This window comes from Sinohyriopsis cumingii, chromosome 17, assembly GCF_028554795.1.
Source record: "Sinohyriopsis cumingii isolate HCF-2022 chromosome 17, ASM2855479v2, whole genome shotgun sequence".
Classification (NCBI taxonomy): domain Eukaryota; kingdom Metazoa; phylum Mollusca; class Bivalvia; order Unionida; family Unionidae; genus Sinohyriopsis; species Sinohyriopsis cumingii.
The window spans coordinates 47,892,096-48,016,797 of record NC_142977.1 but is presented as its reverse complement, the minus strand read 5'-3'; the positions used below and the strand labels follow the sequence as shown (position 1 = coordinate 48,016,797).

Sequence of the window (124,702 nt, the reverse complement as noted above, 5' to 3'; positions counted from 1 at the left end):
GGCGATAGTGAAATGTAAAAACACTATATACGTACGTTGTTTACATAACTAGTCACATAGATAAAATATAATTCCAGAACTATTAATATGTACTACTCTAAACATTACTAGGACCGCCAGGCTTAATGATATTTTATAATCATTTAAATATGAATAGACCAGACGATGCGTCCAGTGAAACGAACATAACATGATAGTATACATTTTTGCAAATCATTATGAGTGGCACCAAGCTGCGTCTGATTCATATCCAACAATATTTACAATACACGTGTGGCCACCACAGAGAGATATTCGCAGACGAAAACAGAGAGCAATAGAGATGTGTTTATATAATATACTGTAATCAAGGGATAAAGATCTGTTGCGAGTTAGACATAAATAGGTAAGGCACTTAATCATAGCTAAGTTTGGCATCAGTACAATATATCCATTGTCTATGTAATCTGAGACACTAGTAATGGTTTGTGTATAGATCGAGGATATATGTAACTAGCCATCGGGCATAATTGCATGTATTAATCGGAGTAACCATCCGTCAATATAGTTCATACCAATCGTTACATGGCATGTTAACCTACCCTATGATCAAGACCTATATGGTCACAAACATGAAACACCGCCCTATGGTAGGCAATAATAGAGACAGTATATGAGTTCCATAATATTTGACTTAGGTTCATTTTGAGGTGATTTATTTGGAGCATAAGTTATTATGGATGCATAGAAGTTGTACATGGTGAGGTACTGTCCAGAACAAATGCATAGTTGATGATGCTAACATTACCACGATTAACAATTCTTCTTGGAATAAATTACGAGAGAGGCTTAAATTGCCAAATGATTGCATCAACATTTATGCACGTTTGCTGCCCATAATGTGAATTCTTTTGAATATTCTGTTTTTAAGTTTAGTACGAACCCGCTTCACATTCGTTTATATATCGTTTTGATTTTCTGATTACTCAGCAATGACATGTATCTGTCTTTATTGTGCATGACCTATCGTTATTGAAGGATACGATATTATTGTTTACCTGAAATGTTTCTTGATTCCCTTTCGTTTGTGATTGACCAAACTCCAATATTATTTCTGTTTTAACCTCTCCATACCCTGCTGGAATTATTTTCCATAAATGATACATTCTAGAAAGCCGCTATTTTTCAGAGACAAAATTATTTGCATACTACGTAAAACTGATATTTATATATTACGCTAGATTTTTGTCGCCGATTGAGATGCGTGCCTTTTCTCACATCGTTACTTGATGAGAGATGCAAAATTTGACACCTCATTGTTAATAGAAATACCTTTATTGCTAGTTTCCAACTGTTTCTAAATTTACTATGCAAATTCAATTTCGCTAATGCATAACGTTTTCCTATTTCTGTTTGATAAATAAGAGTTTATCAACTTTCTGCATGCCACCTTGTTGTACGATTGAGATAATTCTGTTCTTAAAACATTCTCTCTGTATCTCTTCCATTCAATTCTTCCAGTTTGTAAACCAATGAATAGCCTAACATACTGTTATCAATTATAAATATTTTAAGGTACATTTTAAAAGCAACAATCCTTAAATTCTTACTGCTACACATATTTAAATTTAGGTGTTCAAAGTTATCTTTTGTAAGGAAACGAACAGGATGATCCATTCATCTGACTTTCTTTATCTTATTTACTTCAAGCGAAGACACCTTTTGGTACGTGAATAGTGGTTATGTGATCGTAAATAGACTTTGGTGAACGTCATATCTTTTTCTGGTTTTATTTTGTGTAACATGCTTTGATATTCTATTCTTCAGGATTATGTTAAACTACTTACACTCCTTTATCTGAATAAATTGAAAACGAATCAAATAAGTTTCATTTGAGAAACTAGTCCTTAGCTTTCATTTTGTAAATACTGTTTCCTTCATGACATGTGTATTTTCACACATAGACACACATGCATACAAAAATATATATTTCACTACAAACATTTAGTGTTATCCATTGTCATTTTTTGCATATGTTTCCATGTCAATTGTGCCAGCCCGCCACAGATCCTAAACGCGAGTAATCTGTTTTTAGAGCTATAGTGGACTATGCTGCATGTGAGATGTGGACATATACGTTCTAGTTATCTATTCTTTTAGTTAAGTATATGTATTTTCTAACACTTCATTATATCACCCAAATATTGGATCTTTGTCAGCAGCCGGACTGGATCGTAATAAGATGCATTAGATCCTATTCTTTATCAGTCATTTCAACGAAATTGTAACATTCAGAGAATAAGTTATGGTGGATAAACTGTTTTTTATTATAGTTATCAACAAGTAAACTGGACGGCGGTTTAAAACATCCAGTTTATTTGCAACTATTTATAAACATTTCTCCAGTCCTTTAAAGCGAACGGATTAGTGGAAGTTTGTATATACAATAACATTGATGTTGATTCTAAAATATCCAATTTACACTGTGCGTCATCTATTCCTAGTTTGAACCAATTCTTATCTCGGTATTTCCCGAATGATTGAAGACTGAATTTGTATCTATTACGAGATCTTTACATTTTTATATTTACCACATGAAATACAATCATGTATGACACCGTTTAACTATTTGCCTATCAGTTTTGATGCCGATTATATAGGTGTTCTACCTCCTCGTCTTTTAGTGTAACATGAAAATGCGCATCTTGTCGGAAGCATAGAAATATTTCTTATTCACATTTTTCTAACATCTTTAATCAACAAATAATTACTTTCTCTACCTGGAAAGTTATTCTTAGATACAGATAATTTTGACCAGATTTGTATCACCTCTAAAGCTGGCAAGAAGGGGCAATATCTCAACATACCAATATTTTGTTGTCGATATGTGAAACTTATGAAATCAATGCAATGGAGAGTTATGGATTACAGTTTTGACATCATTTTTGATGTGCAAAGGATTTGAAATTATTTTCTGTTCGCCACTTGTCTCCTTCGCCTAGCTTGTATCTTAATAAATAGAAACAATATCCACTGGACTGACATTCTGTAACTCGTGAACGTAATAACCTCTTTATTTATATATATATATATATATATATATATATATATATATATATATATATATATATATATATATATATATATATATATATATATATATATATATATATATATATATATATATATATATATATATAAATGTATACCTGTTGGAGTTGACCCGTCTTCTGGAAACGTGATATTATTTGGGCTGTTATTTCTGGAATCATTGTTGTCTGTAAATGAAAAAAGTTGCTTTCATCTAAGAATAAATGCCAGAGAACATTGAGGATATTATGGTTATTTTGGGGGTCATTAAATATTATATTAAAAGTAACAAAAATATATTTGGCAGCGGTTTTGACAACTTTCTTTATTAGGTCATGTACCTACGTACATACATATCAATAAGTAGCAGAATTCTCTACAAGCAGTCACATACTAAATCAAGCTAAATTTAACAGTAAAACTTCATTGAATTTAAGTTTAGTTTAAAGCAAATATAACAAAGATAAGAATTAGCATATGCATAATGCACTTGCAATTCTGACAAAGATAAATACGTTGTCAGAATACTTAAGTGTCATACTGTATCATCCAGTGTTAGTAACAGGTTTTACTCAAGTAATAATAGCACATAAACATTACTTAACAGGAATATAATGTGTACTCTGTTAAGACAAGATAATGGGTCATATCATTCACTGGAAATATTCAACATATCAGCAATGTGGAACATTTGCAAAACCATTACTGACGATAGCGTAGTCAAGGATAATTAGTGTCAAATTGCCTCACGCAATAATTAATCATTCATTGTGAAATGTTGTCTGGAAATGTCAAATATGAAAATGATACAAATCAACATATCAGTCCTTGAAGTCTTCGTCATATTCGTTTATAAATATATAAACACCATTACCTGAAAATATATCTATCATGGAGGCTGAAAAATGGCGTTAAACCCTAGAACAACAAGAACAACAGCAACAATATATATATATATATATATATATATATATATATATATATATATATAGAGAGAGAGAGAGAGAGAGAGAGAGAGAGAGAGAGAGAGAGAGAGAGAGAGAGAGAGAGAGAGAGGGAAAGAGACATAGATAGATGGTTGTGTTTGTGTGTGTCTGTGTCCGTATTTATAAAGGTAAGTGTGATTACATAAAACAGTCACGATTGCGTAAGAGTTCTACAATGTTGCAAGCTTTAAATCAATTCTTCACACTTATACAAAATCAACACATGATCCTTATTGCTATTTCAACATCTTCCAAATGTCGGTTATTGCTTATACAATAATATTTCTTCATGAAATATGTGCAAATCGTATTGAAAAAAAAATATTTCTTTTATTGGATTTTAAGCTCCTATGATTATGTTTCTGATTGATGATGTTTAATTGCATTTCAAACAACTGGTCAAGAGATTGATTAATCATAGAATGTGCCATTGTACATGTCTGATTATTTTGTGTCTTTATATGTCCCTCCGAGTATGTAAGAACCTTAGTTTTAAAAAAAGAATTGGCATCATTATTACCTGAAATTTGAAAATGAGGTTCCCTTTATTGCAAATATTATTCTATAAAACCAGATATCCGATAATGTTTTACTCAAACATGAGATAACTCATCCATTCGTAACTGCGGCAGTAATAAATGCATTTTGTCTCTCTCATCATGCAATAAAACAAGAACTAAGAAAGTACGACGATCATATTTAATTAAGTTGGCAGCGCCAACAAAACATTTACCGGAAGTGTTCGTTACACGTCATTAATACAGCGGCCCATAAAGCGCAATCTACAAACAAATGATGAAACCCACGCGTCATAAAGCTGTACAAATTATTGTATAACTACTTATAAACTTCTGGACCCAGTTCTGCTCAAGCTTTACTGGGATAACAAGCCAATGGACTAATTGGTCTGGATTTTCAATTTGTGGTTTTGCGTTCAGCTCATTTCCGTGTGATTATCTGGCATGCTATATGTACACAATCCATCCTGCCTAGGTCATCGAAAAACCAGGTGGCGGAAGGCTATCGCCTTTGCAGATCTCGTTTCACCACTGTCGGTGTGGGTTCAAGTCTTGGCTTTGCCATCTTAATGTAAAAAAGATGACTCTGGCATATATATTTCTTAATTTAATTATGTCGTGATTTATGTTTGAACTACATTTTATTTAATTACTATATACTAAATACGAATTTAACTCATGACACGCAAAATACTTTTCGAGCTAAATACAGAAATCCCTTTTTCTAACCCATGCGACAGAAACATCTAGCTGTGTTGCTAACTTACTTTTAGTGTCTCAGTCTAGTCATCTCAGATCAGTCAAGGGACGCAACCATTGATGCCTTTTTCTGTGCCTGATGGAGTTATTTTCCCATCAAACAAACGATAACACTTTAGGACATTTAACAAAACAATTTGATTTGGAGTAGAGAGAAAAAACAACTTACAAAAAGAAGATTTAGAAAGAAAACGATAAAGATAAAACAAAAAGAAAATGGACTACACGCTAAGAAACATCTTGACTCTTAAAGGTAGGAGAGCAAAAATCGTAAATCTGTACCACCGACTGGGTGCCTATTCCATGTATACAGTATGCTTCTTGGACGATGGAAGTTTCGCAAATTATGCTAAATATGAAATAATAATTTCAGAAAATTCACCAAAGCGTGATTCAGATGATCTTTCCTTTCTTTTTCATGACTGGGAAACAGATAAAACTAACGTGTCTCTGAAACCGAACCAACTTTCGTCGGACAAAATAACAAAATCAGGAGCGAAAATAATTCAAAAAAACACTGAAACGGTCAAAGAGAGCAGATTTACAGAGATGGACGAACAGTTTGACACAAATTTTGTTTTAGAGCATGGAAATGAGATATATCACTAAAGCAAGATTGCAAACTGAAACTAGAATATTTAGAGTTTAACGAGACACAGACGAAGACGAGGAGAGGGGACGACATATGAAACACGAGAAATGAAAAACCAAGGATGTACACTAACCCTCTATTTCTATATCTGGTAAATATCTACAAATGTTTATGAACAAATGTCCAAGTGACTTTTGTAACCGTGACCATCCATTTTACCTTGCCCCTGTAATTTACGTGCATGCACCAAATGAGTAGTGGTGTTTACTGCACAAGTTGGTGCCCGAAAACTTAACTCGCTAATCAAAAAAATGGCTATGAAAGTAAACTTGACCAATTTGGCTTCTAAACGCATTACAAACTCTAGCGTGAGAAAATATCTATGTCAGAAACTAAAATAGAAAACAATGTTCCAGACATTCAGGCTATACACCTCACTGGCCACAAACGTCCCAACTCTCTCAACAACTACAGAAAACATAGTAATATCCATAAATGTGTTATGTCAAGGATACTTTCTTCTAATTTTGTTAAACATCCCCATTTTGCCCCAGTTGAATCAAACATGTCCATTCAATCTTTGATGACAAATAATGCATTTACCAGCCAGAGGGAACCATTTGTCCATCCACACGTTATTCCACAAACAATGTTCCCTGTATCAGATCCTTCCACTACTAGTAGCAACACTTACCATATTTCCAAGGCAGAAAATATAATTTTTACAAGAAATCGTGAACTTGAAACTTCATCACATGTTTATCAGCTAGGGTCTGTATTTTGAGGGTCATTCATACAGGGTGGTAATTTTACAATCAATATTAATTACAACACAACTATATCATAAACCGTTTCACCACCTCCAAAGAGAAGGAGAGTTAAATACGATGTTGGCTCGGATCTCTAATTAGCCGTGAATAGCCCAAGCACGGACACTCATGGTATATGTAACGTTTCGTTATAACAATAGAGGTGTGGGCCCAGTATCGTTCCATTCTTTATAATATAATTTCCTAAATTGTTACTGATGAAAATGAAACAGTTTCTTGTAATAAATATTAACTATTTTTTTAAATTTCATAACATCAATATATAAAATGTGATAATACCTCAATACTATGTAGTGTTTTATGTTGTATTTACACGGTCACGCCACAGTCTTCATTAATATATTTATATTAATGCACCACATGTAAATATTTGTACATTAACTACATTGCACAAGTGAGAGGTTATTTTTAATGTAATTGAAAGTATTGGGTGAGAAAAAGAATCTACGTTGGGGTTTGCACCGAGATAAGTAAATCCCAGTTGCGGGGTTGCATTACATTTCGATGGGAGAGAAATAATGTAACCCCTTGACTGAGATGTCCATGTCTCGGTGCAAACCCCAACATAGCTTATATTAATGACGAGTGCGGTTGAGGAAAGATTAAATGTGTGTATCAGTGGTAAGCATTCCTTTATTAACGACAATATAGTGTACACTGCAATATGTTGCACTGAATAACCGCCTATAGTACATGCGAATGAGTAACATGGATGAGGCGAGTGATCAGTTTCCATTTCTTGTATCATGCAAGAACTACGCTTCTAACCGTGGTATACTACATTTAATTTCAGGCTGCTCAAAGCCTATAACCTTCACTGAGTAATAACTGGCCCCCAGTGGTGGGCGAGGGTAAAATTTAGCTTAAACATGTGTCACGACCAATTATTTTAACAAACGAAAACTGAGAAATTCTGTATTTTATCAACTAATTGCAGTACCTCTACCTTCATATCGTACGAAACAAAATGCATATTAATGTGCTTTTTATGTTTCTACTCCCCCCCCCCCCCCGCTGGTCCGGGGTTGTAGAATTGGCCCGACGTGTCTCGCTACGTGTCGTAAAAGGCGACTAAGTAGAGGCAACCTGTTTGCCGTGGGTTGCGTCCCCAGTCGGGGGAGGAAAGGATCCTGGTAGTCGAGCAGAGGCTTTCCATGCAATACACTACTTTGGCCTCTACTCCTCTTAGACGGGTGGTCGGGATGGGCCCGGTTCCGACAAATCGGCTGGTCACGCCGAGACCTAGGAAGTCTTTATTTACTCTCTCATCTTCTTTATCTTTCTCCTTGTATCTCTCTTGATACCACCGTTGCCCCTATATTCTATTCCTTTATCTTTCCCTTTTCCAAGTCTTAGAAGACTTCCTAGAAGGCGGTGGCTTAACGGGTCAATCGGGGGGTAATTTTACCGACCTTAGAAATTGGCGACTTCAAGGTCAATCAAAGGTAATTATATCAACTGGGTATGGCATCTGTGTATCCCTGGCACTTGAAAAGTGTCCCCTTGTTGGGCTCCTTGGTGGGTGGGGAGCACGGGTGCTGAATTTTAAGTAAGCCAAGATGGAAAATCAAAAAAATCAAAACAAACGAACCAAAACTGGAACTGATTCAGATGATGAACCATGTTGTGTGGAATTCTTTCCTCGCTTCATGGTCATCCAATCAAAAGATGAAACCAAATCCCTAGCCGCACTATCGCCATTTATAATCGAAAAGACTATACTTGGATTAGTCGGCAAACCAAAAAGCGTTAACAAGATCAAATCAGGTGGTCTGCTTGTGGAGTGCGAACGTAAAGCACATACTGAGAACATTCAAAACATTAAGATCTTTCATGACATTTGAGCAACTTGTTTCGCACAGACATCTCTTAATATGTCAAAATGCGTCATTCGTTGCCGTGACTTGGCTGGAGTCAGCGACAAAGAAATCGTAGAGGGGATGAAAAATGAAGGTGTCACTGCAGTTCGTAGGATTCGTTTCAAACGAAACAACAATCTGCAGGACACCAACACCATTATACTCACCTTCAACAAACCAACGGTACCTAAAGCTGTCAAAGTTGGGTTCCTACAAGTTAAGGTTGAGATATACATACCAAATCTCCTCCGATGCTACAAATGTCAAAACTACGGTCATCATGAAGACCGATGTTCCAGAAGCCAAATATGTGAACGATGTTGAGACCCTTCTCATCGGGAATCTGAGTGCAGAGCCACTCCTCATTGCGTCAAGGAACACCATGCTAATTCAAAAGATTGCGATACATGGAAACAGGAGAAGGAAATCCAAAGGGTTAAATACACATCCAACATCCCATATCCAGAGGCCAGGAAGCTTGTACAAGCTAGAACATCACTCCCCAGTCCATCCTTCTCAACCTTAGTGAAAAGCAACCAAAAAGCAACGAAAGACGCCCAAACCCAAACAAACCCACCTGAATCCCCTTCCGACTCGAACATTCCGCATTACAAACCCCAGAAAAACTCAACATCGACGCAAACAACATTCAACAATATTCCACCACCAAAATCACCAAACAGTAAAAAAAAAAGTCGCAAACACATAGTCAACAAAAAGGGTCTGATGACCCTATAAAGCTGCACAATAGGTTTGGAGATTTTGAGGATATGGATGCAGAAGAATCTGCTCCATGTCCTCAAGGTGGATCCAGACCTAACAACAAAAAATACACCCCCGTACTTCCTCCAGATAAATAACCAAACAGACTGTCTCTGCGAAAGGACTAACCTAGCTCCAGAATCTTCAATATAAACTTGTAATGAAGAACACCATCATACAATGGAACTGTAGAGGGCTTAAAGCCAACTACCATGATATTCTTCTGCTTTTAAACGAACATGATCCTGCAGTACTATGTCTTCAGGAAACATTTTTGAAAGATACGGACAACATCACACCTAAAAACCTACTCCCTGTCTAACAACTACTCTCAAAACGTTGACAGGGCCTCAGGAGGAGTCTCTGTTATTGTGAACAACAGAGCCCCTCATAGCGTCATCCCTCTAAACACAAATTTACAAGCCACTGCTGTGAGCGTCACTCTACATCGAGTGTTTACCTTTTTGTTCTATTTACATACCACCAAACACCTAATACCAAACGAATTAGACAACCTTGTTCAACAACTGCCCGCACCCTTTGTTTTACTCGGGGATTTTAATGCCCATAACATTGTATGGGGTTCAAATCACATAAGTGACAGAGGTCACAAAATAGAAGACTTCATTTCCAGACACGATTTGTGTCTATATAATACCAAATCACCGACATATTTACACCCAGGAACGGGTACATACACATGTATCGATTTGACAATTTGTTCCCCATCGCTGCCTTTGGACTATGAATGGAAGGTCGCTGATGTCCTTCACAGCAGTGATCATTTTCCAATCTCTCTTAACAACACCGACGTTACAATTGACGAAGCAATTCCACATTGGAATTTAAAGAAAGCCGACTGGGCCAAATCTGAAACACTTTGTACAACTAGACTTAACAGGGATACTGTTTTAAACGACAATAACCCTTTTCAATATTTTACTTCTGTTTTATTCGACATTGCAGAAGAATCCATTCCCAAGTCCTCACCAAACATTAAAAAACTCTCAAAACCGTGGTTCACAAAAGAATGTAAAGAGGCCATTAGACAACGCCGAGAAGCACTGAAAACTTTTAATAATCGTCCAATGCCCGAAAATTTAACTAAGTACCGTATTGTTCGGGCCAAAGTCCGCCGCACGATTAAAGAAAGTAAAAGAACATCATGGAAAAATATGTTTCCACTCTAAATTCTCGTTCCTCAATAAAGAAAGTTTGGGACACGATCCGCAAAATAAATGGAAAGGGAAAATACAATTCGTTTCGACATCTCAAACTAAACAACAGGAATATCAATTCCAAACATGACATAGATAATATACTTGCTGATAGCTTCTCCAAAAATTCATCATCCTGTAATTATTCAGAAGACCTTCAGAATATTAAAAACTCACAAAGAAAAGACACGATTGAAAATCATATCAAATAACTCAGAAAGTTATAATCAACCGTTTACACTGTTTGAGCTGATGGAATCTCTGAATAAGGCCCACGATACATCCACAGGGCCTGACGAAATACATTACGAGTTTTTGAAACACCTCCCAGAACCTTCATTAACTGTCCTACTGGAAATTTTCAATAATTTATGGATTACTGGCAATGTACCAAATATTTGGAAAGAGGCAACAGTAATCTTGGCATCCGTCCCTCTACGAGAGACGATGGCATAGCTCCAAAGTACGCTTTTGCTTATCCTTCTTTTTAGCTCTCTTTTCAGCTTGCTTTATTCTTCTCTTTTCCTCTGCGTTTTGAACTCCCTGCCTGACAGCTAGACGCCAGCTGGAACGGTTGTTTGCACAGCTCTCCCAGTCGTTGACATTGATATTTGCTGTCTTCATATCCTTCTTGCAAACATCTTTGTAGCGCAGATGTGGTCGTCCAGTTGGTCGTGCACCTTCTGCTAACTCCCCATATAACAGGTCCTTGGGAATGCGACCTGGGTCCATTCTCTTGACATGGCCGAGCCAGCGAAGGCGCCTCTCGCTGAGTATGGAGAACATGCTGTTCATGTTGGCGCGTTCTAGAACCTCTGTGTTGGGTACTTTGTCCTGCCACTGGATGTGCAGAATGCGCCGCAGACATCTCAGGTGGAAGCTGTTGAGTTTCCTATCGTGTCTTGAATAGGTGGTCCATGTTTCGCTGCTGTAGAGAAGTGAGCTGAGCACGCACGCTTGGTAGACACGCAGTTTGGTCTTCTCTGTGAGGTTGGGGTTGTTCCAGACCCTCTGGTTAAGTCTGGCCATCACTGCTGCTGCCTTGGCAATCCTGCCGCCCACCTCAGAATCAATGGAAAGTGAGCTGGAGATGTTAGACCCGAGGTATGTGAAGTTCTCGACAACTTCCAAATTGTACCCATCGATGGAGACAGAGGGAGGGGAGTCTGTGTCCTGTGCCATGACATTCGTTTTCTTCAAACTGATGGTCAGTCCAAATTCCTTACATGCATGGGAGAGGCAGCATACCAGCTGCTGAAGTCCATCTTCCGTGTGTGATGTCAATGCTGCATCGTCGGCAAAGAGCAATTCACGGATCAGTACCTCTGTGACTTTAGTCTTAGCACGGAGACGGGCGATGTTGAACAGCTTGCCGTCAGCCCTGGTATGGATGTACACTCCCTCGCTGCAGTCCTTGAATGCGTACTGGAGAAGCATGGAGAAGAAGATGGCAAAGAGCGTCGGTGCAAGGACACAGCCTTGTTTGACTCCGCTAATGACTGGGAATGCTTCAGATGTTGCGCCATTGAAGCACACTGTGCTGTGCATGTTCTCGTGAAACGACATAATGACAGCAAGCAGACGTGGGGGGCAGCCGATCTTCTGCAGGAGTCTGAAGAGTCCACTCCGACTAACCATGTCAAACGCCTTTGTCAGGTCTATGAAGGCAATGTAGAGGGGCATCCGCTGCTCGCGACACTTCTCCTGCAGCTGACGTAGTGAGAAGATCATGTCTACAGTTGACCTGCCTGCTCGAAATCCACACTGGGATTCTGGGTAGACGCGAGAGGCTAGGATCTGCAAGCGCGCCAAGGCAACACGGGCGAAGGCCTTTCCGACGATGCTGAGGAGGGAGATGCCCCGATAGTTGTAGCAGTCGCTACGGTCTCCTTTGTTTTTGTACAAAGTGACGATGTTGGCGTCACGCATGTCCTGTGGGATGTATCACGGTTCCCAGCAAAGGCAGAGGAGTGTGTGTAGGGGCTGAAGCAGTGCTGGTTTTCCGCTCTTGAGGACTTCAGGCGGAATGCCGTTGCTTCCAGAAGCCTTCCCACAGGCAAGGCAATCGATGGCTTTTCCGAGCTCTTCCAGGGTGGGCTGTGTGTCTAGCTCCTCCATGACAGGCAGGTCTGGAATGGCGTCCAGGGCAGTTCCAGTGACATTGTTTTGGGTTGCATATAGCTCCAGATAGTGCTCAACCCATCGCTGCAGTTGTTTCCCCTGGTCTGTGATGACTTCGCCCGTCTTGGACTTGAGGGGGGTGGTCTTGTAGCTGGAGGGCCTGTCGCCTTTTTGATACCCTCATACATTCCTCTTGTATCCCCGGTGTCAGCAGCTGTCTGTATACTGTTGCAAAGGTTCAGCCAGTAGGTGTTGGCACAGCGGAGGCGGTCTTCTGGGCGTTATTCCTTGCAATCCTGAGCGCTTGTAGTGTTCTGGGGCTAGGTGCAGCCTTGTATGCCAGGAGGGCTTTCCTCTTTGCCTCAGTCACGGGCTCCATCTCCTCCCAGTTTGCCTCATACCAGTCGACATTCTTTCGCTCCCTCTTCCCGTAAGCTGTGATGGCTGAATTGTACACAGAGTCACGGATATGGGACCACTTGGAATCAATGGTGTCATCAGGTGTCACTTTGGTGAGGGCTTCCTTCAGTTTGCTGATCAACTGCTGTGTTTTCTCTGGGTTGCTTGCACAGCAGGTGTTGATACGTGGGTGACCCTTCTTCTTGGCGTGGTGCAGCTTCTTGGGTAATATTCGCACCTTGCTGGCCACGAGGGAATGGTCTGTGTCACAATCGGCACTGTGGTAGCTGCGGGTAAGGAGGACACTGGCCAGTTCTGCACGGCAAGAGTAATACCAGTTCCCAAACCCGGTAAAGATAGTGCAGATCCTAACAGCTATCGACCAATTGCACTCACAAGCTGTGTGTGCAAAACGATGGAACGAATGATCATTTCTCGGCTTGTCTGGTACTTGGAAACTAACAATTTAATATCTCCTTTCCAAAGTGGCTTTCGATATGGCCGTAGCACCAGTGATCATCTGGTTAGACTTAGACTAGAAACATTCATTCGCGATGCATTTATCAAGAACGAACACTTAGTAGCGGTCTTCTTTGATTTAGAAAAGGTCTATGACACGACATGGAAGTACGGGATACTAAATGACCTGCACGATCTAGGTCTAAAAGGCCGTCTGCCCTCTTTCATATCCAACTTTCTCTCCGACAGAGAATTCAAAGTACGAGTGGACTCTACTCTCTCAGATCTGCACCAGCAAGAGATGGGTGTGCCCCAGTCCAGTATTTTATGTGACACTTTTCACTATCAAAATTAATAGCATCACCAAGTGTTTGACTCCTGGTGTGGATTGCTCGCTATATGTTGATGATTTTCTCATATGTTATCGATCGAAGCACATGCATACAATTGAACGACAACTTCAGCAAAATATAAACAAGATTCAAAATTGGGCCAGTGCAAACGGTTTTAAATTCTCGAAGTCCAAAGCAGTATGCATGCATTTCTGTCAGTTACGAAGACATCACGATGAACCTCACCTCACGCTGGACGGAACACCTATTCCAGTTGTTGAGGAAACAAAATTTTATGTATTATCTTTGACAGAAAAATGACTTTTATTCCACACCTAAAGAACTTGAAAGATAAATACTTAAAAGCACTTGACCTACTTAAAGTAGTAACGCACTGGGGTACTGATAGAAAAATCATACTCAGTTGATATAAAACGTTTATACGGTCCAAACTGGACTATGGTTGCGTTGTGTATGGTTCAGACAGAAAGTCATATTTGAAAATGCTTGATCCAATTCATCATCAGGGAATAAGACTGGCTCTGGGAGCATTTAAAACATCCCCTTGTGAAACCCTACTAGCTGAAGCGAACGAACCACCGTTATCGCATCGTAGAGAAATGCTTTCCGCACAGTATGCTCTCAAATTAAAATCAAAACCCTCAGAATCCTGCTTTTACGGCTGTTTTTCAACCCAAATACAAAACCTTGTACGAAAATAAACCAAACGCCATACCTTCCTTTGGCATTAGAATATCATCCAGCCTAGATGTTTCTAAAATTCAGAAAACGTCCATCTCCGAAACACCACCCTGGCTAATTAAACAACCAAAAGTACTTTTTACGTTACACGATGGAAAAAAAATCCGAGACTAGTCCTTCTGTCTTCCACAACTCTTGCCATGAACTCCTCTCCGAATTTAAAAACTACACAAGAATTTACACGGATGGATCAAAGGACGAGGAAAAGGCTGCTGCAGCCTTCATTTGTGGGACTAACACAACGCAAATTCGCTTACCAAATGGAACATCAATTTTTTCAACCGAAATCAGAGCAATAGACCTTGCTCCGCAACATATAGAAAACAAACGTATTTTAAACAGCATCATCTTTTCCGACTCACTATCAGTACTTCAGTCACTACACAATAGAAAACTGGATAATCCATTATTGAAAAACACACTCGTCAAAAATACCGAGCTGAGTGTCTCCCACAATATAATATACTGTTGGTTACCTAGCCACATTGGTATTAAAGGTAACAAAAAAGCAGATCGCGCTGCTAAAATGGCTCTTACTCAAGAACCATCTGATTTTAAAATACCGTATACTGATTTTAAACCTTGTATCAGAAAGTCCTTTCGTCAGAAGTGGCAGGCATCATGGAATGACGCCGTGAATAACAAACTTCATGCAATCAAACCAACTCTAGGAAAATGGACTCCTTCCTACAGAACCGTGCGTAGGGAGGAGGTAGTCATTGCAAGAATCCGAATTGGTCATACTTATATCACCCACTCCCACATACTAAAAGGTGAAGACCCACCAGAGTGCATTTCTTGTAACGAACCATTCACTGTTAAGCACTTTATGATAGAGTTTTTTGACCTGCAACCTACGCGCGATCGTTATTACATTGTGCATGACATGAAAGAACTTTTTGATACTATAAATATCACTCGTATTATAGAGTTCCTGAAAGCAGTAAATATTTACTCTAAACTCTAACTTTTATGCTATCACCTTGTGCAGTTTTATGCATTATATATACCGTCCCTTTTCATCATTTTTCATTAACTTAGAACATTTACATCCCCCGTTGATCGGGAAGCTTTATTTTGCACCGTTACCATCTTACCGTTTTAATTCCAACCATTTGTTCTTTTATATCGCTGGTCGATATAGGACCTTTTATAATTTTGAAAAGATTATACAAATAACATTTTGTTTGGCGCTAAATAGCCTAACAGTGCTGATGCGCCGTAAAAAATAAAATCAATCAATCAATCAATGTTTCTACAGCTTGTCACATGTGCCATTTTTTCAAATCATAGAAACAAAAGCTCATTGTTTTGCTGTTATGTCTTTTCACGTGTGACAAATGTTCTTTGCAAAATTCAATATGGTGTGAATATTGATCCTGCATGAACATTATATTTTACAGAGGCTACAGGATACTATTGCAATCTTCACAGAGGGAGCTATGTAATCAATGTATTTTTTACTGGAGGCTATTAAAATATTTGCAACGGCGAGCTATGTAATTCTTAATTACATTCTGGTTTGCTTATGATAGAGAAGGAAACATGCCTATGACATGCCGAAATACAATCAATTAACATAATTTTGCATAAGATTGGACAGATATTAACTAGAGACTCACAGATAACCTCCAGGGTTATGCTAGCACCAATGGTAATATTGGTTACGTTATTCCTTGCCCTGCAAGAGTAATTCCCGGCGTCCTTTCTTGTTGCATTTGAGATTAGCATCGTTGCTGCGTCCGATACGAGCTTGTCTGCAATGTTTTGGTCTCCATGCTTTATCCATTGGAACGAACAGGATGGATAACACGTGGACAAGCAGGTGATGTTTAAAGCGCCAAATTCATGAATGGTTGTTTCCTCGGGGATGAAGGTAATATTGTCTGGGCCATCAGTGGAAGATACGATATTATCTAAAGAACATACATAAGGAAAGGTACAAAGATTCATGCACATAGATTGTAACCAGAGACTGAACAGAGACTCACAGGTAACCTACACTATATTATGAACCACCGTTTTATTGACTGCGTTATTATGTGCACTGCAAGTGTAATTTGCCGAGTCCTTTCTTGTTGACTTAGGGATAATATACGAAATAGAGCATAAAATAGAATGCCTAGATACAGCTGAAGGATGCGATATAATATGAAGTATCATTATAAAGAGAAAATAATATTATCATATAGACCAAGTACTTTTGAATTCGTCAGCAGTTGAGAATCTAACCGGTCCATGGGTTACATCACCTATCGCCTTGTCTGTATGTATCCATCAGCTGCGTAGGCTCTCGATTAGGAGCATGTACATCAAAAGGTATGCAAGCTACTCGTGGATGTGCGTAGCAGATACATGGCGATGCAGTGATTAACTATCATCGAAAGACACCGTCACTCGTGATTTTCTGACATACATAAAGATGTTCGTATTGAAAGTTAATATACACACTAGTCAAAATTTAACGTGTTTTGCGTCAATATAGGGATAGAACTTTACGATCCTTTCCTTTCTTACAAAAATTCAATATATCTACCCATGTACCTGAGAGTTATTTCCTATCGCAAAACAATTCCGTGTTCCTACTATTTTGTAGATGTGTGCACTTTCCTGAAATTGGGTTAGTGCGTGCATGCAATGTAATGAGTGTTTAACCCGATGATCAGGATAATATCACTTCATGATATGACGCATCCTCCTGTAGTATCCAGGTATAGTAATAGATTTGTAATTTTCTAGATGAAATTATATATGCCTTAATATCTTTCAAATAAATCGTGACCAATTTAAAAGAGTGTGGCGAAATATTAACGCCATCTGATGGATTTGGCAAACAAATATATATTTCAGTAGAATTATGTTTCCTAATGGTTTGCATTCCCTTATGCTCTTGCACGAAAACTTTGGAAATTTGGTCAAAGGTTTAGATCACTGGCTATATTGGTGATATATATATATATATATATATATATATATATATATATATATATATATATATATATATATATACGCGTGTGTGAGAGTATGTCTGTGTGTGTGTTTTGCTGGTTGTTCAATCCTGGTTGTATAGTCAGGCAAACAAGTTACACCCCAAGTCCTCAAATTTGTCATTGCAACGTCCTTTTTAGCGAGGAATGGACATACGCCGCAGAAGGTTAGTATCCCGGCGTTTGGTAGATACTTAACAGGAGTCGTTACTCCTGGCGCTAGTTCGTTCCCTACTAATAAATAATTATGAGTCTTTACTCGGTTCATAGTTTGTGATTATATTATTGTCATTGTGTGTATTACATTTGGCATCTAAATGTTTGCAAATGCAATGGATCCCTAGATGTCGGTTTTATCATATTTGTATAAAGTATATCAAATAATCTTGTCAATTCAATGTACACAGCTAGTCTTAAACTAACTTGAGTACACATACAAGTTTTAATACAGCGATCAACCATCCTGTTTTAAAGCATTTAGTCGATGCTACAAAGAAAAACCAATCTTATCTTATCTTCGCTTTAAGACAATATTTTGATTTATACATAGCTGTTGATATGAACTGCGTTAGGAATGATTTCATACTTTCCAAATATTCTTGTATGTGTCCACTGTTTCGAGTCCTTTGTGACACTTTGACTTTGAGGAAGAGATTATAAATTTCAAAAACGCTAAGCCTTCATTTAAAGTAGATCTGGATGGAAATCCAATATGTGCATTTTGCTGAGCGCTGATTTTATCATGTCTTGTTCGTTTGCTCCGATGCACATCCATTCTCTTTCTTGTCAGTCTTTTTCGAAAGGAAGACTGAATCTACCATAGTTATGTGGATGTTTCATTATGTATGTATGTATTTATGTATGTATGTATATATATATATATATATATATATATATATATATATATATATATATATATATATATATATATATATATATATATATATATATATATATATATATATATATATATATATATATATATATATATATATATATATATATATGTGTGTGTGTGTGTGTGTGTGTGTGTCTTCTTCGTTAGGATATCCTACAATGTGATCGTAAATGCCCATTTGAATTCCTTTGGATTTATACCTTTATACTTGTCGGAACTGAACAAAAGTTAAATATTTTGGCCCCTACAATGGTACTTATTGTTACAATATTTGGGTAGAAATTTATTGTGGAAAAGATTTGCAATCTTCGTTAATGTAAAATTGAAATATATCAGCACTGCGGTCAGTGTGATTGTAGCATGTTTAAGGTGTATAATATTGCTTCGAATGAAAACAAATACAAACTCGGTTAATACGTCTCGGAATATATAATGGCAAAAGTTGGAGCGATCATTAAAAGGAGATAATGAGAGCAGCAGGGAAGTTCTACAGACCAGACCGTTCCAACAAAAAAAAACCTTCTATGAGAACATTTTCTGTAGAAACCTCAGAAAACAGAAATAAACCTTTCCAGAAAAACTAATTTGCGTAAATTCAACCCCTAATGCAATTTTTGTGTGCGAATTATGTCATTCTGGACAATAGAAAAAATATGATTTTTCGGGGGGGGGGTGGAAAAATGATCGGGTGTCGATGAAGTTTGCAAGGGAAAGGCTGCGGATACTAATTTTACTTCACAATAAAACAATATCATTGAAAATAAGATGAGTCGAAAAACTAGCACAGTTGGAGAACCTCATTCTGCAAGATTAACACGAGAAGAATTAGCGGCAGTAAGGAAACTCATTCCGACAAAAAAATTATTTAAGAAAAAAGTTCGTGAGTATGATGATTCACAATATCATATTGGTGAAGTATCGTCAAAATGGTTGAGTCCAGTCACTGGAGTTATCGAACAAGTCGCATATGGCAAACAACAAAAGGATAAGGAACTTAAAGATCTTGGGCTTATTCCCATGACGAGAGATATTGAGCAACATACCCAAGTGGTTCCGGGTCAACTTGAGCAAATTCGACACGAACAAGAACAAACACGAATACAAGCACAAGCACAAGCGCAAGCGCAAGCACAAGCACAAGCACAAGCACAAGCACAAGCACAAGCGCAAGCACAAGCGCAAGCACAAGCACAAGCGCAAGCACAAGCACAAGCACAAGAACAATTGCCGCAAGCACAACCTCAAAGGGAAAAAATAAAAATTTCGGGTTCCGATAAATTTACCGATGAAACTATCGCAAGAATAAAATCAATGAATCCGGATGAGGTTGTAAAATTTACTGTGGAAAATTTTGAGAAAAACAGACGAAAAAAACTGATGAAACCGGGTCAATCCGAGAAAGTAACATACACAAATTGGATAAGGTGGGTATATTATGCATACAAGAATGTCAAAGTAATTAAATTTAATGATCCAGAATATGCTAAATTTATTCTTTTGGTAGGTAGTTATGAAAATATATACAAATCTAAACCATTATTGCTATCTTTGTCTTCATTTCACAAAGTTGAACCCGAACCAGAGAAAATTGAATCCGAATTTACAAAAATTAGACAAAAAAGAATCATGCCATCAAGATATTTTACCCGTGATGCTCTTGAAAAATTTAGTGACGAAGATAAATTAATTCGAATCGCAAGGTTTGGTTTTGCAGAACCAGAAAAATATTTGAAAACAAAATATCATGATTTAAATATGACAAAGGGACAATGGATGCCTATTGTGTATTTTGCTTCTGTGGAAAAACCTGTTGATATCGAAGATCCCGATTACAAAAATTTTACAAGAGAAATAAGAAAATTAGATCAGGAAGAAATATCAAAACCGCCCGAAGAACTTGAAGATGAACCTGAAGATGAACCTGAAGATGAAACCAAAACAGGAAGTGGATATACCATCTGTCCTGACAGTGTTGTCAACGACGTATCTCGCCTCGAAGTATTAATCGGAGGAAAACGAGCCGGAAATAACTCCCGTGAGATAGTCAACGAAGCCTCAGATATTTGTCAGCGATTATTTCGTGGTGGTATCATTGATTCTCACATTTACAAGGAACTCGTCGATGAGCTTATCGATTAAAATAACACAATTGAAATAACATGATTGTTCACAAACATCAGCGCAGACCAAGACAAGTCCGCGTAGTTAACTCTCGATTGCCCGTGTACAAATATATCCACGGCAACGGATTCGGCGATATTATTGGAAGTCTCGTTACGCGAGTAATACCTAAAATTGGACCAATGGTAAAACAACTAGGATTGAAAGCGATAGGAAAGATAGGTGAGACTGCTGTTTCTGGTATCGGTAATTTGGCTAGTAAAGGCTTCAACGCCATCAAAAATAAAATATTAAGTTTAGTACGTAAAAAACAACCCGTCAAATTACCCATTACCAGCGAAATGCCACCTGAAGTCAGTAAGGCCATAAATGATGCGGCAAATAAAAAAATAAATGATCTAGCACAAGAAGCTGCTATAACAAATCTAGCGCAGGAGGTTGCTAAGACAAATATTGCAAATGAAGTTGCTAATACAAATCTAGCAAATACAAGTTTCATTTCAGGCGATGGTCTTCGTTTTAGACGATATTATTAATAATAAATGTTCGCACAAGTGTCAAATGAAGTATTTGACATGGATGAACCAGTAGGTAGGGATACATCAGTGCGAGATTTCCAGTATTTCTCGTACGATACAGTTGAACCCAATTCAAGAAATCGGAAGGAAATACAAGTCCACGATACAACAAGATATTTTCTTCCATCTGAGGCTTATATCGAATTTGTTGGAAGGCTTGTTAGGACAGACGATACCGACTTTGGAGCGGATTTTAAAGTTGGATTTGTTAATAACGGAATTATGGCACTATTCAATAGCGCCATTTACATGATCGATGGAAAGGAGATTGAATCAATTACGAATAACGTTGATATAGCAACGACGATTATAGGATTAGCAAGATACTCGGATGATTTTACCAGATCAGCCGGTCCTAGTATGATGTTTGTGAAGGATAATACTAATGACCCCGATCATTTTCCGTATGTCGTCAGACAACCGAATAATCGTGCTGATCCTCCTGTTATTGCTCAAGCTGCTGGTCCTACTCCTTTCGAAGATATGATAATTAGCGTTAATGATCGTTACAACCTTGGATTTAATGTGCGAAAGAAAATGTTAGTTGGAAATAGTCGAAGATTTTCCTGTGCAATTCCATTATCTCATATTTTTGGATTTTGTAGACATTTTAGAAAAGTTATTTACGGAGCAAAACATACGATATCTTTCGTTCGAGATGCCAATGATGACAGAGCCATCTGGCGAGCAGGTGGTGCAGCAGCTGATATCGGTAGAGTTGTCCTTGAAAAATTTACTTTGTGGATGCCAGCGATAACACCATCGATGATCATAGAAGAAAAATTATTATCATTTATGAATCAGGGAGGAAAATCCATAATGTCTTGGTTGACAACGATGACTGATTCTATCGAAAATATTAATATGAACGGAATATTTACTTGGCGAATTGCGTCACAACAAGGCTCGTCCGCACCAAGACATATCTTTGTTGCTATACAAAATATGGCTAGATACAATCAAGAACATAGTCACATGATATTCGATAAATTTGGGGCAACAAACGTATCATTGAGAATAAATGGCCAACAGGAGCCATCCGAGGAAATAGCTATCAATTTTGATAATTACTCCACGGCACGCGCATATCATCGATTACTAAGTTTCATGGGACGCGATCAAAATATTGATACGGGATTGCAAATATCACAATTGGATTTTAATACTCTCTATCCCATCTATTATTTTTCCCTGGAACATCTCGATTTGGTAAAACAGTCGGTTGTCGATATTCACTTCAAAGCCAGAATTAACACATTTGGACAAAACGCAAAAGCCATTGCGGTTATTCTCAGCGATAGAACAATGTTTCTGGAAGGCATCAGCGGTAGAATGAGAGTCATCGACGCGCCCGTAGAAAACATGTAACAAATTCCAAATTTAGATAAAGTGATTATTAATATGCCATACGATCACGTCAGCGTAACTCTGACCCCCGGTCAGGTGAAAAAGCTTCAATCAGCAACAACAGCGCGACGAGGTTTAAGTTTAACCTTAAAAAGTAATCAACTTCACGGTGGACCTAACAAACTATCGTTAACTAAAAATCAACACGGACATTTCACCAGAGCCAGATCAGCAAATACTGGTATTCGCCTGAATCTCTCGATAGGCGCAATCAGAGATATGATCAAAGTAGGTGGTATTTTTCCTTTATTCGCCGCTATTCCAGGATTAATAGCTGCAGCGGCCCCCATGATTGCAAAAACAATAGGATTAGGTGCACTTAGTGGGATGGGTACCGTATTAGGAAAAAAGATCGTCGGAGGAAGATATCGCAAAAAAAAGGGAGGGATATTCCCTCTTCTCCCTCTTCTCGCAAAATTGATGCAACCGCAACAAGGATCCGGCCTTTACCTAAGACGACCCCCGTACGGATCCGGTCTAAGTCGAGCCTACCAGCCTCAAATTTAGATTTAATAAGTGAAGCAAAAAAAAAGAAAATAAAATTTTTCAGAGGCGTATTTATGCGAGATCAACTACCGGATAAACCAAATCCTACCGAGACAGGAATAATAAATCTCGATAAAAATTCCGGTCCTGGCACTCACTGGGTTGCGTATGCGATTAATCCTCGCGAAGTTATTTATTTCGACTCATACGGATTAGCACCGCCAAATGAATTTATCAAATACGTGTCAAAACTAAAACTTCCAGTTTGGTATTCAACGCTTCCAACACAAACATTAGCGGATCCACCAATATGCGGTCCGGAGTCAATTAATGTCCTTGATGCAATTTCAAAATCATCCAATCCTTATCGCAAAATTTTATTTGAATATACCGTAGATAAATATCATGGTTGACATTTACGGTAGATCTCTCTTCAGAAAAGAAAAAAAGGGAGCAGTCGACATCGATACATCAAAGTTTGCAACCAAGAGTGATATTAACAATCTTTTATCGCTGTCAGAAGTGGATCCCGGCGAAGTTGCTGTATTTCAAAATACAGAAGGGCGATTACAAACTAGCAACGTTAAAATAACTGACATAATCAAGCGAGACGAATACCGTGATCACATTAGTCAGTTTACTCGCCAATCGGAGATGGTATTAAAATCTGTTGCTGATATCGCCGATATTATAGCAAAGTTACCCCTGAAGGCCGATAAAGCATTACACGACGAACTTCAAGATAGAATGACAAAAAGACTTAACAAACTAAATAACGATCTTAAAAAACTTGACGATATTTTAGCTAAATTTAGCAAAAAATTTGACGAGAATATAAAAACATCCATTGATACTTCCTCCGTATCAGATCAAGCATCACATGACGATCTTAGCGAGAAAATAAAAAAAATCAACGAGGAAATTACTAATATTCTTGCCGAAATTAACGAAGTAAATATCTCGATGAGTCAGAAAATCGATAAAACATCAATCGACGATCTCAACAAAAAAATAAAAAAAATCAACGAGGAAATTACTAATATTCTTGCCAAAATTAACGAAGTAAATATCTCGATGGGTCAGAAACCATCGATCGACGATCTCAACAAAAAAATCAACGAGGAAATTATTAAACTCGGTAATGTTGTTGTTCCTGAATTTACCAGAGGGATTAACGCGATGCAAGTACAAATAAAATCCATCAACGATGAAATTAACGTGGTACGTGAATTAGCGCGTCAAAAGTTAGATACATCAACGTACGATGAAAAAATTCAAGATTTAAACACGAAACTTCTTGCTGCAACAGCAAAAATTGATCAATCCGCCGATAAAACTGGTCACGCCACTGACGTAAAGCAATTAGGTAAAGAAATTGACGATATCAACACAAAAATATCGTCAATGAACCTTGGAAGATTATCGCGAATTTCGATACCAAAAAAAGCAGAAATAAAAAATGTTACCTGCAGTGTGCCATTTGTGGTAAATACACATAAAGATATATGGACACCTGGTGTTGAACCATTTTACCTTCAGGCGCCAATTACGGGTATTTATCGAATATATATTATCTCCAGGATAAAATTCAATGCAAAAACCACTAATGCAAATTTCGTTGAATATTATCCCGGTTTTATTATTACACACCTAGGTGAAGGGCAAATATTTTATACCGAACTAGTACCACCAGATAGAACCATAACAACACCAATTCATTTTTTTGTAGTTTTCGAATATTTATCCGAAGCACCACCAGAATTATATAGAGAATTATTTATATATGACCGCATCGGATTACCGTTATAATCAGGCGCGTTTGTGGCAGGATTCGTTGCGAAAACAACTTGACGATTATCAAACAAAAATAAATAAATACCAGCGCAAATTAGTTATCATTGATGTTGCAGTGTACGCGGTATCTGCTGTGGTCGCTGGTGCAGGAATAATTCTATCCGCGGTAACAATGATAGCGCCAATTGTAGCAACAATAATAATCTCGTCAACAACAGCAATCGCGGGTGTTCTTAATATCATTGCAAAAAAGATATCCTCGTGCACAAGTGAAAAGTTATCTTCGTACAAAAGTAAACTAACTAAAATCAATGACGCATACTCGAAATTATCATTGTTACTTTCTGAGAGCCTCAACGATGGTATTATATCCGATCTAGAATTTTCTTCAATGATCAGTATTTACTCGGAGATTGAACAAATGAATATTAATAATGTCCGAGCTAGCCCAGATCGTGACAAACACGACACCGCCAACAACAACGTTAATATCGCTAAGTTCAACGAAACCCGAGTTTAGTATTAATTTCTCAACACCAATTAACGTTAACGAAATTGCATTAACACAATTACGCGTCTACAACAGCTGGCCAAATGTTAGATCAAAATCATTCGGTAATTTGATGCCAAATAATTCACTAGTTTTTGCAAATAAGAATAAACCCGATGGAACACCTGATTGGATCGTCGTTGGTATACCAACCGGTAGTTACGAAATTGATCAGCTGAATAATGAGTTTACCACTAGAATATCAAATTTAACCGGCGATGCTACTCCGGGAATAAAGATATCTTCACATGATCCAACACTATCGTCAATGATAGAAGTGAAATCACCGTACGTGGTAGATATTTACCAATCATCGATCAGGAATATATTAGGTTGGCCCGAGGTCGCACCTCTGATAAAACCAAAGAAATCGGATGTTATTATTCCAGGTTGGTATGACGAAACCCTTCCAGAACTACCGGAACCAAAAAAGGAAGATTTTACAACCGACGAAGGATGGTATGGAGATATCAAACACAAACCTCTGATCCACAACGCCATCAATCTCATGAATAACCACAAAATTAACCTAGTAATATTCGCTTTCACTTTTATTAACGAAAGAATTCTCTCATGGTTGCCTCTTCCTAAAATCCCCCCAGACGTGAAAATCTTCGACGCTACCCACATTAACAGGATAATAGCCCCCATAGACGGTATCTTGGTAAGAAGAACTCTAGACGAGTTTATTCAAGAACACGAATTACAATTAAATTTATTGCGCGGATCATTTCATGAATGCATCCTAAATAAATCTGGTTCATGTAGCGAAATTATAAAGCACGTGAAAATTTTAAATCAACTTGCGAATGATATTGAATATTATCATGATATGTTTATTCGGGCGATAGTCGACGATATATCAATTGCCGACTATGTTCTTCCTATCAGCAAATTCGAGTTGATCAAGAACTCGGGTGAGAAACAAAAATTCATGAGAGTATTTGAATTAACCGAGGAAACACTGCCAAATTTCAAATTTCCTAATTCTGATTTTGATGCGATGAGAAAATCCGTCACTGATACCATCGATGATTTATTTCCGAAATTACATGCCGCATGGACCAAAAAAGTACATTCAGAATTGATTCTTAAACACAATAACGATCCTGACAAAGGTGGACGACATATATCACCGGGTATCGTTAATATAACGGAAGTTATCGCGATTTATCTTCACGCGGATGTTGTCGAGGGTAGCTACAATGTTGATGCGTCAGAATCAAATCAAGCTCATCAGGGTTTTATTTTATATTCATTTTCACCTAGCGCATCTCCTGGTTACTTGATAATCAAGGAGCCAATGAATCCGTTTTACCTGCGATGTCATAATCGGTTATTGACAAGAATAAATTTCAAATTAACGGATCAGAAAGGAAATTTACTTGATATACGCGGGGAAACTGTGAGTATCAATCTTTTGGTGAAATCGTGAGAATCTCTGACTTTTAAATCAGAGATTTTTAAATCTGTATCCCAGAAATATTTCTGGGGGAAAAATAGGCGAAAAAAATAAATAAAATCCAGGGAAATTTTCAAAATTAATTTTTTTTTTTGTTTTGTGGAATTAAGAATCGGAAGATTCCCTAATTTTGTTTTCATCGACAAGTTTTTTCAACTGCCTGACACGCGAACTTGTAATTTTTCTTGATTCGTATGCGTCAGATAAAATCAATCTAGCATTCTCCACCAACATCGATAATTTAACGAAATCCTCAATGCGATCATCGTTGACTGTAGCTAGTGATTGATACATCGCAATTTGGATTTTCTTTATTAATTTGTATTCGGACGGCAGTGTGTATTTGTATTCGAGTTTTCCTTGAACAATCGTCTCGAATTCTGATCTGATTTTACTTGTATCTAGATCCGATGGAAGATTTATTTTTTTTCTCAAGTCATCGATAGCTTCGATGATATTGCTTATGATTTGTTCGTTCATTATATTAATTTTGTAATATTCAATTATTCTTCAAAATCTTCGTTATCTGAGTCTGGTATTATTTGGATGTAGGTGAATCTGATCCATGCGTCGGAATTATATGAAAATGTAGCATGAATTTTTCCTTCTGCTACTCGCCATACTGTGATGGAATTAATTTCATAATGTTTTGCAGCAGCATTCATTGATTCGAATACAAGTTCTTCGCCTGTTTCCTGATTTATCGATTTGACAGCTTTAGCGAATCGTGAACCACCTGTATTACCAAAGGCGCAATTTTGACTCTGGGTTACCGCTCGAAGGTTATTTAGTTTGTTATTGAGTTTATTTCCATCGATATGATCAATAACAAGTCCAATTTCTATTGGTCCTCGAAAACACTCGTAAATGAATCTGTGATTATAATATCTTGTTTTGGTTTTGCTGGAGGCGGTGAAGCTGAGATAACCCGAATTAACAACACTACCAATACAATTTTTTGTTTTGATGTGTCTGACATTACCATCGGCAGATGCCTCGTATCCAATGATTGTTGGATGTGATCTATATTCGTGTGTAGGAATCGTTGATTTTGAATCCATTATATAATATTTATATGTCTAAATCGAAATTTGCCTTGAATCTATTAATATAATCTTCTTCACATTTTATCACTGAGGAAGATCTTCTTTCATAATATCTCCGTAACTCACGATATTTTTTTCCTCCACAGGAGAAACATAAACGCGTTTTTCCTCGGGTGCCAACTTGACAAACTAAACATCGCTGTGGTCCTTTGCTGCCTCGTCGAATTGCATATATATGAGCGCCACAATATTCACCTCTGCAGGATTTGTCGCATGATTTTGTTGATCCGACTGTTATCCATGAACATTTATTCATTATATTTAAACATTTGTCTAAAATATAATAATGGATTTATTTGATCTTGATGAGGCAGAATTTATCATTCCTGAAGTTGATCGTGCGAAGAAGGAATTTTTCGATGATGGAGCGATTCATACCTGGTCAACTTGGAAAACTAACTTCGTTAATGCTACGATGAACCTAGAGCGAGCAAAGAAGATAATCGATCATATAAAAAACTCACATGAAGAAGAACGATTTATCTTTGGAATAAAATTTATCGCACAAATGCCTGATGATACTTGGATCATTCGCGATAAACGAGACCCAATACGCGGTGGTAAGAAAAATGTTGTTCTTGATAAGAATTCGAAACCAGGATTGTTATTGGGAATCGACGGTCCTTATTATGCTAGGGCGTATCCATCTAGTGCTGTTGTTTATGGAATTTATCGGCTGAATAATAATCCTGATGTAAAAAATCTACCTGCGATGAAAGAATCGCCGATGATAAATTGTGTTGCCGAGCGAGTTATCGAGCACATGAAAAATACCCGACGCGGATCTGGCTTGACTCAATTGAGGTTGGATAAAATTAACTCATGGGCGAAGACGGTTGTTAATGGTGCATCGATTGACGATGTTGCTGTGTTGAGCAAAAAACTTAAATTTCCTATTACGGTTAAAACACTATCGGGTGAAATATTATATTCATCACCGTATAGTTCTCGAGGAACACCAATCGAAATTGTTGATCATAATTCGCACGCGTGGTCACAGTCGGTAATGATGTTCCCGAGGGATCGTTCTGTTAAATTTTATCCCGTAGATTCCGGGAAAGACAATTCCGATGCAATGTTTAGGTATATCAAAATATTAGCCGCGTCCGATCCAATATCGGTTTGGTTATTTTCGAGCGAAGAAAAATATGATCAATTTATCTTGCCGCGCGGAGATATTTACCGTGATGAAATATTACACGAATCGATGAAAAATATCGCAGTGAAGTATTCATCAAATCCGGATCAGTTATTAACGAACTGCTTTACTGTTCCATCTGTTACTGCTCATGCTGCTAGAGAGAGAAACTCGTGGAAACCTACAAGGAACGAATTTCTCACTGATATTCAACTTAGCTGTATCGAATACGGCCATGGAGGATTGTGGAATACCAAATATTATTTCGAAGATATGATTTCCGTTGACATGAGCGCGTGTTATCCTGGAAGTTTCCTCGGATATGGCGATTGTGCAGATTACTTTGCTAAATTTGGTCATCCAACCAGCGATATGACAAGGGTATCGATTAACGGACCGTTACCCGATTTTGTTATGACAGGATTCGCTCATGTTACTTCATTCGAGTTTGCTGAAAAATTGCATAAAATCTGCTATATTTGGTTTGGTCGGCATTTATCTCAGCGAAGATGGGTCCCTACGGTATTGTTGAGATATATGCTGGATTCGTCGATGTTAATATCATTGACGGTAAGTGAAGCGATTATATCGTATAGAAAGCAGACCGAGGTGTGGTTGCCGACAGATTGTGAAAATGCGAAAGATATCGGAAGAAAAATAATTGGTAAATTTACTCAAGGAGGATCAGTTGATCATAAACACCGACACGCTAGGTTATTTATCAATGATGCCGAGATGGATTTTATTATTGCTGATACAGTATCGCGTGGAATATTTTGCAACAGAGAAAATATTATTATTGATGGAACGAAGTTGGGTACCGTGATTAGTTATCTCGATGGAGAATCAGCGCAATATACTCATTTAAGATCATCGATGCTAGCTTATGTGAGTATTAATTTGCTGTCGATGATAAATAAATTTTCTGATATCGCGGTAAGAGTTGCAACGGATTCGTTTTATATCGATAAGAAATTTCAACACAGGCTGGAAAATTTAATCACCGATGGTTCCTGGGGAACTTGGAGAATAAAAAACGAGGATATTCTAGATTATTGCGAAGACGCTGATGTGGAAGATTGCGATAAGTTTCATAAGGATAAATGCGATGAAGTATCAACAGCAGCATCTGCGTTCGATCCGATTTCACGAAGTAAATTTGTCTACATGAACGGTCCTGGCGGTAGTGGTAAAACAACACGAGCAATAAACTTATTTTCAAACTCTGATATGATCGTGTTGACTCCAACTCACAGATTAGCGAGAGAAATAAGACAACGCGGCGTTAATTCTTGTACGTATCATAGTTATTTCAAGTACAGCGGTGGATTGTGGGATTCGGCTCGCATGGGAAACAAATATATCAATAAAATTATAATATTTGATGAAATTTGTACGGTAAGTCTTGTCACGTTAAAATCGTTCCTGGGTTGGCTGGAAGAAAAAAACACCGCAGTAATAATGTGCGGAGATCACGGCCAACCAGATCCTATTGATGGTGAATCTCCTCACGAGTGGCTTAGGAACTTTGTGGATTATTATGAAGAGATTGATGCTGATTATAGATCTAATGATATTTTACTGACCAAGTTTAAAAAAATGATTCGATTACAACCTAATAAATTTCAATGCGATGTAATGAGAAAAATAATCGACGAGACTTCGATGGATAATTTTCTAAATTTGTGGCGTCCAGATCATCTGATTGTTGCTAGCAGAAAAATTGTTCGCGATGCTATTCAGGAAATGTTATTCAAACTTCATTGTGAGAAATTTCCAACATTGCAGGTACCGTTGTGCTACAGGCCCGCTGATACCAGGAAACAAAATATTAATGTTATTTTGCCATGCGGAGAAGAAAAAATAATGGTTTTGAATGATATTATTTTCGTTGATATTAATCTTGTCAATGATGCGATAAACGCGGAAAGATCTCCATGGAAACTCGGATACGCAGCAACGATACATTCATCGCAGGGATTAACAGTAGATGGCCAGGTCTGGATAGTCGATGATAGAATTTCCTGGTCGAATTTAGTTTATCTAGCAGTTTCTCGAGTAAGAAAATTATCTCAGTTAGGTAGAATTAAATTTCACATTAACGACGACGGTGGTAATTGAGTATCCTTCGGTATTATTTGTAATTCCTCTTTGGTAAATCCTCGTTGTGGTGCTGGCGAATCTAGAAAATAAATTGCTGGTCTTCCTGATGATCTTGTTACAGCTGATATTTTATGTGTCGTAACGCTCCAAGTTGGATCAGTTGCTCTTTTTCTGCCACCCTCGGCTTCCCCCTCCTTATATAAATATCTTACAATAACACTACCTAGCACAGGCGGAATTGTGGAACTTCGCTTTAGTGGTATATTTAGTTTTGTAATTGCAGTTGCGGGCTTCATTGATATTGTTCGTGTTACTTCGTTATTTAGTGCGTTAATCACGTGAGGTAATCTTGTTACCCAATCGTGAGATCGTTTATCTTGGATAAATTCTCTCGCGTACTGATATCCGAATAATCGTTCTGCAAGAGTTTTATTGAATCTTTCAACGATAGCTTGATTGTGATGAACACCTACAATACCGCGACGGATTTTAACATTATTCTTTTTCATCAGTGAAGTAACCGCGCCAAGAAATTCTCGACCTGGATCAACCTGGAGAAGCTTCGGCCATGTTAATGGAGATCGTGAATAAATTTCGCTAAACGCCTTAGCAATCTCTGTTGCTGTTTTATTCGATAACGGTTCCGCTTCCTTGTATCTGCTAGCGATATCAACAACCGTCAACACGTATTTATATGTGACTCCGTCGACGGTATCGTAAGGAAGAAACATTAAATCAGCCTGATGGACTTCATTAGGGACGCTGACAGAGAAACTCGCATATGATATTTTCTTAGGCGGAGGAAGATAAATTTGCCAAACTGCTTGTCTCGATAACCACGATTCAGCGACAAATTGCTTTATTTTTGCTGCCTTGGCAAGTTTGGCTATTGCTGATTTTCCTCGCCAAAATCCTCGCGGAGAATAATATATTTGCTCCATTATAAATTACCAGCACCTAGTACTAATTTACCTTTCATTGCTCCTTTTATTAACCAAGTTGCCAATTTCTCTTTGAAATTTTTATCAGGAATAGCATCTATTGCGTGAATTAATTTAATATCAGCGAGATGTCTTTGTTGTAAATCTCCGCTGCGATATGCAAGATCGTGATAGTAGCATGCGTTATCGATAGCGTTTACTGGATCCTCGCCAGGATTTGGTTGATTATTATCGTTAAGTCTTATATCTAGCCTTGTACCAGGTCCGCAGTAATTATATCCTGGTAGATGCTTCTCTCCGGGATATTTCGCCCAGGGAGCTCCAGGCAGATTTGTTAAGGAGGCAGCGATGTCTCCTCCGGTTCTACTTTTTTTTTTACAAATCTAAATTTACTTGTTCCACAAACCGCGCATTCTCCCTTAATTGCATTCCTGTTGTTGCGTGTAACGACTTCGATTGGATTTATCGTAGCAGTTCGAGTGCGACACTTAACACAATATAGATCCATGTATTCTAGTAACATGAATGTAATTGATTTTTCAGCCACGAAAAAACGCGAGCAAGTAAAACACACCGCGGCATTACCAAATTCGATAAGAATGATAATCATTGGACCGTCGGGATCTGGAAAGACACAATTGTTATTGAATTTGATAATGCGATGGCTAAAATGGGACAAATTGTATTTGGTTGCGCCATCTGTTGATGATCAAAGATGTTATCAAGTACTGAAGGAATTTAGCGATAATACTGAAGAAGGAACAATAGAATTTATAACGGATATCAATGAAGCTCCATCGGTAGAAAATTTAGATGGCGATGTTAATAATCTTGTTGTTTTCGATGATGTAATGCTGGATAAGCAAACTAACCCAGCTAGGATATTTTCACGTGGCCGACACAAGAATACCGATGTGATTTACGTGACACAGCGATATACGCAAATTCCAAAGGTTATTAGAGACAATTGTAATATCTTATCAATGTTCAATGGCGTTGATACTCACACGCTAAGAAACATTCATCAGACTTGGTGCAACGGCGATATGGATATAAATAAATTCAAAAATTTCTTCAGTCACGCTCAGGCAACACCACACGGTTTTGTCACGATTAATCTTCATGATCCTCGTAGTAGGTATCGAGTCGGTCTTGATCAGATTTACTCATAAATTTGCAGCCTTTCCCTTGCAAACTTCATCGACACCCGATCATTTTTCCACCCCCCCCCCGAAAAATCATATTTTTTCTATTGTCCAGAATGACATAATTCGCACACAAAAATTGCATTAGGGGTTGAATTTACGCAAATTAGTTTTTCTGGAAAGGTTTATTTCTGTTTTCTGAGGTTTCTACAGAAAATGTTCTCATAGAAGGTTTTTTTTTGTTGGAACGGTCTGGTCTGTAGAACTTCCCTGCTGCTTAATGAGAGAGAGAGAGAGAGAGAGAGAGAGAGAGAGAGAGAGAGAGAGAGAGAGAGAGAGAGAGAGAGGAAGAGAGAGAGAGAGAGAGATTATAGGATCCTTAGTATATGAAATCCGGAAATCACGTATTGATCTAGAGACCTACGGTGCTGAAAAGAACGATTCCGGCAAGACTGGATGTCAGAAAATGTGACACTTGTGGGTATCGTTTGTCGTAATGCATCTGATTTTTAAACTTCTTAATATACATACCGCTACATGGGGATGGTGAAGGCTAAAGCAATGCGGTTTCGAGGTACTGGCAGGTATACCACGTCTGAACACTCACATCTGTAGACACGTCGACAGTAGCAGAGATTGCATGGGAAGACATGATTACTCTGAATACCTGGCTACTCTGGTAATATTACAACAATGTAAACATTGGAAAACTTAATATAGTCGATATTAGAATGAAGTTTATAATTTTCGTTTAAACCTACCCGTTGTATATGCTGGATAACGTCTTGTTGAGCCCATTATACATTTGCATTCTTCAGTCGCGACACATGTAACGCCATCTTGGCAATCAGATGAACGTATGGCTGAATATAAAGACAATATAGAGAACAAACATAGTTTTCATTTCGTTAATCAACATTTTGTTATCCTGAATATAATGAAAAAAGCATCAAAGCGAAAAGGAGCTTGGTTTTTAGCTTGAATATTTTTAAAGTCTTTCGTAATTTAATTCCTTTTTGACCATAGATCATGATTGCTTGCCCGTAATTATAATCTCCTATCAAGCTATCGTCATATAAAGCGCAATGCAACCAACATTATGTAAGCAATGCCTAAAACGTAATATTTTTAACGTCAATCAAATATATATTCTAAACTGAAATGGAATGAAATGTATGTTCAAAAGTATGAACACATTTGGGAAGTTGAACATATGTATTCTATTTTTGCAGCTGACCATATGTTAGGGAGCATATGATAGGAATAAATATATCTGAAATAAATGCCGTATTTGAAATTATCATGCTCGAAAATATTCTCGTTTTCAACCAGCGATTTTGGAAACTAAACTAGACTTACGGATATTACAGTTCTGGTCGCCATTGTGCTTCCACCCTTGGCAACATAATATGAAGTACAATTCCTTTGCCTTGGTTCGCTTTCCAGTCACTATACACCTACATACAACAATCGGTTCTTATAAAGTGATATATTTATATTACTTATATTTTGCAAGCATACATTTGAAGAAAAAGTTAAGAATCCTTTTAAAAAAGAATATATAAAATTCAAGTCATATATATATATATATATATATATATATATATATATATATATATATATATATATATATATATATATATGTATATATATATATATATATATTGAATTTTATATATTCTTTGTCCATCTGTGATATATATATATATATATATATATATATATATATATATATATATATTTGTGCCTTAAATGAATCAGATTATAGTGTTAGTCACGTGATCATCCCGTGAATGCGTTAGTCGAGCATGTTAATTTCTCCTTTGAATACTTTCCCGATCTTATTAACCTTTGGAATATAAGCCCTAGTATTTCCCGAATCCTACCGTCCAAAAGACAACACTTCGTTTTGTCTGTTAATAAGATATTGACAGAGGTCAATAACACTTGCCTATTACCCTCCCCCCCCCCCGCCTTGCCGTCTACAGGTGGGGCTAGTTTTCTGCTTTCACCAGTGAACTGACAGACATCTTTCACTTCGCCTCCCGAAACCAAGTAGAGATTTGTGATATTTCCATTCCATCTATTGAGGATTACAACTATAAGGGGTCGATTCGCCCGATTCGAGACAGCCCAGTGGGCGTATGTCCCCACCACACTCATTACAAGATTGAAATTTAGTGTCCATAAGTATTTGCGCATGATGTTTATAAATTACTTGAATGAACCTCATCTCAGTTTGATACCGTATCGACTGCCGCCTATACCGTCCAGCCGTCCTGCCTGCGATCCAAACAGTTCAGAGACCTATGGGTTCCATTATATAACTTCTAAGCCTCATCAAGACAAGCCATAGAACGTTAGATTAGTTTGGAATCTTTTGAAAGATCTCTCTATTCATCTATCATCACCATGTTCCCGGCAATACTGGGGACTAGAATAGTACCTTACGACCTAGTCTTGTATCGGCCGAGTTTCATTTCGAAAAACCATCCGTGCAGAACTGTCAAGTACACCATATGGATACGACTAGCCATTTACTCACGGCTTATCCTCTCGAGCCGTAAGGATGACAGACACACTTCGTATATACCTCTGGGTATGCATTATAATGGTGTAGATCTTGATCACGACCAGACTGACCCACACATTGAGTGTGGGTGAACCTGATGATTACATTGATATAGTGTTGCATGCCACCTCCCTCTTCTACAAGGCCTCAATGTTTATCAACCGCTCCCCAACCTCCACGTTTTCGCCGTTGACAACCATCTGGTAAGCTCCAGGTTTTTATTTTTCATACAACATTGAACCGATTTCCTTCCGCATGACAACTGGGCGATCCAAATTGTCTCGTAACAGCTTAGTATCTCATTTTGACATCCCCTGCCCTTCGCCCTTTAGATTCCTGGCTCAAGTACCGTGGGATATGGCAAAGTTTACACTTTTACAACAAGAAATCAGAGAGCTTACGAAAGAGCGGATAATAGATATTGTACGTGATTAACTATCTCCAGGTTGTTGTTTTGTATCCACGCTTCCTCTAGATATAAAGCCCAGTGGAAAGAATAGAACTATCATTTACCTCACTCATCTAAATTGATTCATACTTAAACCAAAATTTAAGATGCAGGCCTACTTTTCATCCGTCCGAACGAATTTGCTATGAATATCGATCTGACGCATGCATAGTTTCACGTTCCAATCCTTATATTCTCACGTTTCGCGTGCGGAGAAACTTGTTATCTGATTCGGGATCTCACCACTTTATTCTTAAACATAAGTCCTTGCACCTTTACGAAACTTTTCAAATTCTTCGTCTCCCTGTTGCGGACGACACCATTTACTTCCACGGCGGCATATTCCGAGTATATCCTCCAGAAACATACAGCAAGTTCTGATCTGGTCGAGGAAAATAACCATCTCATATCACAATTATATCATCTAGGCTTTTTGATCGATTGGAAAAAGTGTGATCTTTGTCTGCCCCAACAGTTTATCCATCTCGATGTTGAATGTATTTCCCACTTGAGCCTGATAAGTCTTCCCCTCCCTCAGGTGGTCAGAATTGTCGCACTTGCAGAGTTCATTTCATAGATTGAACGGATAACAGCCTGGGGGTTTCCTCAACTAGTCGGATTATTATATGCCTGCTAAGACGCCTATACATGCGTCCGTTGCAAAAGTCCTTACTCTCTCAATGGCGCGTTTCAATCAGGTTCGAGTATAGGGTCAGCGTAACGAGCGAGATTGTATCATTTCGGGACGAGCGATGCAACCAAAGTTGGCTAACGGCAGGAATACATCTTGAACAGTCGCCAACAGTTGTGACAGTAAACAATACGCAAGCATCTCTTGGAGATGAAAACTAAGCTTTTAAATTATCAAGTGACCTTTTTCAGAACAAAGTCGTGCACATCAGTCAGACAACTCAGTGGTAATGACGCATATCTTCAAACACGGCGGTAGCGAATCACTCCAACTCTGCCTCTTTGTCGGTATTGGTGCCTTCATAGCAACATCGACATCCAGATCAAGCATATTTACTGCAGACGCAGTGCCTTGGTCGATTCACTGTCAAGGAGAAGTCAGATTCTCAATACATAATGGTCTCTCGATATGTTGTTGTTGCATGAGACTTGCCAGCTATCGGGATGATTTATCTTTTTCAATAGATGGAATCACAAACTGCCCTTCTTAGTGTTTCCACAGTAATAGATGTCGTTATTTGGTACGTCGATGATCTTTATCCCAGTTGAGAAGATGTGTGGGCCTTTGCCTAAACGTCTCCAGAGATTATACCAAAAATGAAGGGCCAGACGTGGAAATTGATTCTGATTGAGGGTCTCCGCTGCGACAAATCCTAGATCCCGGCCAAGCTGAATCTTCTCAAACTGCTTCGGACCCATGTGTTCCATCTTGCTTGGACCGTATTCTTACGGTTTGGCTCTCGTCAGGACCGCCTTGATGCAGTCGCGGAAAGAATTACACGAGCTATAAGAGCCTTCCCTTTAAAGCCCCACTTAGGAGAGTTGTGCGTTTTCAAGGTTTGGTGCAATGTCATAAATATCGTCCCTTTGAATGCCTCTTTCCCCCTACTAACCCACTTTTTTATTTGGCTGATCTAGTAGAAAACGTTGGCTCTAATTAGTATTAATGGCTTCCGTCCTATAATATCGGACACGTTCCGTCATGGTGGGAGGGAGGATCCTTCTCTGATTTGTTGTCCATCTTTGACTTATACAGGCCTAAATCATTCACTTTGTTTCCTAAAGGAAATTGTTACTTTTTATAACTTGGCTAAATTCAAACAAGTTCGAGTATATATACAGGACCTTTATGCTGCTCCTTTCACACAAAAATTATTTCCTGACAGCATTTGCTTCGGCATACAGAGTCAGTGAATTAAATAATATATCTGTTGATCCAGCCTACCTTCAGTTTCGATCAAAATGTTATCATTCATTCTCTTTCCTGTACTGACAAATCCCAAGAGGATTTCAAACATGGCGCGTTATTTCAGCCCTCAGATTTTATCTGAAGTGGAATGAATCAATTATTGGAGTTCGAAGACAACTGTTTCTCCTAATTAAACTTGGAAAGGAAGGAATATCTCCTCTAGCATCATGGCATATGTGCGTAATGCGTGTTTTCTAATCTGCTATATAGCCAGAACAGAGCAGCCTCATAAAGACCATTGCCTTTGACAATAATGTTTCTATCAAAGATATCGTCGAGACAGTTGTTTCTTATGCACAGTTAACCATCGCAAGGTTTGATTTTCGAGACATATCTCCTCATCGACACAATCTCGATCTGGCAGGTCCATGTTTAGTATATATATATATATATATATATATATATATATATATATATATATATATATATATATATATATATATATATATATATATATATACTAAACATGGACCTGCCAGATCGAGATTGTATCGATGAGGAGATATGTATATATATATATATATATATTTGTTCTTACAGACAAAAGCACGTCGCCCTCGTTTGTGCGGCTCGCAATTAGGAGAATGTTTTAACATTCAATACTCGCCAATCAGAGGTTACCTGATGTGTAGTCTGGATGCTGAACATTCTCTCCTCGTAGAACCCATTCTCATAACAGTAATGTGATCGGCAAAAACATTAGAAGGACTTTTCAAAATTTTATAGTAATATATGTTTCTCCTTTAATACTTTACTATCACATCACTTTAATAACTTCCCATAGTCTCCGCAATCAGAGCATCCCGTTACACGATGCGCTGCTCAGTTTACAACAAATGCCACCTGTAGGCGCCAATTTCAAGTAACAAAATAAAACTACAAACCTAACTTGTTTAGCTTTGATTTAAATATTTCCGATACCTAATAAGAAATAAAGGAACGCATGAAGTTATGTGTCTTAAGCTTGCTTTTTTAGAATCTAGAGTTTTTACGCGATTAATATTTTACACTATTTCTCTGAAATCAAGCATAAGTGGTGCCACATTGATACTTCTCCAGATAAATAGATCAGAACACATCCAGCATGATGCTTACCAATCCGAAAGACGACTGGCACAGTAATTTTCCAATGAGTAGACAATGGTCTTTGTTATACAGATATTTCTGAAACAAACAATTATAATCAGTGAGGAAACATTTTAGTATAGGGCAATATATTGTAGACATGGGGAAACCTTTGTCTAAAAGGTAGCAAGACATAGCGTGTATTGAATTTAACAAGGAAAACAATTCTAATATTGTAACATGTTGGATCTGTCTGACCTTGTACTGAAGTCGTCTGAGGGTAAGCAGATTATTGGGGAAATGGAAATTAACTCAAAGCTGTAGGTTTGACATATGTAAGGTTATAGACTCTATCGGAAAGTAATATTAAAAACGTCCATAGATTTAGAACCCATTTTGTCTGACCAATGCATTGACCTATAATCCATTATTAGTACCCATGCTATATAAAACCCCTACAATTCCGCAGTACAGTTTCATAGACAAACAATCATAGGAACTTTTCAGCATAAGGCAGGGCTAGAAGGTAAAAGAAGATGTATACAATCGAGTTTAAATCCCTTATAAACAAATTAAATCTCTTATACCCTCTTGAACGTTCCTACCACCCTTTTTGAAAACAAAACTACCGTAATCATGATCCATATATCATCACTGGCGTCACAGTCTCAAGAGACTTTGTTAATAGCGCCCTTGAAGTGTCGTCTGTCCGTGGGGTTTTGGCTTCCTATACTGTGGATGTGCAGGCCTATGAGCAAAGGACAGTCCCTATTGCAGTTGTTGCTGACGTACTGGGAAGTCTGATTTGCTGAGATTTCTGCCCCGCTTTTCTTTCTCTCACGTTCCTCTGCCACCAGTTAGCCTCTATTCACAGCGACTGCTATGCCCTTGCAGATCGTCCGACTCCAGGTGCCTCTATCCTCGGCCTGCACTTCCCATCCGTCGGGTGAAATGTCGCACGCCTTCATGTCCCTCTTGCACATATCCTTGAAACGGAGTGAGGGGAGGCCGAACCTTCTGGTGCCTTTGGCCAGCTGTCCATATATGATGTCCTTTGGTAAGGAGTATATGCTGTAGATAATTGTACGCTGCAGGATCTCGCTGTGTGGGACTCGGTCTTAACAGCTGATCTTCACGATGCATTTTAGGAACTTGCCTCATGTAGTTGCTCCAGGACTCACTTCCATATAGGAGAGTGCTGAAAAGGTAGTCCTGGTAGACTTGGATCTTGGAATGCCTGTTAGAGCATTGTTTTACTGCACCCTCTTCGTTAGACTTGTATTGATGGTGTTTGCCTTTCCAAGCTTTCTGTCCGGATACACATCGAACGAGAGAGTGTTGCTGATGGTTGACAACAGGTAAGTAAAGTTGTTGACCGCTCCAGGGTAACACCGTCGATTTTGATGGAAGGGGCAATGGTGTCATCTTGCACTCTGACGTTTGTCTTTTCCAGGATGATGATGAGCCCGAACTGCTTGCAGGCATCAGCGACACGGTCTACCAGTCTCTAGAGGGCATCCTCGATGTGGGTTACAAGAGTCGCGTCATCCGCAAGCATCTCCCTGATGAGCGCCGACCTCACTTTGGTCTTCGAGCGCAGTCGTGTTAGGTTGAAGAGCCTCTCGTCGGACCTGCTGTGCAGATATACGCCATCAGTGGACGTGTCGAAGGCGTAGGACAGGTGCAGGAGAAGAAGATCCCGAAAAGGGTCAGCACCAGCACGCAGAATTGCGTCACGTCGCTGCTGATGGAAGAAGTCTGAGGAGGATCCATCATGCATGACTGTTCCCTTCATATCAGCATGGAAAGTGAGTATTATTCCGCGAATTTTGGGGGGAGGGGCAGCCGGTTTAACTGAGAGGTTCAAAAAGTCCCTTCCTGCTGTCCAGGTCGAAAGCCTTGGTGAGGTCGATGAACATCATGTTGAATGGGTGATTTTGCTTTCTGCTCTTCTCTTGGATTTGTCGGAGAGAAAAGATTATGTCTATTGTCCAACTGCCTGCTCTAAATTCGCACTTGGATTCCGGGTACACACTGTCCACCAAAGCTGCAGCCTGTTGAGGATGATACCGGCGTATACTTTGCCAACGATGCTCATGCTCGAGATTCCTTTAATTGTTACAGTCAGTCCGACCACCCTTGTTTTTATAAAGCGTCGAAATGGTGGAGTCGTGAATGTCTTAGGGAACTGCTTCTTCCTCCCAGCAGAGGAGAGTAGCACATTCACCGGCTAAAGCAATGTTGGTTTCCCACTTTTGATAGCTTCAAGCGGGATGCTGTCGCTACATGGTTCTTTGTCGTTTTGGAAGGAGTCAATTGTTTTGTTGAGCTCCTCTAAGGTGGACACTTTGTCGAGCTACTCCATGGTGGGCAGTTTTTGTATGATGCTACGGGCCGTATCGGTGACTGAGAAGGTGTTTGTCAAGCACAGGTCATGGTAGGTGCACAGCTGCAGTAGTCTCTGACCGTTTTCGTTGGCATTTCCAGTGCAATCATGTCCGAGGCAGGTAGGCCATGAATCGTGCTCCGCACCTACTCTGACCTTTAAGTAGCCGAAGAAGAATATTAGCTTGTCTTCGGGTCATCCTTGGATCTGTTGATCTAGCTGCCCATAGCAATGACCCTTTGTGTCTTCTAAAGACGTGAGGGTGGGGGTATATACAATGAGGATGTTGAGAGGACCTGCTGAAGTGGCAAGGCGGAATGACAAGAGACGCTCAGTGTCCCCTGAGGGAGGCTCAACCGAGGCAACGAGGGAATTTATGATAGCGAGGCCCACTCGGTGAAGTAGGTGTAGTTTTCCTCTTTAAGGGAGATACTGGAGGACAACATGATTTTCTGGAGGGCAGCCATACTGACATTTAGCCTGATGAGCTGTCTGTCGGTGATGGCCATCTTACTGGTGCCATCCACTTCCCTAATGAGGTCAGAGATGCCTATGCGCATGGTGCGCACGAATCGAAGGACATGGTGCGCACGAATCGAAGAGCTGGAGTCTTCTTTGTTGGTGTCTTGTTTATTTTGTCTGGTGAGGAATTTCCATCTCCTTGTCATGCTAAGCAACACACTGAGCTCCAGACACCCACTGGAGCAGGAAGACGTTGTCGGGTCAACACCTTACTTACAGGGGGCTGCCCGTATTGAAGCTGGTGGTTGTTAGCCAGTGGGACACGATGATCGGGTGGGAATTATAACCCGTAGACTGCTAGCTTCCGTGTTGTTTCCTCACTCGGGAGTGAGGCTGGATTGGTCTCTCCATGGTGCATGTTTGGGCTTGGAGTATGGAGATCCTGGGCCGCCAATAAGTCATGAACCCCCTCACGCCCTTGCTGGCGAGGTCCAAAGAAATACTTAGTATGCCATTTGGCACCAGATTGGATGCAGTAGCTGGGTGCATAAAGTCGCAGTTGACACCTATCCATCTTAGGAGCTCACCTCCGAATTTTCTGTCTGGATTTACTCTCGTAGACGTTCCTTCTCCCGAATATATCCTCAAGGCAGCGGAGCCATCATCCAATAGCTGGGACTTGGTGGGTTTGGACTCAGCGTTTCCTTCTTCTAGACGAACTGCCTGACAAGGCTAACGAGCTCCATCTGCCCGGTTTTGGAGTCAGACTTTTCCTTCTCATAGACTAACAAGCCAAGTCTGCCCACCCAGTTATACCACCGGGCACTCGGTCGCGCCACATAACAGGCTCTGTAAAAACTGGAGTCCCCATATGAAGGTGATACTGTAGACACAGTAGAGTAGGTGAGGCCACATGCAAGTTTCCTGTCTGGGTCTTTGTTTTTCAAAAGCAGCAAAATAAGACTTCAAAATAATATATCATAGAAACCGGATATATCATGACAAGTGTCAGTTTTAAAGTTTTGTATCGACACAGATGCGACTAAAAGAAATGATCAGGTCATATCTGAGTTAGTCCGAATGAGGGATGGCAGTCAGAGTCGATCATCGCAAATAACCTCGATATAGGAAAAGTCTAATTATGGCTCATTTACTGGAACATTTAGCATCCTGTTGTTAGAGTTGTGAACAATTTGAAACTATTCTATCAATATGTAATTATGAAAGCATGGATATATGCTAGAATATGAATTGAAGTTGAATTTATGGCAAAAGTATTTCCGATTGTCCCGCAGCAAACCTGATATATTATGCTAACAAGATGCTGTTGGGTATCTACACTATGAATTTTTGAATTCAATATTATGGGAGACAACTGTGCATTGCACAGATTGGAATATTACAAAACAGTATGTGTCAAGAAACTAAGTTCATACTAAGTTGCACGATTGTGACTTTCTCGATCCTTTTTAATTCTTGTTGTTTCGGATAAGATGTGGAATTATTAACTTAATAGTTTGAACAGCTATTGCTTTAATTGCTCTTTGGTAAGCCCTGGCTTCTGCTTCACTTATCGGAATTTCTGTTTCGGGTTGTCGTTGACGACCTTTTGCTTCATATTTTGGATTTATGCATTTGGATGTGGTTGCAGATTTTTTGCTTTATCTTGATGCGCTAGAAGCAAGGTTGGATTTGACTCTAAACCATTCGTGAAATAACAGTGGTCCATTTTTCTGTGTTCTAATATTTTTACACGAACTGAGCATAGCATTGGGTGGATCAGTAAAGAAAACATTTTTGGTATATCAGTAAAGTTTGGTTTTTGCAATGTTATTTGACGTATTGTATTTAATAGGTGCATCAGTACAATTAATATCAGAATATATCATATCAAATATCATGTGATCAAATAATAGGCCCCAGCCAGATTTTAAAATTTTTATTCATTTGTGGCTCTATCTTAAACCGGGGATACTTTATGTCTAATTTATGACAATGCATGCATATTAAATGTGACCCTTCTTATCGAGGATGGGATTATTCTAAATCATTATTATGTCTTTTCTCTATGCACTGCCATATTTCAGAATTATTAAACTGCCTTTGTTAGGTATTGCGTAAAGATATGCCTGTACATTTGGAAGGATAATTATGCCATATGGCACCAATTTAACAAAGTATAGTGGTTTTCATATTCAGTCTGAAATACCAATGCAGTATTTTACAGCTCTAATTTCTGCAAAGCTCATTCAGATATAATTTGATTTTGTTTCAGCAAAACAAGCAAAACAATATTTCCATGTAAATTGAGATTGCACTGTTAAAAACATGTGCACGGTTTCAAAAAACTGATGAAATATCGGTCACTCTCATTATTCTTGACGAAATACGAATGTTGGAGATTTGAAAAAGAAACAGCCATGAGTAGCTAAGTTTTCATAAAATGTTTTGCAACATTAATATTATCAGAAAAAAGAAACATTAAAAACAGATAAAAGACGGAATGCTGCTACACATTTCACTGACTCCTCACTTTCATGGCAACATTTATCATATCTAAAGATTATGGTACAAGCTATTGCCAATCCTATGTCTTCTTGGAATCGATACAAGTGATAAAGTGCATACTCTACTGCACATTTTTCTCAACAGGAACTAGTAGCGAGTTATGGTTACTACACAGGTGAAGCCACCGCTACCCGTCCATAAATCGGATTACCTCTATAGTTTTCTTTGATAGATAAGCAAAGGAAACGCGATTGAACTGTGTGGTTACAGTATCTTTGATTATGCTCTGTACGCATTGACGTGCGCCTGAATAGTATTAAATGACATAATAATGACTAGTAAATGGGTACATATTGAACGAATGATAGGTCTTAGCAACATATTTAAAATGTGACAAATGCCTCAGATAGTATGGACTTGCAATCGCCATCAGAAATAATTTTTAATTGCAGTATGGTATGTAATTTTAGTACTGGTATTGTTTCAAAACACATACACGCTCAGACACACACACACACACACACACATATATACATTGCTTGCAATCATGGAGTTTAAATGGGTGTGATGGAAATAGACAGTATGCAAACATTCATTGTTTTGTTCTTTAATTAGAGTTCAGAATATATTGGCTATAGAATAAATATTGCTTACTTTAAGTACGTGTCATACAACATTTTATCAACTACCTCCTTTTTGAAATTTTGATATAGCTAATGTGACGCTATGTCTTCTGAAAATTGCCTTGCATATTTGCATATTTGCCCGAACATTTCCTATATTGAATTTTGAGGTTACGAGTTCTTTATTTATGTTCAGTACGTGTTATTTTATTCCTGGGTAGAACTAAATGAAAATCAGTAGTAAAAGAGAACGTATCGAACGAATAGTAGATCTAGCGAAAACGTTTACAATTCTACAAATGAAGAAAGCAAATATATGTCATCAATATATTGATTTTTATCTGTCTTCGTATGTAATGTGTACATCTGTACAAGAATTTTAAAAGGAGCGCGATGGGAAAATAAATTCACTTGCATGTAAAATATCCATTCAGCGTAAGGCTGATGTTGGGCCGCGGTAGACATTATGCATACGCATGTTCGAATAGTAAAACTAATGTTTTAAATCTTCAATATTGCACATTATGGTGATAACATTACACTTTCTTTACAAATTAGTCCAGTGACATTGAAATAATGGTTAGGTCGAACGACCATAGAACCACATTAGAATCATAAAATGACTTTATTTGCGACCCGTTTCGGATACAATTTCGTCTTTTTCTTTCATTAACGGCATTGTTTGACATGTTCTAAGAGTTTTAGCAAACAAACCTTGCAACCATCTCACGTGTACATTTTTCCCGAAGTTCTTCCCTCAACTGATAACTGACCACTACACATCAGTGGACGACAAACGTATACTTCCCATAATATATAAAGACTCACGGTATCACAAATGTAACAAAAGAAAGTGACGCCACCAATTTTTGGTAAAACTCAGCAACTATATTATTTCTCTAAAATACAATGTAAATGTTCAAATGACACTTACAGTATTATGAACTTAATCCCAAATAATCCTATATAACCTATTCAGGAATATAGACTGTCTCGAATGAATTCCTAATGTCAGTCATGTTCTGATACACCAATGATATAATCCAAAATGTCTTCGAATGAATTCAGAAAATCTATAATAACGTTTTAATCCAAAAGGTCAATGAGCAGTGTTTAATTCCATTGAATAATTTAAATGAATAATTCCTCTCAAATTGTATCTAATATCAACTATAATTGATGCCAGATAAAAGAAGAAACAAAATACTTGTTAGCCACACACTATTTATACAGATCCCAACTTGACCTTGGGCTAATAGATTACCTTGGACAACCGGAATTTTCTCCAGATTGTCATTGTGTTCGATTTCAGGAACTTTAGGTTAGCAAAGAACGCTCAACCTTGAAATAAAACATTAGGAAACATCTTTTTTGTAACTTAGAGATAAGATTATAATCAGGCAGAAACAAACTTCACTTACAACTTATAAAGATGACATCAATCAACAAAGTATGCATAACTACCCGCTTTATAAAGGAAACGAAAGATTTATACGATATAGCTTATTTTACATATTAGTTACATATTTATATATTACTATAATAATTAAAATAACACATGAAGATGTTTTATGAATGACACTCAACTTATTTACACACAATATGCATAAAATAAAACAATTTAGTAATTCTATCCACGTGAGACTGTTTCTTAAATCAGATTATCCGTTCCTTGCTGTGTTGTCCAGCAGCATCAACTCCACCTTAACTATCTGTGATTCTTATGTTTCATTTTGTTAATGAAGGTGAGGGGTTTGTGATCACTGAGGACAACAAGAAGGAACTGAACAGATATACCTTTGATACATTTGGAGCAAATAGTATTCTGTCTCACTTGTGAAACAATGACTCCTAGTCCTATTTTGTTATTGTGAACTAAGGATCAAAGAGTAATCTTTATTGTTAAGTAATTTTTGCTGTACATATTTAAATAACTTAATGTTTCTTCTAGTAAGTTGCAGCTGATTGTTATCACTAATCATGAGTGGCCATGTATAGCAGATTCAATAATGACTGTATTGAATAACTTGATAGATTGTTGTCTCATCACAACAGTGTACAGTATCAAATTATAAAACATTCTAACATAATCAATCATTCTTGATCTGGCGCTCAACGCAAATGTTGAAATCCTAATTCCGTATTGCACACCCAGACTGGAATAAATTGTAACTACTCTAATTTGTTTAAAATTTCATCTGCTCTTTAAAGTTGCATTGGGCAGGTAATAAATAATAAATTCATATCAAATACAAAACAAGTGTGTTTTGCGCATAGGCAGCAGAAAGAAGTCCTTTGACATTGTTTATGAAAATGCCTTGGTCTAAGAGCCTTGTGGAATCCCCACAAAATGTTCAACTCATTCTTTTCCCCAACTCAGTATAAACATGTATTCATGTGTGTATATTATGAGGCCAGATGATCAACCTTCATTTTTATATCATATATTCAGACTGCAGTTATCAAGATGTTGTTAGTCCTCTTGGCGAGGGTATGTGTAGCTGGGTCGCTTTAACAGCCACATATTTCCTTAAATTTATTTTTAAATAGTAAAACCAATACAGTAGATAGCTCTATTTCATCGATGTTTTGGCATTTAAGATTATGGTTCTGAAATTATGCAAACATTTGATCAGATAAAAATAAAATTCCTGTCTTTGGTATTAGAAATGGAAATCTTAAAATCCTGGAAAACCCGAACTAAGTGACGGAGGACCTAGAATCAGCGATTTTATCCAGATATCTCTTGTGCTCTGTGCTTGACATCCGAACAAAGTATTTCCGACATATCTTAGTTAATGGACAATGATGGAAGACAGCAATGTGATGAGAACCATGATCAGCATGCAAGATTTGAATGTCTTTTCGAGACATCCCAACATCTTCCTATACATTCGAAACACTATATATCTCACTTGTTGATCGATAATAACACAAGAAACATCGTAAATATGCATCATCTTGATAACTTGTGGACAACTTAAACTTTATTGGAACATCGAAACAGAAAACTGATATATACAGTTAAGTTTTAAACATCTTTGATTTTGTACGCTGTTTTGTTTTTCGCGTTTATTGGTGTCAACGGCAATTTTAGAATAATATTGGATATATCGTGCACAGCAAATGGGAGGTAACTGCTTTTCTAGAGGACACACAGCTGAAGAGAAGATGGGAACATGATCAGAGAAGAATGTAAATTCCTTCACCTTGCAACTTGCATTAGTAAAATGCTTGAGATACCACAAAAGTGTCATCTCACTTGTAGAATAGATGCAGTAGTCACATCACACAAAACAAGCTTATCATGCAATACATCGATGGTTTGTTGGGACCTTTAGACAGTAACATTGTTAACACTATGTATCTTTATTGATGTTTTCATTATACTATACTCACATCTCTTTCAAATGGAGTATTATATCATTTCAAATGAGGTCAATGACGTGTTATAACATTCTAGCAAGTAAGGACAGTACCATGAAGATGATTATATGAATATGAAGTTAATGTCAGATGAAAATTTGTAGCTATATTCAGTTGCAAATTCCATCATCCTACGAACTCTTTGAATACAAGTAGCTTTGGAACTATTTTTATTTTCAGTAGCAATATTTCGCAATGTTTTTTATCATGCTGTTATTTTGATTAATACCTGTACTGTTAAATAAAATATATAGTCCACGTACTTTTTCATCGTTAGAGACATGAAAATGTTATGGACGTGACTGTATTATTGTCACTGTCATAGTTCCATAAACTTTAAATAACAACGGCTCACATTATTAGTTATTATCTTTGCCAAATTATGTTATCATGACCTGTACCTTCGATAATATTCTAATCAAGCAAGTGCATATTGGATTACCTCGGTTACTCAAAATGAACTTTAACCGTGATTTGAAATCATTAGCTACTGCCATATATAATATATAACCAGAAAATGAGTGAAAAAATACAGCCATTATTATGATAATACATGTTCATGCAAACTATACTAGAATTAGTTAATCCGCTAGTTACTCATATTTATAGATATCAAATTTAATTTCCCATTGTGTAGTAGCAATATTTCGTGAACAAGTGAACTTCCTGAAAATGAGACAATTGTACAATCATATTTATCCGGGAATGTTGTCATCGGAAGTTGTGCAAGTTGTGTTATTGATACACGAGAGATAAAAACTACCGGATGAGAGTATTCTCGGTCTATGCTAGATACAAATCATATTTTGTACTTAAGTATTACTGTTTCGACTTAATTAGTCATGGATATAAAATTAAATCCACTGTTTTTGACCTGTATGTTCTTGTTAAATGACAAATACAAATCACAGTCCAGACTTAACTAGTATTAGGGCGTAATATATTGCTGAATTATGTGATCGTGCTAATACCACTAAAGCGACTTTCAAACATGTGACCAAACTATTCAGCAGCCTGCTGGCATAAACGTATTTTAATTGTACAGAAGAACGGAGATCCTTGATCAAACATGGCTAATATTGACCAAATATGCAAAACCTTTTATAAAAGACCATTTACAAACCGCTAAATAAAACCTAACCAAACTTGTGGCATTAAGGTCGTTTAGTTTTGTTTTAGTAATAAGATGTGCCGGTATTGATGAGATGACGTGTATTGTGTTAAGCTGAAATTGAGAACAAGCTGGAGGCTCTACATGTCATATGATTTGGATACAATATTTTAGGTATCTTTTTATATATCAAAAGAATTTCATAATCATTAAAGTTTACATATATTAATGGAGTGATTTATGCACTGATTGGCTGGCCTTGTGGATGCACTAGAGGATTAATGTATGAAAATTATTTTTATCAAACTTGCTGTAATATCAACAAAATCTAGTTTGTATTCAAGAAAAACTGGTTTATGAGGCTTCATTTGAGGCACATTCTGAGCACACGAGATGTTGAATAGTTATTAGATTTTATACAAACTTGTTCCTTTGATTTAGATCAAAATAATATCTGATTAGTTCTTTAACCAGCGATTAATATACACATTTGTTGAAGTGATCTGTTCTGCTGATTTTGTTACCATTCTCCAGACTTTACATTTGAATACATTTTTATTGAACTTGCTGTGTGGCGTTATGTTAGCAGGAACTGAATGCGTATTGTAACCAGCCAAATTTATGCATCGTGATGCGTTGATCTTGTATCAGATAGATCTACCAGAAGCTTTTGAACACATTTTGATAAAATTTGATTTTGTTGAGAGCATAATTAATTCTTAATTAATTTTATGAATAGGAAAACCCTAATTGATATTAATAGATTGATATTACAATTTGAACCATAAAAATTCAAAATTTATTAAATCACTAGTAATATCCTGTGGTGACATGTGTCATGTATTTAACTGGACGCTTGTACTAATTACATAACAAATTCTTCCTTGATAATTATTAGTAGATAGTAACTTTCAACGTCATCATCAGAATCTTATGTGTAACCTATTTCCTTTACAAATTGTTTGTTCTTCCTTTAAACTTATTTTTGTTGGTATATACATCACATATGTTGCTACTAGAAAGCTTGTATAATTGAGATCTAAACGACAATAGAGCATCGGTCTCATTTTTGTGCATTTTTGGCCGGTTTTTTTAACATTATGTTTCACAACAAAATGTGACAAAGTCTGATAATAGAATCAATGCCATCGGGACGAGACATATTCCTGTCCCACATCAAATGACTAATTTCTTCTGACTTGGAATCGAATACGCACACAATCTGGGGGTCAATAAAAACCTAGTTTATTATATTGTTTAAATTTTGAACAAATTTAGAAACAATTTAAATATAAATCAAAGAACATTTTTCAGATGAATATTTCCTCGTGCATACACATCTCTATATTTTTATGAATATATTGTCTTAAAACAAGTAACAAGAAAGAACGAAAACCAACAAGTTTGTAAAATTGAAAATACGATATATTTCCCTACAATCAAATGTGAAATATCTACAAATAGCGTACAGTATGGTAAATGAAATCCTAAAGTCCTAAGTGTGCTATAAATTCCAAAGGTAGTCCAAATGAGTTACAATTATCCGAAAAGAGATAGTGGGGCTTCTAAAACTTATATCCCTTTCATTCTTAAAAGAAAAGAATGAATTCATTCCTCTTCGTGGAAGGGAATGTTTGTCATTCCTACATGATACTAACAACATCGCATGAAACAAATACAGCAACAGTTAAGTGTTATTGAGTTATTGGAGTTATTAAAACTTTCCTCCACTTGTTGATATCTTCTTCGAACCAACAACCAAACGGCACACGTTTGCCCAGGAAAGATGCCATGTCCCTTTTGTGATCAATTTTTGACTTTGAACATCAGTGCTACATTTAAAAATATGAGAATGAACTTGATGAAGACGTAAAGAATGATCAGGACAAGAACAATACTAAGCACGTGGATTTTTCTTTGGTTTTTTTTTTTTGTTTTTTTTACATTGAATGTACACAAGAGACCGTCATTCACATCCTGGACCTTAAATTCATGAACGAAAAGAACCGATTTACTACCCTTCTTGCAAACGAACCTTGGAAGTCCTACATGTATCAAATAACACCGCATGAAACAATTGAACAACTGAAAAGTGAATGAGATTTATTGATAGTATACTGCTATTGTTGATATCTGTATAACCAATAACCCAAAGACACACCTGGTCTAAGAAATAAAAGATGTCTTTTATGTGACCAAGTTGTCGAGTTTGATCAACCAGCACCAGAACAAACACAAACACGTGGATTTGAATGTACACAAGAGACATGCACACGCTTTCGTAATTATTGTGTTAATAAGAACTCATATTTTTCACTGTACAAACTGTAACAAGATTCACGAAGAACTAGCAAAAATCTTTCAAGGACAAACACATTGGCTGATTATTTCGGAAAAGATCTAAAGCCCAATCAAAGTTCACTCGAGGGAAGAGGACATTCAGTGTTACAGGGATTGTTGTCGATACGAAACGGGTATAGCTCATAATTTCATGGGTTACATCGGAAAAGTTCTTTTTAAACATTATTCAGAACAAGGAAACAAAGATCCAGCAGTCACCATCAACAAAGTCAAATTCATTTAAAGTTTGTCAGGTACGTATTAAGATTTCAATGATTCTTTAGCCATACCCTTAAGCATAATGTCTAAAACGTTTGGAATGACTAAAATGGTGAAAGTTGTTTGTGCATTTTTTCAAAACCGAATCTGTTACGACCCCAATGGTACAGTCATTGAACGACTAGCATTTTTTTTTTCTCTTGTTACAAAAATCACTTTTAAGACCCATTGATTGTAAAAGAGGAAATATTACCGATATGACGTAGACAGCGTTGCTGTGAACAATGTCGATTATTATTTCAGGATCACGGAGGAATCGAACGGAAAAATAAGCATCTACCATAACTAAAACGTACAAATCAAAATTAAATTCATGCCCGAAAATTAACTAGATAACATACCATTCAATCATATCTCTTGATTAACCCTCGAAACTCAACGTTTTGCTCTGGTTCTAAATATACACAACATGCTAGACAATGTGGAGGCAACACAATTTTAAGTCTTTATAGAACCATGGATTTATATTAAAAACAACAGATGGTGTACAAGTTCCACTAAATATTTATTTCACGGATGTCCGGATTGGTTTCCTCAACGACACCTGAAATGTCTTATGTCAGAGTTTGTAATGAATGAGTTGTACTAAGAAACAAAGACATTTGAGTCTAGAAAGTAATGAATACCATGTGATAGGTGTGTGCGACAACATTATCGATCAATGTTTCAAAACCGATTGAGAAATTAAGTGCATTGCAGAAAGTTATGCTGTGGTGGATATTGAACATTTGAAACATACTACAGTTTGGATGGAGGACGAACCAATGCAACACTATTGCCGTACGACGTGAACGAATCGCAAGGACAGGAAAATCATTACGCCTTAAGTGTTTCTATATCACTGGTTGACCCAGTATCAGATAGTCCCGGCTGGGGGAGCAATCCTGAAATGTTGAAATAACATAAAGATGTTGAAAAAATTCGTCATTATGAAGGCTTGACTTAATGTAGAGTATTGCCCGTCAAGAACTTGTACTACCTGTCATACCACACCAATACTAAGAAAAATTGATGTTTCATTTATACCATCTGTGCTGAGACATGCAAGAATGATAATTCTTTTTGCCACAAAATTTATGAATTCGCCTTTACAGAAATATGTACGAGTTTCGAATTGTTAATTGTTATCAACCATTTATACCAGCTTCAAAAAAGTGTAAAATATGTGTTAGGTTCCGGTCAAAGAACAATACAGAGAGAACAACGACGCACGTTCAGTAATATGCCCAGGATACGTCAACGAACTGCAAGAATTGAAAGAAGAAGCTTGTGGTTATCCTTCTTGATTTCACAAAGACAAGGGCAAATGCAAAGAACTGTACCGAACACAAAAAGGCATCACATTGAAACAGGTGGTAAAGAACAAAAGGAGACGACCGTTTTGGAAAAGTTATGTTGCATTAGTTGTGGGGAAAATTGGCACAAATAACGATATTACAGACAAAGGATCCAAGTCACTGCAAGAAGACAAGGGAATACTCATGAAACATATGGAAATATTCGGTGAAGGTTCAAAAAATTAGAATCAGAATGAATAAATAAATCTTTAGGTCATTTACGCTGTTTTTTTTCAAGCATCTAATGTATCTGTTTTTAATTGGGGATTACACGAGTAAAATATATTTGCTTGTATATCTTATAATTGTTTTTAAATATAGTTATATCGTACTTGATGAGACGTACATGAACACATTAGTATTGCCTACACAGATTGTCTACAAAGCAACTTTAAACTAACATAGAATTAAAAACGTCAAAAGATATATAAGTCAGGACCACAAGTACATTCCTCATGTTTAGCTGCTTTGAACGAAGGCAAAAAAGTACGTCTAATACAAAATGCATTCCATTTTATTGTTTACTTTTGGTTAAGACATCGAATGTCAAGAGCTGCTTTCTAGAATAGGATGTTATCCCACCCTCATGAACCATTTTACTTTACAGATTATCAAATACTGATAATAATTCCAACTGAAACTGTAAAACATGCCGTGCGAAATGTTTAACCAGATTATTTGAATTAACTTTGAACAATTAATATTAATATGTCCCACGTGATTAAATGTCTATATTGTTTTGAATATGTATACTCAGAATTTCACAAGCAGTACATCATACAGGATCTCATTGTACATCTAGGTTATATTAAAGGCACAAATTTGGTAGCGCATTTGAAATACCCGAGAATGTTATCTCCATAATGAATTTGCTTATGTATGGTAAAAAAAAAATTTTAATTTACAACTTTAACAGTACTGTGGCATTGACTGATCCCAAATTCTTCTGAATAATTCTCCTTAAAAATTATTAGCTGACACTCTTAAAAATACACCGGAATTGTTCGAACGGATCATGTGAAATAAGCTGGTACAATTGACCTTCATACGTGTATTATCCATGTCTCATGTGTATAAATTGTTATCCTTGTTTAGAAACTTTTGGAATTGGGATTTCACATTAGTTGATTGTATATGACCTATTTGTAGTTGATCAGTGAGGTACATATTTGCCTGCATGCACTTGAAATATTAAAATATATGTGTTTCCATCATAAATTAGCTTCCTGATGGTACTATATTTTTAATTATATGCATTGTCACTTAACTTACTTGTATACTGGTATCTGCTAATCTACATTGTCTTACACTTTGTGATAGCTAAAGTTGCCTTTTCAGTTATTTAGCTTGTATATGGTTGACAGTACAATGATAAACATACATATTGCAAACGCATATATTTTGCAAGTGAATAGTCATTTAAATACATGTAATTTAGTTCATATGTTTGAGTATCACTATGTCAAGCCTAATGTGTTCTGATGTTCCGGCGCCTTTAACGTCATTTTCAGATCTGTCTAACACATTTTCACTTATTTTAGGTACATCTTACTGATCTATCATATTAAGAAAACAGGTTATATATTTCCATGACTCGTCTGGATTTTGGAATAAGGTTGAATTTTATAAGCGTCAAGCTCTCCAACAGTCGGTTTGAGATACAATGGTCTCATTAACATATGTCCAATGTTCCAACCTAAGTCACCATAATTAGTTCACACTACTACTCTGTTATGTTTTACCTCAAAGACATGGCTTAGGTCTTCGTGAGAAGGTTCGGCACCAGTCACTCTCTTGATCTGTACTTTCTTATCACATTGCCACTCTTGTGGTTATTGACATTGAAACACAATGCACGTTTGCTATAAAACATTACTCTGATCCCATCAAAATAGGGCATTTGTGTGCACTATTACTTAAACCGACAAATTGCTGAATACTGGACACAGTAAATCTGGAACACAATTGTCATTATTTTTTCGTGTGTGCACTTATAAGCCTTGGAAAAGGCATATAACAACTTGCTACAAAAAAAAACTCCTGGACAAAATAGTATAAAATGCAGACCGGCTTGCTTTAAACATCATTCATAAGTCATCTTTTTGATGTCTAAAATGTGTACGTTTTTATGAAGGAATGTATGAGAATTTAACTTTACTTTGAACATTTTTTAAAATATACGTTCCGACTTAATATCCTATTTAAATTTAATTGATACGGCCGATGTATCTCAAACATAATTGAAGGGCGAAATGATCTTGTAATACATTTAAATTTTTATTGCATTAAAAATAAACCATTAATTTCTCAATGTTCGAAAATGAAATTTTAAAACGATCTAACAGTTTTGGGAATTAAGCCTAACATAATCCTAAAAGTTATATCACAAGTCCAAAGGTATTGCGTGTTCCGAACTGTTAATTCCAATCTTGATTGTGCTGATGTGCTAACAGTCTTGAATGCGCCGATATACCAATAGCCTTCCTATTGAACAATGATATATTCCAGAATGTCCTTTAATGAATTCTGAATAAAACCAAACTTGTGTTTGGTTCCAAAAGTCAATGAACACTTTGTAATTCCAACTAATAATTTAAATAAATAATTCCTCTCAAAATATAACTGAACACAACTTAAATCCATGCTACAAAAACTTTGGATAAAATAGGCATGGATCTGTTTTGTTGATCATAATCTTTATATAAGAACCTAGGATCGGAATGCAATGACGAGAATGTGTGTAAATTTCCCTTCAAATTCTTTAATACGTTCGTCTCCAGAAGTCTCTTAGCTCATAATCAATGATGAGTATTGAACTAAAATTCACGTAAATATCAATTTATAAACGCACAAACAATACCGAAATATGAGGTTAGTCAGGCACACACTAAAACTCTAAAACTTTTTGAGTAAATTTGATTATCAGCTGGAGCCTGAACTATTCTTTGTGCATGCAGATGGACCAAGAGAATTTCAATAATTAGGCTGATGGTTACATTGATACTTTTCTCATGTTTGTTCAAGCTCAAACAATGAATGTTGCATCCGCAAACATAAACAAACCAAACCCAATACAAAACAAGCAAGCAAACAAACACTTTACGAGTAGCATCCAATTAAAAGTTGACAGTCAAAGAGACAAAGATTTCACCAAATCTCCGATCCAAGGTACCTAGTGAAGAAAAACTTGAAGTTATTAAAATAAACGTTTATGAGATTCTAACTCACCAGCACACTGAAAATGACACGGATATTGAATCATGAGGTGATAATCTTCTTGCAGAATTAAAAATAATGCATCAGAAAATATATCAAGACAAGTGGCCAGTTAGGATTTATATAACGAGTTTGAAAACAATCTATGAACGGTTAATCATTTGGATTACTTCTCGATGGAGGTCTGGGGGGATTATCAAATACGAGCAATATCAGTGGCTCTTCTTAATAGGAAATTGGTACAAAGAAACATACAAAGGAAAAAGGACACCAATGAAAAAACGAATGCTCTATATAGTTTTCAGAAATATCACACCAGTCATTTGGTCAAGATTGCAGCATATAATAAGATAGATGGAAAATTAGTCTAGATAGTAACTGTGTAATGGCATACGTTTTGGTACGTTTACATTAATGTATGATAATCATGGATCTGAAAGTTGCAATAGCTCAACGTCTAGAGGAAAATATACTCTTCTATCGTTGTAGCTGCCTTTTATAGAGAGATAACACCTAAATGAGAACAGAATATATTCATTAAATAGACTGAAATAGGGAAATGCAATTGCTAGTGAAAATCAGATGTGATCGGTTTTGTGCCACTGTACATGGCAACTATATTGATCCGTCCAGTCCAGATGTTTTCAAGTCTACATTTTAGCCAAGTGTCAGATTATAACAAGATTTGATAACACTATCCTATGCTGAACAAACGCCTAACGCAATATATAGCTAACCCATTTATGACGATGTGAAAAGGGAAGGATTGTGCCGGAAAAACAAAGGAAAGATATCCAAACATACATGTTTTGCAAGAGTGAGATCTCAGATGCTATACAAATGCTCTTGAAATTGATGAAGCTGAAATAGTTGTCATTTACAATTACTCAGTTAACGATTGATTTTGCATGAAAGTACCAAGTGCTGATCTACAGGTATAAATGTATACATCATCAAAAATATATGGGTCATCCTCACATAAATCGGACGCAACAAAACATAATTATCAACGAACAAACGAAAGCATAATTAAAATGATAGCTAGTTCACAGGAGTAGAGATCAAATATTGATACACAGAGGAAGTCACCATGTAGGCTGATCCAACAGGAGATTCAAATGTTTCATAATAAGAGCAGAAGACAAACGATGCTTTTGTATTTAGTTCAGTTGATGTATTTATGAGAAGCAGACATGCTTTGTTGGTTAACAGGTGGAGCAGACAGAGTCTGAGCTAGTTTCCAAAGGCAAATAATAATTGAGTCCAAACGTTTTTACCCTACTGTATGTACGGAGACATTATTGTACAAAGATATCGGCAAGATAAACCTATTGAAAACGGGGAGCAAAGCTCATGACTGATAGTGATAGTAGGGGCTCATAGCCTCCACCAATATATACCACCACATGCCTACAATTTATATAAACCCATTCCCTCCAAGACAGTCAGAGCAAATAAAATAATAATAAACTTGTTAAAGAAAATGGGTATAGAAAACTAGTCAGCAAGAACAACAATTTAGTTGTTTATAACATAGACCAATGTATTATGTGTTGTTCCTACAAGTACAAAAGGACATTATAAAATATATTTTAGACGCTATAACGTAATGATATATGCACTTGGTAACGCAACCTTTTCCTATGAGATGGATACTAAGGGGTGAAGGGTCATGCAATGTTGAAACTTATCATATTCCACATGTACTCTCGTGCAAGAAAAATGAACAGCAAGGAAGTCGCTTACAACATTGATAGCTTTTTGTCATGCGCATTTCTATACTCAATTTAAAAATTAAAATAATATCCCATATTAAATAGAAATTTCTAAATTGTGGACATATAGAGATATAATTGACTTAATGTATGATCACATCGAAACTAAAAAGATTACAAAAATGTTCCTAGCGGAAACGTATGGTATATCATGTAAAGAAGGTGAATCCTTGTGGTTACGTTGACGTTTAGACATCTATCAGCACCGAACGCAAATAAACACTACTAAAACTGTGTATGAGGATAAAACATTTAACAGTAAACCAGTAAACGATATAAAGGATCCAAGTCGTGCAGAAAACACCACATCGCCTCTTTATGAACTGTAAATTTAATGCAAATGAATTAAATTAATTGCTTGTGGCCTCTGAGATAAAGAATGATAGACCAGAATGAATCAATGCCAGAACCCTGTCTAAAAAACACCAGGTCAATTTATGATGCTAAAAGACAGCGATGTTTATTATTCATATATAATGTCCATACCCTTTGTGCGAGGTGAAAACTTTCAACAAAAGAGTATTAGAACATATTCTGTCGTTTTGTTGTTTTATTAAGGTTCCTAATAAGGATTTACCAGGTATCGTTTGCTAAAGACACTTGCGAAAATTTAAAATTCCAATAATTTTACTTTAACTCTATTCTGTGATGAAAAAATCTGCTTTCTTCGAAGGCAGTGGAACAATTATTGCTATCAAGAAACGTGTTTCCTTTACAATCTTTATGCAAAATAAAAAATAAAGTTTTTTATAATACATTTGTCAAATATTTAACGACATACATTTAGAAAGTAAAGTTATCACCTTTTATAGTGCTGATATTTAAAGGTTTGAAAACCGTGTCGTGTCTTTGTATTGATAAAAATATTGAGGGAATCAAACATTTGTTTCAATGATTAGTTCAACGGATGCATTTGAAATTTCGGAAAGAAATATCAACGCTATAAATAGGAAAATGATTACAGTGATGGAAGATATTACAAGGCAGATATTGTCAATAGTTCCTGTTGAGAAGACAAAAACACTCGTTGTTTAGACCTTTCGTATATATAGAACAGTGCACTTGAGAATATATAAGCGACTTGATTCAGTTGTAGTCCATTTCCGTCAACTTAGGTGTTATATTCAATTGATACAAATATAGAACATATTCATGAGATAAAGTAACAATTAAATAAACCTCTTTCATCGTTTGTGTTGGTGTCTATAATCACAAAACCTTTATAGATATACAACACAATGAAAACCCTATTATATACATTGTAAAGCTGGTAAAGATCGACATAGTATGTATTGTCATGATCAAAAGAAAAATAATTTTACTCAACCAACGGAAGTTCCTTTTGCACGTTCTGAAACTCGTGTGCATGCATTATGAAAAAGACAAGATACTTCAGCCACCATGGTCTTTGTTTCTGAGGGTGTTTATTGTTTTGCTAAAATGTTATTTGTTTGCAAGGATGTATTTATTTGTTTGTTTGATACAAAGTACGTATATTTGCTTTTCTATAACAATGATTTTAGTGAACCTCGGTTATCTCCTTCTTCTACACAATAATCTTTGTAATATATTATATAAAGGATTCAAGTCGTGCAGAAAGAACCACATCGCCTCTTTCTGAGCAATAAATGTAATGACAATGATTTGAATTAAGTGCTTGTGGCCTCTGAGATAAAGCATGATAGACAACAATGAATCAAGGCCAGAACCCTGCCTCAAAAATACCAGTCAAACGGTCAATTTCTGATGCTAAAATACGGCGTTGTTTATTATTCATATATAATGTTCATATCCTTTGTGCGAGATGAAAATTGAATGTTTCAGAGATATTGCAAACGTTATTCGTTCAGCAAAAGGGTATTGGAACATATTCTGTCGTTTTCTTGTTTTATTAAGGTGTCTAATAAGGATCTACCAGGTATATTTTGCTAAAGTCATTTGAGAAAATTTACAATTTCAATAATTTTACTTTAACTCACCTGTAATGAAAATAAACAATTTTCTTCTTTTTCTAATGCAGTGGAACAATTATTGTTATCAAGAAAGACGTGTCCTTTACAAACGTATTGCAAAATATAACACAATACAGTTTTGTATAATACATTTATCAAATATTTATAGTGAAGATGGCATATTTTAAAGACTGAAATTTAAAGGTTTAAAACCGTGTCGTGATGAAAAGATTAAATTAACGGATGCATTTGAATATGCGGATAAAAAAAAAAAAAAAAAAAACATCAGCTCTATAAATAGGAAATTGATTAAGGTGATGGTGGATATTACCAAGCAGAAACTATTTTGAAAAGACAGAAACACTCGTTGTTTTGACCATTCGTGTATATAATACAATGAACTTGAGATAATAAAAGCGACCTGACTCAGTTGTAATCTACTTCCGTCAACTTGGTTGCTATTGTTGATTGATACAATTATAAAACATATTCAATAAATAGAGTAACAGTGAGATAAAAAAAATCCTCGTGCGTATTGATGTCAACTATCACAAAACCTTCATAGATATAAAAATCAATGACAATTTTAATATATACGCTATGTGTCATCTTCCTTGCCCCGTTTCATGTACGTGCATTATGCAAAAGAAAAGAGACTTCAGCCACCTTGGTTTCTGTTTCTGAGGATGTGTATTATTTTGATAAAATGTTATTTGTTTGGATAATATATTTATTTGTTTGTTTGGTACAAAGTGCGTATATTTGAATTTCTATAACAATATATATATATATATATATATATATATATATATATATATATATATATATATATATATATATATAGTTTACGAAAGTGTATTAGTAAACATTTTGAAATTCTTTAATACCTTTCATTGGTTTCATTGGTTTGTTTGAATTTATGGGTACCGATTGTGAAAATAAGTCATCGTCTGAAATTAGATGTGAGATTAATCATCTCTTTGTTTTAATCTTCTACCCATATTAAAGTTACTGTCATTGTCAGTTTGTGTGATTCCATCAAATATAATGCCTGCATGAACAAAATCCCAACATATACCCTAGCCCTTCTGTTTGTACCTGTGATGGTATGTTGGATTAAGAAATATAAGTTCCCTTCTTCCCATTGTGTATGCAGCGGTATATAGGATAGTAAGTCCAAGCATATGAACTATACCCATACCTTTATATGTTTCGTGGTGCGAATGATAGGAAATATCAGTATATGCAATAGCTCGTTTACATTTTAAGTGTCCCACCAATAATAAATTCCTATTTTACCAGAAACGCCACATATAAAAATATTACTCCTGTGCCTATAGTGTGTCCATACAGATCCTAATGCTAATCTATGAAGGTTTCTAAAATTAACTTCCCCTATCCTCATGAGCACCCAAATGAAAACGACGGTATAATGTTAAATTCTGCTTGTTCCAATTCCGATATTTTCATCCCCAAAGCGACCAATATAACTATTTTCATTGTCATAATCATGTCGATGAACACATATCCCTACTCTCCCTTGTCTTGTCCTCAAAACCAATACAAAAAATAAAATCATAATGAACTGTGGTGGAGTGGCTAGGCAGAGGGACATGCCATGGCAAATATTAGTTAAATATCTATAGTTCTTGTTCCATGCCCAAAAAGTACATAGATGTATATACTTTCATAATTTTATAGCGTGCACTAGAATTCTGACACCCTTGTACACAGATTCAGACAATTCATAAAACTTTTTCAAGGGTTCAAGTCTTTGTCTTGAACAATGTAAGAGTAGTTTCTCAACAAAGCCCATTTACTAGCTATTTACTTTATGTGTAATATATAAAGAAGAAATGTCCATTACCTACCAAGGCTCCATTCCCAAAAATGGATACAGCGTTTTGCACATCTTCACACCATCCCCAATCGAATGCCGATTTTATTCATGACATTACGGACGCAGGCAAGTCCAATTTTCATAATCACATAATCACCACTCTTTCTTCCAACAAACAGCGAGGATAAAACTCCAAATGTAAACAAAACGTATGCGATATTTAGAGAAACCAGGGCTGAGAACGTTTACTATATCAAACCGTGTCGAAGAACATCGGTCGCCATCAGCATTAAACACACCAGGAAAGTTAGTCAAAGACATTTTAACGCATGATATTCTGATGCTGTAGTGGACAAACTGGTCTATAGCATTCGTTCTCACACTTCTTTTGATTGCATTGACATTCTTGGAATGAAATGAAAGACGGTGGATCCGAATACACAATGAAGGTGATTGTCTTTGTCAAGAAGATAAAAAGGAAGAAACGTATATCATTCCACAAGGTATACTTTGATCTAGAAAAAAACTGTAATTTCAAGACAAATGTTAGATTTGTTTCAAGGTATGTACAATCAAGGCGTTTGTCTAAGATACCATATACTGGGATAGTCGGTAAATGCACGTTTTGTTAAATTATATCCATAGAGGCGTGGTATTATTTTGTCTCATTGACAAAGCAGCAGTCGAACTTAGGAAATACATTTATAATATACAAACATCTGAATGAGGATCAATTCTAAATTCCCCACCCATCCCCTTCAGACATGAACTAGCTATACAATTAACGCCACACTTTTCTTATAGCCCGCCTTCTTTCCCGAAGCCATGCGTTCATCCACTTGAATTTATCAAACGTATTTAAAAAGCAAGCGATACACTGAAAACTTTCTCCCATTTTCTCATGTAATAACTATATTAATCAATCTGAAATGAGAAAAATTATTTTTGTTTTAGATTATCATAAACAGAGCAATGACGAATTAGTAAAATTTGAATTTCTCTAATTATTATTTCCATCAGCCAATTGGAACAAACATGTGGCTCTAGAATACTTGTTATAGTGCTCACTATACGGGTAGTAAGAGTCAGTAATCAAATACTTTCATGGATATAACAGTACGCATTAATACAATCCGTAGGTAGGTTATAATTTATACCTTTCTAACTCGAAATTATTATTGCAACAAACAGCGTAGACACGTAACATGCAGTTGTGTGCGTATTTCACACGACGAGTAAGCTAAGAATGCAAATTAATATTCAGGTGAATCCCATTTAAACTATTGACAACAAACAATTGAGAAACATAAAGCTAATGAGATTAAATTGATTAATACATTCTGAGAAAAATATGTCATAAGATTCCAGAAATATTACGGCAAATTCTCATGTAAATATTGTACAACTTATAAAGACGTGAACTAAATTGTATAAGGTAATACACACTTCAGAAGGGACTTGTTGCCGGATGAATCGACGTTCCTTCCTCTTAATACAGGAAAAATTTAAGCGTCGGAATAATAGTATCAATTAATTATTGCATCCGTCTCCATATGTCAACTCCATGAATGCCTCTTGCAACCTTTGGAATGTATTTTTAACCCTCTGCTCCTTCAAGTGTATCTTTACGTCAAATGCAAGTAATCTTTTTCGCCCTGTTACCCGTCCTGTTATGATGTTCATATTGAAAAGTTCTTGTAACTTCTAAAATAGAATGGTTTATATCAATATCTGACTTTGTATTATGTAAAGATGGTATATTTTTGCATTTATCTTTGCTTTGTCTGCCTTTCATATTTTTAAGCAACTAAATCAAATCATCATAATAAGAACAACATAAACAATTAATAATAATAATAATAATAATAATAATAATAATAATAATAATAATAATAATAATAATAATTACAATAACCCGACTAATTGGAGCACCAGTTATATACCTCGTAAACTTGCAAAACTGTGGGTAGACGCTAGAAATAATATTAAAACCAGATTTGCAACTGAAAGGGTCTTCATATTATTATAATTATTATTGATGATGATGATGATGATGATGATGATGATGATGAGAAACCTCTGATTTGCCGCAAAATTCATTTCCGACCACAGATAAATTAATTTTACTTACCCTCTCCAGTCTGCATTCATTACAGAGAGTTGTAATAATGCCACAAATGAGACACAGAGAAAAAGCATAACACCTGCAATCATCCCCGTTAAATATCAATATATGGTTACGAAATTGTGTGTTCTCTGCTAATTTAAAGTTGTTCTGCAATAACAATGCGGAAAGGTAGACACATAAACTATCTATTCACTTGCTCTCTTTTTGGTGGTGAAATTTGTCAAAAGGAAGTTATTTGATTATTTCGATTTATGATTAATAATGATGTAATTATCTGGTACTGTAGACAGCAAATGTAATTTAGACTAACATTGTGTTGTTGAGTCATTGTAAGTTACAGACACAAGTGTAAGTAGTATAATGTTGTTGTTGTTGTTGTTGATGTTGTTGTGGGGTTTAACGCCATTTTTCAGCACACGATAGGCTATATATGGCGGCCAGTATTAATGGTGGAGGAAGAACCAGGGAAAACTCCGGAAAGAACCACCGACACATGAGTAGCAGTAGTATAATGTAATGCAAAGCAAAGTAGTACATTGATTACCGTCTAAATTCATTTTAGCACATATATAATTAAGAAGAGCGCAGACAAGGGATGGTTGTTGCATAATGCGAATGCAATCATGGTCATTTGTGAGAACGGAACTTGATTCAAGACATTAGCAGCTTGTTATGCGTTCTCCTCTCCTCTCGCAGAGGTCTTTCATCGTCTTTGCTGAACTAAACAACGATTAAAGGTTTCTCAGGGAAAATTTGTGAACGTCTTTGACTATGTTGTTCTGCTATTCACAATTCTTCATTTTCAATATGTAGACATGCATACAAAACATTTCGGGTTATCTCTAATAATCGTCGGATAAGACTTTTTCCAGATTTACGTTTATACCTTTCATGTCTTCCCAGTGTCATCTTTGTAATGTTTCTTTCTTTTGCTAGTGTGACAGTAGCCTTTCAGAGATTTATTTTGCTGATCACGGTCAAATCGTTTTCCCTCCCATAGACGTTGTCTTCACATCACACACGCATACGCAGCAAGCCCGCAAGAATCCACAAAATAGATTTACTAATACTTACTCATGCCAGAGAATATTCATTCTGGGTAGTAGATTTTAAGCTAGATCAGTAACAAATAAAACTAATACTGTCATACTACTGTAAATCATTCAGTTTTGCATCCATAAAAATGTGATTATGGTTTTGAATCATTAAGCAATACAAGTGAAATTTTCAGGACGCTGGGAAACAACAACTAGATTTGTACTGTCTGGGAATAAATACCTGTTTAGGGTCTGTCACGCCTTGGTTCTGTATACCTGTTTGATGTCGTCGGTGATTTTCAATTCCCAAAAACATAGTCTCAAACTCTGCAGTTTCGATAGCTATTGAGAAAACATTACTAATTGCATATAGAAAATTTTGTGCCACCACAACCAGTTTTGAATCGACGCGTATTAGCGAATGCAGCCATAACGCGATTATTTAACGTGACTGTTTTAGAAAAACAATTAGAAATTGAACATAAATACAATGTAAATGTCTGCAATCTGCATATCGGTTCAGCTTAATATGTTTGCGAAGTCGGGCGAATTTCATTTGGAATTAAACGCCAAAAAGAGACTGAAATTATCAAAAGGTCTCAGATTGTAGTGGTGATAATAGATGCGACATTATCATGACCGGACTATTTGTAAGAAAATTGGAGTTCTGAAAACAACAGCAAATATTTTACGTTAGGCGAGATCGTTTTACATGATACTATTATGATTTATCTCCATATTCTTCATATTAGTGCCTAGCATTGGTTGAATGCCGAAGTTCAGCTACCAGTTGTTTTCCTTCTAAATTATAGACAAGAGCAGCCTGGATATTGCTCAATGTTAAGTTCTTTTTAAGCTGATAATAGACTCCGTTCAGTAGTCTAAAGCATGCCAATCATATATAAATCTGGTTCAGCGTAAGTTATTGTATGAATAAGTTTCTGACCTGTGATAATACTAGTCAAACTTGTCGGTTATACGGTCCCATCTTCTCTCAAGAAATATGTTCTCTTGACGAAATTTATCTGAAAGGATGTGTAGTTTTTCAGGGAAGAAAGTCTGAACCTGCTTGTTGTACTGTCCCCAAAGGAACCTCTCAGCATATCAATTCCGCTCTCATCTGCTTCAAAGGAGTAATGCATGAAATTTTCAAATGTATATACGCTTCTTTATTTTATTTACGTTGGAGATAAAAACCAGAAATTGGTTTTGTTCGGTCAGGTACCAGGAAAGACAGAAATAGAACATTGCTAGGTGTCATAAGCTTGACACCACAATTTCAATTAACTCGTCGTCACCATATAGTTGGGATACAGAATTTGAGCGGTAACTATTAGTAGCATTTGAACCTGTCTCTATGGATTTCGTACGTACAATCCTGATGAAGAGTGCACCAAAGTCATGTGAACTTCATCCAGTTCCAGATCACTGCTGCTTGAGTGCTTAGATCCAGTATTGCCTTCACTAACTAATGTTATTAATACCTCTCTTTCATCCGGGGAATTCCCATCATTTTTCAAAACTGCCATTGTAAAGCCTCTGCTGAAGAACCAACACTAGACCATAACAATTTAAAGAACTACCGCCCAGTTTCTAATCTCCCATTCATTTAAAAAATCTTAGATAAGTTTGTTCTATCCCAGCTTGTATCTCATCTAAATTCAAACAGTCAATGTGCATATCGCCCTTGAAACAGTACTGAAACTACTCTTCTAAAAGTAGTTAATGACGTTCTCCATGCTTTGGATAGCGGAAAGATTACAGTTTTCACCCTCTTTGATTTGTCTGCAGCATTTGACGCAATATACCAAGATATTTTACTTCACCGTCTCCAGCATGTATTTGGGATTCATGATACAGACTTACTGTGGTTCAAGTCCTACGGGGTCAACAGGACACAAATTGTATCTGCAAATGGAATACACTCCAGCCCAGTTGATATATGGTGTGGTGTTCCAAAGAGGTCTTTTCTTGGACCTGTTCTCTTCCTTCTGTACACTCAGTCGCTCTCAAGTGTCATAGATCATCATCCAGTGTCTCACCAATTGTACGCTGATGACACCCAAATGTACAACTCTAGCCACCCAACTGAAGTTGATGCTACCATCCAAGGTGTATAGAGGTACATTTCTGATGTGAAATCATGGTTGACATGTAACAAGCTGCAGATGAATGATGACTATTGTAACTCAGTTATGTCTGGTTCATCTCAATATCTACTTCAGAAACTTCAAAAAGTTCAAAACACAGCTGCTCGGATCATACTTTGAGTACGTCGATCAGAGCACACCTCCCCACTGCTCTCTACCCTACACTGGCCATCCATTCGATCCAGAATCAAACACAAAATGTGTTCTCTGTGCTACATTTCACTGATGGACTCCATTCCAACATACCTATCCGACCTCACCCATGTGTACACACCAGCAAGATACTTACGCTTCTCTTCTGACAATCGTATACTCATTATTCCCACTATGAAAACAAAGTCATATGGAGAGCGTTCTTTTCGCATACCAGGGCCCAGCAATATGGAATGAATTGCCCATGAACTTAGACACAAAGACACAGTGATCCCATTCAAAGGTGCTCTTACAACTAAATTATTCCGACTGCAAGAACAAACTTAAAGACCTAATGTTTCCTACCTTAAATATTTTCAGCATGTTTTTTATGTTTTCTAACTGTATGGTGTTTGCTTATGCAATCATATCATTATATATGTTTTTATGTTATAGGTGTTGTCTAATGTTGTAAAACGCTTAGAGCTTCTAAAGATTAGGCGCTATACAAACTCTTCATTATGATTATTATTATTATTATTATTATAAGTGGGTACCATTATTGACATTATTAACGTCTAAATAAGTAATTTGTTAATGAATTTTCTTGATGCTTCTTTCCGTCTCAACAGGTTTAAAAATGTATAAATACAGCTTTAGACCACACATTTCAATCAGTACCCGCTTATTACACTTAGCCGCTTATTACAATTAAGTTTCTTTCTGAAATAATTTCACACAATATACATCAGAAGGTTGCGATCCTTTTATGCAAAACAATTTCCCGACGAAGAGGGATAGATTTGTTATAAATGACAAGGGACAATCCAATGGAATTTCAAACATTAAAAGAATCTACCCAGACTGCCAATTAAATGTTTTACAAGAGATACCATTAGAATCAAGTATCTATGAAGTTCGATTATCGAGTAAAAGACTCGAAGATGCCAAACGTGTGAAACGATGAACATTACATGCAGCTATTGTGCGGAGTCTGAATATGACCTTTAGATTTACATATGGCGGACCATACTCCGTGCCGTCAAGAGATTAATTGCGGCCGAATATGGAAGGCATTACAGTGTAGAATCATATGTCAGATCGTTTACATGATGCATAGGCTCGATCGAAGAGCGTAGATCCTCATTTATCAGCGCATTATACAACGGCAGATCAGCTTCTACGTTTTTTGCAGTAGGATGCGAGAAATGCATAGTTAAATGAAGCTTTCCTTATATCCAAATACATCTGATGCTACTGATAATATCACTTAAATCACAACGAAAATAATGCGAAATGTTAAGCTAGGTCAGATGTTTCTGATGGTAGGTAACATCAATTCAAATGTTAAAAAATAAACATAACCAATGCTTTGTAATGGACAATATAATTAAAATAACTGCGACTACAAAGATATAGTTTTTTTTGTTATTTTGTTTACATATCTTCAAAACTTTACACAAATTAATTTTAGTCTACAAACAGCTGCATTGGAAACGAACTCTCCCTATCACTGTCTTTTCTGCCTTGACTTTATAGATTACAAGTAACAACCTTTAACTAAACAATATAAATAGAAAGACGTATTTTTTAATATAAATTAAACGGAACCGTACATGGCCATAAATAGCAAACTAACTCTAATTAAGTATATGCGTGCATACATATCATGTAATGCTCATTGCAAGAATATTGGGTTAATTTTCAAATGCATATAGGAAGATATTTTGTTTGATATATGTACTGTAAAACAATATTGTTTGGCTACATATGTCTCTATAATTGAATTTCTCGGTTTAAAAAGTATGGTATGGTTGTCTACTTCGACAGGATGATCGTTGTTCTTGCTAAACGTCATTGTATATAATTCTTCCGCATATATTCAGGGTCAGATTTACACTGAAATGTAATTGGTTCGTCTTTTCTTCTCTAAAAGTCATACTTATAAAGGCAAAGAAATGTTATCGTATTCTCAACAGTTTCTAAATGTAAATACTGAAGCAGCTGACAATTTTGTGAAAGCAAAACAACGAATAAATTAGCGATGGAACGTAGAGATTATAATTTACAAGTCTAGCACTTATTACTACCTGGAAATATATTAAATTTAGTTTGTAACGTGTTTCTCTATCCTGTTATAGTCCCCACGTGTACCCGATTATCGAATTATTGATACCACCTGCTAGATTATCTAATTATTGTTTCTTCTTTGTACCTGATAGTCTTTGTGCTTGTTACCATAGAGTGCATATTCCAGTGCGCTCTAGTTTGTCTTTGTAGTTCGTTTTAAATTTGCAATTTGTGATTTACTCTATCATAATACAACTGCCTAAACAAAATAAAGTTTTAATAATCCATATGCCATATTGGTCTGCTGGACAGACAACAATAAGCTTTTTTAAAATTTAGCAGAGGTATTAAATTCTAGAGAAATGGACATATTCTCCTCTGATACTTTTGAAGGGGATGTCTTGCATATGTAGTCTGATGTTGCCATGTTATTCAGCAACCTTGCTGTTTATCTTCCTTTTTGTATTTAATCTGAAAATACACTGATTTGATCAGTGTCCCTCTTTTTACAGAACCATCGACAACTAGCACAAAATATTAATGCTAATCAGAATGACATACGTATGATGTAATGTCGTTCAATCCATAAACAGTTTAAAATGAATGAAGATTGTGGACCAAAATATCTTACTCTAATCCATGTGAATTGTTATATACCTATTGTTTATTTAACAATTATATTCATGTCATTTATTTTCGGCCTTTGTTTGTAATTTAGAAACAAGTTTTAGTTATGAACACATGAAACGTTATACTTTCGTCAGTCCAAAGTTGATACATGATTTTTGCCTAATGTGATTTTGCTAACTGGCCCTTTGTCGGGTCAGCGTGTTGGGCCACCAATGGCCTAACGGTGCGTACTGTAAAACCAACGTCACACTAATGTCACAAGTTTACAATGATCAACGTGTGACTAGCACAAATACCCAACTGAGGCCGTTGAAGAAACTAACGTTTGGGTCAAAGTCATTTAGCAAAGTTGTGTCGATTTTAGGAGACAAGTTAGTATTCATTGGGTCAACCTTGGTCAAGCAGAGAGCGTATTTGCAAAATAATGTACCCATAGTGACGGTAAGTCAATGTGGTGGTCTAATGGTAATTTCACTTTTACCCTTAATGGCATCTGTTTATCCAGAGTGACCTCCTCTATATATCTAGCATTAGTATTATAATAATTTCATACAGTGAACAAGTCTCTTTGTTCTTTTCCATTCGCATAAATTCCTGGTTAACGTGACTACTGAAATTTAATTGTTTCGCATCCTCCTTGCAAGTGAAGAATGGTATAAGTACCAAGCCAAAAAGAGAAAATATAGTAATCTCTATACTTTCTAATTATGTTGTAAGTACTTCCAGTATGATCAGTTTCTTTGAAGAACATAAACATAACGAATAACCAACATGTAGCTAATTTAATACTTCTTTGATCAATTATTGACCCCATTTGTCACTCCAATCAGTTGTTGTTGTTATCCGAGGGTGTATATTTATGATACGCCTACACTGTAGTTTGCCTCTGTCCTTCTTCTACTAAAATTAACATTTGCATATTCGATGTTTAAAATAAAATTTACACACACACATCTCTCTCTGTCTCTCTCTCTCTCTGTCGGTCTCTCTCTCTCTCTCTCTGTGTCTCTCTCTCTCTCTCTCTCTCTCTCTCTCTCTCTCTCTCTCTCTCTCTCTCTCTCTCTATATATATATATATATATATATATATATATATATATATATATATATATATATATATATATATATATATATATATATGTATAGTAATAGTTATAGTTATTGGAGTCAGAGGAGAGCTCAAAGAAATCTTCTAATCTTGGTAAGGGAGATAACATTTTCGGACTTAAGCATAATAATTCCGTTCAATAGTGTCTCTCGCAATAACTCTACGTATGTAATATGAAATGAAACTGACAACTTATTTGTTCTCCAAAACGACACACAACTGAAGAAAATATTTACTCTAATCAGATAAGTTGGATCTATATTATTCTGCAGCATTCGCTCATTTTTCTTTTTCATCTACTACTAATTTTACTACTAGTTTCATTATATGTGGGGAAGCGTATGACCGGGGCTATAAAACTAGTCCACACTCTTAGGGACTGTAGTAGAGTTCACAGACCATTCCAAAAAAGTTATCTTATCCAGTGGTTTGGGATCTTTGCTTGGTGACGTCGTCTCAATGCTTTTTATGTGCACAGTTAAGTGTCATGCTGTTTGATATTATTTGTTCCTTATTAGTTCATGTTATCATTATAAAGGGATCTATACATTAAGTTAAGTAATGAAATGCCTGTTATCTTCAAAAGTAAGGCTTCTACGACTACCGTATATAAATCAATATATATTTATGTATATCAATGAAAACTTAATTAGGATGTTGAAAAGTTTATTAATCAATGATGATGTTCTAATGATAACAATAATGAATGCGTTTATAAATGTTGTTGTTGTTGTTGTAGAGTTTAACGCCATTTTTCAGCACACGATAGGCTATATATGGCGGCCAGTATTAATGGTAGAGGAAGAAGCTGGGAAAATCCCGGAAAGATCCACCGATCCACGAGAAGCTACTGGAAAGCTTTCTCACATACCCACAATGGCTGAATCGGAGACTCGAACCCACGCAGACAGATGTGAGATGGCAATGATCCGTAACGGAGAGCGCTTTAGACCACTCGACCACTCGGGGCCCTCTTTATAAATGTATTTAATAATCCAGTTGCATGAAGAGGTCACTTTATCTGCCGTTCTGTCTTTTTGCCCTGTAAAAGTGTAACCATTGAGCTCTTCGAAGGATTTAACCAAACTTGTTTCGCTTGTCAATAAATGGGGCAGGGGTATCTTTGGGTAATTCGAATTAGCCCCGCTGATTATTGATACATCGTTAATTTCCGTATCATCCGATACGGCTTTAATATGTGATATCCTCTGTAATGTACAGACGTTTTGAGATCAACCTTTTATATAAACATGATCGTTATACATCTGCATGTTTTGTGCAAAATACAAGATTGTGAGAAAAAAAATCTCCTAAACAAAGAGTTAAAGATTATAGCCATATATTGGGGTTAATTTATTATTACAGACGATTTCTCACACTGTTGGAGATTTTTCAGCAAAACTCGGTGCGAGTGTCAACCAAGCTTACAGAGTTGCCATTTGCTTGTTGCAGGTTCTCATCATGGAAATCATGAATATTGTGAATTACGAATTATAAAGAAGGTTGGTCAATTTTTTCATTTATGTCTTGTTTCTGGATCAAAACTATCATACTGATCTTATGATTTCTTTTGAACTTCATACACATGCCAAGTGCATCGCGTAGAGGTGACTTGTGCTATTAAGACTGGTTAAGCTGGAAAAGGTTATCATGTTACTGTGTATTTGGTTGTATTTCACATTTATTTTCGTTTCGTGCTCACTTTTGCTATCACATTTATGAATCTAAGAATATATGAGTATGTATGCATACTGAGAACAAATTATCATAAACAGCCGAAATACTTAGCTTAATTGTATTTGTTACCATCCAGTGGCAGCCTTCCATTATTGATTTTAGCTCCAAGGCCTGTACAATAATGAAACCTTTTTGGTGCATGCATAATGAAGATTATTACAATGCAGTAAAATATATGCTTCGTTGCGACCTATTATATATCACAGTGGCAATATTATTGTTTTGCGTTCGGACTGATTTTGCGAACGTAGCCGTCTGCATTGTCACAGATCATGTTTAGTGCATACATTCTGGAAAGTACACTACAACATTTCCACTTAAGATTATAGAGACCTATTGTCATGTAGCTATATCTTTCAAAACATGTTGCCTGAACAGGCATAAACTTTAATGGTTGTATTCATTGCTGAAGAGTAATAAATTTCAACTTAATCTAGGTAATGTGACCAATCTTTTAAGCGCTAGTGACAACGTTAAGCCATCACAAATATTTAACAAACACGTTGTCTAGACAGATTAGGAGTTTTATTGGTGCATGAATCCTTGGAAATGTTACCCTTTGCAGACTATATTTTGTTTGTTGTAACTTACCCATTGTACTATTGTGGGAACAATGAGCTATTGCGTTCTTATCGATACTCTTTGGTGTTAAGCCCTTTTGGTTTCAATAATGTTTATATTCTGATATGTTCCATGGATTTGGGTAGAAATGCTGCCACTCTATCACAAACTGGTCATTTTCCTTATCTTGTAAGCCAATTGCCAGGATACCTAGAGTTGTTTTTTCATTAAAATCAGTAAGAACATCTCAAGATAAAATAATTTATTCGTGTTACAGTTTACATTTTGTTTTCCAACATATTTCAGATTATTCTATTTTTTTCCATATATATTTACAGATATAACTAACAAGTAGGTACGTATGTATCATTTTACCAATTTATATAATACTACCACTCTTAAGTAAAGTCTTTTAGCCAATAATTTTGATAAATAACGCACATTCATCCACGAAGAACAATATATGTGTATAACATCTAAACTTCCAACATTACAAATAACTGGGTTTTCAGTTACGCTTGATTTTCTTCAATGGATCCTGGATTCATTCCCACCCAAAACGTTAACGTACATATCCGAATACCTGAACACGAATATAATCTACGATGGTTACGCTGGTGGGTAGCTGAATGTCCACACTAGAAGTACCTCATTGCACCACATTTGAGTGACGAACTTTAGTACGTTTTAAGATGAAAAGGACGGATTACTACACTCAAAACAAGGTAAATACCAACCTTCACATTACTGATATTGACGTTTATAAACAAGCTTCAGTAATTGCGCATCTGCGGTATTTTAATTTGAGGGTGCTTGTTTTATATCGCCTGATTTAAGCTAGAGCAAACAGTAAGAAACCACTTTGAAAGGAAGAGGCTTTGAGGAGAAGTCAGTTAAGGGGAATTTGCTGTGTAAACATTTGCACAGTAGAAGATTACATCATGTTTAACATATATCCTTTTGGACGAATAATGATTATGTTTGTAGACTATATTTAGAAAGCAATAAGAATAGAACCTGCAGAATATGGATGATATGCGGGATGAATCAGATGAGATAGATATTGGTTGTCATATATTTCCTCCACTGAAAAAGTTGGGATCATGTAATAATATTGTGCAGTGTACCCAGATAATGAGCACCATATCATATGCAATACGAGAAACAGAGGGTGGTATTTACAGTTGCATTTATCAACACAGGTTAATTTTAAATTCAGACATATTTCAAGATGTAACACGTTAAAAATACTTTTGAACCTCCAAACACAATGATATTCACTATAACCTGTTTACATTTCTAATAGAAAGTCCTTGGTAACAAGTAATAAAACAACAAGTCTGTGGAATAAATGAAAAAAAAATGTGTTCTTATTTATTGTACTTGACAATTTGGAAACAAAAACATGTTTCATTTCTGGTACTGGGTGTTGACAATTAAAACAGAAAAGATACTTTCAAATGTAAAATTCGTATCCTGGGCAGATATAATGGTGTGCAGGATTGTCCATGCTGAACATAACACATGCAGTTTTTTAATACCATGCAAGTGAGATAAAGGTTTTAGTTATTAATACTCCATTGATACTACATTGCACATATTCGTGAATGCAGCCTCGATTAAATTATTTTACCAAGTCCGACTGGTGTACCAATTAATGTTTGCTGATGTCCCAAATACAGCAATACCAATACCAACGGTGGTCGCTGCGGTTATATTTTAAAATTAATTTACCAAACTTAGTTCAGCCATGTCTGTGTACCATTACACTTCATTGACTCTGATATGCATCAAAAGTGAATTCGTATCCATGTACATCGTCGTGGATTTTTCCACCGTTCCACAGTTTGATCTTATCGCAGTAAAACTTGTATATAAGCAATATTGACGAGTCCAACACAAATGTGCCAACATAGGTCTTGACAAATTCGACAGGGTTTTTTGTTATGAACTGCTACTAGTGAGTCATCAAATATTTTGCATAAGTGAAATGCCGACTCCCCAATTAATATGTTTAGTTTGTCTTGTCACAGACAAGATCAACAGAGACTTGTTTGCGGAGGTTCTTTATAGGTTTGTTAAACGCAACATTGTTCATCAGTTTAAAGAAGTCGTTCTCAAACTTGTTCTTGTTCTTTGTGTATAGATTTGTACTCATGTGTATATAGGGCGTCATCAAGTCACGATGGATAAATCCAAGCACGGGCTACTTTTGCTTAGAAGCATTCCAAGCGATAAATACAACTCTTTATTTGGTTTACACAGTTGTTGTTAGTCAAAAAATTTGGAACGACCTTGGTGTATTCATTAAACTTTAGCCCATGGTTGCACACCGATACAGTAACAACCACCCGCGAGGCTCCATCAAAGCTTCTGGAGGAAGAGGACTGTCGTAATGGGTGTGGTACAACTCGTCTGGATACTCCAGATAAATGTCAAAGAAGTATCAATGATTGACGTTGCTTTTGTACGTGTTTGCTTTTGCTCGGAATACATTCTAACCCACCAACATGCATGGTCTGCACAGTGCTGATATGTAAAGAATGTTGGTGTCTACATGCATGTTGTAGCTGTTTGGTCGAGCTACTTAATAAAAGTCTTAGCATTGTCCTGGTCACGGTACCACACTGGTTGCTTAGTTGCTCCGTCAGGTGCGACAACATCGATATAAAACCCGCATGGGACTTGTACAACTTGCTTTGTATTTGATTAAGCTTTCAGTTGGGAGGGAGGCAGAGATTCTCATGGGAGCATTCAAGTATTCAAAATTCGCTTAGATAACACAAATAGGTTTGCCGAGATATATTATTTTTTCAAGGCTGATCTTTTTTATTGATCGCAGTATAAGATTGCTTAGACAAAACGCCGGTTTCATAATTTTGTTAGGTTTATCGCTGACCGCAGTGGAGATTTCTTCGGTGATGTATGTAACTTGATCCGCACATGTTTTGTAAGTGGAACTATGAGTCCAAACGTCCAAGCATCTGGAAAGCATTAAACCCCAACATCCTCTGGAGTGTAGTTTTCAAACCTCTGGAGCATATTTTCATTAATAGTCTCCGTGTCATTATGATTCAAGATCGCACCACTATAAGAATGTGGTTATAATGTTAAAGATGGTGCAATGTCTTCTTTGGTTACATAACCAGGTATTGTCATTTCCACAATGAGAACAAAGATAAATCTTAAATGCAGACGGCAGCACTGCCTGACCAGCGTGTTGTAAAGTTGAAAGTTGTTCCATTAAATGCTTTAAAAATGTCTGTGTTGAGCTTATGTACATTTATGACAATTGCCTTGTAATCTTGAAGAACACAAGTGCTATTGTAAAACTTAACCCCTAGAGCTGCGTTTTAATGAACAGACTAAAATATATGTCTCTCTCTCCCTTTCTCTCGTGTAATTTTAAAGAAGTTGTGACCTGTAATATAGTAGCCCAAAACGGTATTTGTCAATTAAATATCATCCGCTTCTCTGAAGGCTTTCGACCTTGAAAACATGTTTGGCGATCCGTCTTTTGAAAAGGTAGCTGTTACTAATGGCTAAAAATAAAATTATAATAGGATTGCGCGATTTAATTCCTGACAGAGAATATAAGATTTGATTAACACATTTGTATCATCTAGAACAAACCATTATCCGACTTATTTCAGTTTTACCTGTATTAGAAACGAAAGTTGACTTTGTCTCATGAAACTCTGATAAATTGTAGTATTCTTTCACCAGACACGAACAGATGACTGAAGACCTAACAAGCCTGGTTGCTACATTAAAGTACAGCCACATTACAGAAAAGATATGGGCTATGTTTCCGCGTCATTAAGAAAATAATATGTAGTAACAAAAGATTACTGCAAATATTATGGCATCAACACCATTTCGTCGGTCGTCATCTAATATGGACGCCATTAGGACGATTGAAAACAAATTAAATAACTTTTACAATTTGTGATACAATGTGTTACCACATTTTACAGGGTGCATCATGGTACCGAGATCTCGAAACTTTATAATAATTTACCTATTCGCCATCCATACAAAGGTCATAATATAATTACTTTATTTGTGGGCATTTGCCACGTCGCGTAACTAGTCAGTCAAAGTAACTTGAGAATTTGTCCCAAATCTATTCCCTAAAATTGATAAATATTTTCTGAATTTAACCATAATCTTTATCTAAAACAAATGTTGATAACACATTAAGATTTCAATTTAACCAGAGAAGGGAACGATAAATGTTTAGATGGAAAGCATTGTTATTTAACAAAACCAAAAGGATCCTAAGTATTGATCTCAACTGAAAATAGTAGTAACCTTCCTAAGTGTTGATAGATTAAAACCAGTCCTAAGAAGTTGAGTTTTATTATATATAGTGAAAACCATTAAAGAGCAGCAGCATCACATTTATACAGTCGAAGATAATGTAAATGTAGGTTGTGAATAACATCAAATGCTTACTTGAGATCAACAACTATGACAACTATGAGTTTACCTTTATCCAGATATTTCAAAATTTTTATGTTAATATGATCTGAGCTAAACGAGTGATAGACCTAAAACTCAAGTAGAATCAACATAAAAGTTCAATGGTATTAAACAATAATTGCATGGCTGGATATAGACTAGTTTTTCAACCAGTTTTGAACTCGATGACACAACATGTATTGGTCTGTGAAGAAAGTACTACGTTGTTGATGCGATTAACCATGGCTACTTCGATAATGTCCGAAAAGACACCAGCGCTGAGGTTACAGGTTATTATACATGTAAGAAAAAGTGCAACAATGGAAGCAGCCGTTTTATGTCTTATAGGCGTTACGCCATCAGGACTTGTAGATATGTTGCATTCATTCATCTCAGTTCATTCAAGGCTTTATTTATGTAATGGAAACTACAATAAGGAATATCCACCGAGAAATTTGTTGTTAATAATATCGGATATCATGTTGCCTTTACAATACAGTTATAGGAGAGTTACAATCAAGACGGTTGTCAGTAACAAACTAAATAGATCATTAACAGCATATGGAGGACGATCAATATCAACACGCTCTTCATCATCGATAAGTAGTTACGAAATTCTGAATTAACTGGAATCATTAAACTCCTAAGATGTTACAAAAATGCTTACGTAATCTTACATTGTCAATGTAGACTATTCCTGTCTGCATTTTCTGAAAAGGGCAGTAACATAATTTCTCAATTGCTCATCGTTGACAATACTTCATTTTATGAAAGATGCTTCTATGTATATACTCATAAAAACAAACTTGTTGTTGTTCGATTTCTAGGCTCTTACAATGGGGCGTGCTTATAAAATGCATTCAACGTCATTACGTACCACATGGAATTATACAGTTTGCTCTCACAAAATGCAGTAAGACAAACTTTGGTATTGGAGGACCTTTACTTAAAGGACATTTCATTGCTAATTTTCAATCAGAAGCTCCATTAATACTTTCTAGTTCATGATCCTGAAATAATGTCATGGGAAATAATTTGTGAAGTTGATATAAGTGTATTAGAAATGATATAAATTGAAGCTAAACTAATTTATATTCCTAGTAAAGAAAGTAAATATATCTACAGGACACTGTAATTCGAAACATAAATCGTAAACTGAGTGATATTGTTACATTCGGGTTTAAAGGACACACAAAACCAAGTAAGGATCCTATAACTTTATGTTAAAAGAAGCTAAAAACTTGACAAAAACTAAAAACCAGCGTTGCTTATAGTATCAAGCCCAGCTACAGACCTGCTTGATCTCCCATCCTGCTCTTGTTTTATAAAGGGTTAGAGACATGGTATTTTAATTAATTTAATATTTGTGCCTTATTCAAGGGCATGAACTGGTCCAGGCTCAGTTAGCCATGGGAAGATAAACAACAGAACCGAATCTGCAGACAGTCTCCGGTATCGAATATCCAAGAATGCTAAGATTAATGTTCTGGCCAACTGTCCCTACTAACAGTTAGAATCTGATACAGGCACTGAGAGTGAAATCATACTGATAACACATCCCTTCGTAAGAGGAAACTTTATGTTTTCGATGCAATACATTTCAAATTAATTAGCTGGCTTGGTACATCAATAAAATGATAAAACTTGCATGAAGCTTACGTTATACTAAAATTCATAAAGCTCAGAGTCACTACTGTTGACTTTTGTAAAAGAGTCTTGAATTCAGTGACCATCCAGAACAGAGGAAATCCAACAAATTGGTTACAGTCTATATCCGCATAAATTTCCTAATGGTTCCAAAAACAATACACACTGAAGTTCGAAAATTCCTGGAATCCTGTATCTTTTGTCGTTTAATTCCTACATACCTCAGTTACATGCGCGATAACCCATCTGCATTCCCATCTTGTTTGCCGCTCCTGTGCTTTATAATGAAGTTGTAATGCTAGAGCACCAAACACCATATAAGTAGTCGCTGGTTCATGCTTTGCATTTGATTTAACCATGTCAATGTGTTGTGGCCAGTCACAATTTCGAATCTTGTCCCTGACAGGTAAAACCTTAATCAATCAATCGCCCACACGATCGCAAGACAGTCCTTCTCGATAGCTGCATATTTATGCTCTCGTGGAAGACGTTTCCGGCTTAGATAGGTCTCCGCATGTTTATTACTGTCCACTGTCTGGCTTAGAACATCCTGAAATTCGTTGACTATGCACCATTCTCAAGTTTACCTCCAGCTTAAGCCAGCGTCATCTTCAACTGCTGTTGCTGGACAATTAATGTCCACACCATTCTCATTGTCTGCTTGCGTCACCAGCAGCACAGCGCGATTGTACCCACGCAGTAGGTTTACATGATAGGTTACCTTACCGCCCCTACCGGGTACAGATACCTGGTAGTTAACATCGTTTACCTTTCGAACGATATGATAAGGTCCCTGCCATTTTGCCTTCATCTTGGACGTACTTGATAGCAAGAGAATAAGGACTTCATCCCATGGACTAAATTATCCTGTATTCATGTGACGATCGTACAATGCTCTGATTTTCTTTTGGCGATTCAACTGTTTATCTTTGAGAAGAATTCCGATGTCAGCCACCTTCACATGCATATTTAAAATATGCTCCACAGATGACATCTTACTGACATCCTTTTCTTCCATATACAAGCCTCGAAAATTTGGCACTGGCCCTCTACTCTGCCAACCATGCAACACGACTGGGTCTTTCTCAAAGGGTGCGAATTCAGTCTCATCATGTGGGACTTCGCGGTATGCAAACAACAAATATGGCAACATCTCATCCCATATATTCATGTTGTCTGGACAGAACTTCCGCAACATTGATTTTATTATCCCGTTTCAACGTTCTACCTTTCCATTCGTTTATGGGTGATAAGGCGTTGTTGTAACTCAATGGATACCCAAAAGCTCATACAACTGTTCCAGTAAGGTGCTAGTAAAGTTAATCCATTTGTCTGTTAATATGACCCTTGGAAATCCCAAACGGCTAAACAACTCAATCAGTGATCAACCCACACTCGTTGCCTCCATGTCCTTATGAGTGAGGAAAACCTTCTGGATATCTCGCTGCATCATCAACCACCGTCAGTAAGTATGTGTGTCCATACTTCGTTCTAGATAACGGTCCTACAATACCCATTGCAATTTATGAGAATGGTTCTGCTATTACCGGTGGGCCAGCTATTAGATAGTTCTCACCTGCAGTCCGTTTTGCTGTCATCTGACATTTACAACACGATGTACAATATCTTTTTACATCGGAAAACATTTCAGGCCAAAAGAACGATTGGAGAATCCTCTCTTTTGTTTTCTCGAAACCCATTTGACCTGCAAAGGGTCGATCGTGTTCCATCTCCATTACCATTTTTCGTAATATTGCTGGTACAGCGATTAGCTCCCCTCCACGCGAACCATCACGATGTCATTTCCGCCGCAGCATATAATTTTCCTAGAATAATGTCAATGGCTCCTGCTCAGCCTCTTTACGAGTAGCAAAGGACTTCTCTCTAGTACTTTGCAATGAAATATCCGCAATCTGTAGCGTCGACAACATGTGCACATTCATTGCTGAAGGTTTATCAACTTCAGTGTCATCAAGCTGATCAGTATCTTCTGTCTCGGTGTTGATGTTGACAACTTCATTCTTATCCTCCTACTTACATTGGTCAGTATTCTCCACCGTCCTCTCATCGTCTTTTTATCATCAACCTCAACAAATGACCCTTTCTTGATAAGTATACCCATCCGCAATAAAGCTTCAGCGACTAAATTTGAAACAAGTACCACTTGCGCTGGTCCCTTTTAATGCGGAGTGTCGATATTTACCACAGCCAACTGTGCGGTAAATAGCTGACCCACTGCTCTGTATAATGTAACTTTATTCCCCTCCAGCTGGCAACTCTCGTCAACGAGATCTTCTCTTATCAAGGCCATATCGAAGCCACTTATCTTCACAAACATGATCTCGCGCCCATTTACACATCCTGTTTTTGAAATAAGCCTTTAAGTTGGCTTAACAAAACAAGTTGCTGGGTTGCCACGAAGTTTCACATTATCTGTTGGACAATACCTTGCAATATGTCCCCATTGCTTGCATCGATAACACTGCCTATTCTTACGTTGGGACTGGTCGATCTTTTGTTGAAAGTTTAGCTTGCTGCTGTAAATTCTGAATATTTGTCTTGTTGCTAGTTACATTTCTATTTTAACGAAACGTATTATTTTGCCATTGCTGTTGTACATTGATCGGAATATAATCTTTTGCAGCCTCTACAACTGGACTAGATCTCTTGCTCCTCCTAATCCACTGTGAGCGATCCTGTGGCAATTCTTTCATGAAAAATTCGTCACGGAGTCAAATAACTGGGTCACAATTATCCAAGAAACGCTTTATGTGCTGATCTGTCCTGGGCATCAGGCCACGATACGTCTCGGTGCTTTCCCTCTTCATGCTCACCAATGCAGTGAAATGTTCATGCGGTCTCCTTCCAAAACGATTTATCAGTCCTTTCCTGAGTTCCAGGCAATTGCCACAAGCTTGAGTTGCAACATATCTAACAGCACCTGTCAAAAGAGTTCTTAGCTGTAATACTTTCAACTCGTCAGGCCACTTAGCATGTTTTGCAATTCATTTAAAACTCTGCTATGAAAGTCACAATATCTTCTCTTTGTTCATGGTTATATGCCTGCAGCTTTACTTTAAATGGCATTGAAGATGTTTTTTTAACTCCAATTCTCTTTCATTCTTCTTTGCGTTAGGTGCTCTTTTTGTTCCTTAGGTGGTTGCGTGTGCTCAAAGTTAAGTTCCTCTTCATACTCTAGAATCTCAGTATCTGTAAATTCCATCAAATTATGTGCTGCCACTTCTTTTCGTGGTCGTCCTGGAGCAACCGTTGCTCCCTCTACTTCGACGTCATCAGCAACAGACATACTGACCAACTATATGTACGTACTGTAAGTTCTATCACTGTATTCACAGACACTGGACTAGCTTTTCTTATCTACGAGTTTCTGGGATTATACGTCTACACACGTTACAGTGATACACACTTTGCACTTAGCAGTGAACAACTGTACGTTATACATACAGTACAACCAGTCGCTGCTAATATTACACACAGATTCGCTGAATGCACGGCTTTCAGAATTGTCAAACACAATTCTAATGTATTGAACAATTCCAACTATTTCACACAGAATTATCAGAATCCGTACCGCTGCCACCAAAATGTTACATTCGGGTTCAAAGAACACAGAAACACCATGTAAGGGTCCTACAACTTTATGTCAAATAAAGCTAAAATCTTCACAAAATTTAAAAACCAGTGTTACTTACAATACTAAGCCCAGCTACAGAACTGCCTGCTCTCCCGCTCTGCTCTTGATTTAGTAAAGGTTAGAGATAAGTGATTTTAATTAATTTAACATTTCTGCCTTAACAAAGGGCATGAACTGGTCCAGACTATGTTACCCATGGGAAGATAAACTGCAAAACTAACCCTGTTAAGTGTCTGGTATTAAATATCCAGAATGCTGGGATTAATTATCTGGCGAACTGTCACTACTAACATCAAGAATCTGATACAGGCACTGAGAGTGAAATCATACTGATAAGAGATATGCATTGGAGATAATTTTGCAGCTTAAGCATTGACAATGTAAAATTGATATGTCTGTCATGAAATAATTTACGTGACTGAAAAATTAGATAAATATATATTTATTCAAATGGGATGAATGTATGTATCTTCATGTGGCTGTCGACAAATTTCTTCCACGTTCTCTTGAAACATATTTTCCTTTATTGACCAAGAACGCAATTCTAAACGTAGACTTGAGGAAGCACCTTTTTCGTCTATTATTGAGTGCAGTCCTCCTGTCTTATCAGCTTCTATAGTCCAATAATTAGTAGTTGGATCAATTTCAATATCCGCGCCTTCTAACACTCTGTCAATTCCAACGCCAAGATCTGGTTGGTCAACCTCCACAGCAACGCTGTTGTTGCTATTTGGCTTATAACACCTGTAGTGCGAATAACAAAATCTCACGTTCTTAAATATGCTTCAGAAAATAATAAAATAAATACATTGAGAGTATTCTGTAAAATTAATTGTGACATGTAATTATTTTAAAATAAATCAATAATTATGTCAGTTTGTCAATTTGTCGATTGTGTCGATAAATGCATGAATTATAAGTGTTGGTTTAAGAGTTACTTTACACAAATGCAATATAACTTTTTTCATTGTAAGGGGATTCGACATTTTAATGTCATGATCATTTCTAAGCATCGTTAAACAGAATATAAAATCATACCCATTTGTAACTTTATGCCATGGAAACGGAGAATTCATAAACCATCGAGATCACTCAGATTTAGCTTTATTAGCACTAATAGAGTCACTTTAAATTTGAGTAAGATTCGTGCCCTTAAATTATGGCAGAAATGTTTTAAATACATCAACACAAAAGAAACTTTGTCTTAAAAGGAACTACGTGCAAGCGTAACTTGCAGTGCTTACCGCTTTCGTGATTTGAAAACAAGGACTCCACAGATCAAAGACGTGAGTAATACAGCTGTGCCTAACAGGGTATTTGTTAAATATGGCGATCCGATTGTGTCTGTAAAAATAAACGTATATAGTAGCTTGGCGATATATATATATATATATATATATATATATATATATATATATATATATATATATATATATATATATATATATATATATATATATATATATATATATATATATATATATATTTATATATATAGAAAGCAAACGTTAATATAATATATTACCCACAATTAAGCGACAATACACATACTATTCAAGCTTTAGAGTAGCTCGGGATCTTGCCCCTAAGGTATGCATTGGAGAGACAACAGCGTACAAAAGTTTAAAACATAATAATATCATACAAATTTTCGGATTGAGTACAAAGTGTAAGACTTTCACGATCTTGACTTTAAATATTAACCGTCACTTTGTGGCCTGAAAATTAAACTTGTCTTTGCATTCTTTTGCAATATTTATTACTGAATAGTCCTGGAAGCAAAATAATATTTTCCTGCGCTTTCATACCATCTAAAACATAACTTGATTACTTCCGTAATTGCAAGGAAGACATACGTACAAAGACTCACAATATAATATTCCTTACTTGAGAGAAGATATAAAACTAGTACTATTTATTGAAACGTTTTTAGTTCTAAATTGTCTTGCCGACAATTTTGTAATGTGCCTTTAGACAAGTAACAAAAAGCTAGTTTTTAAATAATAACGCGTCTCGAATGAAGAATGCGTAATAAAAATATACAATTTCGAAATTCATAGAATTCACATTCGAACATATGTTTCGAAGACACAAACATACACATACACATACACAAACACACACAAACACAAACACACACACACACATATATATATATATATATATATATATATATATATATATATATATATATAATTAATCAATTATTTTAAAATAATATTGTGCCGTCAAAACTTACGGTAAGCATCAAACTGAAAGCTAACATGGCTAGTTAAAGAATACATCTCTCAACATAAATTATATGTTTATGAATTCTAAATCGCAGGGGGACAAAATTCACTCTCAAATTATAACTTTGTCAATATTATATTACCATAATAACATATTTTTAATATATCTGAATACTAACTCTTATGTATACGCTAAGTATCCTTTGAATCGAGATTTTACTTGTGCTACATTGTATCTGTACTTACATGAGACATAAATGTGCCAAGAATGTTGTGTTCATTTCTAAAATAGTTTGTGAGATATATTTTAAAGTACAGCTAATGTTTAAAAACCCTGCTGTTAGATATCATAAATGAAGTACATATATATCAATAGACATTCAAGCACACTGATTTAAGAAATGTCTTAAAGGGTTTTATTCTGTCCTTATGGTGATATGCTACGATATATGGGCTCTTGCAGCCTACGCCTTCTTCAGAGATGTCAAAATAATCCGCTTTATTAATGATGCAGACATGGGGTCCGCCAAGTCAATATAATATACCAAACTCTACGCAAACAAGAGTAAATTTAAGACCAAAAATTCAACTGGCCATAAATTCCCAAAATATTCTAAGATTTTTTTCTGTAACTGCATCATCCATATGAATGTTATGTGTCACTCATATGTTCCATGAGAAGAAGCAATAATAAACTTTTGTAATTGCTTGTCAATGGCTACTACAAATTTTGAAGAAAATCATATATATATATATATATATATATATATATATATATATATATATATATATATATATATATATATATATATATATACCGGATATAGGATACACTTCCTCTGGACCTGCAAAATAAGAGACACGTAATAAAATATGTCATTCTACGGAAGAAGCTTAAGGCGTATTGTTGGAAATAGCAAAAATATATACGCTTTTTTACCAAAAGAAATTAGCTTATTTCGATGTTGTCTTTTAGCTCATTGTCTCCTTCAACCTGTTGTTTGTAATAGGATTTGTATATTCTTATAGATAAAAATGTTATATCACTAAATATTCTTGATCCTTTATTAAAATGTCTGTGAATATTGTTTTCAGTTTGTGTTGAATATCTGATCATTATGCTAAAGCCTTAGAGTGTAGGTTACAATTCCTCAAGACTCTTGTGTATCAAACTAACTGTTGAGCTAACGTTACCACGTAAAGTGTACATGTTAATAAGAATCAAAATAGTGCCTACGATGTTATTATCATTGCTGCGCATGTCGTCATTTGTTGCATTTTAACAGTCTTCTTGAACTACAATCTTTTCTGAACTAGATTTGTAATTCTTGACCGTGTTAAGATTTCAAACTACCGAATGATATTGTGCCAAATAAATTGAAAATGACCCTCTTTCTATTCCCCTTCGCTTAGCCATGAAGGAAACATTTAAGAGCTGTCCTGTTAGAGAACAAACTTTATAACAAATTTTAAAATATGCTTCTCTTTTTTCAACGAAAAATAACTAACAAAAGAAATCGTATTATTTTAAAGAAATAAAGACAACGAAGCTACTAATGCACTGAAATCGCAAGTGTCCGTTATTGTTAATACTTCTAACTACTACTTAAACAAGCTAGTCTTTAATCTTAACTTACTATGTATATGTGCAAAAGCTTCAAAATTGTTTGGAAAGGAAACTATGACATTAATTGGATGCTCTCGACGGATGACGTCAAGCTTGCGATATATTGTATTTTTTTCAAGATAAAGTGAGACAAAAGGTGCTGGAAGAAATTTATTTACCAGTTTCGTGTGAAATTGTCAAGAGAATTGCCCCTGATGCTTTTCCTGTTTTTGGATTAACTGCTCGGCATATATAAGTACCCTTTTCTGTTACGTTGTAGAAGTAATCCTTAGAGTTTACAATGTCCACCCCTGGCCCTATAAAGGAATATTCACATGGAGGATAACAATCTGCAAAACAGTTGACTGTTTTGATCTGCGCTAGGTTTGAATGATTTTCTCTCTTCACTTCATTAAAGGATACAAGATTAGGACCATCTGAAAGGAGACAAAACTAATATTTCAATCTGAAAAACTAAATAAATCACCAGCGTATTTCACCTTGAAAAGCATTCCGAGTGATACAAATTGTATACTTATATGTACAATTAAGATCACTGATGAATTTAAATTGTATAACGTAAGCTGACCAAAAAAATGAATAGAAGATGTATCAGGTACCTTCATTTCAATATCATAAAACAAGACTGTTTCTATTTCTAGAAAATGATTTTTGTCATATTTATGATGAAAGGATAAAAGTGATGAAATGAGAGAGAAAATGGAAAACAGTAAAGAAATATTGTTTGCATACTAACTTTTTAAAGATAAAATATAAATATATGTAGACATGTTAGCATTTATACAAAACAAATATGAGCATCCGCATGTTGCAATAGCCATCTAATGTCAAAATGTCCCTTCACAGATTCTGTAAGCGCTATAGTTTTCCACATTAAAGTTCAAAGCAACAATGTGTTTGAACTGATACAATCTTGGCCTGTCTCTATTAAGTATACTTGTATACATATGTTGACTGGCATATATATATATATATATATATATATATATATATATATATATATATATATATATATATATATATATATATATATATATATATATATATATATATATATATATACCTAAACCTTTCATAAACTTATCCTTCCAAACAGAGATTGCACTGCATTATTGGGTTCTCAATTTTCGGATTTTAGATGGCTAATTAAGAGTTATAATTTATCCAGGTTAATTGAAGACCCAATATCTACAGCAACAAACTCGGTATAGCCCAATCAAGTTTATTTTCTGTACAGTACTTATTGTTGCTACATTTTATGCATCCTAATCAAGCTACTGTTGTTTTCCTTTTTTCAATATTTACACTAAGAACACAGATAATTTGGAATACTGATATTAACGATGTAAAACAGGCATTACAGATTTCTCTGAAGCATTAAAAGTATCAACAGTATTTCTCAGCACAAAAGGGATAAGACAAGGAAATCTTGTTCGCATTCCGTCCATTTAACAAAATAGTGTATGCCTAACTAGTCTGAATTTTTAACGTATCATTTTTAAATTATTTTTGTAAATAATTTATAGGAGTCTCCTTTGATGATTATGTTAATATTTATGTCATATGTTGTACCTATTCTGGTGGATATAACTGTATACGAAAGTGAAGGAAGCAAGGCATGCCAGCAAAACTTAAACTGACAGAAGTATACATATTATCTGAAAGAATGTAACTAGATACTTGCATATAACTTCCAGGGTGGTGCTATTAACCACGGTTTTATTGGTGACTGTATTCGTAGCTACGCAAGAGTAACTTCCAGCATCTTTTCTTGATATATTTGATATTTCTAATGCTGAGAAATCTGATACAAGCATTTCTGACATATCATGAGCACCATGCTTTATCCATTGAAATGAACAGGATAAATAACAGTCGACCAAGCAAGCAATGGTTATGGTACCACGTTCGTATATAGAGGTTTCATTTTTAAAGAAGTTAACGTCGTCTGGGCCATCTGAAAAAGTCACGATATGATTCAACAGCACAGTAAAAAAATATATAATTTTGTATATTTACTTATGGAGAAGGTAAAACAACCCCAACCACAACACTAACATTATTATTATTATTATTATTATTATTATTATTATCGTTTCAGATCTCAAAAATAGAAAAGACATGTAAATAGTCTTCTCGTTCCGTCCTTTGTAACAAATATCAAAATGCGAAAATAGTCTGATATTTAAAGAATGGTGCAAATATTTCATTGGAGCCTTTTTATGATCATTTGACTGTTTATACTAAACATTTTATATTCACGTAGAAATGACAGCATTTTAAAACAAAGTGAATGGAGGCATTCCAAAATAAAATCAACTTACAGAAGTATTCGTATTATTCGAAAGCATGTAACTAGAGACTTACATATAACATCCAGGGTGATGCTATCAATCACTGTTTTATTGGTGACGATATTTGTAGCTATACAAGAATAATTCCCAGCGTCCATTCTTGTTGTATTTGAGATTTGAATTGTGGCTACCTCCGATACCAGTATTTCTGAGATATCGTGGACACCGTGCTTTATCCATTGAAATGAACATGATACATAACAGTCAGCCAAGCAAGTGATGGTTAAGGCGCCAAATTCGTATGTGATAGATTCATTTGGAACGAAGGTAATGTTGTCTGGGCCATCTGAAGAAGATATTGGGTTATTTTACAACTACACAACAAGATTGAATTAATTTGCAGAAAAGGATTTTATGGGAAAGGTCAAACATTGTTGTTGCACTTTTTATTGTAGTAGTAGTAGTGGTGGTGGTGGTGGTGGTAGTAATAGTGCTGGGTGCGAAAGAAAGGAGATTTAGAATTTGTTCTTGTTTTCCATCCAGTCTACTAAATGTTGTATACCCAAATAGTCTCATTTTGATCGGATTGTGTCAATATTTGTTTGGAGGCTTACTTGATGATTGGTTTAATCTTTATATTATACTGCTTTCTAATTCGGATAGATTTGACTGCGTATTAAAGCAAATGGTATGAAGGCATGCCAAAATAATAAAAACTTACAGAAAAAGATATTATCCAAAAGACTGTATCGAGAGACTTACATATAACTTCTAGGGTGATGCTATCCACCACTGTTGTATTGGTGACTGTATTTGTAGCTATGCACGAGTAATTTCCAGCGTCGTTTCTTGTTGCATTTGAGATTTGCATTCTGGCTGAGTCCACAAGCAGCATTTCAGGAAAATCCTGGTCGTCGTGTTTTATCCATTGAAATGAACAAGACTGATAACAGTTGGCTAAGCAAATGATTGTTATGGACCCAAATTCGTGAATTGTAGTTTCACTTGGAACGAAGGTAATATTGTCTGGGCCATCTGAAGAAGATCTGATATCATTTAACAACAACAACACCACAAGGTTTGATAAGTTTGTATAAATACGTTTGTAAAAGATCAAACACACGCCTTAGGAAATATGTTTCTTTGCAACCAGGAATCAAGTACTTTCTACGATTCATCATCTGTAAACCGATCAATAGCGCACTAATTTATTTAGCCTTTCGCTCTTCTGATTCACTCTAATCAGTTACGTCATGCGTTCTTGTCCATCCCCTTCCCAACGAAAACCAATAGAACAAAGTGAACATAAGTTGAGGTGCATAGGATCTCACTTTCTAGGTACGTGGTATTTGACAATCTGCTAAATACAAAATCTGCTGTGTAAATGATATGATGTATAAACGAAATTATAATATAAATTAATAATTAAGACCAAATATATCAGACAGGAAAAAGCACAACCATAGATCCAGCCTTATTTCTACCAGAACTGTATGTTATGTATTTTCTGGGATACTACACAACACCCTACACTTAAAATGGTATATTAAAATTCACAACCATTATAATTCTGCTCACATCCCACCCCATAAACCAGGGAAAAATGCTTGAAAAACCATGTGATGATTTTATTTTAACATTTGAAAACACATACGACCAAAAACTAGCAAACACAGCAAAATACCCTTCATCAATGTCTTACATAGAGGTTCTAAAATTGTATTTAGGTAGTCAGCGCATATAAGCAAACCGAAATCATTAAATGTCTTCCTCACCTTGCATCCAAGGCATCTGCAAAATGTTGTTAACGACACATGCATATAAATATTGTCTGGAGGAAGAAACAAAAAACTTATATTGCTTCAGTCTTGTCGACCTTGACTTATTGATCCCAGAATCAATAAGTGCTTTGCTTTTCTCCAATACGAGTCCTGCAATGTATTTAGTCGTTGTATCTGACTGATGACCTTGATCTATGACCATTTAGCTGTCGTCCTTGTTGCAAACTAAAAACGTCTAAATGTCTGAGTAAAAGAAATTGTAGTGTCCTTCCTATTGTTTTTTTTCTTCCTGCTTTGTATGTGTGTATGTCTTATCTCCTATGCAAGCCAGCCATAATAGTTCGTCAAAGAACGCAATGTATAGCGCAGAAAATTATTTTCCTCTTAAGAGTCTTTCCAATGACTGTTGAATGTAAAGTATCTTTCATGTCTCATATAAATATAACTGACAAGATTTGGTTTAATATGGTATACAAACCAAGCTTTTGTTTAGAAACAGACTCCGTTATTTCCACTCCTTTAGCCCAAAATTATGTTTCTTTATCGTGAAAGTTCATATAATTATTTAAACCCCACCCGCAATTATATCTACCATATCTCTCAGGTCATGAAACAATAACATTTCCCAAGTTCTTATGCTCAAGGACGATATTTGAACGATTTACTTTGCGAAATCAAAATTATGGATAGAAAACATTGAACACCAACGGACAGGCATACATCATGACAAATTATTAGAAGTAACAAGCATGAGCTGATAGTGTAGTCCCTTCTAAATGCATCACGTGTCTGTCTGAATTGGAAAAATAAATCTTTTGATGTTCTCGTCGTAAATACATGAAATGATTGTTACACAGCATATCACTGTGTTCTAGTAGATAAATGTAGTTGTGTTGTTTTGTTTTTCAAATTCCATGTTCCGTGATTATTACTCGTAGCATTTTGTGGATATAATACTAGCAAAATCAGTGTGCTAGTGGATAGATTGACAGCACACAGACGGTACATCAGCTTTAGCAAAGACTTAAAAGCAAACCTGGTTCTCAGTTAATGTATTTATTGATGAGATAAATGAAGACACTAATAGGAATAAAATGTTGAACAGCTATTTAAGCTACATTAAATGACGCACATTAGTTTCATCACAAATTCAATATATATGTGTTGCTGCTTTTGAATAGGGTATTTATCCCCCTATGCCCGAAACACTAGACTGAAATTAGGGCTTTTTATACTAAGCTGTTTTCTTCTCTCAGAAGCAGCAATGTACCATTTTCACTGAAATAATTTTTATACACTGGAACTCATATAATTATGGTTACATAAATTACACAATCATAAACATGTACATGGGAACCTAGTGTATAATGTACGATGTCTGAAATTTTACGCAAACAGTTAAATTTGTGCTGGACTCCAATATATCAATTTGATTTTAAAATACCGTATACTGATTTTAAACCTAGTGTCAAAAAGTCCTTACGTCAGAAGAGGCAGGCTTCATGGAATGATGCAGTGAATAACAAACTTCATGTAGTCAAGCCAACTCTCAGAGAATGGACTCCTTCCTACAGAACCATACGTAGGGAAGAGGTAATCATTGCAGGAATCCGAATTGGTCATACTTATATCACCTACTCACACATACTAAAAGGTGAAGACCCACCAGAGTGCGTTTCTTGCAATGAACCTTTCGCTGTTAAGCACTTTATGATAGAGTGTTTCAATCTGCGATCTACGTGTATTACAATGTGCATGACATGCAGGAACTTTTTGATACTATAAACATCACTCGTATTATAGAGTTCCTGAAAGCAGTGAATATTTACTCTAAACTCTAACTTGTATGCTATCACCTTGTGCAGTTTTATGCAATATATATATATATGTATATACCGTCCCTTTTTAATAACTTTTCATCATTCTTCATTAACGTAAACAATTTACATCCCTCGTTGATCGGGAAGCTTTATTTTTCACCGTTACCATCCTATCGTTTTAATTTCAACTATTTCTTTTTTTATATCCCTGGTCGGTATGAGACTTTTTATAATTTATTTAAAGATTATACATATAACATTTTGTTTGGCGCTAAATAGCCTAACAGAACTGATGCACCGTTAAAACTCAATCAATCAATCAAAATTCATAGATAGTATCTGAATCTTTTAACTTTTAAGAAAGAATGTCCTATCACAATGGTATGGTTTGCCTTTTATTAAACCAGCGCAATGCAAAACGATTACGGGATCACAATTAGACTTTCTCCGACAAAGTAAAAAGTATTTTTGATCCAGAAAAAAACACCTTAACACCTCTAAACAAAAGACCAACTAGGTGAAATGAAAATTATCAAAGTCAGAAGTGGCACAAATTCTTCGTAGCCATTCTAGCACTGTTGCTGGCTGCGCCTCGCGTGCTTGCCAAAACGACTGCGTTAGGGAATGCCAAAACTGAAATGGCTCTGAAATGGGCGGGGGTGGACACATCTGTGATATTATTAGTCTAGCAAACGAGTAAAACAAGGAAGATGTCTTAGGCTATCACTTTGGCCCCAATAGCGGACATGAAGTCAATGTTTTCAGCCACGGCCTCGCTTCGGACCCACAGATTGACTGATTTTGATTTGCTCTAGATGGAAATGTAATTGAAACATTTCCCTCGTTGTCTTTATGTGGGATGAACTCGGAGCCAAAGGCTCTCGGTCGATAATCCCTCGAACAAAGAAAACCGGCATCATCAGCCCTAAGTTCACACGTTCGGTTGCATAGTCTTAACGACTCGACATCTATGGTATTTTGACTCGTCCAGTCTTACACCTCTACTAGAAGTTGTTTATTAATTAACCCGAGAAGGCGACGACAGCCGCAGTTTTATTCAACAATTACTTTGCAGACTTGGCTAGACAGGCTGAACAGCCTATATACAGACATATTGTTCTTGAAGAGATGCATGCGCTTGAAATTTCACCAACCATGCAGACGGTTATTTACCTCCTGAACTTAGAAACTACACTTACAAGTATATGAAATGCATTTTAATATTTACGGACAAGACTCGACAAAGCGGCACTGGTGTGGATTTGGCCAGGTTTGTTTACCAAAGCAGATTTGACCAAGTTTACCAGCCGGTTTTGTTGAGCTAGCTGGAAAACTAAAAACGTCTAAATTATACATTTAATATATCTCTTTGAAGCTGTGAGGTGCAGTCGCAACGAATAGCTCCAATAACAACGAGATCTGGGGAAGCACAGACTCTGGTATGCCTATTGTTATTTTCAAGAATTACATTGATGATGCGACGAAACAGTGCAAGAATGCAAAGATCACTTAGTTGTCCCCGCCATCAGGCAGACTAAATTCATGATAAGAACTAAGAAAAATAATTAATCAACGAAAAACAAGAACAAGATGATACCTTAGCAAATGGTTGACTTGTTTTCATTGGTGTCGGAGATGAGTCTGAGTTAGATGAACTTAATAACAAATCTTAAACGTGCATGAATATGGATCTTATTATTCATTTTAACCGGATTTACATTTACCTGAAAGTAGATGGTGTTGACATGTCATGTGCAATGAATGAAATTACAATTATCTAAGCGCACACTTAAGCGTCTTTGGTTTTTGAGTTTAAGATTAGATTCATCCATACCAATTGTGATGGCTTATTTGAACATGGCGATAAAGTTGCGGAATTTTCCCATGGTGTGTTGGACCTGCTGATATTTTTGATGCAACCACAGTCATACTTATCTTCCACTTGTTGACGAATATATGCAGCAGAATGGTTTTAACAAACCTTCGTATGCACTGAAATGTAATTTTGTTAAAGGTTAATTAGAAATCGGCAGCTAGACTACCCTGATGTACCATTACCAACTGGAGACCAGCTTAACCCAACATCATTAACATGTAAAAACACCATGTCGCATAATGCGAAACACCATATTTCACTGATAAATCTCAATGGGTGCATTCCCCGTTAGATATGTGGCGCCAACGTTGCCTTACAAAAAATGAAAAGACTCCACTGTTATTTAACATGGTCGTACTTTTCGGTATAACATTTTTGGGACGAAGACGAGAACGGTCGTTTAAGTCATTATTCCATGGTGTAATTAGTATCATTTAATATGACCATAATGTCAGGCGCCCTAGCATATATTTTCTATGATTTTATGAGAGATGTATCGGTAAATATGGGTAAATGGTTGGACGTTCATGTGCGAGTTGCATCTGAAGATGGCAAGATTATCGAGCAATTATACTACGTAATATATATGTAAATAGGCTGTTCATTTATAATAGAAGAACTATGATAGACCTTCCAATTTATAAATGTTTAAAAAGCGGAACAACAGCTGGAAAGTATAATCACAAAGGAGACCGTGTTACTCTGGAAATACAAACAAAAGTGTGGTTGTAGTTTCTACCAATGTTAGTATGGGTGTTTCTGGAATCGCAACAGCTGCAAGTATTACAGTATTTCAGTCGTAATTGTTGGTGCAGCCATATCAATAGTAACATGTGCGACTTGCACCACTAGTAAAATAATCTCGTTAAGGTTGCAATTGTGCATACGTGTCTATTCAGAAATTCTCGCTAAGACACAAACTAGTCTCAATTCAAATACCAAGCTCAAAGCGATGGCTACTGAAAAGAATAATTAATATGGCAGAGTTTGAGCCTCTGTTGGCAGTAAAACCACCTGCGACTTCGACCAAAAACAATGAACCGGAACATTAACTACGGCGATTTACGGCTATACTAATCAAGTAACTGTTTGCATTGCACCAGGAACTTCACTCATATGGTTTCAGGATTCCAACTATAATGCTCATTAATATGTTTTTATAATTGAGTGATTGACAGTACTTTTATGACAATACAAGTCTTCTACCCCCAAATGACTATCCTCTAGCACGGGCGCCTCAAAGAAACATTGTTTTGCGCAAGCTCCGAGGCGTGCGTATATGATTTGGGGACCATATCCTTTTGGGTAAGGGGGTGGTTTAAGGCTCTGAAATAGATCAGCAACAAACATCCAAATTTTTATGCCAAAATAATAAATTTATGTATTTATTTATTTGATTGTATTTTATGTTTTGGGGGAAGGAGGATGTGAATTTTGGAGTTTCAATTTATCTTCTCTCCTCAGTTTTATATCTCTGCTTTTGTCATGAAACTCTGGCTTAAAACTAGACAAGGTTAGTCTTAATCTAAGTTTGCAGTATAAGAGTGGTGTATATAACTGAAATCGTGAAAAGAAAAGACTAGTATGTTCAGGAAACGTTTGATCTCTTCGACTTACTTAACATAGTATATATCATTTCATGGTCCTAGGGATCAATATTTCACTTAAATAGAATCAAAGGGTTAGAAATTTGTAATCCTTTCTTTGTAAAAAAAAATGTTTCAGCTAAAACTTCTTTTGAGACTACAGCGATTTGTTATGTTTATGGATCCTCTACCACTACTCTATTGCAGGACTTACAGTCTTAATAGTTCTGTCGTGTAAATCTACAACCTATCCAGGATGGAAAAAAGCCAGTTCAAAATGCTGAAGGGGAAGATTGATCTTGAATTTGTAAATGTTATTTACATAGTAATTATGCATTCAGTTACAAACTTATCTCCTTTTAAACCGTAATTTAACGGCCTTAATTCCCAATTATTTTAGACGTCACCATCAGCGTATATTAGAAGTGATCCGTTTAGTTATTCCTGGGCTATTGTACACTGACACTCTTTAAAATCTTCAATATTTCCATATATATAGCAATTGCTCCAGTCAGACACATAATAGTTCGAATATACTTACACTTTGTCTCCCTCAACTATGTTTATGTAATTTCTTTACTGCTGACATTTATTTACAAAAAATAATCGACGAGCAACTAATTATGCACATCTACAGCGGAAGGACAATGGGATTAGGATTTTGAATTCTGTGTTGTTCTTCTGTCATACATACGTACGTACGTACATACATACAGACATACATACATTGTTAAGTATATTTAACTTGTATTGTTCGTTCTTTTATCATTATGTGTTACGTATAATTGCAATTTGTAATTGATCTTGTCAGAAATCAAGTTCATTCTGTACCTGACTAGTGCCATTCATTCTGTAAACAAGATAATACAAATATTTTTCTGAGTGTAGTTTAAATATTATCGTATCTGAGTCTCGGACATTGGTATTTCCAAATGGGAAAAACATGTCGTACCCGATGTTCATTACATTCTTTATTATAAATTTAGTAACAATTTTATATTGTTGACAGTTTAGAATTTTATAGAGAAGAACGTTGGACCCTTATCCTGATTCCACCTTTGCTTTAAATGAAAAAATATTCATTCTTGTAATAACATCTAAAGCAGAATCATATGTATTAATCCGTTGAATTTTTTTAATTATTTTTTGGATTTATTCAAATTATTAGTATTAGAATTACAAATTACACAATAATATTCGTGGACAGAGAAATATTAACCTGGAATTGTAGTGATTTCAGACAAGGGCATCATAGATTATACTACTGTGATTCATCAACAGACTGTTGATATATGAGAAGTCACAGGCCACTACGGGCACATCAACACATTCAGAGTTGAAGCTGTTATGGAACACCACTGTAATTTAATTAGAACCGTTTTCATTAGGAGTGTTGATTACACTTGTTTGAATAGTTAAGATTTAATTCACCATTTACTGTAAGTTCTTTTTTTATTAATTGTATTCTAGGGAAATAAACTATTTTTAATTTTACCAAACATGTTGATTTTCGTTCCTTTATGTTACTTAGTTTAAAACCATAGATTCGTAATAACATACATATATACATACATACACACATGCATACATACATGCATACATGCGCACATACATACATACACACATGCATACATACATACATACATACATACATACATACATACATACATACATACATACATACGTACGTACATACATACATACATACATACATATTTACCTACCTGCTACTATTAGATATACTGTGTATATTTCTTCGTCATGCAGCTGGCTATAGGCTGTGTATAGTCCTTCATCATCTTCTGAAATGTTTTTTAGTCGAACGATCAACCGGACTTCTTGGTTTTGCAGAAGAAAGGAAACTTCCATTCGATCCTTGTACTCTGGTTCAGGATAGGATGTGTTTTTCTCTGGCCATATTGCCAGTATATTCTTACGGGTATTTTTTATATAAATCAAGTCACCTGTTCTATTTTGAAGTGTCCAGTTCAAAATAGCATTTGATCCAACATGGCTCCTGATGGTCGTTTTACCTAGTTTAAATATTATACGCAAATGTAACAGATCAATGCAAAAGAAGCAACAAGAAGTTCCTACTAATTTCGTTATATACAAATCTTAAGTAACAAAGTATTGACGAATTCGCATATTTCCAGTCGCTAAAGGCGCCATGAAAGAAGTTCGTAACCGTGGAAACTATTTATTTAGTATTTCCTAACTAGCGACTTTGCAAAAATAAGCAACGAGCTGCAAATCCAATATTGGGGATTTTCTCGTACATTCTACCCATAGCACTCAGGGTCTTTAGAATAGCATCACCTCATTAGCAGACATTATTATTTGCAGACGATATCTTAAATCCACAGACGCAACAATTTGACTGACAGCGTGCGCAGATTAGATGTAGAACGGAAGCCGTATAGTGGCAAATGATTAGAAAAGAAAGAGATATTTAAATTAGATAAACATGTATTTAGAACATGATGTGTGCGTGTTATGCTCATTTGATATGTGATTGTATGTGGGTATGTGTTACGTCACATCTGCATGATAATGGCTATATGGTGCTGACTAAAGATAAACATTAAATCTGAACTGCACACACATTTATAAGATAAACCCTTCCAAATATGAAGTAAAACAGGTAAATATTAACGTTAAATTCATAAAATATAAAACGAATATATAATAAAATACAAATTTAACACATGTAAAATGGTGCTTCATGGAATCTAACGACTTTCTCAGTGAAAAATGTGACATTTCAATTTATCGACTTTTTTCTTTTACTACTTTATTTTAGATGTTTTCCTCTCATCTGCTGGACAATTTGCTGACAAATTTTCCATTAGATTTTTTTCTTGTCACCTGATATATTTATCAATTTAAGGTGTCGGAAGAAAGTATCTAACACTACGTTGATATTTATCTTATTTTACAGATTAGATTGCACATTCTTCTATCAACTAAATATTCCATATTGGTATCCAAGAAAGGTATGAAGGAAATTATTGGTATTTTCTAAGATTACTGATTATTCTGCATAATAAAGGTTGAGTTTGTTGCATTTGTAGATAGTCATGTATACTTGCTGAAGTAGGCCAAAGAACTAAAAAGACCACCTTGTGCATGTCCAAATGAACTAAAGCCTTAATACGGACTCAGTGACCTATATATGTAAAAACAGACGTTTGTCTACTTGTCAGCGAGATGTCCCAGAATGCTTTTTCGATAGTGCATTAGCTAGAGTTTCTTACAATATAGAGCAAATGTTTGTCAATAATCAAAAATGTAGGCCTTGATGTGCGAGATTTATGCCAAAGTGAGATCAGTTTGGAAAAGGCAGATCAATCAGAAAAATCCATAGCATGAATTAGACTTTGCACTGTCGAAAGGTATGCAAACGTTCTTGTTCCCCGGCTTTTGTGTCATTATATAACATATCTGTTGCTGGTTGGATTTACTATTTTGTTTCCTACGAACTATATATATATATATATATATATATATATATATATATATATATATATATATATATATATATATATATATATATATATATATATATATATATATATATATATATATATATATATATATATATATATCTGTGTTTGTGTGTGTGTGTGTACAAAATAAATGTCCCTTTATTTTTCCTGCGGAATGCATTAGTATAATAACTGTGTATTGTTTTATGTTAAACAAGTTCTTCTTCTTTCTAATACTCGTGAAATGAAGCAAATTGTAATTGAGAAATGATGTAGTTATTAAATGGTGCAATATCGATCTTCAAGCAAAACAGACCGAAATACCTATATCTTTCAAATTATCATTTCATATCTAAAAGTTTGTAAAAGGTGAAATTTCCTAAACTTCATCTTATACTATACTTCATTTTCTAAGTATAACATGCTTGCGACTTGCTGTCTGCTTCGACATTCACCCGAAACTCGATTATCCCCGCTTTCGAGTTAGATTCAAACAAGTAAATCCATGTTCTTCACCTGGCACAATCTCACACTGGTTGCACTATTCATTTCGGTGTCGTTGGTATATGCCGATTTCAGCCCGGTTCTGATATTGACCGTTCGTCAAGAAATGGAAGAACCATCTAGCACAAACGTTTTTGGGCTTCAAATGATTCTTTAATATGTTTAGTATGATTAAAACAGCTGACGAATTAATGTACGTGATAATATAAAGGTTTGACATTGTGTATGAAGCATCTTCATCAATTGCTTCTTCACAGCAGCCACATCCCGCTCAACAATCGTAGACAACAGTCCTCCAGAAAGTAAGCTATGTTTAAGGTATTCAAAGCCATCATCAAATTCATGACCACAAACTGTTATGAAATAATGGACAATAAAATCTTTTAAATTTATCAAAGTCGGCCTTGGTATCAGTCAGACAGTACGCTGTGAGCAAGCGGATGTTGCAGCAATTAGTTTTATACAATATCACCATTGTTCTACTTCTTCGACAGTGTCACGAAACTGTAATGTACTAATGTTACGTCAATCACGTACAACTGTATGTGTCTAGCCATGTTGTGTTTGCGGCTGCAGATCGTTTTATTGACCCTTATTTCGCCTAATAAAAGGCATTAAATTTATTGTCAGGTTTAAAAAATTAGGAATATATTCAGAACTTTTCAAATACATGCATATCCGTTTATCTGACTACATAATTTTGTGAAAATTGTTTTTCATACAAAAGTTGATAAATCAATATTTCTCACGAAATTCCCTTTAATTGGAGAAAGTGTAAGTATTACAAAAACTTTTATTCGTTTCTTTCATAAAAGTATGTGCAACACTTTTTTCTCTTATTCATTGAAACTTTAATATTGAGCAATCTTGAGATATTTTAGCCATCTAATTGTTTGTCGTGTCCCTGATGAAGAGAAAAACCAATGATAAAGTGTACAAATTAACCACCCTATGTATATAACTTAGCATAATTTTAGAGGAAAATAAATTTAATACCGCGAGGATTGTTCAAGCAATGTCATTTATAATATATTTAACTGAGTTAAAATACTGCTGGAAATATGTGTGAAAGCTTGCAACTACGAGTAATACAAACCCAATTCAGTGCATTTTTTGGAATCTTCAGTAATAGCTTAACTTTCAAATTGTCTTTATGTTTTGTTGGTTTTAAATTTCAACGCAGAGATTTTATTCTTCGCTGTCGAACCTGAAATTAAATTTTGGTGAATGCCATAAATGCTTGTATTTGCAGATTTATATTCAAATCAATTTCATGAACTGTTGTATTTTTCTCTTACTTGTGGCATTTACGCATTGCGCAGATTTATATTAACTCGAGTTTTTGTAGACACAGATGTTATGACAAAAGACATCAGGCTATTATTTTTAATGGTTTACACTTTGCCTGATTTTCCTTTCTGCACAAACACGTCATAAATGAGTCATAAGTATCAATATTTAATCGTGTAATTCAGAGTTAAGTTGTAAAGTAACAGATGAAAGGAAACACTCAAACTCATAATGTGATAGTACCTTAGTAATTAACAGATTCCTATATAGAATCATTTCAGAATAATGATGATTAACCTCTTTTGGGGCAACATAAATCTGCCATTTATTGGTATTATTATTGTCATTATTATTATTATTATTATTATTATTATTATTATTATTTTTCGGACTTTGTAATCAACTTAATTTAATTTCGGTATTGGCTGCTCCTAAATGTGAGGTCAAAAGTATTCCTTTAATGCCTGGCACTTTAGTTGCATAATTTGTAAAAATTAAATTCAATTTGAGGGAAAAGTGGATGCATTTTAGACGTTTTCAAATAATCCCCTCATGTTAAATTTATTTATCTATCTACCTGCCTGTCTATCTTGCAGTATTTTTTCATGTGACATATACATTTTCAGGTATCTTTATAGCCACAAATCAATAAGAGAGAGAGAGAGAGAGAGAGAGAGAGAGATTTATGGGTTACCTCTAATAGCAGGGACAGCAAAGAGTAGCCAAATTAAAAATATCATATTGTTTCTTGCACTCCACTCGCTTTAAATCCCCCAAAACAAATGAGATATTAGGATTCTTATCAAAGAAATTTATATTTGTGAAAGGAAATGGAGAATTTGTATTGGAGAACAAAATGGATTCTCCATTGTGTTGTTTTGTCTTTCAAAACATGAATAAACCGGACTTCCATGGAATGTATAAACAAAATCAACAAAACTTCCTTCCTTCGACTCTGAAACATAAGGCGATATAAAAACTAGATAATATTATTCGGTAAATGCATTAAAAACACTCATTGGCTTCGTTTTCAATTACTGAACGATTCAAGAAACTCGACAACTTGAATGATCACTGACACAAAAACATTTCCTTTGTTATAGGCATTGTTTTTGTTTAATTGTTATAATGTTACATAATAAACATTAAGTATTTAACAGATATATGTATCCAAATGTATTGGTACTTCTAAATCCATTGTTTTTAAACAAATTGTATTTTAATCTATTATAAGCACTCAAAATCTGGGTTTGGGTGTATACTCAAAATAGGGAATTTAGTGAATACGGGGCTCGCGTTCCTTTTCGAAATTCATGATATATGGATACAATATTTCACTAGAAAAGGAACAGGTGATCGACAAATAGAGGGTAAAGCACATATCCCTAGTTTCTACACCAGGGGTCAACAACCTAGTTTACATTGCATGCCAATTTTTAAGGATTAATTACAAAATGAACGAGCGCGTGCCACCAGTAAGAGAGTAACACTGGTAGAATCGGGATTTTTGGCTGCCTTTCGCGTGCCACACAAAACCTCTTGAAGTATCACCTTGTGGCACGCGTGACATAGGTTGCCGACCACTGTTCTATACTGTGCCTATAAAAACATCATTATATAAAATAGATGTTTGACATAATGCAAAAGGTTATAGAGCCATATGTTGTTTCAAGCAGGAATCGAACCCTAACTAAAACAGACACGCAACAGGTTAGAGAATTATAAATCCTTCCAAGAAGGAATCGAACCATAGACAATTGTAAATACGCCTATTACATGCCACTCAGACGTCAGCCCTTTAATACTCTCCGCAAGCCGCAGTACTGCTCGTGCAAAGATCACATGATGCCATTATCAAAGTGACTAGCAAACTTACAAAGACAGTCTGCACTATCTACGACTCAAGGAACAAGAGAATCTTTGAACAACGATATGATGTCATCATTCTTCAGCGCTGGATATCTCATAGATAACCAAGAGGCTGAGACCTGTTTTGATAACCTTGATATAGCCACAACCATTCGTGACCTTGTTCTCTATAGGCGATGACTACCCCCGCAGTGCTGGCACAACGATCATGTCCAGGAAGGGACAAAACAGACCACTCTCGTGATACCCAGTTCACCACAGCAAAGGCTATCATTAGCATGGGAGCTCACTGCGTCATTACATTAACAGGGAAGCATATTTGGTGAATGCCGTGATGAAGGTTGGGTCATCTTTGCAGTCAAGCACACCATTTTGTCGCATCACAAAAGTTTGACTAGAAGGAAATCCGGTATATAGAGTGACTTCAGATGACATACTGTTGACAGCTCTGCTTGCGTCCAAAACTGCTCTTGGTGGGTACCACAATTCGTTTGAACTGAATCCTTTGTTTAATGTTGCCTAGCGCATTTAACGTAATTTTATTGACAACGCTGAAGCGACTAATCCAAGTTTATCGTAATTGCACGTTTTCAAATTAGGCGTTATTTCCTAATCATTAATCTTCATGCCAGTTTTTTTCGCGACTGGAGTGACCGTTGCCTGACCTTTTATTATTTGCACTTCGTCCACATGGTGTTCTCTCCCAGGACGCTATCAAGGCCTACCTCACAGCCTTTCCAAGCGTCATATTGATACAGACCGGAATGACCTGGTGGTGTTCTCCAGTTCCACGGGAAATTTTTAACATTCGGGCATGTACGTCTCTGTCATATTTACCAAGCCAGTCGGCCTCGTGGCCGGCTATGTTACAGTCGTTAGAGCCTCTAGTGCACTAAATGATGGCGGCAGTGTGTCCGTGGTATATATCAAAGAGTATAATGATGATGATGGTGCCCTGATGACCTTAACCACCCGCGAAATAATCAGTGATGAGCTACTAATGAACCACAAATGGATAAAAATCGTACTTGAAACGTCGAATCTCAAAATGCAATCACAATAAAGTTGTGTCACTAACCGGGTTCCAGATGCGCAGCCGATCTTGCGACCAGACACAGCATCCTCTTGTGGTCTAGTGCCTGCTTTCTTGACTTGGAAACGTGAAAGTACCTGCTTTCTTGACTTGGAAACGTGAAAGTACAGCACTAAATGCCTCTCTTTATTATGGCTGGGATTAAACGCAAACCTTTCAGGATCTGAGTGATTTTGTTACATAAGCAGCAAAAACAACATTATCGCCATTATATGCGCTCGACTCTATTAAACTATATGTGCGTCATGGCAACAGATCAAGATAAATGCTTTCAATCCGTGCAAACGGTGTCAGACTCAAAATGAAGGTGGTGGTCATTCATGCTAAAACTTTACGGCTAGCGCTGCGTTTGTGTTCCTTTCTGGAAACAACATCCGTGTGAGGGTATCACCGCAGACGCACATGCGTCCGAATTATCAACCACTTTGCCTATACTTGTCTTCTGCTGTTAGAAACTGCTTTATAATTATCCTAAACGACAAACAAATCCATGTGGAAGGATCTAGATATAGACAGTGATTACGAATCATTGGGGGGCCCCGAGTGGCCGAGTGGTCTAACGCGCTCTCCGTTACGGATCACTGCCATCTCACCTCTGTCTGCGTGGGTTCGAGTCTCGGATTCAGCCAATGTGGGTATGTGAGAAAGCTTGACAGTAGCGTCTCGTGGGTCGGTGGTTCTTTTCGGGGTTTTCCCGGGTTCTTCCTCCACCATTAATACTGGCCGCCATGTATAGCCTATCGTGTGCTGAAAAATGGCGTTAACCCCTACAACAACAACAACAACGAATCATTGGTGTCATCCGACATTCCTGCTATTGGCGCGAAACATTGATATTTGAGCGTCTGCAAAACATGTGCATCACATCGACAAGGAATACAAAACACTGTGCGAGATTTGGGATCGACAAGTATCGGTTCAGATTGGAGAACAGATAAACATCAAGCGGTTGTAACACCCAGAGAACCATAAGCTAAAAGCTAAATCGCGATCATCATACGGTATTTTCTCTTTCGCTGTCGGAACAACAGCAAAAGTACTACAATGACACAGGTATTTGTTAGCGAAATTGTACTGGCAATAATCTTTCACCCCTCTTACACCAATTGGAAGAAGGAAGAAACAAATAATTGCTGACAGAAGGCACGGTACTGTAACTCTTGGTGATAATCCTTGGGATCAAAACAATAATCGGTTTGGAGTGGTTTTAGGTAACTGTGTTTTACGCAGGCGTAAAATAAAATATTATTCTAAGTACTTATGTGACGAGAGAGAGAGGATGAGATTAGTTTGTCCTATATCTAACACTTAATAGCTGATCTCTACAAGTTAGCCCCTTAAAAAACAACTACGGGAGCCCCTGTCCTTAAGTTTGTCATTTAGCGAAACGAGGGCCCATGCCATGCATAGTACACGGTGTTAGAAGCATTTTCAGCTGACCCGAGTGACCAGAGTGATCCGAGATATCGGAGTGATCGGAGTCGACGTGGTACCAGCTGCAGAGCTAACCACTGAAGTCGACCATAGCAGCTGTGAAACTGAACCATAGCAGCCGTAGAGCTGAATAAACAGTGTTGCTGGTTGAGCAGCAGGTGATCGGGTGTTACTGACCGAGATTGGTGAGCGCTGACTGCTTGATTGACGAACCTTGAATAGTAACGACTTGATTGGCCAGCATGACTGGTAGCTGAGTGTGCTGGTGACGGAGTGTGTAATTCCATACATGTAATCTTTCAGCCGTTGGCTAATTTAAGGGGGGTTTGTAAAACCCAGTGTTTTTAGGACTGTAAAGATAATTTGTATATCTTTCTTTTTGTTTACATAATTTCACTGTTTTAGTGAATACATTTTACTATATAAGTAAAATGCTACATTTGTTTTATTATTTGAGCAAAACACATCAATATTTTTGTTCTGAAATCACTGTGAATCATTCACCCGTTGTCCTTGTACTTTGTAAGGTCATTTATTTGTATTTGCGTTATTAAGTCCGTGCGCTTTATGTTAATTGATCCAATGTTTGGATCATATACACGCACATATTAATCATAATTAATTGCTCATTCAAGTCGTTCGTTATTAAACATTGTATTTGTATCACCATTAAACATGTTCTATTGTAGATTCGAAATCCCACCCGGCTATATTGTTACAGTAGGAATTTTGCAAAATCACATTCTAACAAACTAGTCAGCTACAAGTTAGACCTAGTGATTCTCAGGGCTATACCGGTTCAGGTTCATTATCTCATCTCCGCTACAGTAGCCGGATTGTTCCGAGTATGAGAGAGCGAAAACGTACAATCTTTTAACTTATTTCTGCCTTTTCGATTATTACTCTTCTGACTGTCCTATAGTTACCATCTTTACTTTATCTTGTACCATGCACCACCCATTGCTTAATAGTCAAGTGTGACCGTGTCAACGCACTTGTAGGTAGATGCTTACCATAATTGATCTGTCCCAGCATGTGTCGTGAATTTATCAGTTAAACTACATTTCAAAATTTAAAGTGAATTTCAGTTTTATTTTGTTTCTGCTTGTATATTTCTTTTTTGGAGGGTAGTAACTTAAAATTGAAATTCGAGATCTAAATTTGCCTTTGGTTTTCATAACTGAAATGTTTCGGTCTACTGGGAAAAGATATATTCAAGAAGGAAATATTCAGAACATCAATATATATATATATATATATATATATATATATATATATATATATATATATATATATATATATATATATATATATATATATATATATATATATATATATATATATATATATATATATATATATATATATATATATATATATATATATATATATAGTCCCGTGGAAAGTAACGAATTTACCAAAGAATGAATTATGAACTGGTCAGAATAGCTAGCACGGAGGGCAACGGACGGTACTGAAATGTACAAAGGTTTAAGGAACCATTATGTAGGCATTATGAATTATCACAATTCAATTCATTACAAGTACATAGGGTAAACGCACATGCGATATATGTGGAAAATATTTGACGTTTTGTACAGATTCTAAACATTTTCAGAGCCCTAAAGTCTATGCTACAGTGCAAAAGACATTATAGCTATAATTCCCCAAAATTGTTCAGTTGAAAAATATAAAGATTATCAGCATCAGTTAAAAGTTCCATACTTGTTTACTGCGATTTAGAATGTGACACATACCGCACATCAATTATTACCATAAGACAGACAGTTACAGAGGTGCTGATTGCATTTGGGTATTTTATAACTAGTTCAATAGGATTGCAAAACATTTCAACAACGATTTAAAGCCGAAAAATGCAAAACAGATAATAATCATGTAGGATGATGATAAACGTGTTAAATTAGTCAATACGCTCCATATAGAAGAACACCTAAAGTCAAAATTATTAATAGTCAGCACTTAACAAACAGCTTATTAACGTCTATTCATAACGAACTCAATTTACATAATAAGTATGTAAAATCAATATTTTCTCCATGCTCAACTTTATTATACCTCTGATAATTAACAGCTCACAAAAACAAACCCAATCCAGATGAGACCCTACCAAAGTACGATGAGAAATATATTTCATTCCGGAAGAAATTCATAGTTGTTGGAGTGGCGAGAAAATAACTGTAAAAGAAACCCCTGAGATTTGCAGATATTTTTTATTCATGAGCCAGGCTATGACTTTTAAGGATTGCACATTCACGGATAACAGTTGGATATTAGTAGTTGAATACTACCTATTAAATGACTATCATTTTGGTCCAAAAAAGTATTTCCGGGTGTAAATGCTTTATCTCCCTTACAAACTGATCCATACTTATCTCACATTTGATCAGCCCCAGCTCGTAAGTTGTGTATAAACTAAGGTATTATTATAAGCCATGGTTTGATGTATAAACATTGCCGCTGGCTAGAGTTAAACTCTTACGCAAGGTTACCGTGACCAGAGAGAAGACCTGCATCTTGGATCAGTAAGATTAGTTAATATGGATGTATGGATATATCAGAGCAACTTACTGATGTATGTATGAGAATTGATACTGTGCTTTTACTGCGATCTTGTTTTACCATATATATGAGTATTTCAATGTGAATGAATGCGTGACCGAATAAATTTAATTTCCGTTATCTGATGATAGGTTGGATACAGTGTGAGATGAGAGGACTAATGAAAATATTGTACCGTCCTTGTGTTTTCACATGAAGCTTTTGGGGGCATAGAACTTCCAGCTAAGTCCCAAGTCACAGAGAGGGGAGACGGAAGTGAGACAAGCAGAGCAGTCAGAGTTGACAAGTCTAGTCGGTGGAAACAGTCGAGAAGGAGGAGGAAAAGGAGTCGAGGAGGAGATAGTGGAGAAGGAGGAGGAGCAAAGAGAAGTCGAGGAGAAAGAATTTGGAGGAAGACGAGAGAAAGAGGAGAAAGAAATGGAGGAATAGGAGAGAAGAATACATAGATGAATAGAATACAAGGACAGGTTAAAAGCTATCTCACACTACTAATCAAATTATCAATAGGCTATCACAGGGTCAAGGGGAAGGAGAGTACTTGGGATATTGTAATCATTTGACTATTCAATTGTCATTAAATTGTTATTCGTAGAATTTCACCTTTTGTATATTCAATCATTTAACCGTCGGCATTGCTGATTCGGGGCTTGGAGCTTTAAATCTATATTTCACTAATTTAACTTCCAACAAAAATCGAGCCTGAGTGGGATTTTCTATAATAATTTAAATAGAATACTGGGAGCACCCCACCCCAGCCATAACACGCCTACCATAGTGCCAGTATAACAACCCGTCACACCACAAATTACAAGGGTACAAAATCGACTATACATAAATGTGTACATTAGACAATTAAAACTGTTTAATTGAGCATACAATTTAAACAGACCATGTTATAATCCAATGCAGTACTATATATAAGTCTCTAATAGAACGCACCAAAAGATTTTGAGTTATTTATCAGTTTGATGAATAAAGCTGTACTCAGTAAACAATTCAAAACTTTGAGAAAAAGAAAACAATTAAAATATAAAGATTTCAAACGTCATAAAGGTATAATAATTCGTCAGGAAAACAAGTATTGCTGATGGCATGGTAATTGTCAGTCAAAAAAATGAGGAAGGTAATTTGAGTAATCCAATTGGGTGGTGTCGACTTTATTTATCAAAGTGGCTCATGTACAACTTTCTATTTAACTGAATCACAACCTAGATATAATGGAAACATTAAAATTGTAATGGCTGTTATAGATATATGGATCCTTTGTTCATCTTTATTGAGAAAACAAATTAAAACATTTTTACAACGATATGAAGGTGACTAGAAAATTTTACAACACTAATAACTAGCCTAATTATGTTTTAAACATACCAGAGAAGAATGAGACAATTTCTCGAACTTTAAAGGACGAAATAAATGGCATCCCCATAAGAGCGTTATGAGTTAAAGTCAAAGATTGCTTATTCTTAACAATCAGTATTATCGAGATGAGTTTAATCTGATAACATAATCATGAGATGTACCATCAAAATGAACAAAGTAACATTCTTACGATGACAGAGGCTGTTTAGTTGATAACAATGATAAATTACTTTTCCATCTTTAAGTATCCACTTTTTGTCATAAAACTTGTTGCACAGAAAACTTAGGCAATACTAATGATATGTATTTGTGTTTGGTCTCTATTAGATTCAGTGTAAACTTGTTTTTACAACATTAAGTCATTCAACAACTTATCAAGATTGTATGTCTTTCAAAAACATATATCCATTGGCAACGCTGCTATATACATCTAATTAAATGTATACACTTTGTTGGCATCAACAGTGCCTTTACAGTATATTTGAACGTGAATGATTGCAGGTCAATGTTGAATGTAAGTCAATTTATGACCCTACAGTGTAATACATTGTCTAGATTATTATCAAGTTGTCATTTAGAAAAAATGTACACCTGTACTGTGTGTATGTTGAGAGAGAGAGACTGAAAAAGGCAGCAAACCTGACATTATAACACATCAGTGATACTACCCCAGACGTTTTTCAAAGAGGCCACTGGTATCCAATCAGAATTAAGATAATCAAATTTTGGGGCGGCTTTCTCATGTAACCAGACATTATTTTGTTACATTCATTGTGAACAGAAGGGTGCATGTCTAGACATTGGCAAGAGCAGATCATAGGGAAGTTGGAGACACTAGACTGTGCTCCTAGTGTCAAAGTTGTGTGCTTGTTAAAAGGGTGGGAAAGGAGTTCAAGGAACTTCGGATTTGCAACAAAGGCTTCTGAGGAAGCTTCCTGCGTGGGATAGGACGCCACCCAACGATTAGAGAGAAGGAGACAAGAAGAACAAGTGGAATTAGGCAGCTGTGCGAAGGTGCAGGGCTGGGAGATGGAACAAAGGTTCCAGAAGTATCGACAAGGAGGCCAGGAGAATGGAAACAAGGGTATGAGAAGTACTGACAAGGTGAGCTGGAAGAACAGAAATAAGGGTACAGGAAATACTGACAAATGAATAAAAGGCAGAAGTTACAGATGAGTAACATAGAAGGGACACATGAAGGAAACACTCTCACCTTTAATTTCCCATGATGAAATAATTGGCAGTTTGGATAGGTCTTGTATTGAATGGAAGCAATTGAATTGAAATTTGTCCTGTAATTGTTGAGTACTGAGATTTAACTTATTAAATTGTTATATCTTTCACCTTATTATTTTTATATGTTATACACCTAGACCGTCGGCTTTTCTGACTGGGGGCTCGGAGCTATTTAACCTTTAAATTGTCAGTCCTTCTCCGGGATAATTAATAATTCCTTAGGAGGCAAGTGACATAATGTAAATAATGTAAATGTCCTGAAAGAAATGTAAATGATGTAAATGTCCTGAAAGAAATGTCAATGATGTAAATGTTCTGAAAATAATGTAAATTATGTAAATGCCCTGAAGGTAATATCAGTGGTGTAAATGTCCTGAAAATAATGTCAATGATGTAAATGTCATGAAAATAATGTCAATGATGTAAATGTCCTGAAAATAATGTCAATGATGTAAATGTCCTGAAAATAATGTCCTGAAAATAATGTCAATGATGTGAATGTCCTGAAAATAATGTCACTGATGTAAATGTCATGAAAATAATGTAAATCAATTAAAGGTCCTGAAAGTAATGTCAATGAAGTAAATATCTTGAAACTAATGCAAATGTTCAGAAAATTATGTTAATGTCATGAACACCACTGAAAATACGTCTCTACAAATATGAATGTTCAAAGAAACTTAGTCTAATATCATTCTGTAAATAGAATATTCACTGCATCATCCCAGGTCAAGTCAAAATTGTATACCGTATTTCATGTAATTTTTTGTACAAAATTTTTAAAAAATTAATTTATGTGTACGGGGATGGGGGGTGTAAGGATTTTTTGCAGTGGAGGGTCAGTCAGTCACGGCTGGGAGAGTTAGTATAGTATGCATTCTTAAAGTAAAGCTGATATTTACTAAGCATGTTGAACCGAATCTTGAGATATTTTCAGCTTAGTTTGCATGATTAAACTTGCCGGAATTTATATCTATGTTTATTTGCAATATGATTTCGGGGGGGGGGGGGGCTTGACCTATGCTGTGCGCGCCCATGCTTATGCATCAAACATTGTATTTTCTGACCAACAATTAATTATTATTTTTTTAAAAACAAAAATGTCAATATGGTATTTTTAGATCTTTTGTGCAAACATAAATCTACTTAGCAGAAATTTTATGTCCAATAATTTAACGGATTTTTCAAAAAATACAATGTGATATATATGAAAACTTATGACATATTTAAATAATTATTATTTTGATAACTAGATTGTGTACAAAAAATTAAAGGGTACGAAAAACATACAAGAAATACGGTACTTTATACCCAGATGAAAAATCACAACATACCATTTCAGATGATTGTAAATTACATGCCACTTTGAATGAATTGAAAGCATATTACCAAAGCAGTCACCACTTTATTCATATAACTGATTCTGCTCCTAATAAATATTCTTAGACATCATGATGCTATGACCATAGCAGAATGTATGAAGACAAAATATAATTCCTTTCATAATACAATATGATTTTTCATTACCTAATATAAGACGTTACAATTGGAGCTCAATTATCATAAAACATTTAACATTACTCTGATTCTCTCAGCCAGGTGGGGCCCCGAGTGGCCGAGTGGTCTAAAGCACTCACAGTTACGGATTACTGCCATCTCACCTCTGTCTGCATCGGTTCGAGTCTCGGATTTGGCTAATATGGTTATGTGAGAAAGGTTGCCAGTAGCTTCTCGTGGGTCGGTGGTTCTTTCCGTGGATTTTCCGGGTTCTTCCTCCACCATTAATACTGGCTGCCATGTATAGCCTATTTTGTGCTGAAAAATGGCGTTAAGCCCTACAACAACAACAACAACTCAGCCGGGTATGTTTTTCTTCTGTGCATAAAGTTGTTCAGATGGATTAGAATCTATATTGTCTATACTCACAAGGAAGCAGACAGGATTGAAAGACGTTAATTGACTGTGGTTGGATTACTCAAGAACTCATTTGTGGCATAAAATGAAGCTTGTTTGTCTTCGCTGTTTAAAGTTCATTGATATGTCTAAGCCTGTATTATCTCCTAATGCCAAAACACCAAAATCTAAGCAACTGAAATATCACAAGAAACTGGCTGGAAATGGGAATTTCAGTGGTGGGAATCAAGTTCAAGCATACATGAACATGAACTCTGCTCTTCCCGTAAAGCTGTTTATAGAATATGTTACACTGGCAAGAATGACACTAGGACTCAGGCAGAAACGTTGTCTCAAAACAGCATATGAACTGTAGCAACAAATAGCATATTATTTCAGGGAATCTGCATCAAGTGTGGATAAAGTTTCATTTGCTTAGACACAATTTGCTTATGTCACTGCTAAACGTAATCTCTCATTTCAGGTAGCTAATCACTTTTCGCATCTAGTATAAAAAAAACGTTACCAGACTCTGATCACAGGAACATTCAGGCTGATCCTAAATAATGCCTGAATCCAGTAAAAAATACATCATCTCCTAAGTGTTAAGATAAAAAATGATGACTGCCACCAATATAATCCTGGCAATGATCTCATAAGAGATGCTAAAAATGCTTCTGGTACATATAAGGAGAGTATGAATAGTAACAAGTTCCTATGAATGAACTGTTTTGATGAGGTGATGTGTATATTTTAATCTTTAACAAATATAAACTTGTTAAATCATTGTAAATTTTGTCTTTTTGAGGGTCAAAAATCAGGCTGATGTAAATCCTCCCTCTTTTAAGTCGAAACTCCTATCAAATTTTGTAAATATCCAGATCGATCCCAAAATGAATTCTCTCTTCTCATGTTTGAGCACAGTTCAGAATTCCTTAAGTCTCTTTGATGCTGCCTCTGATAACCTTAAAAAAGAAAACCAATTCTGAATCAGTGTGTGAACTAAATTTACAAGTATAGTTGATGCATTCTTCAATGTGCAGCTGTCCACAGAAGACATGTGTTTTGCATGGGACTCAAATGGATCAAGAATCACATATACCAGGGATGAGTATCACATGTCTATGACAACTTAATTGTAAATGATTATATGTACCTGTCATGCAGAGTTTATCACTTGTCAAAAGAGATAAGCACCGCTGAAAACAAAGACAACTGCAACAGTCGATTCAATATATTATCATTCCATATTCAAATAATTAATTTTACAAAACAACAATACGAATTTATAGATATTTGATCCCTTTTTCTGTATTTAGCAATAACATGGAAAACCTAACTTAATCTATGGCAGGATAATCAAGTTTAATATCATGCCAAAGATGTGAGCATACAGCATGTAACACCTGATCTTGTCCTGGCAATCTATATATATATATATATATATATATATATATATATATATATATATATATATATATATATATATATATATATATATATATATAAGAATGAAATGAATACATTCTAATAGTAATGGTAAAATTGGGCTTGAATTGTGTGTGTGTGATTTGGATTTTTAACGTAGCTTTAACAATTTTTCAGTCATATCGCTACGATGTCTGCAGTGTGGCAGTTTTTAGTGATGTCTAGCACTGGAACATCATGCCGCAGACATGTGGCATGATGTCCCACCCAGTCACATTATCCTGACACTGGGCCGACCAGTCCTAACACTAGCCTCTTATTGCTGAGCGCCAAGCGAGGCAGCTGTTAGTACCATTTTTGTAAGTCTTTGGTATGACTCGACTGGGGATCGAACCCACGACCTCCCGCACCCGAGGCGGACGCTCTAACCAATAGGCCACCGGAGCGGTCGGCTTGAATTGTCATAAAAGTGTTACAATTATTGCATATGTGAATCTGTAGTGAAAACAAAACTTTTCTAATAAATTTTATTACAAATTATATAACAAATTACTTAAGGGTTTATAAGATGCTTTTTTGAGACTACTCCTTCTCAGATATAGTAATGTACTTGTACTTAGTTATTTAAGGTATTAGACTATTAGTTCAGAAGTGCCAAGTGATGTCTTCAATCTTTACCCCACCAAGATGCTGAGAAAAAGCAATTTACCATGTGTGCACTCTGTGGCTAGGAGCAATTATATCCTGTGCACAAAGTGCCAGGTGGTTGTTTTATTGCTAGTGACAGTAGATAGACAAAGTGATAACTTGTACTGAAAATACTCACATTTACTAATCGTTTAATTTGTAATAAAGTTGAGGAAGCAACTGACTTATCCAAGAGATATTTATATCCATATATAAATGAGAATCAGACATCATATGTTGTTGTGCTTTTTTATACGGACAGAAATGGATCTTAAAGTTTCACATGACCCTCACCCCCACCAAACTTGGTCATGTCTCAGCCATTAGGCTATGGAATTTGTGCAGCTTTTCATGCATGTTTTGTAGAACACAAAATATATTCATTTATGTTTTTCGATAGGTGCCAACTGAAATATTTTAGAAATCTGACTATGATAAAATTGATTCTAATATTACAGTTTTCTAAAGCAACATGAGTGTAAGAATATTACCTATGATCGTTGGCCATTTTCAGCAACTACTTGTAATTGCTGGTCTCCAGTTTGTTTCCCTGAATTAGAAAATGATTATGTCAGGCCTGTCTATAAGTATTTCACACTCACTACCAGAATCTTTACATCTGTCAATCTTAAATTGTTTTAAAATCCTTTAATTCCAAGCTATGCATAGTTCAAATTGTTCCAGCACTACTTTAGTCGATTTGTTTTACATAAAATAATATAAAATAATCCTGTATATGATCATGCTGACACATATAATTCTACTCGTAGGTCATGTTCCTGAACACTGTATTTTGTTTTTATCTGAGGAGCCCAGGAAGTATTCAAGTTCCATAATGTAAAACATTGCCATTAAAGCATCTAGAATGGCTACATATCCTATTTCTCCAATCATAATTTCCTGCTTGACGATAAGCCAACACAAACTGTTTATGAGTTAAGAAAATTAAGTAAGCCTTGTCTAATGACAAGTCTAACCCCACCCTCCACAATACAGATATGCTTTTCATCACATATCCAATCAGGTAAAATCAATATTCTCTCACTGATTATACATGACCTTAAATATGTTGCTAAATATATGTCTGAAATTTATTGAAAACTGTTTCTCAGAAATATTGATCTACATTTCATACAAGATTCTACAGACCATTAACAGCAAATGTATCCTGTTTCAAATCAGAAGTGGATGTCCAAAAACTGATTCAATTATTGTCACAATAAATGCAGGCCTAATCTTGTTTACTCCCATGCATCAGCAAGTGTATGCATTGGTTGACCTTACTATGATAAAAGGCCATGAGTTGCTATGCCAAACAGATATGCAAATTAGGCCTTGTATAGCATAAAGGATCTTTCTTTCAAGTGGCTTGAGACAGAATATTTGCCAATCAAAATAACAGCAAAATATGTTGTTGTTGTTGTGGGGTTTAACACGATTTTTCAGCACATGATAGGCTATGCATGGCAGCCAGTATTAATGGTGGAGTTAGAACTTGGGAAAACCTCAGGAAGAACCACCGACCCATGAGAAGCTACTGGCAAACTTTCTCACATACCCACATTGGCCGAATCCTAGACTCGAACCCACACAGACAGAGGTGAAATGGCAGTGATCCGTAATGGAAAGCGCTTTAGACCACTCGGCCACTCGGGGCCCAAACAGCAAAATATAGCAAGGCATTTAATCGACTATATTACCTCTATTTAACAAACACCTTGGAATTATTTGTACTTATGAAGAAAAAAATATTAAATTCATTTGTATATTCTTTGCATTGCTGGATAAATTACCATTCGAACAATGATCACTTACCATCAACTGTTGGCACTTCTGTATATTGTTCCTTAAATGAAAAACAAAAGATTTTTCTGAGCAAAAATTGGATGTCCATGAAAAGCAATAAATTAGAATGACTGCACTTGGACTCAATATGCTATATCTTAACTGCTTATAAATCATGAGGATACCAGTTATGTTTACAATAAGACATATCCATTTCCATCTGAAATAATCTGTAGCAGCTGACCTAACACTAATATTTTTTACATCACTGCTTAGATTTTAGATGGTTTGACTTGTGCAGTTTTGTGATGATGAGTATTTCTCTTGAATCCAATCTTTTTTGGAAAGTCATGCAAATCCTTTCATGGGGATATTTATTATAAAACTGATACACTGATATGATAATAAAAGAACAGCCATCATATACGGCATCCTGTGTGCCAGTGTTTGCTAGAACACTTGGAAATTAATCTAAGCTCTCTGTCTCAGACTCTTCTTTCGTACTACAGGAAACATTTGCAGATGGCACAATATGTATAATTATTAAGTGAAAGGGGCAACATGACCAGCATACATGTGCAAGTTCTTACTGACCATTATTTTTTGTCTTATTACCCAAAAGCTGAACACATCAAATCCATCAATAATACCTTGTCTATCATCTGAAATCACTAAGCCACATACGTACCAAAGCTATACATATTATCTCTAATTACTTTGATTGTTATAGATTATTATGTATATACTGTGCTTTCACTTTGGGACCGCTCCTGTGGCCTAGTGGTTAGAGCGTCCGCCTCAGATGCGGGAGGTCGTGGGTTCGATCCCCGGCCAAGTCACACCAAAGACTTACAAAAATGGTACTAACAGCTAGCTCGCTTGGCGCTCAGCATTAAGGGCTTAGTGTTAGGACTGGTCGGCCTGGTGTCAGGATAATGTGACTGGATGGGACATCATGCTACATGTCCACAGCATGATGTCCCAGTGCTAGACATCACCATAAACTGCCACATTGCAGACATCATAGTGATATGACTGAAATTATTTTAAAGCTACGTTAAAAATCCAAATCACATCACATCACTTCACTTTTGGTATGTCTCTGTAGATTGCATATTACCTTTAAATAGGTGTGTTATGTCTTAGAGTCAATCATAATAATGAACCTGTGTACAAGTCTGGGTTGATTTCTCATATGACGATTGAGTCAGGTGGGTTCTGTTGCAACATGAAGTACAGCTGTACTGTGAAAAATGTCACATAGGAAGTATTGCAGCATGGGTTGAGAAGGAAAATAATACAATGAAGACATATGTGTGTATATAACGGTGAGAGTTGATCAATTAATCTATTCTTATTTCCTACATTCTAGTATTAATATTAGTTTGCAGATGTTTTTAATGTTATGTTTAGATATAACATGACTGTAAACATTTGTTTGGATTATTCATTAGATTTACAAAGTGCTCATAATACTGCTGAACTAAAACATTATTCTGGGATTATTGTGAATTTACTCAGAGGAGTTCTGCACAATATTATTGTGATATCAAGAATGTTAGCACATCTGCGCATTCAAGAACCTGGAATTCATTCAGAACACTCAATTCTTTTGGAATTTTTTAAGGATTACCTTGGATTTGATTCATAATACTTTATGTTCCTTTTAAAGTTTCACTTAATAACTTAAAGAATTAAATTATTGTTGGTTTTTCTTCTTTCTGTTATTTAATTTAGGATCACAGAGTTAGAACATAATACAGGGCTTTATATTTTTAACATATATTAAATCTAGCCTCATGATAAAAAGTGTTAGTTTATTTGTTTTTATTACTGCACCTACGCTAACTATTTCAATTTCAACACATTAAATTTTTCAAGATTGTACATGACATATGTTAATTATGTTCAAGCTGAACTACAGAACCAAACAGAAATAATAAAGAATGAAACCAGCGATAAAAATGCAACAACAGTAGGTGAATCACCAAAATAAATACATAAGTTCTTTTTAAATAGAAAAAGTATTATTGAACAAAAATCTACGTATTTCTGAATAATGATTGGTATCAAAATTTTATTTCTAAATTTAATCAGAAGATAAATTCTAAAATGAAGAGAATTACAATACATTTAGAAATGCATACTCCATAATATTCAGCATTATTATTCAATTTAAAGAATAAAGCTAAAAATTACCTCAGTCAAATGTTATGATGTATAATCTGTCTAATTTTTACATGTATATGTAATAAACAAACTTCTACATATACACATACCAAACAAATCTAAACTATGGGCAATATCTTTTTTGTTTTACAATGCTTTTTTTGTAGCATCAAAAAACATTGTCATTTTTACTTGCTAACAATGGTTGGTCAGGAAGTTCATGTACGCAAAGTTCCTAACAGGCATCATGCTTCAAAGTTATTTTTAGTACCAGTGTTTAAAAAATTAACACTGACCTCCGAATGTCAGCAGCTGACTTAAAAGTAAGAATGTCATTTCTCGACGGAAGCCTGATGACAGATTCACAACAAAAGTGACTAAGTAATTTTTTAAAATTAGAAACACTTCGTTCATGACATGAATGAGTATAGCTTTCAATACAATTTAGGCAAATTTTGTGCATTTAAAAATTGTCATACACTCAAACAAACAGTGTCTTTATCAAAGTCTGTAGATAAAGTCAAATATGAATATTTTCTAGCATAGCTCATATCTCTTTTTTGTATCACATCAATATATGATGCTACCTTAATCTTACTGAATAAACATGGAATAGAATTATGACATAGATGTCATTATATTCTTTGCATATCACATTGCATGTACGCTAGAAATAACATGGCACATGCAATTGCTATTGGTGTATAACAGTGAAATTTATTTTGATTTTCAAAACAATTATTGTTGCATGTGTCTCTAGCTTTTATTCGTTTCAAAATAAGCTGGCTACTTGATAGAAGTTCATTTCAAATCTTATATAAAGATGAATGCAAAACTTGATAGCTGTATTACTTGAACGTCTCATGCAATTGTAATCAGATGAGGATTTGTCTTTTATATCTGTATACCAGGTTTAATAATTTGTTCCAAGGAGGCCTTGAAAACAGCATGAAAATTAAAGAGAGAAACTACTACATGTCAATAACCAGTAAAATCACGAAAGAAAGAACTGAAGTCTTCACTTGATGAAAAACTTTATCAAAAGTTCCCTATTGTGCATCAATTTTCATGTGTATTTCAACTGAAAATACCTGTAGCTTTATCCGTAGACTCATAAAATGATATTATTATTATTACTGTGTTTTCAAAAAACATGTTACAGTTATCTTCATTTAGTAATTGGTCTCCTGAAATAATAACTTAGGTTTCTTAAATCCAGATATTATCAGATCCATAGGCATTTTAATTATCATCAAATAATTAAGAATTATAATAGATACAGTCAATTGTTTGATTTTTACAATGTGATACATTTAGATCAAGAGTTGCTAAAAATTTTGCATCTACAAGCTTGTCGGTCATATGAGAAAGAACCTCAGAAACCTAATTAAAGTATTGTTAACTGTATATTAAGTATAGTGGTAATGAATGCATTAGAGATGTTGGGGGGTGGGGCAGGTTGTGAGAAGTCACCGAAAATTGATTAAAAGGAGTAAGGCTCTGGGACTAAACAATATTTGTTTCCTTGTTTCAACATCACCAAAAACAATATATCATGAATCAGCAATTTCATTTTTAGCTAAATTTAAAATGAAAGTAAAATGTATAAAAAAAAAATTCAAGTTCCTCTAAGAGAGAGAGAGAGAGAGAGAGAGAGAGAGAGAAATAGCAAAGATGCAAAACAGCCACAACTACTGAAGATGTATTGTAGCTTAACTCCTATTTTCATAATGTATGCCTTTTTTCCTACAAATTACCCCAACAGCTATATAAATAATTCTGTATATCAGCTGAGACAATTTTATATGCAGCCACTAGTTTAAAAAAAAAATGCAAAATATGTGATCACATCAGTAAAACATAGTTCTCTTCACAAACATGACTGTTTGAAGCAAACACATTAATAATGGGATCCCATTCTTGGTGAAGATATTCTTAACTACAGTCATTCTCATATATTTATATGGTTATCTTTACTTAGAAAACTAACAGGCTGGATTCACAGCATGGAGAGAGAGAGAGAGAGAAGAGAGAGAGAGAGAAGAGAGAGAGAGAGAGAAGAGAGAGAGAGAGTAGTTAGCAAGCAACAGTAGTTAGCAAGTAAGAGTAATTTGAAAGCAGTTGTTGAAAAATGCACTGCTGAATGCCTAATGATATCTAAAAGTGAATTTCATTATTTGAATCACTCACTGTTTCATCCCTAAACATTTTCCCAGCTAAAAAATTTGATCTAACTTCGTAACTTTAGTTTAACAACCATTCATGTCCAGGCAAGGGACCCAGATGTGTAAACATTTACAAAAACAGACTAGTCGCAATATGTGCTACGACACCTCTACTGGCAAGACTTATGTCGCAACAAGAGCTTTAAGGGTGAACAGCCAAATTAAATGTGCATACTGCACAGAGTACATTTTCTTATGTATGACTTTAAACAAATTTGCAGGAGTTCTCATGCATCACTGTCTACAAGTGCATGAAATCACAACATCTCTGAAATTGCACTTGAAAGGATTAAAGTCAAGAGCTAAACTAGTGGGTAAACACAGTCGAAACATCATGACAATGGAATATTTAAAAATACAGATTTTATTCCTAGCTATTTCAATCTGTAGATGTCATTTACCAAGTCCTCAAATTTCTTTGTGAGAGATCTGTATTAAGATTTGACAAAGATGGCTACATGATGTGCTTATTTTCACTAGAACCTTAGATAAATGTACATAAAACAATCAAAGATATTAAACTGGTGTTTTTATCTTTCTTTTGTAGAAGAACCAAAACAGCATACATGATTTGACATATGTCAGGTCTTGTCTCATTTCCCCCCCCCCTTCGACCAAGTACTATTTAAGGTGCCAAAATAAGGCATTTAACATGCTTCTATGCATAAGATTCATGCACAAATTGGAATTTTAAATATCAACAATGACCCACAGTACATCATCTTATATAGCTATACATCTTTCTTGTAAATAAATAAACTAAATAAAACAGATATTGACTTGACATGAGAAGGAGGGAGAATGTTATCTGGTACACTCAACATGAGAGACAGATTTTGGATACTGAGGTACGTCTGTTAGTTTTGAAAAGCATAATATTTTAGACCATACAAGAAAATGCAAGCAAGATATATTTACCTTGTGTGACTTATTTCTCCTTCTTTGCTAAAAAATAAAATTGGAATATCTTTTATTGCAACATAAGTATTAATTAATTATCAGAGAGAGAAAGGTTATTAGTCTCTGATTGACAAATATCTGACATTATTATTCATTTCCAATCAGTTTAATTGTGGTAATTACTGGGCCACGATGAGGGCTGTTAAATACAATGCTTCAAGTTGGATGACTTCATGTAATATAAATAACAGCTTTCTAGGCCTAGACCTGCAACCAACAGCTTCTTCTGATGCTATTTCTTGTCAATATTTTTTAAAAGTGCTGTTAATGGCTACCACCTTGATTTCTGTAAAACATGCTCTTAAGTTAGTCACTTGTTACAATATACATGTAGCAGGCAAAGCTCAAGCTAACTAAATAAGTGCCTTGCATTTATATGTAAATTCAGTGTTTTCTGTTGTTTAATTCATTTTAAACGCAGTAATTGTCATTTGGATCTAACTGTCCATATCTCATGAAACATTGTCCATTGTAACAGTAGAATAAATTTATGCCATTAAAGAGAAGTCAAAAGATGTGCCTCTCATCAAATTAGTGTTCAAGTTGCTTCCAATTCCTTTGAGTAACTTTAAAAATTCCTTGAAATACCAGATATATATTGTTTCCAAAATGATTACAATTTAAAATTTTTATGCCACACTGATCAAAGTGAATTGGGAATGCACATACATTTTGATGCTGGCAATAAGTACAAACTGAAGTTGTACATAGAAAAAAAATCTAATTTTTCTGAAACAAACAAATATACAAGACTCTTTTGAAATTTATTTATTTTATGATCCAAATATATAACTGACATGAAAATGACTTAATCTTCATTTGGTTGCTGATCATAAATTGCTCTACCATGTCAACCTTTCCGTGGGTGGTCTTCATGTATTGGCTGTTCAAGGTCCACCAGACTCCATGGTAGGACAGGTGCATAAGCCTATTGAGTTGCAATTGTTATTTAAAGATACTTATCCATCCACGTCACAGCTTCAATGCAGAATCAGAATGGCGGGGATTAAGTGCCCTACTATGATGGGAGGGGTGAATATAAAATAAAAAATTATACAATACCTTGTTAGAGTGAGTAGTAGACAGATGTATATTGATTAAAAAATGTCCATATTCTTGTTCATCTAAAATAGTGGTGTTATGTAAATCTATACTGTGTGTTTAACTTTGACCATGATTGTATATTGTAAGTGTCATTTGTAAACAACATATTATCTAGCTAGCTTTTGTCAATTATTGTAGGTTATACTTTAAGATAATGATCATTTATAAACAACAGTTTTTACTTGGATCTGAGTTCAAGGTCTAACTTCACGATATTCTAGAAGAGGATTTGTTTACAAATTTAATGGGAAAATGGAACACATTCTGGACATATTATTGTGCCTTGGGTTTTTATGTGAGGTTCAGAAGTAAACACAATTCTTCATTCCTGCTTGAAGTTGTGTTCAGATATAATTTGAGAGGAATCATTTATTTAAAAAAAATTATTCATTGGAATTACA

At 35.8% G+C, this 124,702-nt stretch overlaps 3 protein-coding genes across 3 annotated transcripts in view; all 3 read right to left on the bottom strand.

Annotated features, from left to right (window-relative positions):
* Positions 1-6,309: 6,309 nt before the first annotated feature.
* Positions 6,310-64,929, bottom strand: LOC149778562 (uncharacterized). The gene is made up of 6 exons (XM_089938358.1): positions 64,792-64,929; positions 39,436-39,504; positions 34,741-34,838; positions 34,143-34,244; positions 16,288-16,581; positions 6,310-6,392 (listed from the first exon to the last, which is right to left on the bottom strand). The coding sequence occupies exons 1-6, from the start codon at positions 64,872-64,874 to the stop codon at positions 6,310-6,312; spliced, it is 729 nt and encodes a 242-aa protein (XP_089794484.1). The 5' UTR covers positions 64,875-64,929.
* A 19,019-nt stretch (positions 64,930-83,948) lies between these two features.
* On the bottom strand, positions 83,949-103,249 carry LOC149778561 (cell adhesion molecule CEACAM5-like). The gene is made up of 9 exons (XM_089938357.1): positions 103,171-103,249; positions 98,919-99,227; positions 90,894-91,166; positions 90,205-90,477; positions 89,522-89,794; positions 87,996-88,253; positions 87,029-87,055; positions 85,224-85,323; positions 83,949-84,723 (listed from the first exon to the last, which is right to left on the bottom strand). The coding sequence occupies exons 1-9, from the start codon at positions 103,214-103,216 to the stop codon at positions 84,426-84,428; spliced, it is 1,857 nt and encodes a 618-aa protein (XP_089794483.1). The 5' UTR covers positions 103,217-103,249; the 3' UTR covers positions 83,949-84,425.
* A 7,192-nt stretch (positions 103,250-110,441) lies between these two features.
* The window catches only part of LOC149778559 (uncharacterized), an 83,323-nt gene continuing 69,062 nt past the window's right edge, over positions 110,442-124,702 (bottom strand). Inside the window, exons 8-11 of the mRNA XM_089939460.1 lie at positions 123,156-123,182; positions 117,874-117,904; positions 116,550-116,608; positions 110,442-114,908 (exon numbers count right to left, since the gene is read on the bottom strand). Of these exons, the coding sequence (XP_089795586.1) occupies positions 116,550-116,608; positions 117,874-117,904; positions 123,156-123,182 (117 nt within the window). The 3' untranslated portion in view covers positions 110,442-114,908. The remainder of the gene's footprint in view (positions 114,909-116,549; positions 116,609-117,873; positions 117,905-123,155; positions 123,183-124,702) is intronic.

Coding starts and splice junctions, on each gene's coding strand:
- LOC149778562 (XM_089938358.1), bottom strand. CDS start 64,874: ATGATTGCAGGTGTTATGCTTTTTCTCTGTGTCTCATTTGTGGCATTA. Junction 39,505..64,791: donor ATGAATGCAGACTGGAGAGG/GTAAGTAAAATT, acceptor TGTTTGTTTCAG/AAATATCTGTATAACAAAGA. Junction 34,839..39,435: donor GCCAGTCGTCTTTCGGATTG/GTAAGCATCATG, acceptor TGTTGTATGTAG/GTGTATAGTGACTGGAAAGC.
- LOC149778561 (XM_089938357.1), bottom strand. CDS start 103,216: ATGATATTTTTAATTTGGCTACTCTTTGCTGTCCCTGCTATTAGAG. Junction 91,167..98,918: donor AGTATATCTAATAGTAGCAG/GTAGGTAAATAT, acceptor GATCTTCTTCAG/ATGGCCCAGACAATATTACC. Junction 89,795..90,204: donor CATCACCCTGGATGTTATAT/GTAAGTCTCTAG, acceptor TGACTTTTTCAG/ATGGCCCAGACGACGTTAAC.